This window comes from Mytilus galloprovincialis, chromosome 12 (assembly GCF_965363235.1).
Source record: "Mytilus galloprovincialis chromosome 12, xbMytGall1.hap1.1, whole genome shotgun sequence".
Classification (NCBI taxonomy): domain Eukaryota; kingdom Metazoa; phylum Mollusca; class Bivalvia; order Mytilida; family Mytilidae; genus Mytilus; species Mytilus galloprovincialis.
This window is the reverse complement of record NC_134849.1, coordinates 48,596,290-48,740,468: the sequence shown is the minus strand read 5'-3', so window position 1 is coordinate 48,740,468 and position 144,179 is coordinate 48,596,290. Positions and strand designations below refer to the sequence as shown.

The 144,179-nt window shown below is 32.8% G+C and overlaps 5 protein-coding genes across 12 annotated transcripts in view; 3 read left to right on the top strand and 2 right to left on the bottom strand.

The window, feature by feature from the left end:
• LOC143054064 (E3 ubiquitin-protein ligase RNF19A-like) overlaps positions 1 to 41,263 on the bottom strand; it is a 43,440-nt gene extending 2,177 nt beyond the window's left edge. Inside the window, exons 1-10 of one of the 6 annotated variants that reach the window (XM_076226932.1) lie at positions 41,180 to 41,263; positions 34,811 to 35,462; positions 28,349 to 28,545; positions 27,697 to 27,841; positions 12,253 to 12,415; positions 9,338 to 9,446; positions 4,509 to 4,661; positions 3,289 to 3,517; positions 2,864 to 2,908; positions 1 to 2,091 (exon numbers count right to left, since the gene is read on the bottom strand). The exon at positions 1 to 2,091 is cut by the window's left edge and continues 2,177 nt beyond it. In XM_076226932.1, coding sequence (XP_076083047.1) covers positions 1,395 to 2,091; positions 2,864 to 2,908; positions 3,289 to 3,517; positions 4,509 to 4,661; positions 9,338 to 9,446; positions 12,253 to 12,415; positions 27,697 to 27,841; positions 28,349 to 28,545; positions 34,811 to 35,418 — 2,346 coding nt within the window. In that variant the 5' untranslated portion in view covers positions 35,419 to 35,462; positions 41,180 to 41,263 and the 3' untranslated portion in view covers positions 1 to 1,394. Of the gene's footprint in view, positions 2,092 to 2,863; positions 2,909 to 3,288; positions 3,518 to 4,508; positions 4,662 to 9,337; positions 9,447 to 12,252; positions 12,416 to 27,696; positions 27,842 to 28,348; positions 28,546 to 34,810; positions 35,463 to 39,564; positions 39,732 to 41,124 lie in introns of those variants that run through there. The other 5 variants (XM_076226934.1, XM_076226930.1, XM_076226936.1 and 2 more) reach the window with 5 other exon arrangements.
• Positions 41,264 to 50,428: 9,165 nt separating this feature from the next.
• LOC143054052 (uncharacterized) lies at positions 50,429 to 59,502 on the top strand. Of its 2 annotated transcripts, none has more exons than XM_076226910.1 (2): positions 50,429 to 50,633; positions 58,681 to 59,502. In XM_076226910.1, exons 1-2 carry the CDS (start codon positions 50,576 to 50,578, stop codon positions 59,289 to 59,291), a joined length of 669 nt encoding a protein of 222 aa, XP_076083025.1. In that variant the 5' UTR covers positions 50,429 to 50,575; the 3' UTR covers positions 59,292 to 59,502. The 2 variants fall into 2 exon arrangements, with proteins under 2 accessions (XP_076083025.1, XP_076083024.1); XM_076226909.1 differs by lacking the exon at positions 50,429 to 50,633 and adding an exon at positions 52,692 to 52,852.
• Positions 59,503 to 61,959: 2,457 nt separating this feature from the next.
• LOC143054051 (glutathione S-transferase A-like) lies at positions 61,960 to 72,500 on the top strand. Its single transcript, XM_076226908.1, has 6 exons — positions 61,960 to 62,188; positions 62,818 to 62,883; positions 64,789 to 64,869; positions 69,836 to 69,916; positions 71,313 to 71,381; positions 72,139 to 72,500. The coding sequence occupies exons 1-6, from the start codon at positions 62,027 to 62,029 to the stop codon at positions 72,364 to 72,366; spliced, it is 687 nt and encodes a 228-aa protein (XP_076083023.1). The 5' UTR covers positions 61,960 to 62,026; the 3' UTR covers positions 72,367 to 72,500.
• A 12,950-nt stretch (positions 72,501 to 85,450) lies between these two features.
• Positions 85,451 to 107,345, top strand: LOC143054068 (solute carrier family 35 member F3-like). Of its 2 annotated transcripts, XM_076226943.1 has the most exons (9): positions 85,451 to 86,004; positions 87,226 to 87,288; positions 87,938 to 88,229; positions 96,722 to 96,947; positions 97,788 to 97,913; positions 102,836 to 102,902; positions 104,046 to 104,168; positions 104,935 to 105,024; positions 106,872 to 107,345. In XM_076226943.1, exons 2-9 carry the CDS (start codon positions 87,246 to 87,248, stop codon positions 107,078 to 107,080), a joined length of 1,176 nt encoding a protein of 391 aa, XP_076083058.1. In that variant the 5' UTR covers positions 85,451 to 86,004; positions 87,226 to 87,245; the 3' UTR covers positions 107,081 to 107,345. The 2 variants fall into 2 exon arrangements, with proteins under 2 accessions (XP_076083058.1, XP_076083059.1); XM_076226944.1 differs by lacking the exon at positions 87,226 to 87,288.
• Positions 107,346 to 110,533: 3,188 nt separating this feature from the next.
• On the bottom strand, positions 110,534 to 141,225 carry LOC143054066 (NADH dehydrogenase [ubiquinone] flavoprotein 1, mitochondrial-like). The gene is made up of 11 exons (XM_076226940.1): positions 141,087 to 141,225; positions 131,050 to 131,105; positions 129,909 to 129,998; positions 124,681 to 125,133; positions 124,139 to 124,264; positions 122,821 to 122,886; positions 119,996 to 120,162; positions 118,410 to 118,563; positions 116,002 to 116,056; positions 115,222 to 115,331; positions 110,534 to 111,173 (listed from the first exon to the last, which is right to left on the bottom strand). Exons 1-11 carry the CDS (start codon positions 141,130 to 141,132, stop codon positions 111,090 to 111,092), a joined length of 1,407 nt encoding a protein of 468 aa, XP_076083055.1. The 5' UTR covers positions 141,133 to 141,225; the 3' UTR covers positions 110,534 to 111,089.
• Between the last annotated feature and the right edge of the window lie 2,954 nt (positions 141,226 to 144,179).

Genomic DNA, 144,179 nt, shown 5'->3' with positions numbered 1-144,179 from the left:
TTGTGTTCCAGTAAGATCTACATGTAGATATTTCTTCACTGCCAGCAACTCCTTTTTATCTATGTAACTCCAAATCAAATAATGGATAATCTCTAATAAAATCACAGTGACAAGAAACTACATCAATCAAATTTAGATGATAATGAATTTACTTTACCATTTTAAAACTTTGCAGAAAAGGCTTTCATCAATTGAGATTTAAAACTTTTAATTCAATGGTGCAGTAAGAATTTTAAACAAGTCCAAACTTTCCTTTTATCTATTAAATTCTTCACCTTTAGATGTTGACATTTTTTTTTTTCTAATGAAAACACATGTTGAATACATGCACGTTCCAGTGACGGATCCAGGGGAAGGGTTCTGGGGGTAAGAACCCCCTTTTTTTGGACGATCAATGCATTTGAATAGGGACATATAGTTGGAACCCCCTTTATCCTGGGTTGGAAACACCCCTACCCCCCACCCCCTTCAAAATGGCTGCATTCTCCACTACCGTCAAATTAAAGTTGCATGAATACATTTTCCAATGACTTGAATCTTTGACTCGCAAGCCAATCCAATATCAGGGTATGTTTTTTTAGCTCAACAGAATTGAACCAAGAGACTGCTAATGAAAAAAAAAATTTAATTTTTGAAACAAAATGATATTTTCCTTTTCTGTCTAAATGTGTGTACTGTGCAGTAACATCTCCCATAAAGAGTTAACTGAGAGTTTCATTCAAGGGATATATTTGTATAGCTTACCTTTATTGCATATTCTAACATTATTTATTTTTAGATAATTGGAAGAACACTTCAATTTGAGTCAAAAATTGTAAGGAGTCTTTTGATTGCTTACAAGTGACACTTGTAGGTCTTTCAAGCTGATATTCTAAGTTAAGGGGAAATTATATAAAAAGTTAGTTGATTTTAAACTGGCACAACTTTTATCCTTCCAATGTTTTAAAGATATATTCCATATATTAGACAATAACTTGCACTTTTTTTGTAGGTTAAATTTTCAGAAATAAAAAAATACATAACCACTAAACATGTTACGAAAAACAAATAACAATATAATATACAGATGATTTGTGGCAATGAGAATATAGATGGAAAACCAGCATCATTGTAGTACATGGAGTAAACCAAAAATCTTTCTAAAATCTGAAAGAATGAGAATTTAGGAATACTATCATTACAGCCTTGATGGTATCAAAAACCTTACAGAGTTTAATCTTATAAAATGGTCTGGAATGAAAGACTTATTTTATAACTTACACTTCATGTTATTAAAAGATCATCTGTCTGTTGCTATAAAAAAAAATTGCTGCCAACTGCCTTTTAAAAATTAGTACAAATTTAAGCAAATGAAAAAGATATCATCAAATTGTATATACTACAATATCACATCATTATAATTGATTATCATTTTCCTCTGTTGGAGAAATCCGTCCTGTCTCCATGGCAAGCTCACAACTACGATGTCTTACACGTCCCACTTTAGATTTGTCTGACAAGGCACAATCTTCCTGACTTTTACTTTTACATAGACTTTTGTGACTTAATTTGAATTGCGAAAGTGGTAAAGCTGATGTAGAGACAGCCTTTCTTGCATTCTCAGACTCTTTTAATGAAGGTCTGTCTACTTCAACCTCAGGTAATGATGACGCATTGGAATCTTGAAAACGAGACTGACAAGGGGGAATTCCTGATTTCAGCTCTGAACAACGGGATGTGAAACATTTACCATGAGCAGATTCTGAAGTCAAGTAACCTAAAAATTTGTCTGACTCTTCACTTATACTGTGAGTGGTAACATCATCACATAAACTGACCTGATCTGCAAAATGTACACTAGACTGCTCACATGATTTGTCACTATTACTGTTATTATGTCGTTTACATTTCTTACATTTAGTATTCTGTGATTCTGGTCCTGATAAATATGCACTACAACCAGATATTGGTGAACTTTGACCAGACACATTTCTTTGCTTTGCACTAACTAATGTACTGCTTTCCACACTACTATGTCTTCCCCTTGAAGGCATGTCAACCTGGACTTCATATGCCGATGTTGCTGTTACAACAGAAGAAGTGTCTTTATCCCTGAATGTAGAAGAGATTCAAGATTAGTATAAGTAAATAAAGAGTTGTATAATTTACCTTATTTTCAAAATGGCAACCAAAATACAATAAAATCTTCAAAGTTTACTAACTTGATATTTATGTGGAACATATCCCAAATACATTCTTGGTGTCAAAATTTATCAAACTTGTTACCTCATGAACAAGATTTGCTTTGTTTGCATCTGTATTGATTAATTTTGATGTACATTTTTGTAACTCACACACAAAAAATCCAGGTACACTTTAGTTTTATAATTTCGATCAACAATTATATTTCAAAATGAGCTAATGATATGGTATCACACAACACAATTATAGTTCAAATAAAGAAACAATTACAAGAATTATCAAAGTCAATCTGACCAAATATTAACAAATTAATATTGTTCTTTTGAGTTTGCACATTTAGAGAAATTCGTATGCCATCCATTAAATTTATATCTATGTTATTCATTCATTATTTTCTGTCAAACTATCTTAACGTATCTTGATGTGCTCTGAAGTTGTATGAATATTTGTCTTGTATCAAAAGGTTTCAAAACAAACATCTTAAAGAAATTCATGAAATTATGATATAGTTGTGATTTAAAAACATGCAGTTGGAATTCTTAGACAAATTAGAAATATTTCAGCCTTTTCTTGAATTTTGAATAAGGTAAATATTCCCACCCCTTCTTTAGGACATACATACATAAATGTGATAAAGTTAACATTTTGATATCAAATTATACATGAATTAAAAATACTGCACCTTATATCAGGCATATTTGATGACACATCAGCTTGAATCTCTAGCCTGAAAGACATGATCATAAAATTTATAATTATCAAGCATTATACATATTTGCATAAAATACTTCTTTAAAAATTACTTTTTTCTGAATCGCGTAAATTATGTTTATTGATAGTATATTGGGTTCTCTGTCTACCTTACTACTAGTATATATTTGGCACATGTTTTAACAAAGTTGTTTTTCAATGCTCTTTAACTTCATATTTGATTTGGCTTTATCTTTGTTTTGATTCAAGCACAACTGAGATATATATGTAGACAAATCTATGCTGTTTTGCATAGCCAGACTAGTACCCCACATACATGCATTCTATTTACTGCTGTGAATATATACTTAAACTTCAAAAAAAAAATCAGAAATAAGAAAAATTATATATACTTACTTTTGTGTATAGTAATTTCCCCCACAGAGGCTACCATTCAAACTATATCCCCCTATAGCTCTATTACTGGCTGAGTCCCTATCACTTATCTCATCCCTAATGATGCCAACTCTATCCATGTGACTACCACTGGCACTCAGACTGTTTGTCATACCAAGTGAAGCATCACCAATACTTGGAGCAATGCTTGGGTTAGCCACATTGTGTCCAGTACCAACACTCTGTGTATCTACCAAAACAAGAAGAGTTTCTGCATATCAATAAAAGAAAGAGCTATCATCGTGTCAATGTTTTTAATATTCAACATTACCTAAACAAGTATCTGTCCATAGTACATGGATGCCCCACTCATACTTTTTTATGTTCAACTGACCATGAAATTAGGCTTAAAACTTTAAAACTAAATGTTGATGGCGCTTTCAACCGAATATAGAATAACTATGTCTTGCTTTTGTGACATAAATGTTGCAGGCTTGACAAAAATCTTTATTTATATCAATATGTTCTATTTTTAGCCATAATCAAGTTAGTTGGCAGGCTAGCCAATTAAACTAAATACCACAAAATGATGATTGTGGACAAGTTTAGTTTAACTAACCCTGTAGTTTCAAAGGATAAGTTTTTTTCTAAAAGTTAACAGACATTCTAATGCAACAACGTTTGTAACGTTCATTTTGATTGGATAACGTCACTTTCTTACATGGCATCAATTGACAATTGATGCTATGGGACGTACGCGCAAGAGCAGACTGCATATGACAGATTTTAAATACATGTTTTAACATTGTTTTCTGTTAGTTTCATTAGAATGGAGATAACAATATTGTATTTTAAGCTCCGACGGCATCAATTTGGGATTTGATGGTCCCAAATACCCGTTTACTGTCTCCGCTAATGCGTCGCCAGTAAACTTAATTTGCGACCATCAAATCCCCAATTGATGCCGTCGGAGCTTAAAATACAATACAGTTATCTCCTAAATGACAGTGCCAAACAATGAGAAAATTCTACCTGAACGTGAGCTAAAAATAGCACAAGAAAGTTATATGTGGGAACACTTTTCTGATCTTTTATACACATTTTTTATGTTACCGTTAGTAATATTTCATGGTGAGTGCTATCAAATTTTAAGTAATACCAAAACAGGAACAGACAGAATGACATTTATAGATAAATCATACCCTAAGGCTTCATTACTTTACAGTCCAAATAAATATTACCTGGTCCAGCTGGTCCAACAGTTTCATTTTCTTCATCAAATTCAAAGCGAACCCCTCCTTTGTTTGTTGCTGTGACTCCACATCCACCACTACGACACAGTGAGATAGGAACCACTCCATACACATAGGCAAGTAATATAGGAACACCAATACCTGTTAAACATTGTCAGAATTATACATACAATTAACATTGTCAGGATTATCAACATGCTGTCTGTTTTAGTTTGTCTTAAAACATTACAGGTGTCACATGTGGAACATAAGATACTTATCCTTTTACAGGACCTGATTTCACCTTAGCTTTTGGTGGTGTTACAGGGGCGGATCTAGCCATTTTGAAAAAAGGGGGTGTATTTCTAACCCAGGACAAAGGGGGGTTCCAACTATATGTTGTATATTCAAATGCATTGATGGGCCAAAAAAAAGGGGGGGGTTCCAACCCCTGGAACTCCCCCTCCCGCCAATGTGTTAACCCTTTAGCTGACAAATCCCTTTATACAGAGATTCACGCTTCAGACAGCTAATGATGAGTCCCACTTTTAACAGGATGGAAATACCTCTTTTATATTTCCCACTTAGAAACATTGCAAACACAAGTAATCTTTCTTTGCTGAATAACCAGATGAAAGTGTAAGCACGACGCTTCCATTTAATGAAATTTGTGTCAAATCAGATAAAATTTACAGATTTAACTCAAATTTGAAATGAGGGAACAATTTTTTTGAAAGAATTTGGAAGACTTGAAGACCAATTTGTATACTTTTTTTTACATAGAATACATGAAATGGACATTATTTAGAGTAAGGAATTTGTACTTGTGACCTTGTTATAATTTTCAAACTTTTGCTGTTTTGGTTTAACAAGAGTGCACACGCTGAAATGTCTCGCCTTCTATACTAATCATTGATATTATGTTGATAGTCCTAAGTATAAAGCTAAGCTTTAATACAACTGTCACATAAACTTAACATTAACCAAGATAATTAAACAAAGACCAAGGAAGCTTGAAAATGAGGTCAAGGTCAGATGAACCATGCCAGGCAGACATGTACAGCTAACAATGCTTCTATACAACATATATAGTTGACTTATTACTTATAGTTTAAGAAAAATAGACAAAAACACAAAAACTTAACACTGTGCAATGAACCGCGAAAATGAGGTCACGGTCAAATAAAACTTGCGCGACTGACCTAAAGATCATAAAATATTTCCATACACCAAATATAGATGACCTATGGCATATAGTATTAGATAAAAAGACCAAAACTCAAAAACTTAACTTTGACCACTGAACCATGAAAATGAGGTCAAGGTCACATGACATCTGCCCGCTAGATAGGTACACCTTACAATCATTCCATACAACAAATGTAGTAGACCTATTGCATATAGTATGAGAAAAACAGACCAAAACACAAAAATTTAACTATAACCACTGAACCATAAAAATGAGGTCAAGGTCAGATGACACCTGCCAGTTGGACATGTACACCTTACAGTCCTTCCATACACCGAATATACTAGCCCTATTGCTTGTAGTATCTGAGATATGGACTTGACCACCAAAACTTAACCTTGTTCACTGATCCATGAAATGAGGTCGAGGTCAAGTGAAAACTGTCTGACAGACATGAGGACCTTTCAAGGTACGCACATATCAAATATAGTTATCCTATTACTTATAATAAGAGAGAATTCAACATTACAAAAAATCTGAACTTTTTTTTCAAGTGGTCACTGAACCATGAAAATGAGGTCAAGGACATTGGACATGTGACTGACGGAAACTTCGTAACATGAGGCATCTATATACAAAGTATGAAGCATCCAGGTCTTCCACCTTCTAAAATATAAAGCTTTTAAGAAGTTAGCTAACACCGCCGCCGCCGCCGGATCACTATCCCTATGTCGAGCTTTCTGCAACAAAAGTTGCAGGCTCGACAAAAAATTACAATTCTAGGTCAACAAGTCATATTTCATGAATTTCATGTTTTAATGCCAAAAATATGCAAAAAGAGAAGGTCTGGTAAGGGTTCATTTTGGCCTAAACTTTGAAGTACATCTGATGAAGATTTTTGACATTTTTAAACACTTAGCTAATTTGTCTACAAAAAAGACAACAACACTCAAGTTTTTACCGCAAAGTATCTGTTTATTCGGTCTACATGTTTTGCCTAGTAGATAGGCATCATCAGGACAATTATACAAAGAAATATGACAGTGAAGTATGAATTTTGCGGTTTAGCGGTTTAACCGGAAGTGTAAGTTACATAATAGTAGTTATGGTGACGTTATATGAATAGAAATGTTAGTGTTTTCTTGAATGGTAACAGCATCTCATAGGGTTGACATCTATCCCGTTTTGTGTAGTTAATCTCATGGGAGGTCTTTTGTGGTATTGTACGTTGTGGTTATCTACTAATCATGTCAGTGTATTCCAAATTGGACAACATCTCACTAGTCATTCCGTATAGTCAACTGGCTTCACTCTGGGACCCTCAAGTTACTGCTTCCAGATTCAACATCAAACCACAGCTTTAATCATTAACACAACTCATAATTAAATATTTACGGATCTACCACTATTTTAATTTCCAAAATGTGCGACGATCATACACTTCGCACCATTACCGAATATTTTCTATTTTAATTCACTTTCACTTTCACTTTCTATTTATATAACGTCACCATAACTACTATTATGTAACTTACACTTCCGGTTAAACCGCTAAACCGCAAGATTCATACTTCACTGTCATATTTCTTTGTATAATTGTCCTGATGATGCCTATCTACTAGGCGAAACATGTAGACAGAATAAACAGATACTTTGCATTAAAAACTTGAGTGTTGTTGTCTTTTTTGTCGACATATTCATTTTTCTCAAGATGACTGTGAATGCCTAGCTGTATCCACTCGTTTTTACCCTACCACACAATCACCACTCCAGGTGTTGGTTCACTTATATTCTCGCATAGCTAATTTGTAAAAATGCAATATTTTGGGGCCAAAATGGGGTCTTACCGGGCCTTCTTCTTTGATTATTCTATGACAATTTTTTTTCAAAGCATGAACAAAACTGTGTTTATATTGTATGTGAATAAATTAAAGACATAAATAACTACAGACAAGTTTTTATTGATATCTAATATGAAGATCTCTCACTTGTGTCACAATAGCCATGCAAGCCATTGTCTCAGGGTAGCTTCTGTTGGGACAGCTATCAATGAAAGGGTCAAGTTTTTGTTTTCTATGTGATTTTTTTAACTTTTGGTTATTTGACCTTTCATTGTATTTACTTTTGGGCATAGTATTGTCAGTTGTTATTACAGCTCTATAACTCCTATCTATACATGTACAAGAGTGCACACGCTGAAATGTCTCGCCTTCTATACTAATCATTGATATTATGTTGATAGTCCTAAGTATAAAGCTAAGCTTTATTACAACTGTCACATAAACTTAACATTAACCAAGATAACTAAACAAAGACCAATGAACCTTGAAAAAGAGTTCCAGGTCAGATGAACCATGCCAGGCAGACAGGTACAGCTAACAATGCTTCTATACAACATATATAGTTGACACATTACTTATAGTTTAAGAAAAATAGACCAAATCACAAAAACTTAACACTCTGCAATGAACCGTGAAAATGAGGTCACGGTGAAATAAAACCTGCTCGACTGACATAAAGATCATAAAATATTTCCATACACCAAATATAGTTGACCTATGGCATATAGCATTAGATAAAAAGAACAAAACTCAAAAACTTAACTTTGACCACTGAACCATGAAAATGAGGTCAAGGTCACATGACATCTGCCCGCTAGACATGTACACTTAACAATCATTCCATACAACAAATATAGTAAACCTATTGCATATGGTATGAGAAAAACAGACCAAAACACAAAAATTTAACTATAACCACTGAACCATGAAAATGAGGTCAAGGTCAGATGACACCTGCCAGTTGGACATGTACACCTTACAGTCCTTCCATACACCGAATATACTAGCCCTATTGCTTATAGTATCTGAGATATGGACTTGACCACCAAAACTTAACCTTGTTAACTGATCCATGAAATGAGGTCGAGGTCAAGTGAAAACTGTCTGACAGACACGAGGACCTTGCCGCCGCCGCCGGATCACTATCCCTATGTCGAGCTTTCTGCAACAAAAGTTGTAGGCTCGACAATAATCTCAATCAAGTCATTGATACACAAGGAATCATCTGAAAATCATTTGTTTTGGACACACAGACAGATGGACAAGGTGATTAGAAAGTACAGGGATCACTAAACTTAAGAATTTTAGGTAGAAGTCACTTCAGGAGGAAATGATTTGATTTGATTTTTGACTTTGGGGTTTTAACACCACTTTTAAGCATTGGTTTTGAGCTATTTTGTGACGGCCAATTTCTATTGGTGGAGGAAGCCAGAGTGCCAAGGGAGAAATGAAGGATGGTATTAATGCTTTTCATAAATGTGTTGAATACCCTTGAACTGTTTTCTGCACTTTGATCGGATTGTTTTCTCTTCGACACATTCCCCATTTCCATTCTCAATTTTGTAACATTGTCATCCATTTGAATATTTTGAAATGCAGTTTACACCCACATAATTAAACCAAAGAGAAAAGCCATCATCCTACTTACAAAAGTAATATTTTTATAAAACCTTACTACACACTGTACATAGTGAAGGCAGTTTTGCAAATGAATGATGTCTAAATAGCACAACCTTGGATCTGAAGAAGTATTTTCCAAGTACACATATACTCAACCTTTATAAACATATAGATAAAGATGTACAAACCGACTGCAAGTCCTGCTACTACTGGTGAAAACAGGATAGATGTTGCGACACCACCAGTTATGGCCAAGTTTCTCCTATGTTTAGGACTCAGTTTATACTTTGAGTGAATCTGTAAATGAAACAAAATCAACATGTAAACAATTAGCTCTTAACCATTAACTGACAGAAAAGAAATATGTAGTTTGAGAAACAAGCACAAGACTGACTATTTAAATATACATGCTGTTAGTGTTGCTCTACCAATAACTAAACTTTGTAAAATATTCTTTGTTTCTTTTAATTCTTTTCATATATATATGGATTCCTTGTGTATTTAAAATGGTCTGCAATAATGTTTTTTTTTCTCCTTCCTTCAATCTGTATCCTGGTTCAAATTTACAGTATAAAATTGTAAGGTAGTCTAGAGTTTGAACAGTAGTTTAATTTAAATGTCAATTTCAACACAAAACAGGTCTATTTTTTTTTATGAATAACATGTCAAAAAAAATTTCCTCTAAGCCAGGATATTACTGTAAAACATGTGAATTGAGTTTGACCTTGACATGTCATTAACAACTTGTCGGTAATTTCCATTGTATATGTATTACACGTGCATTAAGTAATTCATGGACAGCAATATAATACTTATCAGATTACCTAGCTGTACCTGACAAAATTTTTCCACAATTTTGATCCTCAATGCTCTTTAGTTTTTGTACTTTATTTGGTCTTTTTAACTTTTTTAAAAGAAGAAATACGTTTTGTTTACAAAAGACTTCTCTTGCAGGACTGATGAGTCTTTTGTAAACTGATGATAAGCTCATTGTAATGTTAAAGACATCAGATGTTACTTACAATCTTACCTTTCGTCCAACCCATATAGGTATACCAATCATCATAGCTGGAACTGCAATCTTACCTTTTGCCCAACCCATACAGGTATACCAATAATCATAGCTGTAACTGCAATCTTACCTTTCGTCAAACCCATACAGGTATACCAATAATCATAGCTGGAACTGCTATCTTACCTTTCATCAAACCCATACAGGTATACCAATAATCATAGCTGGAACTGCAATCTTACCTTTCGTCAAACCCATACAGGTATACCAATAATCATAGCTGGAACTGCTATCTTACCTTTCGTCCCACCCATACAGGTATACCAAAAATCATAGCTGGAACTGCAATCTTACCTTATGTCCAACCCATACAGGTATACCAATAATCATAGCTGGAACTGCAATCTTACCTATCTTCCAATCCATACAGGTATACCAATAATCATAGCTGGAACTGCTATCTTACCTTTTGTCCAACCCATACAGGTAAACCAATAATTCTAGCTGGAACTGCTATCTTACCTTTTGTCCCACCCATACAGGTATACCTATAATCATAGCTGGAACTGCTATCTTACCTTTCGTCCCACCCATACAGGTATACCAATAATCATAGCTGGAACTGCTATCTTACCTTTTGTCCCACCCATACAGGTATACCTATACTCATAGCTGGAACTGCAATCTTACCTTTCGTCTAACCCATACAGGTATACCAATAATCATAGCTGAAACTGCTATCTTACCTTTCGGTCCACCCATACAGGTATACCAATAATCACAGCTGGAACTGCAATCATACCTTTTTTCAAACCCATACAGGTATACCAATAATCATAGCTGGAACTGCAATCTTACCTTTCATCAAACCCATACAGGTATACCAATAATCATAGCTGGAACTGCTATCTTACCTTTTGTCCAACCCATACAGGTATACCAATAATCATAGCTGGAACTGCAATCTTACCTATCTTCCAATCCATACAGGTATACCAATAATCATAGCTGGAACTGCTATCTTACCTTTTGTCCAACCCATACAGGTAAACCAATAATTCTAGCTGGAACTGCTATCTTACCTTTTGTCCCACCCATACAGGTATACCTATAATCATAGCTGGAACTGCTATCTTACCTTTCGTCCCACCCATACAGGTATACCAATAATCATAGCTGGAACTGCTATCTTACCTTTTGTCCCACCCATACAGGTATACCTATACTCATAGCTGGAACTGCAATCTTACCTTTCGTCTAACCCATACAGGTATACCAATAATCATAGCTGAAACTGCTATCTTACCTTTCGGTCCACCCATACAGGTATACCAATAATCACAGCTGGAACTGCAATCATACCTTTTTTCAAACCCATACAGGTATACCAATAATCATAGCTGGAACTGCAATCTTACCTTTCATCAAACCCATACAGGTATACCAATAATCATAGCTGGAACTGCTATCTTACCTTTTGTCCAACCCATACAGGTATACCTATAATCATAGCTGGAACTGCAATCTTACCTTTCGTCTAACTCATACAGGTATACCAATAATCATAGCTGAAACTGCTATCTTACCTTTCGGTCCACCCATACAGGTATACCAATAATCATAGCTGGAACTGCAATCTTACCTTTTATCAAACCCATACAGGTATACCAATAATCATAGCCGAAACTGCTATCTTACCTTTCGTATAACCCATACAGGTATACCAATAATCATAGCTGGAACTGCAATCATACCTTTTTTTCAAACCCATACAGGTATACCAATAATCATAGCCGAAACTGCTATCTTACCTTTCGTCTAACCCATACAGGTATACCAATAATCATAGCTGGAACTGCTATCTTACCTTTTGTCCCACCCATACAGGTATACCAATAATCATAGCTGGTACTGCTATCTTACCTTTCATCCCACCCATACAGGTATACCAATAATCATAGCTGGAACTGCTATCTTACCTTTTGTCCAACCCATACAGGTATACCAATAATCATAGCTGGAACTGCAATCTTACCTTTCGTCCCACCCATACAGGTATACCAATAATCATAGCTGGAACTGCTCTCTTACCTTTCGTCCCACCCATACAGGTATACCAATAATCATAGCTGGTACTGCTATTCCAGCAATCAGTGTTATCCCAACAGGTGCTCCTACTAAAGTTCCAAGTTGCCATAATATCTTCTTTTTCCTACTCCATGGTTTCTTACCCCAAAATGTACAACCTGAGGGACTGCAAATACAAATCAGAAACATGATATTTTGTTGAATTAAAACCAAGTTTAACAATATAATTGAAAAACCTTTCACAAGACTTGAAAAAAAAACAATCACATAACAAATTTAGTGCAAACAAATATTCAAAAGGGATGCTCAAGATTAATAGTATGAATGTAGCATACTCATTTCGGTGTAGAAAACACATAATTCTAGAATAATATTCATCAGATCCAAGTATGTTTGATGTAAAACGTTCTGGAAGCTATAACTAAAATAAACTACCTTGACAAAACTTGTACATAGATATTTCATTATGTTTCCAAATGTTGACTTTCATTTATTATTTAGCTAGTTTCTTTCCCCTCTTTTGTCATTTGCCCTTATTTACATGCTCACCTTGATGATTTAGCATCATTTATTGACATATCTGCCAGATTCTGGCACAGTGTAAGTTTATAGAACATATTATCAATTTGAAGAACTATTTATTGTGTACATACATAACATGTATTGTGTTTTGATGACATATAAAACGTAGGGTAAATGGCAATGATGACAAAAATATGCCACATACCCAGATTATTTGTTTATTGTTTCACAGCTGTTTGTTATTACTTGTAAACACACATTACACAATATTACATTATAACCAGGTGCTCCGCAGGGCGCAGCTTTATACGACCGCAGAGGTCGAACCCTGAACAGTTGGGGCAAGTATGGACAAAACATTCAAGCGTGATACAGCTCTGAATTTGGATTGTGATCAAATTTTTGACATTACATGGTTTTTTTTACACAAAACAAATGTCAAGATTTTACAAATCAATTAAAGATTTCTTCTTCAAACTTATTTAAATCTAAAATTAAATAGTTGACACAGCATAGGTTTCTGACACAGAATGAATGTGGTCTAATGAACTTAAAACATTTTTTTTGCCTTTGAGCAATTCACTATGCTGTTGAATATTAATCCTCTAAAAAATGTTTGAAGAAATTTTCTTTTTATTTATGAAATCTGAAATGAGAAAAATTTAACCCCCCCCCCCCCACCCCATTTTTTTTTTCACATCCCCGTTTCCCTTTTTACAAAACTGATATCAATTCAAATTTCTAACGGAGTTTGCAACAATAACTACTCTTTTAAATACATCATAAAATATTAAAATGTAAAATAAGGCCAGGATTTTTTAATTTGTTGGTTTACGGATCCGCCGACCCGACTTTGCTGATTTCCAGAATAAAAATAAAATTGACTTTTCATGCTTTTTTATTCCAGCCGACCCTAACAAATGCATTATCCCTGAAAAATAATTAAAATGTCCTTTTTTTATGAAAGGAAATGCATAAATCACTTAATACAGAAGTGATGACACTTTCTGTTGTGAAAAAATGAAACTTTCAGTTTACGTTTCTAAAAATAGACAAATCAATTATTAATGACCTTGAAATATTGTTTGCGCAAATAATTTTGCGGAACGAAGTCTGTGTTTAAAACTAGTTATACAATAAGTTCGTTTCCTTTATTTGTCACCAGTCCGTAAGATGCCTGTTCTCATAGAAATAGACTTGTCCAAATGTGGACAGGTGGAAGTTCAAGCAAGGTTGGCAAAAAAGCGGTCAAGACCATGCCAGTGGTAAATTCCGGTAAATACCGTGAAATACTGGGAAATACTGGGAAATACCGGCAAATACTGGTCGATTGAATTTTGAGTGGTCATTACTATAAAAACCACTATCTACTTGGTCTGATTTATAATTACTATTAATAATTAATTTATAAAGAAAGTGTTCAAATCATTTTAAATGTTTTTAATATTTCTAATTCTATTGTAAATTGAAACAGGGATCTACATTGATTAATGTGTACATAATATTATAGTAAAAGAAAAACTTTTTGTCCCTTCTTCAAATTTCCATTTCCTGCATGAAGAAGGTTTTTATTTCACAGTTAAATAGACAGGAAATAATTTATTGTTTAAGGGAGTCTTCATATATCAATTTTATTACTTTCAACCCTTGCACTGTCAACTTTTATTGGAGGCTGTGGTTTTAGTCATTAAATTTTCACACCTAGCAATGCCAGGTAATAGGTAAAAAGACCCATGTAACTTCATTTACCTGTAGTTTAATTTACCTTTAATTTTAATTACCTGTAAAATCATCAATTTGTATATACATATCTAAAGTATATATGCAATATAATAATTCATAATTATTTTTATAATTTTTTTAATCAGTAAGAATAAGTGTTATAAATGAATAAAACATATCCAATTCATTAATTTTATAAGCTGACACATGCATAAAGGTTAAAGTTTAAGTATATTTTATCAAGTTTTTACTTCAATTAAAAGTAGAAACAACCATGAAAATTTTAATTGACCAGTATTTGCCAGTATTGACCACTTGGGGAGTATTGTCCGGGGCGGTAAATACCGGTAAATACCACTGGTAAATACCGGGGGTGGTATTTACCGCCCAACCTTGAGTTCAAGACACCGTGTAAAAGTTCTGAATTTTAACAAATCATTTGAAATTTTCTTGTTTTCATAGATAACAAGAGGCTCTCAAGAGCCTGAATCGCTCACCTTAAGGTTCATGTGGACCCTATGGCTAAAATGGCCGTATTTTCACCTCAAAATTTACTCTGAGTACAGACAAACCTGCGCATCTGTAAAAAAATTTCAGGCATGGCATGCCCTAGATAAATAAATTTCAAATATGTTTTATGTTTTAGAAAAATAAAAACTTACCAGGATTTTGCCGTGGACTTTTTTTCATTCCCCCAGAAGGTGCCAAAATAAACTAAGTTGGGAAACAGGTTTGAGAACTTCCCCACAGGTAATAATTGAAGTGAGCTGTATTGCTTGACATGGACATGAGATGGACAATACATACCTGACAATAATTGATTATTTAAACTGTGTACCTGAGTGGACCATATCAAGGTAAACTCAACTGTTTGTTGATTTTATCATCTTCTGCAGGGACGAAAAAAAGTGTACGGCAAAATCCAGTTAAGTTATGAATTTTCTAAATCCTACAATGCAATTAAATTCTATTTATCTAGGGCATGCTATGCCTTAAAACTTTCCCAAATGCACAGGTTTGCCTGTACTCAGAGTAAATTTTGAGGTGAAAATACGGCCATTTTAGCCATAGGCTCCACATGAACCTTAATTCTTTTGGTTAAATCTCTCATCAATGATTATTTTGGCTTTTCAATTTATTTAAATGTTTTTTGGATCGTCCTATTTTCTTCAAAAGCCAAAAAAAATAATCATTTTCTCCTATGTTCTATTTTAGCCATAGGAGCTATTTTTCTTGACATACAAGGAAATAAAATATAAAATTTATACTAGATACTCTGAAACTCATTTAGCCTAAGTTTGGTTGAAATTGATACAACAGTTTCAAAGGAGAAAATTTTTTTAAAGTAAGTCAACATGATGAACAAATTGTGAAAAAAGTCTTTAAAGGGCAATAACTCCTAAAGGGGTCAATTGACAATTTTGGTCAAATTGACTTAATTGAAGATTGCTCTAAATGCTTTGGTTTTTGAGTTATAAGCCAAAAACTGCATTTGACCCCTATGTTCTATTTTTAGCAATGGCGACCATGGTTGTTGATAGATCATAACTTCGGATACAATTTACAAACTAGATACCCTAAGGAACATTCAATTAAAGTTTGGAAGTATTTGGCCTAGTAGTTTCAGAGGAGAAGATTTTTGTAAAATATTACTAAGATTTACGAAAAATGGTTAAAAATTGACTATAAAGGGCAATAACTCCTAAAGGGGTCAACTGACCATTTCCGTCATGTTGACTTATTTGTAAATCTTACTTTGCTGAACATTATTCCTGTTTACAGTTTATCTCTATCTATAATAATATTCAAGATAATAACCAAAAACAGCAAAATTTCCTTAAAATTACCAATTCAGGGGCAGCAACCCAACAACGGGTTGTCTGATTCATCTGAAAATTTCAGGGCAGATAGATCTTGACCTGATAAACAATATTACCTCACGTCAGATTTGCTCTAAATGCTTTGGTTTTTGAGTTATAAGCCAAAAACTGCATTTGACCCCTATGTTCTATTTTTAGCAATGGCGACCATGTTTGTTGATAGATCAAAACTTCGGATACAATTTATAAATTAGATACCCTAAGGAACATTCAGTTAAAGTTTGAAAGTATTTGGCCAAGTAGTTTCAGAGGAGAAGATTCTTGAAATAGTTTACGACGACGACAGACGACGACAGACGACGGACGACAACGGACGCCAAGTGATGGCATAAGCTCACTTGTCCCTTCGGGACAGGTGAGCTAATAAAAAAATATGTTCCATTTGGATGAAAAAAACAGGAATGCATGACAACTATTATTTAACCCGATATTCTCGTTTTTCCAGTGGACGAGTCTATTACGTTTTTGACACGCGTGGTACGACGTTTTTACATTTTTATCTTTATCAGTTTTAGTGCTAATTACTATTCACCAAGTTTTAATTAAGAAATACCGACATGAATCTCTTTTTCTTGTTTGTGAAATGACGATTTAATTTCGTCTATGTCCATGCACCCCTTTTTTACGGGAAATTATTAGACAATGTCATGCGATGTTTATTACAGCTGAGAAATACTATTTCATCGAACTAAAATTTAAGAATGATGACAAAATAGTATGACAAACATATTATTAGAAAGGTGAAATATATATATATTTATTTTGCATATCAGTTTTATGTCTTGAAAGATCTTTTTTTTTCTTTTTTTTTCCGACCGACCGACCCGACTTTTTCATGGAGAAAATCCGTAAACCAACAAATTAAAAAACCGTGGCCTAAAGTGCTTGTTATCACTGAATGGTAAAGATTGGTTGGTAGTAAAAGTGAATATACATTGTTTATTGTATAAAACAATAAAAAAAACTTCATCAGCAACATTTAATATTGGCAAATTTCCAATGAAGTTATTTACATAAAGTTATTGGCAAATAAAAATAGAAAATGACATCATAGTCATGTCTGGCAAATGTCCAACATACATTATCTAAAAACATTTTAGATAAGATAAGGAAAAAAAGCTTCATCAGCAACATTTTATATTGGCAAATTTCCAATGAAGTTATTTACATAAAGTTATTGGCAAATAAAAATAGAAAATGACATCATAGTCATGTCTGGCAAATTTCCAACATATATTATCAACTACTATTCTATACAAAGAAAGATAACTCCAATTGAAAATTAATTGCTATTGCACAATATTGTGCAATTAGATATTTCTTGCTATTGTGCAATACTGTGCAATTGAAAATTTCTTGCTATTGCACAATACTTGATATGGAATCCTGATTTGGACCAACTTGAAAACTGGGCCCATAATCAAAAATCAAAGTACATCTTTAGATAAAGCATATCAAATAAGCCCAAGAATTTAATTTTTGTTAAAATCAAACTTAGTTTAATTTTGGACCCTTTGGACCTTAATGTAGACCAATTTGAAAACTGGACCAAAAATTAAGATTCTACATACACAGTTAGATTTGGCATATCAAAGAACCCATTTATTCAATTTTTGATGAAATCAAACAAAGTTTAATTTTGGACCCCCATTTGGACCAACTTGAAAACTAGGCCAATAATTAAAAATCTAAGTACATTTTTAAATTCAGCATATCAAAGAACCCCAAAGATTCAATTTTTGTTAAAATCAAACTAAGTTTAAGTTTGGACCCTTTAGATCTTAATGTAGACCAATTTGAAAACCGGACCAAAAATTAAAAATCTACGTACACAGTTAGATTTGACATATCAAAGAACCCCAATTTTCAATTTTTGATGAAATTTTGGACCCTTTCGACCTTAATGTAGACCAATTTGAAAACAGGACCAACAAGTGAAACTGCGAGCTACTGCTCACTGATGATACCCCCGCCGCAAGTGGATAATATTAATAGTGTAAAAATATGCAAGTGTTCGGTAAACAGGAAGTTGTCGAGTGATGAATCTGAAAACGCATCACACGGTATAGCTGACTTATAAAAATCCTGAAACCAAATTTCAGAAATCCTTGTATTGTAGTTCCTGAGAAAAATGTGATGAAATTTTTTAACTTGGTTATCATGTGTAAAATCATACAAGTGTTCGGTAAACAGGAAGTAGTCGAGTGATGAATCTGAAAACTCATCACACGGTATAGCTGACTTATATAAATCCTGAAACCAAATTTCAGAAATCCTTGTATTGTAGTTCCTGAGAAAAATGTGACGAAAATTTTCAACTTGGCTATCATGTGTAAAATCATACAAGTGTTCGGTAAACAGGAAGTTGTCGAGTGATGAATCTGAAAACGCATCACACGGTATAGCTGACTTATATAAATCCTGAAACCAAATTTCAGAAATCCTTGTATTGTAGTTCCTGAGAAAAATGTGACGAAAATTTTCAACTTGGCTATCATGTGTAAAATCAGACAAGTGTTCGGTAAACAGGAAGTTGTCAAGTGATGAATCTGAAAACGCATCACACGGTATGGCTGACATATATAAATGTTGATACCAAATTACAGAAAGGGTGGATGTGTAGTTCCTGAGAAAAATGTGACGAAAGTTTCATGGGACGGACTGACTGACGGACGGACTGATGGACGGACGGACTGACAGACAGAGGTAAAACAGCATAACCCCCCTTTTTTAAAGCGGGGGTATAAAAATTAAGAATATACATACATAGTTAGATTCTGCATATCAAAGAACCCCAATTATACAATTTTTGATGAAATCACACAAAGTTCAATTTTGGACCCTTTGGGCCCCTTATTCCTAAACTGTTGGGACCAAAACTCCCAAAATCAAACCCAACCTTCCCTTTATGGTCATAAACCTTGTGTTTAAATTTCATAGATTTCTATTTACTTATACTAAAGTTATGGTGCAAAAACCAAAAATAATGCTTATTTGGGCCCCTTTTTGGCCCCTAATTCATAAACTGTTGTGACCTCAACTCCAAAAATCAATCCCAACCTTCCTTTTGTGGTCATAAACCTTGTGTTTAAATTTCATTGATTTCTATTTACTTATACTAAAGTTATTGTGCGAAAACCAAGAATAATGCTTATTTGGGCCCTTTTTTGGCCCTTAATTCCTAAACTGTTGGAACAAAAACTCCCAAAATCAATCCCAACCATCCTTTTGTGGTCATTAACCTTGTGTCAAAATTTCATAGATTTCTATTCACTTAAACTAAAGTTATAGTGCAAAACCCAAGAAAATGCTTATTTGGTCTCTTTTTGGCACCTAATTCCTAAAATATTGGGACCAAAACTCCCAAAATCAATCCCAACCTTCCTTTTGTGGTTATAAACCTTGTGTTAAAATTTCATTGATTTCTATTCACTTTTACTAAAGTTAGAGTGCGAAAACTAAAAGTATTCGGACGACGACGACGACGCAGACGACGACACCAACGTGATAGCAATATACGACCAAAAAATTAAATTTTTTGCGGTCGTATAAAAATGTTCTATAAACATTGAAATACCCTTTTTGATGATTTTTGTTTGATTCATAACACCCCCTCATTCAGATATTTTTTATGTATGGAAAGTAGTTTGTGTCTGATTTTTATACATAATACTTGCCGAGTTTTCAACACACTAAAAACTGCACATACTATTTTGACTCGCAGTTATGTAACAAAACTTGATATATGTTATTGCCTTTATATATTTTGTAAACTACAAAACTTAATCGGTTACTGTTGGTTCCATTTTGGTGTTTACTGACTAAATATGGTTTGTATTAGCTTAAGACATTTCAAACATTAATGTGATAGATACATTAAAGACTGTTTTACAAATTTTTAAAAGGATGGAACTGTTTTACTTTCAAAGTCGTATTATAGTGATATCTGCTATGTATGGATTTCTACTCTCACCGGTTAGTTTCTTCTTTTACACATGCTTTTTAAACTTCCTGTTTAAACATAAACAAGTTTCTAAATTGTTTTTTAAGTGAATTAAACTTATTTTAACAATCATGAAGCGTTCTAGAATCATTTAAAAGCAGTTTCTGCTTCTGTTTGATGATGGAAAACAGGGTTTTCCCAAAAAAATATCGCAAACGACCGCACAGGATTTGGAATTACCGGAGTTTCATTATACCTTTCTAACAGTTACAAAGTTTTTTTACCTAAAATTTCCTGGGAAGAAGGGGGTGCGGACTATGAACCAGTGCTAACTATACAAGCCTTTCTGTTGTACATGTTTTTATTTATTCTTTCAGCTTTTTGTCATTCACTTTGGAATTCAACTCACCTGTCATCATTTGTAATCATTCATTGAACACCAGCATACCTTTGTTATTCATGATACCTTGTGTTAATAGAGTGGATTTTATGACAATAAATTAAAGAAGTCCATTATTTAATACCCAGCAAAAAATAGATGGGTGAATAACTGCACAGAATAGAGAAAACTGATAAAACAAAATAAAGAAATGGTAAAACTCCCTGCTTACTAATCATGCTAAGACCCTCTTTAAAATTTATAGCATTACTCAAAAGACCTACTAGGCCTAAAAGTCCTAAATCTTAACTCCATCTTATACCGGTTTTAAATAAAGATAATGCATTTGTTCTCAACTCTTTCGATGCTATACACGGCATATGCAGCAATGACGTATGCTATTTGCCGCATATGCTGCGATGATTTTTCATCAGGACTCTTATTTAAACCATTTGGTTTTCATTCGGGTCCTCTCTTAATTTTTCCTCGTATGAATCCAGGGTATACAAGGTCTCATTTGCGCTTGACAATTTTTGACAAATGCAAATGGCGGAAATCGGAAACAAATCTGTAAATATGGAAATATTTAAGCATTCCTATGGCAAAACTAACAACGAGGATTAGTTAAAAGGTTTCTTGTTATCTCAATGTGTTTATTACATTTAATTCGTGTGGGAAATACGATTTTATCGATCATTATGAGACTTAGAACTAGAGGCTCTAAAGAGCCTGTGTCGCTCACCTTGGTCTATGTGAATACTAAACACACAGACACAGGACACAGATGGATTCAAGACAAAATTGTGGTTTGGTGATGGTGATGTGTTTGTAGATCTTACTTTAATGAACATTCTTGCTGCTTACAATTATCTCTATCTAAAATGAACTTGACCCAGTAGTTAGTGGAAAATGTTAGTAAAATTTTACAAATTTTGTGAAAATTGTTAAAACTAGAGGCTCTAAAGAGCCTGTGTTGCTCACCTTGGTCTATGTGCATATTAAACAAAGGACACAAATGGATTCATGACAAAATTGTATTTTGGTGATGGCGATGTGTTTGAAGTTCTTACTTTACTGAACGTTCTTGCTTCTTACAATTATATCTATAATGAACCTTGCCCATTAGTAACAGAGAAAAATATTTGGTAAAAATTTACATAAATTTACCGAATTGATGAAAATTGTTAAAAATTGACTATAAAGGGCAATAACTCCTTAAGGGGTCAATTGACCATTTAGGTCATGTTGACTTATTTGTAGATCTTACTTTGCTGAACATTATTGCTGTTTACAGTTTATCTCTATCTATAATAGTATTCAAGATAATTACCAAAAACGGCAAAATTTCTTTAAAAATTACCAATTGGAGGGCAGCAACCCAACAACCGATTGTCCAATTCATCTGAAAATTTCAGGGCAGATAGATATTGACTTGATTAACATTTTAACTTCTTGTCAGATTTGCTCTAAATGCTTTGGTTTCAGAGTTATAAGCCAAAATCTACATTTTACCCCTGTTCTATTTTTAGCCGTGGCGGCCATCTTGGTTGAATGGCCAGGTCATCGGACACATTTTTCAAACTAGATACCCCAAAGATGATTGCGGCCTAGTAGTTTCAGTGGAGATTTTGTAAAAGATTACTTAGATTTATGAAAAATGGTTAAAAATTGACTATAAAGGGCAATAACTCCTAAAGGGGTCAACTGACCATTTCGGTCATGTTGACTTATTTGTAAATCTAACTTTGCTGAACATTATTGATGTTTACAGTTTATCTCTATCTATAATAATATTCAAGATAATAACCAAAAACAGCAAAATTTCCTCAAAATTACCAATTCAGGGGCAGCAACCCAACAAAAGGTTGACCGATTCATCTGAAAATTTCAGGGCAGATAGATCTTGACCTGATAAACATTTTTATCCCATGTCAGATTTCCTCAAAATGCTTCGGTTTTTGAGTTATAAGCCAAAAACTGCATTTTACCCCTATGTACTATTTTTAGCCGTGGCGGCCATCTTGGTTGGTTGGCCGGGTCATGCCACACATTTTTTAAACTAGTTACCCCAAAGATGATTGTGGCCAAGTTTGGATTAATTTGGCCCAGTAGTTTCAGAGGAGAAGATTTTTGTAAAAGATTACTTTGATTTATGAAAAATGGTTATAAAAATTGACTATAAAGGGCAATAACTCCTAAAGGGGTCAACTGACCATTTCGGTCATGTTGACTTATTTGTAAATCTAACTTTGCTGAACATTATTGCTGTTTACAGTTTATCTCTATCTATAATAATATTCAAGATAATAACCAAAAACAGCAAAATTTCCTCAAAATTACCAATTCAGGGGCAGCAACCCAACAACGGGTTGACCGATTCATCTGAAAATTTCAGGGCAGATAGATCTTGACCTGATAAACCTTTTTACCCCGTCATATTTCCTCTAAATGCTTTGGTTTTTGAGTTATAAGCCAAAAACTGCATTTTACCCCTATGTTCTATTTTTAGCCGTGGCGGCCATCTTGGTTGGTTGACCGGGTCACGCCACACATTTTTTAAACTAGATACCCCAATGATGATTGTGGCCAAGTTTGGTTTGATTTGGCCCAGTAGTTTCAGAGGAGAAGATTTTTGTAAAAGTTAACGACGACGACGACGACGGACGACGGACGACGGATGCCAAGTGATGAGAAAAGCTCACTTGGCCCTTCGGGCCAGGTGAGCTAAAAATGACTATATAAAGGGCAATAACTCCTTAGGGGTCAATTGACCATTTTGGTCATGTTGACTTCTTTTTAGGTCGTACTTTGCTGTACATTATTGCTGTTTACAGTTTATCTCTATCTATAATAATATTCAAGATAATAACCAAAAACAGCAAAATTTCCCCAATTCAGGGGCAGCAACCCAACAACAGGTTGTCTGATTCATCTGAAAATTTCAGGGCAGATAGATCTTGACCTGATGAACAATTTTACCCCTGTGTCTGATTTGCTCTAAATGCTTTGGTTTTTGAGTTATAAGCCAAAAACTGCATTTTACCCCCATGTTCTATTTTTAGCCATGGCGGCCATCTTGGTTGGTTGACCGGGTCACCGGACACATTTTTTAAACTAGATACCCCAATGATGATTGTGGCCAAGTTTGGTTAAATTTGGCCCAGTAGTAACAGAGGAGAAGATTTTTGTAAAAGTTAACGCAGGACGACGACGACGGACGACAGACGACTACGACTGACGACGACGGACGCCGGACGCCAAGTGATGAGAAAAGTTCACTTGGCCTTTCGGCTGGGTGAGCTAAAAAGGTGGGAAAACGGAGGTTGACTGAAAATTTTCAGGACAGAGCCAATTATTTGTGCCACGATTATATTATACGTTGTGTATAGTGCAATACGCTACAGAATCGAGTAAACTGGTGTCTTCTATATTATATGGCAGATAAAACAACAAAATAAATGAAGACTAATAGCATAGTCCGTTTGACTTCTATAAATCTTCAAAAAATAATTCTTAAAATTTCATTTTTAAAGATAAATATTTTTTTTCTTCATGTATGTTAATGTATGATATATACGAACTCTGACTATGAATATCATAATTTTAAACCTATAATCAAAAAAGTTACTCATTAGGTCTCTATGTTACTTCAATTTATTTTAATATAAAATACTCAATGGAGTACGTATGAGTAGTGTAACAGCCTTCCATTCAAAACAAAAACATTAGACATGTGCTCTAAACCTGTTTTATTGTACCATGTGACTTTACTCATTTAAATAACTCTGGTCATGTGATTACTGAGCTTTCTGTATTCAATGAGAAATACAAAAGCATGCACACATGACCAGAGTTATTTAAATGAGTAAAGTCACATGGTACAATGAAACAGGTTAAGAGCACATGTCTAATGTTTTTGTTTTGAATGGAAGGCTGTTACACTACTCATATGTACTCCATTGAGTATTTTATATTAAAATAAATTGAAGTAACATAGAGACCTAATGAGTAACTTTCTTGATTATAGGTTTAAAATTATGATATTCATAGTCAGAGTTCGTATATATCATACATTAACATACATGAAGAAAAAAAATATTTATCTTTAAAAATGAAATTTTAAGAATTATTTTTTGAAGATTTATAGAAGTCAAACGGACTATAGTTTTTATTCAAAATTCAACACAAATGTAATAAATTACACCTTTTACCTGTTAATTACCTGAAAATGCAGGTAACCTGATAAAAATTTTACTGAAATAATTGCCTAACATTACAGGTTATGCTCTCCTGAGCATTTTTCATGCAATAACTGTCTCTGTATCTCTTAAAATAAAAAAGATACAGTAGTCTGAAAAGGAATATACTGTTCTAATGAATGAACACAAAAAAAAATGCAGCAGCAGCCAGGGATGGGCACGATTACTGACAAATGTAATCGATTAATAATCGATTACATGAAGGATTTTTGTGCAATCGATTAATAATCGATTACTCAAATTTTAGTATGTAATCGATTACAATCGATTACTTTATCAAAAGTAATTACATTACTTTTCGATTACTGTCAATTACATACTTCAACATTTCAACAAAAAATTACATGAGTAAAACACAATTATATTGCTCAACATTTGTATATATAGTTGAAATTAAGATCTTTACCTAATGCATCATTCAAAGCATTGTTTCTAAATTATAAGTTAATAGCTGCTTTTTAGATCAAATCTCTTGATGAAAATTAGAAATATTTAAAAAATCTCGTAATTTTGACTTTCAACATATATGAAAGATGTCATCGCATTGCTATAATCACTTATTCATAACTAATTGTTTTTCAAAAATAGCTTTCTTACTGACATGTTAGCTTTTTTGTTTTTACTCTTTGAAAAAAAATATTTTAGCATAGTTAATTACAACGTTTAAGGAAATATAAAAAAAAGTAGAATAATTAATTAGTTCAGCTAATTTTTAAGATCAAAATTTATTTTTATAATGACATGCATGTTTTAAAACTTTTGTTTGGATAACCACCCTAATTACAGATTATTTAACTGCCACTGGAGTACAAATTATAACCTGGGGCTAAATATTGTAAATTTCCTTCTTTATTAGACATAAGATAATTGAAACAAGAAGTTATTGTAACAGGATGCTGTTACGAAGTCTCCCAAACAAAGCTCCCATAACTCACCATTCCTATGGTCCCAGTATTCATTTGATTTGTTTAATTGTCCCATATAACAATATATATGGTTTAGGGGTGGGGATCTTGACCGTTTATAAGTTTTCAAACAAGAGGGGGTGGGTGGTTTAGGGTGGGGATCTCGACCGTTTACGAGTTTGCAAACAGAAGGGAGTGGGGGTAACCTAAAGGGACTCCCCAAATAGTTCATTAGATTTGTTTTATTGTCCCATACAAGAATATATATGGTTTAGGGGTGGGGATCTCTACCGTTTACGAGTTTGCAAACAGAAGGGGGTGGGGGTGACCCCAAGGGACTCCCCAAATAGTTCATTAGATTTGTTTTATTGTCCCATACAAGAATATATATGGTTTAGGGGTGGGGATCTCGACCTTTTCGAGTTTGCAAACAGAATGGGGTGGGGGTGACCCCAAGGGACTCCCCAAATAGTTCATTAGATTTGTTTTATTGTCCCATACAAGAATATATATGGTTTAGGGGTGGGGATCTTGACCTTTTACGAGTTTGCAAACAGAAGGGGGTGGGGGTGACCCCAAGGGACTCCCCAAATAGTTCATTAGATTTGTTTTATTGTCCCATACAAGAATATATATGGTTTAGGGGTGGGGATCTTGACCGTTTACAAGTTTGCAAACAGAAGGGGGTGGGGGTGACCCCCAGGGACTTCCCTTTAATTTCATTTGATTTGTTTTATTGTCCCATTCAAGAATATATATGGTTTAGGGGTGGGGACCGTTTACAAGATAATAGCATATTCTCAAATTGAAAGGGTGGAGATGACCCCCCAGGGACTTATCCTATAGTTCATGTCATTTGTTTTATTGTCCTTTGATCATTTCTGAAGACTGCATGTGTCTATCACTCAAATTGAAGGGGTGGAGATGACCCCCCCCCCCCCCCCCAGGGACTATATTTGTTATTGATTAGAAGACTTTGATCATCTCATTAGTAAAGGCAAGAATGTTGTTAACTTCTTCAATCAAATTATATACAAAATATATTTATAGTGTCAAAGGGATACATGTATCTATTTCTAAAAAGAATTGCCATTGGTTCACTGTTAAAAGGATTTTGTGTTCTTTTTTAATTTAATTTATATACATGTATATATATCCTAACATTTAAGAAATCAACTGTTTATGTATTCTAAGCTTTAATTTCAACTCTGATTGAAAATGATGTTTTCAGGAAATTTAATACAAATAAGCTTACTACTTTTAAAAAATGTAGTACTTACAGAACTTAACGAAAGACAGACACATTTCTTATTTAAGATCTATTTTATTTTTTCAAATCTATTTTCTTATTTAAATATTAAAGCTCTTGAATTATTGACAAGCACATACATCCATTTGTTTCAAAAGCTAGATATAAAGTAAATTTAGGTAGAGGAGGGATCTGGTTACTCATAATGCAGCTAGAGACAATAGATAGAAATAAGGCAGTTGCTTAAATCTCAAGTATTGTTAATGCATAATATTTTATCTGTACTATAAAGTGATAACATACATATTTTCCTCTGAAATAGGTTATTTTTCATCAAACTATTTTACTAAAGTAATCGAAATGTAATCGAAAAGTAATCGATGATTACATCCAAATTTTTGCTGTAATCGATTAAATTATGATAACATGTAATAGAAAATGTCTTCGATTACAGATTACTGTCGATTACTTGAAAAAATGTAATCAATTACAATCGATTATGATTACAGATTACGATTACCCCATCCTGGCAGCAGCAGCCATTTTTCTATTTTTTTGTGTAGCGTTGAAAGGGTTAAGACTACAAACCTTAAATAATGCAAATCTGATATCTCTTTCATACATAACCAACAGAATTCTGCTCCACAAACAGGACAGGCCATGTGGTTACAAGAGCCATCATTCATCTTCATGATAAAAGCACCACATCTTGGACAGGGTTTAATATCATCTTCTGAAACACAGTTTACATTCTATTTATAGAACACAATAGAGAATAATTGGCAAAATAAATATAGAATAGAGCAACATGACCTAAAAAAACAAAGAATACAAAATAAAGACCCTTCCAAAGATCTTCTGACTAATGCACTATATATGTTATTCAAGAGAACTTATACACACCTAAAGACTAATATTGAGTTGGTCTAAAAACGAATTTTTCATGCAAATCTGCAGACCGAAAATATGAAGTCAAACTATTCAGTACTGTCTGAATAATCCTCATCTGCCTTAATCAAAGTGAGGAACTTACTTAAATATGTGAACAAAAAGTCTGTGCAAAAAGATATTTAACAAGTTTTTTTTATGATCGACTCATGAGCTCACTGTTAACCAAGAAGTGTAGAGGACAATAAAAATTTCAAAAAGTTTTTTTAATGTTGGCAAGGAACTGATTTTCCCGTGAATTTCTAATTAGGCTAAGTTTGTTATAATTTTGGGTACATGAAGTTGATCTTACTTTGAGAATCATTGTCATGGCTGTAACTAACAGATGGAGACCTCAAGTTTGATGATGCTCTCTCAGCACGAGCAGCATCACAAGTCTTGTTTGGATGCCAGTATTGTTTACAATGATAGCAGAAGTCTGTATCACAGCCAGGTCTTTCACATCTGATTCTTGGACACCCAGCACATTCTTTAGCAATCACTGCATATCTGTAAAAACATATGAATGAAGCATGATAAACATGAACAAGAATGTGTCCAAAGTACACGGATGCCCCACTCGCACTATCATTTACCATGTTCAATGGACTGTGAAATTTGATAAAAAATATAATTAGGCATTAAAATTAGAAAGATAATATCATAGGGAACATGTGTACTAAGTTTCAAGTTGATTGGACTTCAACTTCATCAAAAACTACCTTGACCAAAAACTTTAACCTGAAACATGCACTTTCATTTTCTATGTTCAGTGGACCGTGAAATTGGGGTCAAAAGTTTAATTTGGCTTTCAAATTAGATAGATCATATCATAAGGAACATGTGTACTAAGTTTCAAGTTGATTGGACTTCAACATCATCAAAAACTACCTTGACCAAAAACTTTAACCTGAAGCGGGACAGACGGACGAACGAACAGACAGACGGGCGAACGGATGCACAGACCAGAAAACATAATGCCCCTCTACTATCGTAGGTGGGGCATAAAAATAGGAGCAATTTATTAGGAGATTGGAGACTGTTTACATGTAACATGTCATTCAATGTCTTGCTTCAGTACTATTAGTTATAAATATTTATTTGTAGTAATCCTTTTTTCATAACTAAAAAGACATTGCCAAATAATCATGTCAGAGGTAAGTTTGCAAACATTAAACAGCTGCATTAAACACCTTATTTTAAGTTGTATTCTGGTTTTAAATGCAACCATATGCTCAGCAGGGTGCAGCTTTATACGACCGCAGAGGTTGAACCCTGAACAGTTGGGGCAAGTATGGACACAACATTCAAGCTGGATTCAGCTCTAAATTTGGATTGTGATTAAATAGTTGCCACAGCATAGGTTTCTGACACAGAATGAATGTGGTTTAACGAACTTAAAAGTTTTTTTTGCCTTTGAGCAATTCACTATGCTGTTGAATATTAATCCTCTCAAAAAATGTTTGAAGAAATTTTCTTTTAACTTTCTTTTGAAATGAGAAAAATTGAACCCCCCCCCCAATTTTTTTTTCAAATCCCCCTTTCCCTTATTCCAAAAATGATCTCAATTCAAATTTCTAATGGAGTTTGCAACAATAACTACTCAATTAAATACATCATAAAATGTAAAAAAAGTGCTTGTTATCACTGATTGGTAAAGATTGTTTTTATTTATCAGTTGGTAGTAAAAGTGAATATACATTGTGTAAAACAATGATTTAAGTTGATTCAACTACTATTCTAAACAAAGAAAGATAACTCCAATTGAAAATTTCTTGCTATTGCCCAATATTGTGCAATTAGATATTTCTTGCTATTGCGCAATACTGTGCAATTGAAAATACTTGCTATTGCACAATACTGTGCAATTGAAGATTTCTTGCTATTGCGCAATACTGTGTAATTGAAAATTTCTTGCTTGCATAATACTGTGCAATTGAAGATTTCTTGCTTTTGCTGAATACTGTGCAATTGAAAATTTCTTGCTATTGCACAATACTTAATATAATAATTTTGGATCCTGATTTGGACCAACTTGAAAACTGGGCCCATAATCAAAAATCTAAGTACAATGTACATGTTTAGATTCAGCAATTTTTTTTAAAATCAAACTTCGTTTATTTTGGACCCTTTGGACTTTAATGTGGACCAATTTGAAAACCAGACCAAAAATTAAGAATCTACATACACAGTTAGATTTGGCATATCAAAGAACCCCAATTATTCAATTTTTAATGAAATCAAACAAAGTTTAATTTTGGACCCTTTGGGCCCCTTATTCTTTAACTGTTGGAACCAAAACTCCCAAAATCAATCCCAACCTTCCTTTTATGGTCATAAACCTTGTGTTTAAATTTCAAAGATTTCTATTAACTTATACTAAAGTTGTGGTGCGAAAACCAAGAAAATGCTTATTTTGGCCCCTTATTCCTAAATGTTGGGAACATAACTCCCAAAATCAATCCCAACCTTCCTTTTGTGGTCATAAACCTTGTGTTTAAATTTCAATGATTTCTATTAACTTATACTAAAGTTATTGTGCAAAAACCAAGAATAATGCTTAATTGGGCCCTTTTTTGGCCCCTAATTCCTAAACAGTTGGAACCAAAACACCCAAAATCAATCCCAACCTTCCTTTTGTGGTCATAAACCTTGTGTCAAAATATCATTGATTTCTATTTACTCAAACCTAAAGTTATAGTGCGAAAACCTAGAAAATGTTTATTTGGGCCCTTTTTGGCCCGTAATTCCTAAACTGTTGGGACCAAAACTTCCAAAATCAATCCCAACCTTTCTTTAATGGTCATAAACCTTGTGTTTAAATTTCATACATTTCTATTTACTTTAACTAAAGTTATAGTGTGAAAACCAAAAGTATTCGAACAACTACAACGCCAACGTGATTTTCAATTTTTGCGGTCGTATAAAAAGAAAAGCATAACGCCTGCAGCTATAGCTAACATATAATTGTACATTAAACTTGAATTGTCATTTCAGATTCCCTCACGGTGATTCTTGCAAAAATCAGTTGGAAAGTACTTGAATCATCAGATTGGAACACAAAGTGATACATTATACATGTATCTCAGAGTACTTGCTGATTTGAAAGCCAGCTGTTCAAAGTCAACATAATTTTTATATGATTTGCATATAATTAGGGAATACGTTGATATGATTGGTCGAGAGAACTTCTGGTAGTTGATCTTGATGTTGCTTATTTTTCGATACACGACATTGACCAAACTTCTTTTCGTAACCAATGTAAACAAGATGACGGCGATAATAACACCGACATTACCAATTTTTTTTTTACTGCACTTTAATCGTTAAACAAAATAATACACAAAAACATTCATTTGAATAATTATAAGAGTTGACTTTTTACTAAATTTAGCAAATTTCAGAGCTCCAGATAAGAATTCACAAATTGGGGTTTTTACCCACCATTTTCTTATATAATTGGGTGATAAAGTTTTTTAATTGCATTATCAATTTCAGTTCACCCCTCAGGTTAATATCAAATTGGGTTTTTCACCACCAAGCTCCTTAATGTATTGGGTTTTTTCATCACAATATTGAATATTTAGGCAATATAAACCCCAGATTTTTTTCCGTCTTAAATATGTTTCTTTCTTTGTTTAGGTAGCACTCCACAGTTAGAAAATAAAATTAAAAATGAGCCACAAAATGTTTTATCATCTCCTATTCCTGGATTTCTAATACATTAACCTAACTGTTTGTGTTGTACATGTGCATATGTATGTAATCAGTATATTCCATAGATTTGATTTTCAAAAGTTAAAAGAGTGAAAATTAATTCCTTTTATGTGTATCCATGGCAACATTCTGCATTTATTTACCATAAAATATTGCAAAAAGGGGGGTGGACATGTCACATATCCCCCCAAAATTTGGATCAAACTAGAATTTCAATGCCTTTGAGTGATCCTTTTTAGAAACTGTTTTCATAAATCTTCCTAATGATCAAATAAAAAATGGGTGTCTTTCGCCTCATTTTTTCGTAAAATCCAATCACAAAGTTTGTGCGATAAAAAGTTGGAAAAAAACATTACAATAATTGCCGGACCAATGTATGGTAGGGACATGCAAATACGAACTGTCATACAGAAAACAGCCTATATTACATACATTACATAATCTTGATGTTCATATAAACCCGATACAAAGGCTATTTTAATACTCAGCTAACCAAAAATGAATTTTATTGCACACTAGCTCTCATATTTGAAAAATCCTGGACAGGGGCCAAAATGCGAAACTACACACCTAACTGTGGAGTGCTACCTTAGCTGTTTTATTTGGTTTAGGGTTAAGGTAAGGATTATTTGCTAGCTGTTTTATTTGGTTTATTCACTGAGGAGCAATGAGGGGGGATAGGACCTTTACCGGGATTTCGGGATTTCATGTTTTAAAGCCCGGGATTTCAGGATCAGCACCCCTCCTACCCCCCCCCCCCCCCCCCCCCCAGCAATTGTAGGTTTAATTTGTGTCCCGTTTCAAACCATTTGCCAGTTTTGTATTTTCTCACAAAAACTGATATGTGTATTCACAGGCACTCGTCTTATACCTTTATATAATAAATTCTGAGACCAGTAGCAAAAATAGTACATAAACTCTAATTATACTTGAATGTTTTTCTTTTATTCAATTTACATAAATCTGGGTTTAGTTGTATTTTATTAGAACTTTTGGTTTCTGATGCTTTATCATGTCATAATTGATTTGGCCGTTCACTTTTTCCAACGGATTTTGTTTTTGACGAAACCCCATGTTTATTAGCAATGTTCTTGTTAAGGTACGCATATACGCCCGTGCATTCGATGGACGCTTCCTAATAAAACTGGTTGGGTCTTGTTATCATCAGAACTTTCCCTCAGCTTTTCAAAAGAAGCAGAAAACAAGTTTCTGTTCAATATTTTTACCGGACATTCACTTTCGTTTGAATTCAATGTATGTTATGATAAATCCCGAGCAATTCGAAACAAATATGACTCCATGACACATGCTAATGGATAAACGCCGAGAAGATCGAAATGTTTTCAAAAACACGTGTACCTATTGAGCAACGGAAAACTGCAACAGGGACCCATTTCAGCTACTTGATGCAGGGATCTATTTTTAGGACGAAAGGAAATTTCCAATTATAAATATTATAAAAATAGATTTACGCGACGACTGTAAACAGATAAGGGTAAACAACGTAAACGGTAGCCAATAAAAGGGTTGAGAACTCATGGTTTTGGCATATAATTGGGTTTTCCTTTGAATTAATTGGGTTATTGAACCCAACAATGGGCAATTGCATTGGGTTTTTGTCGAGCCTTCGACTTTAGTCGAAAAAGCGAGACATAGCGATCCTACATTCCGTCGGCGTCGTCGTCGTCGGCGGCGTCCACAAATATTCACTCTGTGGTTAAAGTTTTTGAAATTTTAATAACTTTCTTAAACTATCCTTGAATTGTACGAAACTTGGACAGAAGCTTGTTTATGTTCATAAGATAGTATCCAGAAGTAAATTTTGTAAAAATAAAATTCCATTTTTTCCGTATTTTACTTATAAATGGACTTAGTTTTTTCTGCCAGGAAACATTACATTCACTCTGTGGTTAAAGTTTTTAAAATTTTAATAACTTTCTTAAACTATCCTGGAAATGTACAAAACTTGGCCAGAAGCTTGTTTATGATCAGGAGATAGTATCCAGAAGTAAATTTTGTAAAAATAAAATTCCATTTTTTCCGTATTTTACTTATAAATGGACTTAGTTTTTTCTGCCAGGAAACATTACATTCACTCTGTGGTTAAAGTTTTTAAAATTTTAATAACTTTCTTAAACTATCTTGGAATTGTAAGAAACTTGGCCAGAAGCTTGTTTATGATCAGGAGATAGTATCCAGAAGTAAATTTTGTAAAAATAAAATTCCATTTTTCCCGTATTTTACTTATAAATGGACTTAGTTTTTCTTCCAGTTAACATTACATACAGTCTGCAGTTAAAGTATTTAAAACATTTTTAAGATTCTTAAACTAGCCTGGATTTTTACCAAACTTGGACAGAAGCTTCTCACAATCAAAAGATAGTATCCAGAGGAATAATTTTATTGATTTTTTTCATCATTTTTGATGAGTGTTTGATTAACAGCAAAAGTAGGCGAGACACTGGGTTCCGCGGAACCCTTACAAATTTTTTATTATTTGTATTGCGTGATCACGCAAATACGCAGCTTATCTGGAGCTCTGAAATTTCATTGAGTACATATTTTTGCGTTAACCAACAATTATATTCATGAGCCAGGCCTATTCAATTACATATATACAATTTACGTGTGACAGAGGTAACGAGGGTAGAAAAATATATTCCCTTTCTCCAATTTTAAAGAACTATAAGGATTAAACTCCTTTTTAACGGAATTTATTGGTGTATAAACTGGACCAAGTCACTCAAAAACATATCATAGGACTTTTATTTATTTGTGAGTGAATTGGTCGAGTTTATACACCAATAAATTCCTTTAAAAAGGCATTTAATCCTATAATAAACTTATGTTTTTGCATGAATACAATTGTATCAATAAATAATTAATATTAATTAATTATAACATTCAACAGAACGTCAAATTTATTGCTATAATGTTGTGATCAAGTTTTACAAACGTACCTCAGTTAATATTATTATCATTATTTTCAAATTTCTTGGAAACTATTGAAACTTCGTACATTTTTCAATTACAAAATATGTAAATAAAAGCCTCTTACCCACAGTCAGGAGCTGGACACCATCTAGCATCAGGATCTGTAACTAGAACACGACGTACCATAAAATCTTCATACTTCTTCACCAATATATCATTTTGTAGTATCATCTGAATATCGTTTGGGTGATATTTTTCTGTACATTCAGGACATGAAATATTAATTCTACTCTCCGTTATTTCTATCTGTAGGTATGTTTGTAAGCATGTTATACATGATCGGTGGTGGCATGTCATGATATCTGGAAACTCTTCTGAAGGGTGTGTATTTAGACAAAGTGGACATTCTCTGCTTATTGAACTTCCTTTTTTATTTGAAAGTGAGTGTGTATCAACACTTGAGGATTGTCTTGGTAGAATTTCTCGATCAGGTGGAGCTAAAACACTTGCATCTGATCTACCAGAGTCAGAATCAAGACTCACATGGGATCTTGTTCTTCTGTTGGCTGTAGTCCCTTGAGTTACGTAAAACAATCTCCTGAGGGAAAACCTGTTTTTCCTCCTTTCTGAGCCCCTTGAATTACCAGAGGAGACAGATGTTACTTCTGAGTCCCGCTTCCTCATTACACCAGGAATGTTACTTTGTTGAGATCTTAACATCTGTACATACATTTACATGTGCAGCATATTAACAATCTGATGCATACATTTGTAACCTAAAAAGTAAACCAAACATTTACAATTTTAACATAAATTAATGTACATTTAACTAAAGGCTTTCAAGAGCCTGTATCGCTCACCTGAATCAACTTTGGTTTTTGAAATCATATAAAACTAGATACGTGTGTCAAAGCAACATGAATGGCCCCGTCCCAAAAAGTTGAAAAATCTGCAATTTCAATATAAACACATGTGGACACAAACATGATGGTAGTCTCACATATCAAAAATCTGCTCAAAATCTGGAGGGAAATAGAGAAAACATCCGTATTTACTTTTTTACTGTGATTTTCGATAATTTATCAAAATCCAAAGCCTGTAATTTCGGCAAAAATTGGTGAAACTTAAACTTGATCTGTAACTCATCATAGTTAACTCACATACCAAAAATCAGCCCAATATCTGATAGCATTTAGAAAAAAATTCTGTATAACTGTGATTTTCAACAATTTCTCGAAGTCCAAAGCCCGTAATTTCAGCAAAGATAAGTGGAGCAGAACGAAACTTAAACTTGATCTGTAACTCATCATAGTTAACTCACATACCAAAAATCAGCCCAATATCTGAAAGCGTTTAGAAAAAAATTCTGTATAACTGTGATTTTCAACAATTTCTCAAAGTCCAAAGCCCGTACTTTCAGCAAAAATTAGTGGAGCTGAACGAAACTTAAACTTGATCTGTAACTCATCATGGTTAACTCACTTACAAAAAATCAGCCCAATATATGAAGGTGTTTAGAAAAAAACTCCATATAATGGTTTGTTGCGGAATGACAGAATGACGGAATTAGGGAAAGACCAAATTTCGGACATATATATATATGGGACTGACAAACTTGGTTGCGCCATAAAAAAGATAAAATTTGGTTTAAAACATGTAATATGGCATTCCAATCTCTGATTTTCTAAAAGAAGACATTTGTATGCATTTCCCATAGGGTCCAATGTTAAACTAAGTACCTGGCTGGCGGCCATCTTGGATGTTGGATAGGCGACAAAGTAACAACACTTGGTCAGCACCTCATTAGGAGCATTCATGCTATGTTTGGTTTCATTACGTTCAGTGGTTCTCTAAATGAAGTCATTTGTATGCATTTCCCATAGGGTCCTACAATATATATGTATGTTAAACTAAGTCCCCAGCTGGCGGCCATCTTGGATGTTGGATAGGCGACAAAGTAACAACACAAATCTAATATAACATCCCTCTTTCGATAAAAGAAACAAAGCCACATTTTGAATATCTTATTAAAATATAACAAGCTTAACTTAGGGCTGCAGGTGATTGAAGCCATTATTGAAATGGCAACCTCTGTTGTAGTTTGAAAAAACACTGTAGGTCTAAATGGACATTTATTAGCATAAATTGGATATAAGATGATGTGTGATGTGGTATGAGTGCCAATGCAATGAGACAACTCTCCATCAAAGTCACAATTTGTAAAAAGTAAAGCATTACAGTGTTTCCCTAACTCTGACAGACAAAGTGTCCTTCAGTCAGACAGAAATTTTAAGTTTTTTTAATTTTTTACAATAAGGGCCAAAATAAAAAGATTGTATGTTTGCCGAAACGCGACCAACCCAAACTAAACCCGCCGACTCAAATTCTTTTTTTTGAAGATTTTTTCGTGTCACCTCTGTCATCGTATAAAGCTTAATGTTTGTCGTCTTTGCGTTTGAAAGTAACTGTGAAAAAGATTTTTTTAAAAAGCGCATAAGAGACGCTGTTAATCGATATTCGATGTTCTCTGTTTTTATCTTCTAACGAACGTAAAGAAGTGAAACATGTGAAGTGGCACAGGTTTTTTTACGCTGAAGTTGTCTGTACTACCAAACCCTTACCTATATGCTCAATGTTAATTTCATCATGTAATCGAATATCTGATAAGAATATTCAGGTAGATTTGTTCAAAACCATGTGCAATCGAATATTTTCAATGTTATTCTGACGGGAAATGGATCAGGAAGTTGCGAATTTACAATCTTGCAAGAAGATTTTGTTTTTACTGAATAAAAAGGAATTATTTCTTGATAAATTGTTGTCTTTAATTAATATGAGGCAGGCATTACCTGTAAATGGGGACGAAGTCTGTATGAATTATTTTTTTGTAACTTAAATATTTGTTAAAAAAAAGAAACGGAAATACCGTAACGTTTCGGATTTTGCCTCTAGAACCATGACCTAAAAATAAATAGTCTTCAGAAAACGTTAACTTTATGCAATTATATTTTATCAATAATGATTATTTTCAAAAATTTAAACTTGATTATTAAAAGAAATGAAATTATAACAAATACGTTTTTAGTTTGGAGATTCTACAGAAACTGTTTTGATCTATTTATAGCCAAATTAGTTTACCTGTGCATGCTGTGTGATAACGTATTAATATAAATTTGTTTTCAAAACAAAAAAAAGACAGTTCTAAAACTATAGATGGTAGATAATTATGCATATAAAATATTTTAGGACATTTAATCTATTTTAATAAATATAGGATTTAAAAACTGCAAACAAATTAAATCTTTACATAGTCAGGCCAAGTAAGCTGATATTTTTTTACACAAACTTCGTGTTGATGTAACTGTTGAAAATCACTTCATAAATCCACCAGCCCTTTCACCATACATGTGATGGACTGTGAAACTCAGATCAGGAGATTTGGAAATTTTGGTCAGGAGATTAGGACTCAGATCAGGAGGTTTTTTATCGACATAAATTTTGTCGTAAATGTAACCGTATGATGTAGAAATTGATTTTTTCTTCAAATCTCCATTAAATTGTTATATGTTTATAGTACCCTTATTGCCTTTCTATTTGAATGAAATAAAATATTCAGAAGAGTCTGTTTCTTGTTTTGTTTTGTTTTTGATAAATGATTGTTCAGTGCTTGCAAATAAATCATTATATTTATTTATCTTATCTTAGACTTTAGCAATTGTAATGGGTTATAAACATCTAAGGATACAAATCATAAAGTAGACTTATTTATAGAGGTTTTAAATTCATGGCTTTTGGTTGACTCTACAACGGTTTGACGGAAAAAAAAGATGTACTGTTTTAAGATCTTTTAATATTTTCATGCAAATTCTAAAAAAAAAAAAGAATTTGCCTACCTACCTGTGGCCTTGTTGAAAATTTAGAAGCACTGAATCTTGAATGACAGAATAACACTTAAAATTTTCATACATTGTATAAATTATTGATTTCTAAACATTGATTATTAAAAATGCAGTATTATATTTATAAAGGTTTTTCTCTAATTCTTCGTCAATTTATCCCTTTAAATTTTCTGCACCCATTGTATATAAAAAAAAATTAATCAACTTGTGATTCGTTTGATCTCAGTTCTTCATTGGTTAAAATCTGATTATGAGGTTGAATTTTCTTGCTTTCCTCTGAATTTCCTATTGTGACGGCATGAAAAAAGGAGACCATGCCTGATGACATCACATAGAAAGAACACACCTTTTTGCAGATCATTCAATAAGAGGGAATACATTTTGTACATAGAGAAACAGCTTCTACCACCAAATCTTGTGTAATACGATATTTATCCACTCTCTACAGTTAAATGTCTCCAGTGGATAGATATCGTATCAAACTCGATGCAGTGGTAGAATCTATATTTATAACTTAAAATGGATATATATTAAAAAGCATGTTAGTTTATAAAGATAGTTATAAATATAGTGTTTTACATCCAAATTGGAGACCTAGGATAATGCATATATACCAAGTGACAAGTTCGCCATGTTGGATATACACACTTACTGACACTATTTTTAAAACGATCTTTATGAACTCATAATGCCTGCTTGCTGTATATATCAGTGGTCTCTTTAGCCCAAAATAGAAGGGCGCCGCGCCCTGGGTGCCCTAAGCCGCACCCTTCTGCCCTGACGCCATTTTCTGAAAAACCCTTGTGCCATTTTGGTAAAATTGCCTTTTGTTTCATCGATTTCTTATCAGAAGTTAAATTACATATATGACACCTGGTGATTGCCCCCAGGTAACGAGGTTAATCATGTCATTACAATCAAGCCTTGGATAAGACTTCAAAGGTGTTAATTACTAGGTAATTTAATTAAGACAATGTACCTTTTTGTCATAAATATGATGAATGTGTCGCATTTTCTTTTCGATCTCCAAGTCACAATGGAAGAGTGTATGAATGAAGACTTTCATGAATTTAGAATTGAATTGAAGTAATCAACTTTGCCTTCACAGAAACATCGTCCATCTCAACTTGTGAGCGACAAGCAGACGTAAACATGTTGGAAATTAATTTTGGAGCTACTTCCCCTGAAAAAGCTTATTACAAAATTGTGCTCCTAAAATATTATCTAGCACTAAAAATAGGAAAAAATAACCAATTGAATACAAAATTATATAAGAATGTTACCTTAAGGATACTAACTGTCTTTGAACATACAAAAAAAATATATTGCAATTTATTTTTGATAATCATACTTTTGGCAATCCATGTTTTATACATTCTCAATTAAGAAATATGTTTAAATTAATTGATTGAATGGTGTCAAGCTATCAACTTACAAAAATGGAAGTGCGTAGTTAAACTCTCATCACAAATCAACATGATGAAGCTACACTAAATAATATATTCCTAAACACAAACAATAAAAAAAGTTTTGAGGGCCAAGCTCTAGATGAAAAATTTGAAATACAACTACTCTGTCATGTACATTTATGGTAAACTATGAGATGTTTAGTTTATGTTCTTTCTTTTTGAAGGAGAGGGGGTGGGGGAGAATAGTAAGTTTATTTTTCCTCTTTTGGTTAATAGTATGAATGTGTATTGCCATGTTATATGAACATGTAGTATGAATGACTTTTCTTATGCAAATTTTATAGAAATATATAATCATAACAACAACCTATGCATCTTTATTGACAATATATACAGTAAAAAAATATGTGAACTCGTGATACACGCAGGGACGTAGACATTAGAAATGAGCAGTGCCTTCTCCTATCATAAAAAAGTGCCCTGCCCTCCACTGGCACCCTGCCCCTTTTGAATTCTAGCTGGAGCACTGTATATCATTTTCAAATTATCAAATACACTTATAATATATTATTTAATAATCAATGTTTAAAAGTAACCAATTTGTGCTAATATTAAAATTTCTAGAGCTATTCAGTCATTTCAAGATTTATTCGGAATTTCGAATAATAACAGTGTTATTCAGTCATTCGTGTGACCAGCAACACATCAAATTTCATTTTCGGTCAAACAAACCCGTAAACAGTTTGGCACAGACTGCCATTGTATAAGTCACAGTAGGGTCTTTAACACAGAGACTTGGCTCACCACAAACCCCAACAATGAGTAAAACCATTCAAACCAACAACGATGTTGATGTCTCGGTTGATGTACATGTTATCAAATGTATATATTACAGTTTCATAATAAAAGTCCCGGAAAATTAATGAATTAAAATCAGTCAGTCTTAAGAACTTTAAATACAGAGGCATTAACTATATGAACAAAACGGAAAGTCGAGTAAACGTTGGGATTTTCAAAAATCATTTACTGAAACGGTTATTGAGTAAATATTTATTTATTTATTTTTTAGTCTATTTTTAACAGGCCGTCAACATTATCATCCCATCAAAGGTAAAATGTTATATACTCACAAAACATCTTACAATCTTATAAATTCATACTGCTACATATTTTGATTATTTTTACCATTTCTTAATCAGAAAACAATGTTAATAAGAAATCTACAGGAAACTGTCAACGGAAAGATGGCAACTCCCGCCGGAAGTGATCTCACTCAACAAAAACAAACAAATAGTTATTATCGTTGTTTCGCCACTATGTTTCGTCCCCTATATCTAAGATTGGATTTTTTTTAACATCGGATGACCGTAAGGACATTCCGGTGTATTCAACCTGTTGTAACAGACATTTCTACCCATGTGACTTTCGTTTTTGAATGATAACCGAACACAAAATAAGTTATAGTTATTGACCAAGCAAGTCGGTATATTGGATTTAAACTGCACGGCTTTAACCCGGGAACGCCGCGTACGAAGGAGTTCGGTTAAAGGGTCACACAGCCGTGCAGATTAAATCATATTTACCGATTTGATTGACCAATAACTGTTTTAACACATGACGCCATCAATTTACGTGAACGTTTTAAATATGCTGACGATATTCCGCGGCAATACACGGCTCATAGGTAATTTCTTGTAAGGTAAATACACGGGGGGAAATGAGCCTTTATGTAGTAAGACAGCTGCGGATCCAGAGGGGGCGTAGAGCTAGGGCTTACCCCCTTTTTTGCTCCAGCTTTTTTTTTTTGTAAAATGATTAAACAGACAAGACTTCGTGAACTTTGCCATTTCCTAATTTTTATGCGACAATTCTTTACTTATAAAGATATTTTTCGCTTGAATTTACTGAATGTCAAAGTCATGTGATTCGCTATGGAGGAGTTCTTCTATCCCAGATAGCAATACTTTGTTGGGCCAACATTGGTGATTGGTTGGCACTGTTGGTGAATAGTTGGCGTTGGCAGCACAACAAGAAACCGACGTTGGCCCAACAAAACTCAGCCAACAGTTATTTTGACACTATTGGCCCCTTGTTGGCCCAACAAAACTCAGCCAACAGTCATTTCGACACCATTGGCCCCTTGTTGGCCCAACGACTTTCCGCCAACTGTCATTTTGGTGTTATTGGCCCAATGTTGGCCCAATATTTTCTTACCAACTGTTATTTAAGTAGCTTGAATTGCCCAACGATATTTGACTTACTTTATCCATTGATTCAGTGTAAGATCTTTTGACTGAAACTACTGAACCAATTTTAATCGAACTTTATTTGAATGATTCTAGGTTATCGTAGAGAATATAGATTGTGTTTGAAGGGCATTGAGGACTTAGTAAAAAATTAAATAATAAAGTCTTACCAAATAGGACTATTTTAAACCGTCTGTGCCAAGAGCTAGAAAATTCTTAGTATTTTGAATAATTCAAAAGTTTTTAAAAGAGTATTTATAAAAAAAACCCATATCATTGATATTTAATGACAATATTGAAATATGAGCCAAAAAACAGTAAAATCACAAAAATACTGAACTTAGAGTAAGATCAATTGGGAAAGTCCATAATCATATGGCAAAATCAAATAACAAAACGCATCAAAAACGAATGGACAAGAACTGTCATATTCCTGACTTGGTACAGGCATTTTCAAATGTAGAAAATGGTGGATTAAACCTGGTTCTATAGCGCTAACCCTCAACATTGTGCCAACAATATGCCAACGTATTAAGTTCTTATCTCCCCATTTTATATCACAGGATTTTTATTTTTTTTTTAAATATTATTTCAAAATGCGAACCAAAAAATGTGCTCTTCATTCTCTTTATCTACTATTTTCAAATCTGTGTAGTCATTTAAATGTATTTATCTTAATGTTTGAATAATTTTATGCACAAACAAAAAATACTTAAAACCAGCCCAAAAAAACAAATAAAATTTGAATATAGTTTCTGCAAATTGTGAATCTAGTCATCTAAATTCAGCTGCTCATTTGACATGAGTGTGATTTCACACTCTCCACATGACAGCCGAGATTGACCTACCAACATAATATACATTATGTCATAGTGTTAAATATACCTTAATACATAATATGAAATGCATGAATAACATGTTTGACAGACTAGACTAAAGCCATCGTTGGCGTACTGCTGTTCGACCAACATTGACCCAACATAATTTTAAAACTAGACGACGTTGGTAGACTGTTGGCAAATAGTTAACATTGTTGGCAGTTTGTTGGCAAATAGTTAACTTTGTTGGCATACTGATGTTGGGCCAACAAAGACCCAACATGTTGGGCCAACTGAGGGCCGATGAGCAAAATGACGTTGGCCCAACATAGTTTTCCAACGTTGGCCCAACAATGTTGCCAACAGAATGCCAACATTGGCCCAACACATGTTTGCTATCTGGGATTTCACTATTCCACCAAACAGAAAGTAATACTCTATAGACTATTATACTCTCATGAAAAACAATTCCACAGCAATATTATTTACCTACGAAAAATTTTAAACCCCAAACGCCCCAGCCTTTTTAAAATAAAAGCTGGATAATGATCCCCAGTCAGTATACGCTCTAGATATCTATACTATTAAACGAGAAGACCTCATGTTGTGTGTCGCTTCTCTTCCTTCCACAATAAATTAATCATCATGCCTCTGTGTTCTATAGGTAACATGCATAGTCGCATTTGTCATCCATTCTTATGATTAATCAGATTGACTTATTTTGGGAGAAAAACGACAAAAGGAGTGTCCGGATTTTGATTCCGTCATTTGACTGACTTTAAATCATACATAGGTTTTCCGGTTTTAAACATGCACAAGTACAACCAATCGTATGATGGATATAACAAAAATGAAAATAAATAAGCCAATCAGAGCGTTCTCCATATTATGGTTTTTAGATCACAAGAACCACAACTATTATACCTCCTTAGAGAGGACAATTATTTTTCGCGTTTATCTACATGTAAGCTACAATTATACTACTATGATATACATAGCTATAAAGGTATGAAACTTCTGGTTGTCATGTCTGAAAATGGTAATTCTATTATATCAGGAAACGCCCCTAAAGGTAAAAGTACAGATTTGAACTGCATGTGCCGTATCTGATGTAGTTAATGAACACCTTAGCTGAATATGGTAATTTTATTATATTTTCAGGATAAAAAAGATAAACTAAATAAACATTTAAAAAAATAAACATTTTCACACAGTTAATTTTACTCACTATCTGTAAGTACAATAAGAAGATGTCAAACTCAAATGCACATATTGTGAATTAAAAGAAGTTTTGTTACTTTAGGTATACCGGACCAGTGATTGACAAGGCGTCTTGTAATTTACCACGTTTATTGCGTCAAGTATATCACGGGCAAGGACCATAGCTTTTTTTAAGTTGTCCTGTGAATATAGCGTTCAGCAGTCATGTTACAAAATTGGAGATCTAGAGCTTCTTAAAACACCGTAGACACATCGGAATGGTCTAGTCATATAATATAAGACTCTGAAGGTTCATATCATTTACATTCAACGTTTTTATCGGATATTTTTTTTTTACTATCTGAGGTTCAACATTGATAATTGATAGTAAAAAAAAAATATTCGATAAAAAACGTTGAATGTAAATGATATGAACCTTCAGAGTCTTATATTATAGGACTACGGAATGGTCGAGACCTAAGTATCATTACACACAGGTGCGAAAAAGACTAGCTTTTCACTCGGAAGCAAAAAACGCATGTAACTGAAAATGATCGTGCACAACCACGACTTGCAAATGCAGAAAAGCTATGGTACCGTGTGGTAGTACATGTCACCCTAAGCATACATGCAAAAATACAATTAGCATGATTAGCGATAAAAACTTAGATCAACTGTCTGTGGCATCTATAATTAATGTTTAAGTAGCCTTTGAATGATAAAATTAATACATTTCTACGTACTAAACATCATTGTTTTTTAAGATAAGGTTTATTGTATTATTGAAACGTTTCTAATGCATATCATTTGAAAAATAACCAACCTATATTAATTGTCCACATACTCATATGGTCCGGAACATATACAGTGAAATCCCAACCACACTCACTTGTATTAAAAAAATCTTTGTGTTATAGTAAAATTGTTTCTGTGCTTATCATACGATGATTAATAGTGAAGTCACTATAAAATTCCTTTCTTTCCTTATATATTAAATTGAGAATGGAAATGGGGAATGTGTCAAAGAGATATCAACCCGACCACAGAACAGACAACAGCAGGAGGTCACCAATATGTCTTCAATGCAACGATAAACTCCATAGATTTGTGACAAAGCTATTGTTCTTCTGTTATGGAAGTGGTTTGTTTTTTTCAGTTAAAAGTCATTGTCCTAATTATTATCATCCGCAAACTATCCTATAACGGGTTATACACGTCTAGTTAGGCGTTCTAATTTTGCTACACTAATTGGAGAGAATTTCCCTGATGTTGCTACCGGTTTGATGTCCAGAATTATTTGCAACTTTTTATTGCTCAATAGTTCATTAAATTGAATTACAAGACTGTTTAGTACAACAACTGTGTCTATGTTCCAGACCATATGAGTATTTGGACCGTAAGCGTACGGTCCGGACCGTATACGTATACTCGTACGGTCCGACCATACGCGTACGGTCGGACCGTATGAGTATACGCGTACGGTCCCACCGTATGAGTATACGCGTACGGTCCAGTACGAGCTGACCATACATGTTATTTGATCATATGGGTTAAATTGAAACAAGCATTTATCACAATCTTTATTTTTAGTTTTACAAATTGTTATTGATAATTTATTACAATTAGATAGATAAAATGAACAAACGAACAATTGAAATTAAGTATTTGTTTAATTTTATCTGAATCCCATTCCAAGGTGACACAATTCAAGTAACGTAATATTTTTTACATTTTCATGTATGCAGTTCATGCATGTTCCTTTGCATTTTGCTTTTTTTGGTAAAGTTGCTAAATATTCTAAAACAATTGTCCTCCCACATTATGTTAACTTCCGATATCTTCAATTTCAGTGATCATAATTCAATTAATGTATTACTGATCGACATGCTTAAGGAAGTTCGCTTGTCATGTTTTGGGATTTTTGTCAGATTTTCAGAATCCTCTGGTTTTATCCATTTGAATGCCTTAAAAAAAATTGCCTATTTACCCCCATTTTTCTTTTTATAAATCTTTTACATGTATAATAATAAGCCATCTGTAAAAATCTTATAAAATTTTAATTATTTTTTAATAGTTTTTGAGAACTTAAACTTGTCAATGATAAAGCTATGAAAAGTCAAGAGAGAATATTTTCCTGCCAAATTTTAATGGCTTATATCTCGAAAACAAGCACATTGACCTATATATTTTTTTTGCTCTTTTCATTCCTTAATTAATCCCCTATCAATATAAACTAGTGTTATGAAAAGTTAATTATTTAAAAACTGAAAAGCGAACTCCCTTAATACAAGAGATTAACAGATTTAATTAGCGTGAATTTAAAAAAAGTTAAAATATAAAGTTTTTGTTTCGATTACAATTGAACTTTTTTAGATTAATTTGAGTTAAGTTATGTTGATCTGCTATATGCATTTGTAACTAATAAACTTCACCAACTTTTTAATATTAGTCAGACCGTACGCGTACGGTCCGACCGTATGAGTTTTTTGAAAAAGTACGCATACGGCCCAGACCGTACGCGTACGGTCCAAATACTCATACGGTCTGGAACATCTACAAGTATCTTGTTCCTTACATTTCGGAGTTGGACGAGGTTTAATATGAAGTGGGTCACAGTTTCATCATCCTTTGAGTATAGTAGACATTTCGGATTGGTTTCGTCCGCAAACATTTTTTGGGGATCGTACATGTATAATGGTATTAATATCGTCTGCATCGTCGTCGTCCGAAGACACATTTGGATTCCGAACAATAACTTTAGTTTACGTACATGGATCTCTTTGAAATGTAATATGAAGGTTCAATACCACAAAAGGAAAGTTGGGATTGATTTTGGGGATGCTGGTCCTAGCCGTTTAGAAATTAGGGGCCCAAAACAAGCATTTTTCTGCTAACAGGTTAATATATAACTTGTGTATAAGTATTTCAATTGCTCTGAAATTGTACCACAATGTTAAATACCACAAGTAGAAGGTTTTGATTCATTTTGGGTGCCAACAGTTTAGGAATTAGGGGCCAAAAAGGGGCCAAAAACAAGCATTTCTGTAGTTTCTGGACAATTACATTGTACCACAAAGTTCCATTTCACATAAGGAAGGCTGGGATTGAGTTTGGTGGTTAATGCCCCATTCATGCTAGAATTAGTGGCCAAAAAGGGCCAATAAAAGCATTTTTCTAGTTGTGATCAAGTGTATGGACCTCTCTGAAATTGTACTACAAGGTTCCATACTACAAAGGAAAGGCTTGGTTCGAGTGTGGGAGTATTTGCTCCAAGTGGGGATTCAAAAAGTTTGGGGGTCAAATATTTTAAGGGGTTACATTTTTTAAAGTTTCAAGAAGAAATCTTTAATTGCACAGTATTGCGCAATAGATTTGTAAGATCATGACATTTGTTTTGTGTCCAAAACCTATATTATGTCAAAAGTTTGATCAAAATCCAAATTCAGACAGTATCAAGCTTGAATATTGTGTCCAAATTTGCCCCAATTGTTCAGGGTTTAACCTCTGCGGTCGTATCAGGCTGCGCTCCGCGAAGCATTTTATTTATTAATATTAAACTCAATGAAATTGTTATTCTCTGGGGTGTTACTACAATTATATGATCAAACATCAGTCTTTTATTGTTTTTTTAAATTTCTTCATAGTGAAGATATAAAAGGGGCAAATTGAGGAAAGTGTATAAGTTTTGACAAATGTATTGGAACAGCAAGGTGTGAATATTGCGACTGCGTTGCTTCTAAACAAGAACTTGATGATGAGCGGGACGAGACCACCAAAATAATATTAATATTTAGTGTACCAGAAGATGAAAAATATCCAAATATATCTATAGGTTGCAGTGGCGTAGCTAGGCTATTTGTTTAAGTGTACGCCCCAACCACGGCGAAGGGTTTGAGAGCCCAATCGGACCCAGGTTATAACACCTTCTAGCAGTGGGTTTCGAAAGGGGGATTTCTTTTATAAAAAAAACTAATCAATAGCAAGTTGAACATACCTTATAGAATACTTTTTTTTTATCATTTATATTTAATGTATTCATTGTGTTGATTTGAAATATAATGGTCATTGGTGTTAGAGTGAATATCCAAAGCGGTTACTTTAAAATATGTTTAAAGGAACCGTGGGATAAGGCCCATTGTTGTGCAAATGTCGTTAATGAATATGATATGATTAATTTGCAAAGATGTTTAGATGCATTATGAAAATTCGTAAAGGGTCTCTGAATCCGTGGTTCTCGCTAGATTGCCGCTTCCCGCGAAAATTGAATCTTTTTATCAGTCTATAATAGGATTTTAAATAATCAAACATTTTCTTTAGATTTTTTTTCTTGATCTGGTATATTAACTTCTACCCTAGTCTCATGACAACATCTGAAAGTTTTCAAAATCATTATGTAAAAAACAATAATCACAGAGAGTCTGTTTAGTGCTAAAAGATAAGTCCGTATGTCAATTGAAAAATGAAAAAAAAATTACTTTCAAAATTTTGCTTCAGACATTAATCACAAAAAAACTTATGCAAAAGTTTCATAAAATTCAACGAAGGGTTAACAAAGTAATTGAAGTGTAACAAACTTCCACCACAGACTGTATATGCAAACAGGAATTCATTTTATCAGTTGAATACAGGAAAATTAAAAATATAAATTCATCATTTCAAGGTCTGGATAATCTTTTGAGAATAAAAAGCTTCTGTCCAACTTTCGTAAAATTTCATTAAGGTTTGACAAAATCATTTATATTAAAATAAACCAAACTTTTACACCATATTGAACCTAAATGTTGTCGCCTCAAATGAAATCTATGTTCTCTTATATTTCTTGTTTTCGCGTCATAAATGTAGAATCGACTGAAATTCAAAGCATATATCGAATCCCAGCTGATTATGAAATGCTTTAAACGAAAGGAAAGTAAGAAATGTTTCCAGAAGATTCAGACTTCGACAGACAGAAAAATTAACACATATATGATATATGGTACCATTTGATCGAAAGAAAAATATGTCTTTTATTCGCAATTACAAGGAATTGAGGGAAGATTTAAAAGACTGATTTGCTTTAAACCAGATCTTTTTAATTTATTGAGATTAAAATTTTTTTTAACTAAAATTCGAGTGTACGCCCAGGCGTTTTGAAGTAAAAGTAGCTACGCGCCTGGGTTGATATGAGATAGGATATAGGATAAATTTTATGTCCAATATATTGTTTATTATAGGCATAATCAGTACATTGATTTTTTATTACACAACTGCAATAGACAATACACAAGAAAATAAAAATAGAAATGCGTTTGACAAGAAACATGAAATATAAATTGAGTTAATAATACATGTAGTCACATGACAAGGTATATATTTTTGATAAACAGAATATATGAAATGGGTGGGGTACTTGATGCCCTACCAAAATAAGTTTGAAGTGGTCCCCCGAGACAATTACAGTAGAAAGAATAGGGGGACGTTAACATGTTAACAACAAATGCAAAAACGCAGATAACAGTTTAGAAAGTGGTTTGAAAACAGTTAACAGTTTTAATTTATCTCAGATAACAGTTTACAACACCGGCCTTGAAAAATTGAACAAGGCCAAAACAGTGGTAAACATAAAAAGGTATTGCCCTCCCCCCTCAGAATAGAATGGTAAGCACGTTTCAATTAATTCAAGATGCTGCATGTATTATTTAATGTTACATTATATGCATTGATAGTGCAACCTATTGTATATATAGAAGCCAGCAAGTTCGCTCGCACATGAAAAAAAATAATGACAAAAAAAAAATCACACAAATTATTTTTCTTTTTTTTTTAATTACAGGGGTCAGTTATTTTTCCCATCTGAATAAAATCCTTTGCAATAGACATAATAAAGTATGTAAGTGTTATTTGCATGAGAATTTACTCGATAACTTTACTACAGTAAATATATATGCTTCTCAATCTGATATCTTTATCTTTTGTACTATATCAGATCATATGATCAATAATCACCATTGCAGAGAAAATGTCAATTGTCGTAGACAAAAATCTGGAAAGAAGATACGTTATTGTTAAAAAAAACCGTATATATTATTATATATATGTGTGTGTGTATAATGAAAATCGAAAACGAGGTCCGTAAAATCTGTAAATATTGAAAACAAAATCACGTGGAAGGGTAAAATTTAAAATTGTCATTGGCAAGCGTCTAATCGTAGTGTGTAATCAATGATTAATCAGAACTACATTTGCCATTTGACAGAAGTCAAAAACAATCGTTGCACGAAAATGATCGTCGTTCAGCTTAAATCGACGTCGAACTGGAAATTATAGTATCATCAAAAATGATGGGGAAATTGTTTTCTTGTTTTCATCGACAGAAAGACCGCCAGGAGGCTTATAGTACGTACACATTTTAGTATAATTTTTCAACTTCATTCATGATTATTGAGTTATCTTCTGCTTAGCGAAATGTGAGTCCCAGTGTTTGAATACACACTGATTATATTTGTCAGTATATTTCCCGCATTACGCTTTTTCGTGTGTAGAAAGCTTGCAAATTAAGTCATCGATGGAATCATTTGAGTTGGTACAGATTTGTCTCCGGCGCTGAGTCATTGGTTATAAGCTCATATATCTTCCACTGGGAGTGGGTACTTGATTTCTTACGTTAAATGGTCTTAAATCAGGATATAATAAAATTTGACATTCTTGTAACCTGCTTAAAATTCAAGCAGGTTACAAGTATTAAAGTAATGTGTAACTCTTCTAACATACGGTGCACACACTTTCCATATCTATAATATTATGTGGAAGGTTGAATAAAATTGCATTGCCAATGAAAGGAAAGGTCGATTAACTTAGTTACAATCAGATAATACCCCCCGTGTATTGAAGTGTATTGAAGTGAATCATTACAACCAGATACATACATTATGCCTGCATTAGCATACAGCTGGGTTTTCTTTAAAAATAAATATGAACTTTTAGACCATATTTACTCCATTTTAGTTTTATTTACAGTAAACCCAATTAATGTCTTCATTTTATTGATTTTCTCTCGCTGCTTTCTATATTGTTTGTTTGTTTGTGCATATCAGAATAATATAAACATTATTTGTATAATATCGTATCTACATAATAAGTACATGTACGAAGTTTGTTTTTGACTTAATTGTTGTTATGTATACATTATTGTGTTGTTATATTAAACCACTGTCCAAGCTAGGTTATATTAGTGGGAGGGTTTGAGCACGGTTACTTGTATATAACCAAACCCATTCTGTATGTGCCTCTTCTTCTTCTCGAACTGGAAATTATAGTATCATCAAAAATGATGGGGAAATTGTTTTCTTGTTTTCATTTTCTTCTTCTTCTTCTTCTTCTTCTTCTTCTTCTTCTTCTTCTTCTTCTTCTTCTTCTTCTTCTTCTTCTTCTTCTTCTCTCGCTAAAAAAAAAAAACATTAATATAAAAGACAGAGACCTACAAACTAAATATATATGTCTCTGATAAAGGCTCTCTCAGAGTTGGACATTTTCTTATCTTTCTCTTTGTTAGTGAAGATAATGGTTGTAACTACGTGGAATTCTTGTGGAAGAATTAACAAAAATTTACGAGACATTCTTCTTGAAAAAAAAAACATTAATATAAAAGACAGAGACCTACAAACTAAATATATATGTCTCTGATAAAGGCTCTCTCAGAGTTGGACATTTTCTTATCTTTCTCTTTGTTAGTGAAGATAATGGTTGTAACTACGTGGAATTCTTGTGGAAGAATTAACAAAAATTTACGAGACATTTTTTATAGTGTTGTTAATTAATTATTTCATTTGCATTTTAGGATCAATTCGCTGGTTCAAACAAGACCAAAATGTTTGGCGTTTTTGACGTTTAACTTTTGTAAAAAGAATAATAAATCATGGCTTATCTTATGAATCATTATGAATCACAAATAAGAAACTGAAGAAATCCTCCGGATGCGGGAGTTTCTCGCTACATTGAAGAGGACTCTTTGACCCATTGGTGGTCTTCGGCTGTTGTCTGTCTGCTTTATTGTCGTTGTCGCTTTGACACATTCCCCATTTCCATTCTCAATTTTATTGCAGACATCAACTTTTTTAATATTATTTATAAACTTGCATTTCATAGTTCTACATTCGGGAATTAATATCTATATATATATAATTTTTGTTTCGAATATATAAATAACAATAAAAATAATGGTGATGGAAATATTGTGTCGATCACTTTTTATTGGTCGAACGTTTTCGCTATGCCCTATATGATCCTATATACTTGCCAAACAATTTTTGGCATTTTTATAAATGTTTTTATATTTTTTTTCGAATTAAAATGGGTTCATTAGTATGTTTTTCGGGCTTATGCACTTTCATGCGCTTTCCTCTGTGCCCTCCATTATGTTTATCTCGTAGTAATGAAAGCGACAGATGACAATATTTATTACATATAAATGTGACAAGCGACAAGGTCGTTTTAATCAGTTGTGTTCAAGTCAGCCTGTTACTCAGCCTGCTTCAAACGTTTAATGTCGGCTCTAAAGATGAAGCTGTCCTCTGTGTTTAGATGTTTACAGGAACAGGATAATGACTTTTCATACAGTAGGTTTTTTTTAATACCATCGTCAGAATTAAGGGGCATTGTGGGTGGGACATGGGGATGACCGTAATTTTCGAGTACTTACACTTAGATTAGCAGTAATTGCATCGATTTATTTGAAAACTTATGAAAAATAATCAAAATAAATTCGCCTTCATTTTACTTCGTGAAATTTTTGGAAGATGACTCAACATAGTAAGCTACTTATTCCAAAATGTGCCACAGTATTCCGACTTTCTTATCATGTTATCCTTCTCAAAACCTTGAGTGCATGGTTATGGACACATGTGTGTCATGATAAGTGTAGAGCATTTTTTTCAAGGGTTATAATAGTATATACAGATTTTTTTACAGGATATTTGATTTTATTGATCAATCATTGTAGAGAATAACATATTCATAAATTTTCGTTTTTCGTTTGTTGTTTTTTGTTTGTTTTTCTTTTTTACACTATTCATTGTTATTCATGCCACAAAAATTAAAAGGTACTTGCGTACTTGACTAAGTGCGTATGTGGAAGATTTCTTATTTAACTTCAAATTATAATTCAGGTATAGCCCTATCCAGACTTTGATCCAGATGTTGTTATGATAATAATAACTTACAAGTTCAATGTCAACTGATAATGAAATCGGTTTTTTCAATGTTTTCATGTTAGAATAAGTTCTTTGAAAACTTGTGTTAGGAAATATGATTTTGCAATGACTCCAACAGAAGCATTAACATATAGTTCATATGTAGTATATATTACACAAGAGCGTTATCCCGAATTGGTGCATTTAATTTACAAGATATTATTGTCAATGCAAAATGATATAGTATTATACAATGTAGGGAGGGGTCTTGAAGTGATTTGGTCATATATTATTGAAAAGCATCATAATTATCGAGTATCCAATTTTGTTTTTAAATAACTATGCATATTTACCGAATTATAATTTAAAAAACAAGTTTGTGCATCCCCAATCACCACTTTCAGTTTGAAATTTGATATTAATTTGAGTGGATCGATGAGATATTGAGATGTTTAACAAATATTTTGATATACTTCTCTGGTCTACAAACTGGATGTCCTGTTCAGTGTATTCCGGGCTTAAATATCGACTAGATAATCTTGGAATATTTTATGACACATGGAATTATGAACTTGTTGTTTTCATTTTTTTTTCGTTGGTTGAAAGTTGTATTCGACGGAAGATCTCAACTTTGGTCAAGAATAACAAAACCGATACCAGACAATCTCAACCCGACATTCTTTTTAACTTATTTACCTTAATCATGTTAATAAAATCATATTCGTAACAAGGAAAGAAAGATTACAAACGATATTTATTCTCATATAACAGTGATAACAGAGAAAGAAGAAGAGAGACATAGAGTTCTGGAAAAGGCCGGGATCAATTTGCACCAATTACATTTTTAAAAAATATCAATTGCACCAATTAATCAAAATCAAAATGTAATCATTCTTGTAAAATTTTAAGGGGATTTCATCCCATACAGAAGGAGGGGAAAAACGAATTATTCTCTATGTATGTTGATAACACGATAGGTTAATTACAGAGCATGTAACATGTATGAGAAAATATTAAACATGTAACATATGACTGTAATTAACCTATCGCATATTAAACATGTATGTAACATGACTGACATATAGGTGGCATACCACCAATTAAAAGTCCCTATCTGTTCAACCAAATTTTGCAATTTTAACAGCTTTCTAAATATTTTACCTTAAGTTTAACTTCATAGAAACCAGGTATATTTGGAATCATACATGTATCAGCTTTCTACATGCTAATTTTCAACAGATGTTTAAAATCATATACAAAAGAAAAGGTCTTCCGAATAGAGGTATCACTAAAAATAATCTCTGGTTTTCTGGAAATCTTAAATTAGTATACTATGGAGTGCATTCATCCTCAATTTTGAATGCAAACTCATAAACAAGTAAATTTTAGCTCAAATTGGTCTTAATATATTACTCTTTCACCAAAAGTTTCATTTTTGCCAATTTGTTGGTTAGTTTGAGTAAACAATGGCATCAAATGCACTATTTTTTGTCCGAGTAGGCCTGCTTTCACGTTCTAAATTGGAGGGAGTAATTGGTGGTGTGACACCTATAACCTTTCATATTATCAACATACATAGAGAACAACGTAACGCGCTATTTCCTCCACCAGTATGGGATAAAATCCCATCATGGCAAACTCTAGAAGAACAAATATAACGGAGCTGAAGCAATCATTACATCAAACAATTGTATGCTTCTCAGTCGTCAATGTTTGTGTTTTAAATACTCCCACAAAGGTTAATGTCATAACAGGTTGTATACATAATTTCTGAAGTGATGGATCAGAAGGTGCGCCAAGTCCACCCGACTCGGAAAAAGAGACTTTGTTCTAAAAAAGTACCAAAAACTAGAGAGTGAACAATAAAAAAATATGTTTCTGTTCTAATGTTTAAGCATGTTAAGTACTAGCCTGTGGTTGGTGCTATGCTTTTGCGCCCTTTGGCATTTAATTTGCCCCAAAATAATCTTTCATTTGCGCCAATAATATAAGAAATAGTTTTGTTCAAGTTCAAATGAGACTTTATAGTAAGTTAACTGTGAGACCTTTTTATAATTGCATATTCCCCTGAAATCATTATATTATACTGAAGATATAGAAATTTCTGCTTGCATCAATCAATTTATTTTTAATTGCGGAAAATTTCGGAATTACAGTTATTTCGATTTCATTTGATACTATTTATATACATGTGCAAATGCTGCTATAGAAATTTAGAATTAGAGTTTTTATTTTTGCTTTACGTATTTCTTCTCAATTTTCGCAAAACTTGCAAAAAATTCTAAAGTACGAACATGAATATCGTTGGCATTAATTAGGAGGTCCATAATGCTGTTGGCGATTTCCAATCTCTGCAACATCTAATACATACGTTAAAATCCCTCGAAGACGGTTCTTCAAAATCACACGCAGCTTTTCTATCCAGTATTTTGTTAGCTTGATCATTACAGCTCACAAAATCTCGACTGGATACATTTATATGAACGTCATATAAAGAGTGTTCAAAGTCTATGTTGAACAATTTATAACAACACGTAGCTGAGTGGGGGATAGAGCAGATTGGTATCCCGAGAAAACATTGTCAACCGCGGCGAAGCCGAATAACAAAAAAACAAAAGATAAATAAGTTGGAATTTTTATACATTTGTTTTTAGATATTCACATCTATGCACTGTCCGCACTATAATAACGGAACAAAACCAATGATGGAGAAAAAAGTATGGATAATATGCAACAAACTTTGAAATATTCTTTTTGTTGGTCTTTTGCCTATAATCTACATTTATCCCACATCTCCTTTCGTGTCATATTTAACACACTACTTAAGTTTGCAAATGACCAGTACTATATTTGGATACTGTGTTCATGTTTATGTTATGTTCTCGTGTCATTGAACCATAATTTTATATATTTTATATGCATGACCTCCTGCAACTATCGGAGGATTAAAAGTTAAATGTTGTGATTATTTTATGCACACGTCATAGAGGAGGGGCATTACTTTTAACACTTGTCCGTCTATCCGTCCATCGTACCGTCCAAAATTGGTTTCTGTTCTCTAACTTTAGTTTGCCTCAAACAAATGTTAGAAGACTTGTACACAGTACTGATTACCAAAACAAATCACAGATCTAGTTTACATTTTGGTGGCGTCACTTTTAAAGTTTTTTAGTAATATAACTTTATAACATCATATGCAAGCGGGCGCATCATATGTGTCCCATGGACACATTTCCCCATTTATTTACCATTTTTTGTCTTTTGGCCGTTTTTCGTTTTTTCACATGACATTTGTCAGTATGTTTTCGGCTTATAAGTTTCAATTTCCCGTTAAAATTTCTTTTAACTTGAAATCGCAGGACAAGCCATTTACGTACCTGTTACCTTAAGCACCCCGTATAACCCCGATACAAATGAATCCGGACGTTGACGCGTTCGAAGCGATAATCAGGACAACATTCGGTATGACAACAATGTACATGTTAGTTTATTTAATATTCAATTTGATTTTTACAGTTGTTGTAAATTTTAGATATTGCATAGAACTTTTGATAAAACTGCTAGATGCAAAACGCTCAGTTAAAGTTAAAGTGCTAAAGTGATCATGAAACTTATAAGTAAGCACTATTAATATGTTTCTCATAACTCAATGATTGTTCTATGTATATTATTGTATAATGTACAATCAACATGCGACACTTTATTGAAATTAATTTAATTTTATTATTATTTATTAGTAATATATTATTATTAATAATTATATAATTGAACAAATAAATTGGCACATATATAATTTAACTACTTTATGGGAAAATGCATTTGGGTTGATAGTATCTATAATAAGTAGAGTTAGTGCAGCAAATGAGAAATAAAATAATGACACTTCCTGGTTAGGAAATTAATGATTATTGTAACACACATAATATACATAATGATTAATAAAATTTATTAACCAACTAGGTACATTATAGCCAAAAATGACTGTTTATTGAAAATTACATATTTTCTGTAATGGCCCTGTTTTTCTGTAATTGCCCTGTTGTAATGCCCAGTTTGTCTGTATTAAGCCCAGTTAGGGTTTTTAATAAAGTTAATAAAATTAAGTTGTAAAGAGTATAATACCTTTTTGTATTTTATTTTATTTAGTAGCCAGCAACCAACATTAAAGAACCATATAAAGGGATCACTGTTCATCCTGTTTTTCAACACATAACTTCTTTCAACTTAATATCTTTGATATTTGGTATATTTAAAAGCTTTATCATGGTTTTTTCAAACTAAACTGTCATTAAAAGAGCAACACATACACTTTTGTTCAGTTGGTAAATAAATGTATTAAGAAATGGGTGTTTTTATAATGGCCCTGTTATACGTCCAATGTGGTCGAGAAAGTCTGTAATGGCCCGAGGCAACGCCGAGGGCCATTACAGACATCCGAGGCCATTATTACTGACCGAGGACATATAACAGGGCCATTATAAAAACACCTATTCATTAATACTATAGTAAACGATTTCTTTTGACCTATATTATCCTTAATGTTTTTCTTTGCTGTTTGGTAGTTTGTCAAATTATAGCTGTCAAAGCAACTTTTATTATGCAAATTAACTCGTCAACCACGTCTAATTAAACAATATTTTCTTTTATGCAAACATTTTTTAAAAACGGTCGTAATTCAAGTTTAATTTTAACGTGATAAAAATATAAAGAAACGAGTGTGCCTCAAAATATAAAAATCATTGTTGCAATGTTGAAAAAAACTCCCCTATTTACACTTTCAAAGACAGTTTATTATCAGGTATCTATCAGCAATGTCTATCACGAGTTAGAAAAAATCAATGCCGATCAATTATTTTTTAGAGAGTTATGTCCCTTGGAAATAAATTGATTATACTAAACAGTGCATCATTAGCGCTCTCAAGTTTTTAATTCTTGTCAAAATTTATGGAACTTATACCAAAAGGATTATATCTGTAGATATTTTGAAAATAAGTGCTGATCAAATATTATTAACGAGTTATGGCCCTTGAGAATTATAAATTATATCGGAAATTACATTGAATTTGTTTTAGTTGTTTAGTAAACCATTCATTTCCCTACACATTAATGAACTATTTTAATGATTGTTTTGTTATTGCCCTTCAGTCTTGTCAAGTACATGAAACATTTAAGACGCAAGGGTGGGGGGATAGGAACTCTGCTGTTTCTTTTTATTTCTTTGTCCATCGCTAATATTTTATCGTTTTCTGTTTCAGAACGACGCCGTAGACGATCGAGTTTGGGACTAATGCTACGAGGGGACCGTAATCGGTGTCTACAAGATATGCTACCTATGGCAACACAACTTCCAGACGGTCGACAAGCGTACATCGACTATATGACACATGACCAAATGACAGAAACATACAATCTTATACAGACATGCGCACAAGAAGGACAAGGGTTCGCAGTTGATGAATATCCTACAGAAGATGAGTTCAGAGAAGACATAAAAGGAGGGGATAGTTTTGCAATAATATGTGACACAACCGGTGAAATGATAGCAGGTTTTATCTTAGCCATTAGCAAATTTTACCGTGGATCGGCAGGAGCTGTAGACCCATTTCTTGTGGTCCGCAGTTCTGAACGGAAAAGGGGAATTGGTGAATTTATCATGAACAGAGTTATTGAGTTTTCCAAGTATTTAAACTATCAAGGAATTTATGTGGACACATTTAGTAACAATGCTGCCTTAATTCGTATTTTGGACAAAGTTGGAGGATTCACCAAAGTTGGATATCTTCCATTAGGAGGATTAATGAAAAATGGTTATGCTGTGTCTTCCATAGTTTACTACAAGGAAATCTCTAATAGTAAAGTTAGCTGATAACAAAACAACACACAGTATTGACAGTGGCAACGATGAATTGAAAGAAAAAATCTAAGAAGAACTTGACTTTAGAAATTATTATAGTGCCTTAAAGTTTATTCTTTGATCGTAAAGTATCATGTCACCACAAATCATTTTTATCCCCACCCCATAAGATTATCGTTTCAATATGTACTACCATAAATCACTTCACGGTGCAGAAAATTCATTAGATATTTTGATATCATTTGACAAATGGTTGATCAGGGTTATAATGTTTGTAATTCGGTTATATGAGTAAATGTTTTGAACTCTTTTCTTCTGAAGACTGTTCAAAGCAAATGGGACCAAATTTCAAAATATAAAAGTTATGCCGCCTGGAAATGCAGAATATGTCAAAGAGACAACAACCCGACCAAGTAGCAGGTAACAGCCGAAGGCCAGCAATGTGTCTTCAACGCAGCGAGAAAATTCTGCACACAGAGGTGGGCATCAGCTGCTCCCTTGATAAAGATGTGTACTATTGTTCGGTGAAAATTGACGTCATGTAGAAAAAAAACACACAGCATGTACGCACAGTAAAAATCAGCTTAGAAGAGGACTGGGTGCAATGTCATAACAAGTAACAAAAGAAACTATACAAAATGACAATGGTACATACATTAATAATGGACTATACTATATATGTAGAGCTAACAGTTACCGACATGCCAGCTCCGGACCTCAATTAAACTTATTGAAAGATTATGTCTTCTTCGTGTGAAGATCAAGCACAATCCCTCCCGTTAAGGGTTTATTACCATACCATCATAACATCATAAAAATATATGAGAAGAACATAACCTGTATCATATTTTCCTAGGATTTATAGTCAATGTCCGTTTAAAAACGATACTTACCATTTCATATCAGCATATGAAAAAGTCTTTCTAAAACACTATTGTCTTGAGTATAAGAAAAGTGTAAAAAAAACATTGTTACATTGAGGAAATTTTGAAAATATGAAACTGTAGTGTAATTTTGTTGACGACATCTGTTGCAAAATATGCCAGTCGGTTTTTCTATAACAATTCAATAAACGTTTTTCTATATTACTTTTGAAGTATCTTTTTTATGGAAAAGGGAGGGAGTTTATTTTGCAAATGGTACTTCAACCTTGATGATTCCAAAGCACGAAGAACTTTTTTGGAAATAAACCAATTTCATATTAAATGTAAGAAAACATAGCTTGTACTAAGTACATTTTAAAATTATATTAGTTCAGGTATTATATTATTTATCTCGTATGGTTCAAAGGTATTAAAAGGAATAAAGCAACATCTGAAACTTTTGAAAACTTAAGCTAGATGAAAATAAGATGTGATATGATTACCAATGAAACAACTCGCCATCAGATACGATACCACACTGTAAGCTATAAACGGCATCGAAAGGACAAATGAAAAACAATTCAAACGAAAAAACTAAACAGCCTGATTAATGTACAAAAAAAGAAAAAACAAAACAGTACACAGAAACAAACAACTACCACTGCGTTAGATACTCATGACTTGAGACCAGGAGTAAACCCTACTTCACTGAGTGTCTGTCTCAAGTCATGAGTATCGGTTTACTCCTGGTTTGCCCACTTTTAATTCTCAGGGCTTTCCCTTGAAATTGAAGTAGAAGGCTCAATTAAAATTATAGGCGGCTGTAACATGCGTTCGGCGAAGCCGGACGCCCACCAAGCTGTAATCTTGGTGCCTTCCGGTAGGGGGTCTGGGACCGCTCAATGCCTCTGGCATAAATAGAGCAAATTTCTGCATTCTCGCAATCTCCTGGCACATAATTTCATCTTTCAAAAGACCATTTTTTATGTATGAAATTAAAGAAAGAAAAAAAAATCTCAAAGAAATTTGTTATACTTTTTTTTATTTTTATTACCTTATGCTTAACATTCATTTACTTTTAAAGGAGTTTTATTTATATAATAATCCGGTTTGTTAGAAATCTTGATCGATTTATTTTGCATAACTGATCATAACTACGTGCATAATTTTATCGATTAGCATTTGTTGTTCAGTTAGTTGATAGTGTAAACATGGGTAACTACCGCGTTATCGGTTCTTCAAAAATAAACCAAGGAAAGTAATAAACAAGCATACTTTAATATAGGGGGTATTTATACTCATGAGTTACTTTTTTCATCTGTTTTTCTCTTTAAACAACCCGTCTTCAACCAGTTTTGTAACGACATTAAGATTGGTTTCATTTTTTTAATTTTTTTGATTTGAATTGGGAACACTTATTTTAAAATCTGCAATCGCTGCTGCAGATTGGACACACTGTATGAGGTGTGCCGGTAGATAATTTGAAACTCGAAACTCGCATATTGATAATGTAAAATACAAATTAAAAAAAATGACACTTCTAAAGTTTGGTCGTCGTTTCAAAAGTGAGGCATTTGCCTCATTTGACTCCATTACGCTACGGCCATGTAATACAGTAACCTGTGTCCAGAAGATTCTGCAGGATTGGAAACATGATACCGAAGTTAAAACAAAATGTATTTTCTGCAATATTTAAATTAACATTTTAATATCCAGTCAGAAGCTTTCAACTTGATATCCAGTCAGAACCTTTCAAAATAAATCGAGTCACGACGACGAAAAAGGGACGAGTAGTTACCGCGGGTCGAAACTACTCGCAAGGGGCATTTTTCAGGACATCATTGCTTGACTGTTACACCTGTGTCGGTACCTGTACACTATACAATGTATGAAAGGTTGTTATTCTGGGGCTCTGGTAGTATTCCTTGTTGGAAACCAATGCTTGTGCTGGCAGAAAAAGGCATCGACTATGAATCAAAACAAATCAGTTTCAGTGAGAAAGGACACAAAGGACCAGAAGTAACGGCCCTCAACCCCCGTGGACAGGTATACACTGTAGTATATATACATGTGCAGAAATTTGTTAGGCAGGTAACAACTTCGAGGTAACAACCACCTGAATGAAGGATATCCTTTAAACGAGGGGTTTATTTTCCTGTTGTAGAAAAGAAAAAAACAAAAACAACATTTTTAATTTAAAAGGGGAACAATATATACTTTTCGAAAAGAGGACTGGAGTATTCTTATTTTCAAACACACTTTACACTTACTGGTGTCATGATTTCCTACAGTAGGCACACTATTTTGAACAAAATGTTACGATGATACTGTGACTATAACACTAACTAGATATTAGTCTGATAGATTGCTCTGATGTCAAACTACTGTATTGCCAGACAAGGTGGGGCCCCAAGTGGCAAAACAGCCTTTGGACATTAGAGCAATAGTCCTAATTTGGTATCATATAAAAAGAAGTATAATTGACAATGAGACAACTCTTCGAAAGTGACCAAATATGAGTATTCACATTGACTTTACATGCATGTAGCATGCACTTTTTATAAACAAAAGTATCTAGTATCCAAAAGTGTACAAAATGTAAATGTTTTTATGATAACAGCCATAATGAGCTGAAGTGGCATAATCCAGCCAATAATTAATGATGTTTTTTCTAGGTGCCAACATTTAAGGATGGAGAAACAGTTATCTGTGAATCTAATGCTATCTGCTTTTGGCTTGAGGTAATTATAAACAGTAAATGTTTAAATTCATGTGCTAATTGTTCATACTTTATGTGATGGACATTACAGCTCCTCTATTCATAGCACATTATTCCTTTGGAGAATAACATTCTAATGTGTTCTCATCATTTTTTGCCTTATCTTTGATGCAAATTTTACATTGTCATGACTGTTTAACACTGAATGTAATTGTTTGGACTGGAGAATACAGACTCCTTATGGAGTTTGAAACAAATGTTTTTAGTCGGATGTTCCTGAGTAATACAAATTTTAAGTCATATTTTACACAATATTTATATGCCTAAGATATCCACATGCTACTTTTTCTAAATCCATTTTACTGAATTTTGCCTAAATAAACCTTAACGATCATTAGCTCACCTGGCCCAAAGGGCCAAGTGAGCTTTTCCCATCACTTGGGGTCTGGCGTCCATCGTTATCGTCCGTCGTCGTCGTCGTCGTTATCTTTTACAAAAATCTTCTCCTCTGAAACTACTGGGCCAAATTAAACCAAACTTGGCCACAATCATCATTGGGGTATCTAGTTTTAAAAATATGTGGCGTGACCCCGCCAACCAAGCAATATGGCTGCCATGGCTAAAAATAGAATATATGGGTAAAATGCAGTTTTTGGCTTATAACTCAAAAACCAAAGCATTTAGAGCAAATCTGACAGGGGTAAGATTGTTTATAAGGTAAAGATCTCTCTGCCCTGAAATTTTCAGATGAATCGGACAACCGGTTGTTGGGTTGCTGTCCCTGAATTGGTAATTTTTAAGGAAATTTTGCTGTTTTTGGTAATTATCTTGAATATTATTACAGATAGAGATAAACTGTAAATAGCAATAATGTTCAGTAAAGTAAGCTCTACAAATAAGTAAATATGACTAAACTGGTCAGATGAACCCTTAAGGAGTTATTGCCCTTTATAGTCAATTTTGACCAATTTTTCGTAAATTTTTGTAATCTTTTACAAAAATCTTCTCCTCTGAAACTACTTGGCCAAACTTAACCAAACTTAGCCACAACTATTATTAGGGTATCTAGTTTTAAAAATGTGTGGCGTGACCCCACCAACCAACCAAGATAGCTGCCATGGCTAAAAATAGAACATAGGGGTGAAATGCAGTTTTTGGCTTATATCTCTGAAACCAAAGCATTTAGAGCAAATCTGACATGGTTAAAATTAATTATCAGGTGAAGATCTATCTGCCCTGAAATTTTCAGACAAATCGGACAACCTGTTGTTGGATTGCTGCCCCCAAATATGTAATTTTAAGGAAATTTTGCAGATCTTGGTTATTATTTTGATTATTATTATAGATAGAGATAAACTGTAAACAGCAATAATGTTCAGCAAAATAAGATCTACAAATAAATCAACATGACCAAAATTGTCAATTGACCCCTTAAGGAGTTAATTGCTCTTTATAGTCAATTGTAAACAATTTTCATAAAATTTTGTTAATTTTTGTAAATTTTTAGGAAATATTTTCCTCTGTAATTAAGTTCATTATAGATAGAGATAATTGTAGCAACAAGAATGTTTAGTAAAGAAAGATCTACCAACACATCACCATCACCAAAACACAATTTTGTTATGAATTTATCTGTGTCCATTGTTAATATGCACATAGACCAAGGTGAGCGACACAGGCTCTTGAGAGCCTCTAGTTTTTGTTCTTCCAACTATTTCTATATGGAAAAGGGTATATACATGAAATTTGATACGGCATTCTGATGTCTCATCTGATTTGTATGTTGAAAGAAAAAAATAAAAAAGGGAATACTATGTCTAAAAGAATACTATGTCTAAAATTATAAATAACAGAATTTGAAAAAATAACTAAGAAATCCCTTCTTATGTTACCAGAAATGAATTGAAATATGTGTTTTTATTTGCAGTCTATGTATTCAAAGCAGGGAACTGAACTGATACCATCTGATCCTAAAGAGAAAGCTAAAGTTCTGCAAAAGGCTTTTGAAGTAGGTTTATGTTGTTAACTTGAAGTAGGTTTATGTTGTTAACTTGAAGCAGGTTTATGTTGTTAACTTGAAGTAGATTTATGTTGTTAACCTGAAGTAGGTTTATGTTGTTAACTTGAAGTAAGTGTTTGTTGTTAACTTCTATTTCATTTTTTCTCTGTTAGATTGTAGAGATTTATCTCATTGACAATCACACCACATCATCTTCTTTTTATATCATATACAACACTCAAGATAGAGATGAGAATCAAACAGATTTATAGGTTTTTGTCTCACTTGACACAGTCAAAAAGCGAGACATAGGCATGCTGTTTCTAGCGTCAGCGACAATGAGGAAGACGGCTGCGTCTACAATGTATTATTTTGTGATGAGGTCTAGTTTATGGTGAACCACTAGTGGTAGGTCAAAGATATTTGGTATGCAGTTGTATTAGTATTGTCACATCTCATTACCATGGGGATTATTTGGCCCCACCCCCTCAGTTATGGTCTATTGACTTTGAAATTTTTCTTAGTTTTCATGTATTAGTGTGTGATTAGGTCAGTTTATGGGGAACCACTAGTGGTAAGTTAATGATAATTGGTATGCAGTTGTATAAGCATTGGCATATCTCATGTCCAGGGGATTATTTGGGCCCTGCCCCCTTAGTCATGGTCAATTGACTGAAACTTTTGCTTTGTTTTTATGTATTAGTTTGTGATTAGGTCAGTTTATGGGATACCACTAGTGGTAGGTCAATGATATTTGGTATGCAGTTGTATTAGCATTGGCACATCTCATTACCGTGGAGATAATTTGACTCCGACCCTTCAGTTATGGTTAATTGACTGAAACTTTGCTTAGTTTACACGTATTAGTTTGTGTAAAGGTTTGTTTAAAAGGAACTACTTGTGATAAGTCAATGGTATTTGTATGTGTTGTATTAGCATTAGCACATCTCAATTCCATGGTGAATTTTTAGCCATGTTCCTTCAGTCAGGGTTCATTGACTTTGAATATTTGCAAATCTTACATGTTAAAGTGTTGCTATTTTAATTTTCAACATTTGAATTATCGCAGATATTTTGCAATGCATTAAGGAAAGATGTCCTGGATAAAACATGGTAGATCATTATGTATATATTTAAAAATAAAATTGTGCATTGCATATAAAGAACATTGCTATAGACAGGATAGGGGGGGTGGCCGTGGAAAAAGATATAGAAAAAACTTATGAAATTTAAAATCAGATATTTATGGAGTGGTGTTTTTTGACAAATCCCTGAAGTGATGAATTGAGAAATGGTAATTACATTTAAAGAATCAAGACAGTATATTTATGATGTAAAAAGTACATTACATTTTGTCTAAGAAAAGATAATCAATGGCAATCACTACACATTTCTGTGAAACAAAGTATCAGAATTAATAAAGGAAATGCATATAAAACTGATGAAGTCTGGAACTCTTTGCTACCAATTCTCTTTTTCATTGTTTGACAATAAAATAACAAAAGACAATAAACACATGACATTGAGACTTTAGAATCTCAAGGAATTAAAGTGGTAGATAAATATGGTCAGCCGGATGACTCAAAGTCAGCAAAAGGTGCTTAACCAGATTGCAAGTGTTTGTAAGCTAAGGAACGAATTATTTGAGTGTCTAGGGGATCTGTTGCCAGGCAAACATAGCAAACATATTGTTCCACAACAACAAAACCCGCTTTTTAGCTCACCTGGCCCGAAGGCTTCTCAGCACTTGGTGTCCGTCGTCGTCGTTAACTTTTTACATTTTGAACTTCTTCTAGAGAACCAGGCCATTCATTAGGAGGCGGTACCCGGTACTTTTACCCTCCTATGCTATTGACAAGTACCGCCTAAATGTAGGAATTTTTATATAAGATATTCATGGAATAAATTGAAAAGTACCACCGAGAAACGTAGAAAGTACCAGTCAACATGAAAGATAATGAAACCCCTGAGAGAACCACTGAATGGAATGAAACCAAACATGGCATGAATGTTCTTTATGAGGTGCTGACCAAGTGCTGTTACTTTGTAGCCGATCCATCATCCAAGATGGCCGCCAGCGGGGGACTTAGTTTAACATAGGACCCTATGGGAAATGCATACAAATGACTTCTTTTAGAGAACCACTGAATGGAATGAAACCAACCATGGCATGAATGTTCCTTATAAGGTGCTGACCAAGTGTTGTTACTTTGTAGCCGATCCATCATCCAAGATGGCCGCCAGTGGGGGACTAAGTTTAACATAGGACACTATGGGAAATGCATACAAATGACTTCTTTTAGAGAACCACTGAATGGAATGAAATCAAACATGGCATGAATGTTCTTTATGAGGTGCTGACCAAGTGTTGTTACTTTGTTGCCGATCCATCATCCAAGATGGCCGCCAGCAGGGGACTTAGTTTAACATAGGACCCTATGGGAAATGCAAACAAATGACTTCTTTTAGAGAACCACTGAATGGAATGAAACCAAACGTGGCATGAATGTTCCTTATGAGGTGCTGACCAAGTGTTGTTACTTTGTAGCCGATCCATCATCCAAGATGGCCGCCAGCGGGGGACTTAGTTTAACATAGGACCCTATGGGAAATGCATATAAATGACTTCTTTTAGAGAACCACTGAATGGAATGAAACCAAACATGGCATGAATGTTCCTTATGAAGTGCTGACCAAGTGTTGTTACTTTGTAGCCGATCCATCATCCAAAATGGCCGCCAGCAGGGGACTTAGTTTAACATAGGACCCTATAGGGAAATGCATACAAATGTCTTCTTTTAGAGAACCACTGAATGGAATGAAACCAAACATGGCATGAATGTTTATAATGAGATACTGACCAAGTGTTGTTGCTTTGTCGCCAGATGGCCGCCAGTGGGGGACTTACTTTAACATAGGACCCTATAGGAAATGCATACAAAAGTCTTCTTCTAAAGAACCACTGAATTGAATGAAATCAAACATAGCATGAATGTTCCTTTCCTTATGAGGTGCTGGCCAAGTGTTGTTACTTTTAGCCAAATTTTATATTGTTTTATATGATTTCAAAAACCCAAGTAGAATCAGGTGAGCGATACAGGCTCTTGAGAGCATCTAGTTTGTGATAGAGTCCAAATTGTCTGCCTTCCATCCAAGTCAAACCACCTAACAATCTTCAAAACTTATTTCATTTTGCTCCTGTCCTGAATATGCATGAAACATTTGCAAATAGACAGTACGTACCAACAAAAATCAATTGATGATGATTTTGATAAAAATGGTTGACAAAAAAATGTAAAAATAGATAAATACCATGTGCTATTATTAAGCAGAAAATATTCCTAAAATAACATATGATGAGGTTACATGTATATAATATATGGGTCATTTTCAAAAAATGTTGAATTTTGAAATTGAAAAATTTATTAAAAGTTACTTATTCAAACAACCCTCTACATAAGCAAATCAAAACAAACAGTACTTTAAGAACAACATATTAAAAGATGCAATCTTAATGATGTCATACAAGAACATCTTGAAACATTTTTTGATCGGTGGTACAATATTTTGTCTATCCTGTTACCATTTTCAAAAGAAATTTTGGGTTATTAAGAAAAGGTTTAGATAAAATGTTAAGCTTGTTTTACGTTACCAATTAGATGGTTTTCAAGAGAATAAACTTCTATATATATTCATTCTTTAAAATAATAGATTATTTGCCAATTTTCTAGGTTGTACTGAAAAATGGCTCTAAAAATTGGTTTTCAAAGGTTGTAAAAATTACCACCAGTAATGCAAGGCCAATTTATATTGTTCGGCCTTTTCCACCCTTTCAAATAAACCCAACATCAAGTAAATCTCTTATAAGTTAATTTACTTTCCTCTTTATTTCGTTGGTAACAGGAACGTACGTTTCTGATATATCACTATATAAAAGTCTATCCTGTTACCTTTTTGTCTATCCTGTTACCAATATCAGTATTGCTCCTACAAATGCTTAATTGGGAATATTAAGACGTTATAACCTTAAGATGAGTTCAGACAATGAAATATTTCATTCGTTTTCCACCTACATGTTAAGATAAAAAAAATAACGACGTTTTTGTCTATAATTGTCTATCCTGTTACTGTAACCATAGCAACCATAGTAACAGGATAGACATAACAGGATAGACAAATTTCTTCTTTTTTTATTGCTGTTGTGAAAAAACTACTCCCTTTGGTGAAGTGATTATAGTTTTCGATTGTGAATTTGGTTTCCAACATGTTATTGCACTTTTTACAACCATTCTGTTAGTGTAATTAATCAAAATGGTTGGTAACGGCATAGACATGAAAAAAAGTACGCTCTATTTTTTTCACTAAATGTCTTGAAATTTCTTTTCTCTACACTGTCGTTCAAGAAACGAGGCGTTTTAAATGTAAAGATTACTTTGCATTTTTGAAATCAACACTGACTGATTCAATATTCATGGGGAGAATAATTTAACGACTGATTTAAGTAGTGGTAACAGGATAGACATGAACCTCCTGTACGCTGATTGAATTTAGTTTGTAGATAATCTGTTACATACAATGATAAAGAAGCTACGATTTTTCGTTAGAATCATAATTAACGTTCTTAGAAAGTCCCTTTAGCAGATATCAAGGCGATCAGAAAATCGGAAAAAAATCATTTGAAATGTGTTTTTCTGACAATGTACGCACACAAATACCCCCAAAATCGGCCTTAAATGCAGTTTAATCTTATCAAAATAGATGTAAGTTGGGTCTATTATTAATGTTCTGAATCACAAATCCGACAAGCTTTCATTTAAACCATTACCAATGAAATTTCCATTAGAAATAAAAAAATTTAGCATGGGTGTACTGAAAATTCGACATTTTTTGAAAATGACCCATTTATGTCACATTTAGGTTAGTCTATATGGTACCCATGTTTTACATAACTTTAAAAAATTATTGTTATTTTTAGTCGGCAGAGAATATGCAAACGAAAGCAATGCAAGGAGTTTTGTATTACTATTGGAGAACAAAAGAAGAAGACAGGAAAGAGGTGAGGCTAACTTTTAAAAAAAAACAAGTACAAATAAACACTTTATATTCTGCAATTTTTCACATGAATACAGAATCTTGCATTAATTCATGTAAACTGTCTGCGAAAAATCATAATAGGATATTGTAACACTGATAGATTTCACTTATTTTTAAGTTTATCATTATTTGACCCAGTTTTGATACACTGGAAATTATCTGTCCTTCAGTTCTTACAAAATTTAAATAGAATTAATTAAAAACCAATTGAAGGTCATTCCACTTACACAAATTCCTATTTGATAAGAGAAGTTGATGAACAATAATAGATTTGCTTAAGTTTCATTGGTTGCAGATTTCACACTAATTCTGAAAATAAATAGATTTAGGTGCTTTGTTCTTGATATTAAATGGAGATAATTTGAAATTAATTAAAAAATTATGAGGTTTGTCTATACTTTTGCTTGAAATAAGGAGATAATTTGCTAGTTCTGGGTTACAACAAACAAATGGAAGTTATTAGCGACCTTGACTGGCTATAACAGCACTTGCACGGTCGGCCCTGGCTTGGGCCTTTTTGGGCATTTAATCGTTAAATTTTACTATGTGGTAACTTTTTGTTTAAAATGATAGATTACTATATATTGAATCCAAAAATATATGATTTCTAGGTATTTGTTAGTGCAAACAAATAGCTACTTTAATTTTATATATTTTCACTACCTGTTAAAAGACCAAGTACCTCAGGTAAAAGAAGTCAAGGTTCCTAACATTGACCTTTTGTAAGAAAACAGTGGTTAATCAGTTATAATAAATTTAATGTCTTTTTATGCCCCACCTACGATAGTAGAGGGGCATTATGTTTTCTGGTCTGTATGTCCGTCCATCTGTTCGTCCGTCCGTCTGTGCGTTTGTTCGTCCCGCTTCAGGTTAAAGTTTTTGGTCAAGGTAGTTTTTGATGAAGCTGAAGTCCAATCAACTTGAAACTTAGTACACTTCTTGTTTATGATATGATCTTACTAATTTTAAAGCCAAATTAGACTTTTGACCCCAATTTCATGGTCCACTGAACATAGAAAATGAAAGTGGTAGTTTCAGGTTAAAGTATTTGGTCAAGGTAGTTTTTGATGAAGTTGAAGTCCAATCAACTTTAAACTTAGTACACATGTTCCCTATGGTATAATCTTTCTAATTTTAATGCCAAATTAGATTTTTTACCAAATTTCACAGTCCATTGAACATGGAAAATGATAGTGCGAGTGGGGCATCCGTGTACTTTAGACACATTCTTGTTTATTTATTTTTTTTATATGCAAGAAGTTGTTCGGCGAAGATTTTGTATGAAATGTAAATGCAAATTATTATTATATAAAATTCTGTAGAAATGAATATTTATTGAACATTTTGTTCACTTCTAGGAAACCATAAAAGAAAATTTAGACAATTGTAGAAATGAACTAACAGTTTGGGACAAATATCTAGGAGAGGTAAGTTTATAGCTAAATTAAATTGTATTGTTTTCATTCAAGCTGGTCATTTCATGATGTCATCATATAAAGGAAATTTCAGTGTTTCCAGCTCCAAATGTACCCTCATTGTTTCCAATGAGATAAATTGGCCCATCCCCTTCATTGACTTTAAAAGTTTTGTTCTCCTTCAGTTATGATTTGTTGACTTTAAATGTTTGCATAGTTAACATGTAAAAGAATTGACATTTTTAATTTATCATTTGCATTTTACTATCAAAAGCCAAGACCTCTATAGGTCAAGGTTTATAAAAGTTTAACTACAAAAATTACCTTATTACCTAAGTATTTCTCTTACCACTACTACATCTAATTTCAAGAACACTGGCGGATCCAGAAATTTTCATATGTGGGGGCCCACTGACTGCCTAAGAGGGGGCCCGCTCCGTTCATGCTTCAGTGATTTCCTATATAGTCAACCAAATTTTTCACAGAACCTATTCAAGGTCACTGCTTTCCACTGTTATTTCCTTAACTTTATTTATATAATTTTGTTATTTGTATCATGATGATGAAAATTAATTTTAGAGTTTTTGAAATTATATATTTTTGAGTGTTATAATCACATAAAAATCAAGTTTTTCCACTTTTTGTCTGACTGCTTATAAATGTGTTCAAATGTATATAAAAAAAATATTGGTTAACTAACTGATAAAGGTTTCTTTATGGTTTGATAAAAGATTTCATTAGCAATAATACAATATATTTGTTTTTTTAGTGTGGACATGACTTTGTTGCTGGTAAACAATTTACCTTAGCTGATGTCTTCTTCTTTCCTTTCTTGGCTTGGGCTTGGAGAATGTCTCTTGATTTCAACAAATTTCCCAACATAAAGAAATATTTTGAAAGTGTGAGGGAGAGACCAAGTGTAAAGGCTACATGGCCACCTCATTGGAATGAAGGAGAGGCACAACCAGAGAAAATGGCATACTTGAAGTCTTTATAGACATATTATTGGCTTTACAGTAGTCTGGGACTATCAAAGTTATGATGCATAATAAATGTAAGATTTGACAATCAAAAGTTCATAATAACTTGAAATAATACGATATATATATATAGTAAAATAGAAACTATGTATTGAAGTGTTTGTATATTTATAATAATTTTTTTTTTGTATGATAATTATAAAAGGATTTTGCTTCATCAAACTCATTTATTACATATTGAAAAAATGCACCTTTTTTCATAAAAACAGTGTTTATCCTTGTTTTACTCTATGTTAGATAGTTTGCAATCATACTTCATCTTGTTAAGATATATTTTGATTGTGTAGATTTTTTATACAACCCCCAAAAAAATTGAGTTTGTCAATGCTATGATGTCGTTGTCTGCGTCCTCAGAAGACATATTTGGTTTTGATACTAGAAGAAGAATGCAAATGTTGAAAATTAGAATAACAATACTCTAACATGTAACATATGCAATATATTCAAAGTCAATGAACCATGACTGAAGCTTCAAGGCAAAACATTCTCTGTGGAAATGCTAATTAAAGGCAACAGTAGTATACTGCTGTTCAAAATTCATAAATCAATAGAGAAAAAACAAATCCGGGTTACAAACTAAAACTGAGTGAAACCTATCACATATAAGAGAACTACGACACAACAGAGACACAACACTGAAATGTAACACACACAGAAACGAACTATAATGTAACAATGGCCATTTTCCTGACTTGGTACAGGGCATTTTATGAAAAAATGGTGGGTTGAACCTGGTTTTGTGGCATGCCAAACCTCCTGCTTTAATGGCAGTGTTAATTATAACATTAAAATGACAACATTACACGACAGGGTTACAATAAATTAACAGATAAAAGGGAGAAAATATAGGACAGAGAAACAAACGAATAATAGCCATCAAAAGTAACAGGTTAAAAAATATTTTTATACGGCAAACGTGCGCTGCGTCCACACAAAACTATGCTCAGATGTAAAAAGTTTGAAAGCCATAACAACTACAAAGTTGAAGATCACCGAGGACCAAAAGTTCAAATAAGTTGTAAGGCCAGGGTTATCAGCCTGGGACAAAAACATCATTATTATCAAGAATAATGCATAGTTTAGCAAACAGTTAATTTAAAAAAAAATGACTATATAATAGATATACATGATTAAACTGAAGTGGTGACTAGCTATAGAATAAAAATGAATACATTTCAAAATCACACCCCTGTTAGCCATAGTCAATGCAACGCCCAAAGTGCAGTCACATTTAAATTTGTAAAACGTGTTCCGAAAATTAAGAAAAAATTTGGATGAAATTCAAGATTCGATTTGTATGACTTATCTAACTTATATTAATAACAGTGAAATTATAATACTAATTAATATTTAATTATAGTAGTAATTAGATAATTAATTGTATTATCTAGCTTGGTGGGTATTTCTTCTGATCAACCTGCAAACCAATATATCGTGTAAATTTCGTTGATCAAAAATTAAATCTACCAAATGAACTGGATAAGTAGTTATCCCCAACACAAGACACGAATACAACAGAAAAAAATATGATTTACAACTACAAACGTCAAGACATTAGACAAAATTCAATGACAACAAGAAACACAACATCAAACCCAACAAATTAATTTGGGATGGAAAAGTACCGTGTCACGTCTTAAAGCAATACGAATTCACACTCCGCAAAACAGTCACATTCGGGAATAAGTCGCGTTCGGTAATAAAAAGATCAGACGGCGTAATGACAAACCACAATCTAACACGTGGTAAAAATGTCCATAGTTATTTTGGACAAAGATACATCATATGGATCAACCAATTCCTGATGGTGTCCGTAAAATTTACGGAGTGTCATTTCTAATCTGTCCTCATAACTTTGTTGGAGCAGTTTTTGCTTTAGGAGCACACTCCTGTATATGAAGTCCGTATAGTGTGAACATGCACGAGAATAACGTATTAATTGAGATATGTAAACACCATACTAAGGGGCAGAGAGTATGTTACTGCTGAGAAATGGGAAATTGATAATTGGGAAGTTGAAATCGTCCCGTTTATCATAGATTTTCGTGTGAAGCCGTCCATCTGTGTCAATATTGAGGAAAAGATCAAGGTATGAAGCAGTCCTTCTAGTATCAGTAGTATCCTTAATTTCAAGTTCACTGGGATATATGTAAAAAGTAAAATCACAAAAATACTGAACTCGGAGGAAAATTCAGAAAGTCCCTTATCGAATGGCAAAATCAAATGATAAAACACATCAAACGAATGGACAACAACTGTCATATTTCTGACTTGGTACAGGCATTTTCAAATGGAGAAAACTAGGCAAAAGTTTAAATTTAAAGTAAAGACTATGACCCAGGGGTGGGGCAATATATAATCTCCATAGAAATGTCAGAAATAGTGAAACAGCACTCAACATTGGGTTATAATCTTAATCACTATAAAACCTAACAAAAATGTCAACAAAGAAAAAAAGGTGTATTGACAAAGCACAAGTAAAAATAAAAGACAAGAAAACAAACATTTACCAAAGCATAATAAGAACCGAGCCACGTCCAATGCATATACACTATTGTTTCAGATAAGGGTGAAGGTTTGTGCCTATTAAAACGTTTAAACCCGCTGCATTTGTTTGCACCTGACCTAAGTCAGGAATATGATGCCAGTAGTTGTCGTTTGTTGATGTGGTTCATAAGTGTTTCTCGTTTTATATATATATATATATATTAGACCGTTGGTTTTCCCGTTTGATTGTCGCCGAGGCGAAAATAAGCGAAAATTTACACCACGCGAAAATAACCCGCTATACGGTAATTAAAAACCTCATAAGGAGGCTCATACTTTTTAAAGTTGTGCCTTTAGCATGCAAAACAATATCCTATTGATATATATTCACTCTGTTGGAAAATACGACCAATTCTCATGACTGACATGAAAATGTGTTCCTATTCATATTTTCTGTGGATCATAAAATGCTACTGTAAAAATTTGAGATCAAGACTATTGACGCGCGAAAAGTGTGTTTATAACACGGAGTATACATTGTAGTTCCTGAAAATAAAGCGACTCGTTAATGTATAAATTGCCAAACGATTGATGAGTTCCGCGCCAACATTTATGTCTATGCTGAATAATTCAGCATATGCTTAATTGAATTTAACATATGCTTTATTGAATTTAACATATGCTGAAAGGAACTAGCATGTGGTAAGATAAGTTAGCATATGCTAAAATGAATTAAGCATATGCTAACATAATTTTGGATATGCAAAAATGAGATTAGCATATGCTAAATAATAATTTAGCATATGCTAAAATCAATAGTTATGACCTTGATTCCGAGCTAAAACAACGACTATAAGATAATATATATGTGAGATGTAAAGTTGTTAAAATGCTCATTTGTATTAGGCATGTTCAACATAAGCCGATACCGAAACCAAAAATAGTAGTGAGGTAATTGGAAAATAGTTATTATGTAATCACTACCTTTTGATTGAAAAGGGTAGATATTTTTAAATCCCAAGAGAGGAACGGCTTTGCCATAAATGTAAAATACTAGAGGATGAGAAACATTTTTTACTCTATTGTGATTATAATTAAACTCTAAGAAATGCCTTTTTTCAACACATATGTACTGAAAATAATTTCTTAAATAATTTAACTGAAGAAGACAAAATTCATTATTTACGATGCCACTGCTTTTTACTTGTTTGGCTTTATAAATATTTTGATTTGAGCGTCACTGATGAGTCTTATGTAGACGAAACGCGCGTCTGGCGTACTAAATTATAATCCTGGTACCTTTGATAACTATTTACACCACTGGGTCGATGCCACTGCTGGTGGACGTTTCGTCCCCGAGGGTATCACCAGCCCAGTAGTCAACACTTCGGTGTTGACATGAATATCAATAATGTAGTCATTTTTATAAATTTCCTGTTTACAAAACTTTATATTTTTCGAAAAACTAAGGATTTTCTTATCCCAGGCACAGATTACCTTAGCCGTATTTGGCACAACTTTTTGGAATTTTGGATCCTCAATGCTCTTCAACTTTTTACTTGTTTGGCTTTATAAATATTTTGATTTGAGCGTCACTGATGAGTCTTATGTAGACGAAACGCGCGTCTGGCGTACTAAATTATAATCCTGGTACCTTTGATAACTATTTACACTACTGGGTCGATGCCACTGCTGGTGGACGTTTCGTCCCCTAGGGTATCACCAGACCAGTAGTCAACACTTCGGTGTTGACATGAATATCAATAATGTAGTCATTTTTATAAATTTCCTGTTTACAAAACTTTATATTTTTCGAAAAACTAAGGATTTTCTTATCCTAGGCACAGATTACCTTAGCCGTATTTGGCACAACTTTTTGGAATTTTGGATCCTCAATGCTCTTCAACTTTTTACTTGTTTGGCTTTATAAATATTTTGATTTGAGCGTCACTGATGAGTCTTATGTAGACGAAACGCGCGTCTGGCGTACTAAATTATAATCCTGGTACCTTTGATAACTATTTACACTACTGGGTCGATGCCACTGCTGGTGGACGTTTCGTCCCCTAGGGTATCACCAGACCAGTAGTCAACACTTCGGTGTTGACATGAATATCAATAATGTAGTCATTTTTATAAATTTCCTGTTTACAAAACTTTATATTTTTCGAAAAACTAAGGATTTTCTTATCCTAGGCATAGATTACCTTAGCCGTATTTGGCAAAACTTTTTGGAATTTTGGATCCTCAATGCTCTTCAACTTTTTACTTTATAAATATTTTGATTTGAGCGTCACTGATGAGTCTTATGTAGACGAAACGCGCGTCTGACGTACTAAATTATAATCCTGGTACCTTTGATAACTATTTACTAAATCTATCAAGGCCTCTATAAACAAATAAGTTAGGATCCTTCTTGAAAAGGTCATTAGAACTGATGACAGGGGACTCTTAACAGCTTGTTTGTTGTTATAACTTTTAATGCTGTTATGTATGTATATGTCGTGTACATGTTATTATTTTGTATAAGGTATTACTTGTACAAGCATTTTATACAAGTAATTACTTGTATGAAGCCATCATACAAGTTATTACTTGTACAAATACAATTGTACAAGTAATTACTAGTACAATTTTTACTGAGGAAAAAATAATAACTTGTACAAATCATTATATTTGATGTTCCCAAGAAATTGTCTCCCTTTAAACAAATAATTTACGACTTAGGCATCAAGTTATAAACTTTCAACATGTGTGTCCTTTTTGAATAAGAAATATATAAGCAAACCTTACAAAAAATCAAAACTTAATTGTAAAGATGGAAAATGGTGTAGAAATATATCAAGAAATATCTAACTCTAATAATTTGCTTTCACACGAGTAAGATAGTACAAATAGAACATTAGCAATGTAAAGGAAGCCACATTAAGTTCCAAAAAGACAGCACTTCAAAGGTATTTCTTATGACAGAATGGTGTTTTCAATGTAGCAGTACTGTAAATTGGAAATTTATTGAGATTTTGTCATTTTAAACTAAAACGCGATTTTATTTTTTTTGCGATATTGCGAAAAAAATCCTATTTAATTCATATCAAGAGTTTCAAAATGCGTGTTTAAATTATTGCGATTTTTACACTGTCGAAATGTTCGCCATAATAAAAACATCGCAAATATTTCTGGTGACCAAGACCATGTTCACTGCAGTTGTCGGGGTAGCTGTAAGACAGGCAAATGCAAATGAAAAGATCGAACTTATTGTGTAATTCCAGATGTCATTCTTTCTTGTCTTGTGCAATCAAATAGGTCATTTGATCTATTAGGATTTATCTTTAATTCCAATATATAAATTGATATTACATATGCAACTTTTTGTCATAATTTTTTTTTTTGAAAATAAATTGTAAAAGTTATTTTTGCTTTTAACGACTTTGTCACCAGTAGTCCGTATTTAAGGGGGTAGACCCTGGTTCAGGGAGATAACTCTTTAGATCAGTTATGCGTTTGCAACAGTCAAGTTCATCAACATATTTTAAGCATTTACCTGAAACAGATTGAAAATAATCTGTGTAACCTAGAAGCTTAGAATATTTTTTAAAATGGTTGACACAAACGTACTGATGATTTATAGAGTTGTTTCCCTTAACCAAGGTCTTCTGCCTTAAGTGACAACAAACTGTTAAGCTAAATTTGCCTTAGGTTATGTTGTTACTCTGCGTTCGTCGTGTGTATGAATTCTTCTAACATTTTAAAAATGATACTAATATAAATAATAATAATAATAATAATAATAATAATATCTTTATTTAAAGAGAGTAACTCATTTGGATTAAACCAATTTGCAATAAGGCTCTCTACATACAATGTTAACAATATGAATAAAACATAATTAATCTACTATTACACACATGTTAACAATAGACGTATATAAAGTAATATAACAACAACAACAAAAACACCAATGGTATACATTGTGGCTTAACTTATAGATTTAACACTTTTAAAAATAAAATGACTTGTAAGAGTTTTTGAATGCAGATATACTTTTTGATTTTTTAATTTCACTGGACAGTGAATTCCACACTTTTGGACCACTAAAAGAAAAACTTGATTTGTATAATTCTGTATTTGAATTTGGGACAATAAAATTATCCAATAATGAAAGTCGAGTATTGTACGCTTGCTGGCTACTTGTAGGCACAATAAGATTGGATAAATATGTTGGTGCCAGTTGGTGTATTGATTTATACATTAATAATGATTTGTGGTAAAATATTCTCTTAGGAACAGGAATAATTCCAGATTCCTTAAATAGTTCAATAGATGGTCTACGAATATCGTGTTCGTTTAAAATAATTCTAGCTGCCCTTTTTTGCAATTTTAAAACAACTAGTACAACTAAAAACTTGTTACAGTTTCGCCATACTGAACAACAGTAATCAAAATGTGGAAGAATATACGCATTGTAAAATAGAATTTGTGCATTGTGATTCAAGTATTTCTTGATTCTTTTTAATAAAGCTAATGAAGAATTAACTTTTTTGATTATATGATTAATTTGATCATGCCAAGAAAGAGTTTTGTCAACAAAAATACCCAGGACTTTTTCACAGTGACTTTCATTAATCTTTTGGCCATTAATGGATACATTCAATGTGTCATTACACATCACAGACAGTTTTTGTTTTGAACCTATACACATTGTCTTAGTTTTTGACACATTAACTAACATTTTGTTTTCATCAACCCATTGACAAATATTTTCTAATACAACATTGATTGTCTGACTTATATACCTTTTGTCTTTTCCAATTACAGAAATAGTGCTATCATCAGCAAAAAGATCAAGATTATGATTAGGATTACACAAAGGCAAATCATTAATAAATATTAAGAATAATATAGGACCTAAAACGGACCCTTGAGGTACACCGGCTTTTAATATTATGTATATGTACATACATCTGAAAAAGTATTTGAAATTGATACGACTTGATGTCTATCAGCTAAATAAGAAGTAAACCAATGAATTGAATTATAAGAACATTGATATTTTTGTAAATTTTGAAGGAGCAGTTTGTGATTTAGAAGATCAAAAGCTTTACACAGATCTAAAAATACTGCCCCTACTAAATTTCCTTCATCAACGGCTTTTAACCATTTATCTAACAAAGAAGTCATAGCAGTTTGACAGGAATGGTTTGCACGACATACAATAGATTATATTTGTTTAGAAAATTCATCAAATGAGTTTTTACGTGTCGCTCAAGGATCTTAGATAGTAATGGTAAAATTGCAATAGATCTGTAGTTAAAAACATCATTTTTTTTAACCTTTATTTTTAAATACTGGTAGAACTTTAGCCAGTTTGAATAACGATGGGTATATTGATTTTCTGATGCTTAAATTAAAAATGTGGCATAATGGAACAGAAATTATGTGTGATGACATTTTTAAAAATTTTGCACTGATATTATCAAGACCTGTTGCCTTTTTCTCATCAAGTGTGATTAATTGGTGGAGAACAAATTCATTACTTATTTGTGGTATTGTAAAAAAGACATTTTCTGGCACACGACATGAAATATAATTATCAAGTTTTCCAGAACAACTGGTGCTTGAGTTGGAATTAAGATTAACATTTTCAGTAATATTTATAAAATAATTATTGAAAGTATCAGCAATGCTTTTAGGGTCTGTAATTGGTTTATTGCTACAGTCATTTAAGATTGCATAGTCATGATGATTTTCACTACCATTTACATTATGCAAGTGTTTCCATAATTTGCTGCTATTTCCTTTTTCTTGTTCTAATACTTAAGTATAAAAATTTTGTTTTGAATTTTCTATTCGGTATTTAACCTTGTTTCTCCAAAATTTATAGTTATATGTGTCTTTTTTCTTATGATAATAATCACGTTTTTTCATGCCCTCCTTAATTTCATCATTTATCCACTGATTTTGATAAACATGTTTAACTCGCTTTTTAATGAGAGGAGCATGATGATTTAACACTTTAGTAAAAATATTTATAAAACTTAGTAGCGCTTCATCAGGATCATCAGTTTCTAGTATACTGTCAAAGGGACATTGAGATAAATGGTGAATGAAATCAGTCTCGTTGAAATATTTTGTAGATCTATAAGTTATATAATCATGAATTTCCTTTTTCGTTTTGAACCCTCTTTTATGAGAAATACATACTGGATAGTGATCACTGATTGAATATTTTGGAACTGCAATATAATTAATATTTTCTGGCAGATTACAACCATTTGACTTATGTTGAAAATATTTTTGATGTGTGACCACTTAGCATGTTTTTTACTTGACATCATATCAATATTAAAATCTCCCGTAATAATAGTTTCCTTTTCTTCAGTGTCAACTTTTAGCATCATGGTTTCAAACTTAGTAACCAAGTCAGCATTACTGTTAGGTGGTCTATATACATAACCTAGTAAAATAGGCTTTTGATGAATATTAATAACTTCTATCCACATTCATTTTTAGCCATTGCGTTGTCAGTTTGTTTGAGATTAATGAGTTTGACTGTCCCTTTGGTATCTTTCGTCCCTCTTTTTTGACTCAATTTCTTGCATTTCCAAATCGTCCCTTCTAAGCGTATTTATTTGTTTTGAAGTATAAAGTAAAAACCCACCCCCAGATTTATCAATTCTGTCTTTTCTATGTAAATTGAACCCTAGAATATTGATCTCTTTATTTTTGACACTATTTGACAAAAAGTTTTCACTCAAACATAAAATATGCGTGTTTGATTTTGATTCCGAAATTAAGTATTGTATTTCGGCAAATTTTGGTAAAACATGGTTTATATTTAAGTGACAAATGTTAAGAGATTTACATATACAATGAGAATAACTATAGAATGATATAAAATACAATCGTGTGCTTGACTTGAGCAGAGTTCAAAAGTTTCTTCTAATTCCAGACGTTTGGACGAAATGAATGGATGTTGATAATCTTGATTGGTTGTCTCTAATGGCGCATATCTCCTCCCTGTTATCCTCTCCGAATAAAAAAAATTGTTCAAATTGTGAATTTGAATCGTACAACCTAAGCATTGTGTTAACACAAGAAATAATGTTATGGCTTAGAATTTTAGCACCTTCTACGTTGGTATGAACATGGTCCTGAAAAAGCAATTGATTAGGACGATGCTGTACACAAAGTCTAACGTGTTATCCAGTATTTTCACTTGATTATCTTCAAATGTTAGTAACTGATGGTTGACTTCAGAAATAATATGGTTTGACTTGTAATCTGTAGGCCTTGGTAGAATTGATGAAATAATTATTTGCGTTTCCGGTAAGCTCTGTTTTACCGTGTGAATAAGATTTTTATAATCATTTATTATAGTACAAACATTATCTCTATCAGACACATTGTTGGTTCCAACATGCACAGCTATGACATCAACAGAGTCAAGTTTGCCATCAGATATATATTCTATAAGGCAATTCTCAATATCCCTTATTCTTCCTCCACGGATAGTCTTTACTTTTGTTGTGATGCGATTTGTTGTCATTTTTCTGGCCGACATTCGTTTTAGTGTAGAACTTCCTATTAGAAATAAGTTTTTCTTGTTATTGTTTTTCTCAAATAATGGATATTTAGGACGTTCCACTTCTGTCACATGATACTGAAAGTTTGGTATTTGTTCACACCTTTGTCTCAAAAACGGTTCTGGTGTGTTTGGAGTAGTTGATTGGCTTGTTCTATACTGTAATCCACTTTTTACTGTATTACTGTATGTTCCAGGTGTCATTTTTGTTGTGGTTAAATTATTTTTTTCCCTTTTGCTGTTTGGGGTACTGGTATGTATTTGGGCAACTTTTTCTTGCATAGCGATATTTTCGTTAGATGCCTTTAATGATTTAACTTCTTGATATACTGAGTTAAGTTTATCCCATAAACTCTTAGTTTTGTCAACGAACGTTTTGTTATTAGAGTTAATGTCCGCTTTTATGATCTGGGTTTGTTCCAACACTTCGTCAACAGAGGCTGATGTTGAACTAGTTTGCACTTTTACTGTGTTTGCCAAGGAAACAAATTTATCATTGATATCTTGAAATTGTTTATTTGAAGTGTCAATGTCACAGTTTACAGTGTCGTTTAAATTTGAGATATCTTCAGATGTAGATAGAATTCTTCTTAATGCGGAAATAACACCAAATGATGGCGAGCTGGTCTTATTGCTTATTTTCTTTGCTTTTTGAATTGTAGTACTCCGGCGTGGGGTAATTAGTTTCATCGGAATTGTTTCATCATCATTATCACTACATTCACTTTCATCAATAAAATAGAAGATGCGATATAATTGCCAATGAGACAACTCTCCACAAGAGCCCAAATGACACAGAAATTAAAAACTATAGGTCACCGCACGGCCTTTAACAATGAGCAAAGCCCATACGGTATAGTCAGCTTTAAAAGGCTCAGAAATGTTAAATGTAAACCAATTCAAACGAGAAAAATAACGGCCTTATTTATGTACAAAAATGAACGAAAAACAAATATGTAACACATCGACAAGCGACAACCACTGAATGACAGGCGCTTGACTTAGGACAGGCACATACAGAATGTTTGGGGGGGGGTTAACATGTTAGCGGGATCCCAACCCTCCCCTTTCCTGGGACAGGGGTGTAACATTACAACATAAGAACGAACTATAATAATCAATTGAAAAAGAATTAACTCATCAGTAGGATACAATCAGAAATACTACACAGATTGGTACTTGGCCAGGTACTTGTATATCCCATTCATCAACCAAATTAAAAAAGTTCAGAATACACATTTGAAAAAAAGAAGAAAAAAAAGCAAACGCAATATAGATTTCAAAAACACACACACTCTATGACAAGAAGAATAAACAAACCAATAAATAAATACGAGGTAACAGTAAAAGAAAAATAATACCCGACAATTGACATATAATTCCGGACTTACTAACTAAAAAAAAGGAGTTTTACAATAAAACATTTTGTTTAAAGCACAAGTAGAAGCACACAGATATTGTGTTGTACAAGTTATTATCTTTTTCTTAACGAAAATTGTACAAGTTACTACTGGTACAATTATATTTGTACAGGTAATAACTTGTATGTTGGCATCATATAAGTAATTACTCATACAAAGATTTAGTACAAGTTATAACCTGTACAAAATAATAAAATGTACACGACACATAAATTTTTATTGTGTTAATATATGTTGGTCACAAACTGTAATGTTCTACGACAATAAAATATTTAATTTGATTTGATTTGTTAATTAACTTAAACCTTTTATTCCATGATATTGTTTGAAATTTGAATACACTACAGTGTTCCAGCTAGGATTTGAAAATAGAGGGGCGCGTTTTTAAAAAGGGCACTTTAGCGCGTTCTCACTGAAAAAAATCAAATACTTATATTACCACATAAAGACATATTTCTTGATGCATGGTGGGTCTAAGATGAATTTGCAACGCGATGCGCTGCGTTGTTTTGTAGAATTATTTTTATTACACTTGTGAAATGAATTGTGCATGTCAGTTTAAAAACTTCACATAAATCTGCAATACAGTCAGGAACAATACTTAACATTTTCTCTGAAGGCCAGCCTGGATCCAAAAGTTTTTTCAAGGGCCCTGTAGAATTTTTTTAGGCCTTACCAGGTTTGTTTTTACTGCAGGCACATACATATTAATAGTCTTGAATGTTCTTATATAAAAGCCAAAAATATATGTTTGAAATACCTTATACATGTAGCTTGTTTCTTATTATGATGGAAATAATAAAGGAATTAAATAGTGACTAGACGGAGTATTGGTTCAATTTATCAATTCCCACGAATCTGTAAAAACACAAAGTTAAATTCAATCATTATTAAATACACTAATGCAAGTAATATACAATTTAAGATGTTGATACAATTTAAGATGTTGATACAATTTATTTATGACATTAATCTTGAAGCAGGTTTCGTCGTAGAGAATCTACAATAGGTATCGTTCCGACTATGTCTATATAGAGAACCTATTTATTATTCTATAAATTTTTCATTCTCTTATGGAATGTTCTACATAAACTCATTTATGGACAAATTGGCATTGATCGCGGATTATTGCATTTTGATTCAATTATGTATCATCAAATCTTTTGTAAAATATAAAAAAATATCTGTATTAAATAAAGAAGTTCTTCTTTGTTTTATTATTTTATTAATTTATTTTTCTTTGTTGATAATTGTAACCCATCTAGAATGCATTTTCAATACTGATAAATAATAAAAACAACGTAAAAAGATAAACAAAAATGGTGTTAACGTTTGAAATTATTGATGATTTTTCTTGGAATATTGAGTATTGATTTAAAATATAATAAGTTATATTCAATGTATGCAATAACATTACTAAAAGCAATTATTTAACTATGGTCTCTAGGGAAACACATTAAATACATATGAAATACCTGCAATATTATTGATTAATACTGACACTGTAAAATGATAAACGAATGATCACAACTGTTATTATGTGACCGATCTGAATATGATATTGCAAGATGGTGATACGTATATTCTCCGCCCAATTGAGTAGTCTAGAGTAACGGTAGTTCGGTGCAGTAAAATCCAATTCATCATTATTGAATTAGGTTTAATTATTTGTGTGGTATGGATAGAGAGTAATGTAAATGAGAAGTTAATGAAAAAAGTCAAATCTTCAAGTACAGACAGCAGAATAAACTCAAATAATTCCTTTGATTAATGAATTTTTGACACACAGAATTGCCACGTGACGACGATAATAATATTGTTTCCTATATTTACCAATGGACTCACATACTGGTGTTTGACTTCTGTTGAATATCGAACACTTGATTTTGGAAAGATAATAAATCATTTCACGCACTATTGTTTGTATTGCCAGGTATTTGTCAATACTGTTGTTGTTATACAGACAAGAATTGTTTTGTAAGGATGAGGAGTGTTATGTAACGAGAAATATATGCCATAGAAAGGTCAATTAAATACTATGTGACCATACTATGATACTGTGTTATCAGATGAGAAAAATATGCAACGTAACAGCGAAGACAGAGGTAGGTGGTTTGTAAATGTAGCAACAACAGATATTAATGATAACATTTCAGGTATTCATTTTAGATGTTTGTAAATACTTAAATGATTAACCTAAAATAATGTAACAATCAATGATGGACTTTGTAATTTCTGGTAGAACGGTTGTTTGGTATTTTTCATGACGTTGTATACTTAAAAAATGGAGATTAAAGTTGGTGGAAAGCAATAATAATATAGCAATCAAATCAATGTACAATATTGTCATTTTTTATGCATGTTCTTTTCCTATTTTTTAAAAGTATTGAAAATTGTAAATACTTAAAATGGAAAGTAAACTAAGGATGTTGGAAATTAACTGACGTTTCAGTCTCGTTTATTTTTGAAATTATTTCCAAAACATGTGATACAAGGGGAAAATATCAATGAATTAAAAAAAAATAAAATAAAACTTAACTCCGTGGAAAAATTCGGTATTTACAATAAGTAGTAATTGAGTAATACAATTAAAGTTCATTTATATGTTTTGGAGTTAAGTAAGACGTCCATTTTCACTGTACTGGTACCCAACATTATTCGGGGACTAGTTGAGGACCACCTCCGGGCGAGGGATTTTCTCGCTGCGTTGAAGACCCATTTTTGGCCTTCGGAGTTTGTCTGCTCTTTGGTCGAGTTGTTGTTTCTTAGACATATTCCCTATTCCTATCTCAATTTTGTTATTAGCCAAAATGTTGAAAAATAGGTGAGGAGCACAAGAATTGATTTTTCTAGAAGCATAAACATCCCATATCATTTCTTTTCTTTTTAAATAATTTTAAATATGCATTTGTTCAATCATTTATACTAAAGCAATTGATATAGTTTGCTTTTGGTTAAGAAAAAATCGTAAAAAAAATCACAAATTGACAAAATTAACAGCATGGTAAATTTTACACGAAAAAGCAACAACATTTTATAAAACTTTCTTATATTAACACCTACCTATAGTTTTTTTTAAAGTTAAATTTATTCAGATTGCTCCACTTCATCTTTTTTGGAAGTATAAAAAAAAGTTTGACAATAGCCCAAAAATTTGTAATAATTGAGGAAAATCGGAAAATCGTCAATATTGGGTACTTTCATGTAGCAAAAAAAAAGAAAAAAGCGCACCAGCAATTATTTTTTTACAGTATTATAAACCCAAATTAAAAAAAAACAGGAACACTTATAACTTTTAACTTATACACATTTATGCTTATTTATAGATATAAGAAGATCAATATGAATGCCAATGAGACAACTCTCCATGCAAGTTACAATTTGTAAAGGTAAACCATTTTAGGTCAAGGAACGCCATTCAACACGGAACCTTGGCTCTCACCGAACAGCAAGTGATTAAGGGCCATCAAAATGACTAGTGTAAAAGAGGAAAATCAAAGGTCTAATATATATTAAAAACGAGAACCTAGAAACACTCATGAACCACATCCCACAAACGACAACCACTGAACATTCTGACTTACGACAGTCGCAAACAAATGCAATGGGTTTTTTGCATTTATAAAATATTTAAACAAAATGCTTTTTAGCCAGAAAAAGTTTATGTCTGCGATCGTTAACATACTTATAAGAGACCATCACGTACCATCGTAACTATATATCTTTAATTTTCTAAGATTAAGATGACAAAAAGACCATGATATGGATTAAATTACTTTCATATGTATAATAAAGCCTCTGTCGATTACCGTTGGTTCGTAATCTACGTGTAGTACCAACACCTTGGGTTATTACACATTTGATATAATAATCTGGAACTGAGTTCCACATTGGTTGATATATACCGTACTGATTATTAAATTTGATTTATGTTTTTTTTTTCAGGTCGTATAAATTATTTGCTATGTTTATTTAAACCGCCTTGATTCTTGCATGAAAGTGATTTAATATATAAGTATTCATTGTTTTATTTTCCAGACGGAGAATCCAGTCAAACAAGTACGACAACGACAATTTTTATTTCGGAATGTCTATGCGAGATCCATGACAGTTCGAATAGAATACGATGCGGACTATTTTTGACTGTTCTTATTGCAGTCACATCCGTATCAGCAACATATCTTGCTCAAAGTACCTATTATGGAGAATTCAATGCACCCTATTTTGTAACGTACTTTTCTACAGCATGGCTTATACTGATGTATCCAATTTACACATTGATTTTGTTTATTTATTCAAAAGGAGCATACTCACCAAAACATGCAATCAGGTAAGTCCCTTTAAAGTTAAAGTGAGCTTATCTGAGAAAATTGATATTTTTATTTAATTCTTGGTGCTTCCGAAATGACATAATTTATTGTACATTTTTCTTAAACTTGTCGTCAAATCCATATTATTTAACAATCTTAATTAAACACAGACCTTGTGTTAATTTGCTTTACATTCTCTTTACTGTATGTTCTGAAAATTTTACATGAGCTAATAAAATTGCAAGGAAAGCGCTTAGGACGCAACACATTACATATTGTTTTCATATTTCTTGAAGCTTAAAGAATACTAGTATATGTTTTTTAATATAGCTTTTTTGTCAACTCCTTTACTTTCAAAGGAAATTAATTAATTATATTACAATATTACGTTAGTTTCTAGTTTCATATTTAAACGTCTTTTTGCTTGAATCTTACCATAGAGTGTACGTAAAGGAATCATGTAATTATATTCGGATAATGAACCAAGTCCTCTAGAGAGGATAATCAAGATTTCAATCAAAATATGGAGCTCCTTTACCCGTTGTCAATTCCTGAATTTTCAAAGGATTGTTGAACAATTAAATATTCATAGTTCCACCTTAGATGGGGAAAGGATACATTTTGGTGATTCTCCTTTTTGAAATGATTGATTGCTTCAAATACCATTCATCCTGATCACCTCCTTAAGTAAAGATTAAAATTTTGAGTAGAAAGAGATCTCAAAACATATTATGTAATTCGCGACACTTAGATAAAATTGGGGAAAAAATATAATGAGAATATGCTGCTATTGACTGTGATTAAAAAAAAATACTGATAAAGGCAAGCAATCCAATGGGAAATATAACTATTCATAAGGAAACAATTGTTTAGAAATATGTCAAAGACATTTTTCATACGAAATAAGTAAATAATATATATGTTTGATCTAAAACTTAATTAAAATGACTAAACGTGTATACTAGTACTAGTAGTAAGTAAACAAACCGCATACATTTCATTATACAACTTCAGATGTATTCCAATATGTATCCCACCAGACATATTTTAAAGATTATATGTGTATCTAACTTTTAAGAATTGTTACATTGACTATTGTGGTTAAGCCCATTAAATGATATACTCTCAAACAATTAAAACTTTTGACTTCCAAACCGTTTGGCCTCGAGTGAACCAGATAAATATGCGTAGTGAAAGTTTCACTTTATCAACACGTTAACGTACAACTGAAGGTAGACTGTTAAAGAACCAAGAATACCATTCAACCAGTCAGTACCACTGATTGACTATTGAAACTTTCGGAGGGTATCATCAACCTAGTTTAACTGCTAATGGACTGCTAAAGGTCCACTAGAGTACCATCCACCCATTCACTACCACAGCTGATGTCCTATCGATTGTCCCCACGAGTATCACTTACACAATCAGTACAAATTCTGATAGACATTTGAAAGAGACCGATGGTACCATCCATCCAGTTTGTGCCACCGCTGATGTACAATAAGAGATCCATGAGAATACCTTCCACCCAGTGATTATGACTGCTTATGGACTATTGAAGGCCCCAATGGCACAATTCACACAGCTTATATCCCTGGTGATGTCTTATTGAAGGTTGCCGAGAGTATCATCAACACAGCCAGTGCAACCGCTCTTTGTCTATTGGAGGTTCATTCACCTAGCCGGGTCCGCTTTTGATTCACTATTGAAGGTTCACGATGGTACCAACCATCCAGCCAGCACCATTGCTGATGGACTATTGAAGGTTCCAAAAGTACCATCCCCATCCAGTTTTGCTTCTGATGTACTATTAAAATTCCGATATGGTATCGCCCATTCAGGCAGTACCACTGCTGATAGACTATTGAAGTTTCCCGAGAGAACCATCAACCCAACCAGCAAAACTGCTAATGGACTTATGAAGGTCCAAGGAATAGCATCCACCAAGTAAGTTTCGTTTCTGATGTACTATTAAGGGTCCGATATGGTACCACCCATTCAGGCAGTACCATTGATGATGGGCTATTGAAGGTTCTCGAAGGTATCATCACGCAGAGACTACCACTGCTTATTGACTTTTGAAGGTTCCCTAGAGTATCATCTACCAAGTTTGTAAACTTAATGGACGGTTGAAGAACACCTTTGGTTCAATTTATCCAATTAGTATCACCACGGATTGACATTTAAATGCCATTGAGAGTACCAGCCACTCAGTTCTGACAACTGCTTATAGAATATTGAAGGTTCCAATAGTATTATCCACCCAGCCAGTACAACTCATGATAGCCTGTTAAAGAACACCGATGGTAACATCCATCCGTCCGAAAGTAAACCTTCGCCAAAAAGGTGCGTCCATTTGGCTATGCAGATCTATATAAACAAGCTATATGTTCGGTTTAAATAAAAATGTTGTATACTGTGGATAATTTATTTTTGTGAGTATCGATTTTCGTGTAATGAGGAAAACTTTTTTTGTGAATATTTGAGTTCGTGGTATTGCCAATCTCTTCATGCAAAGCCTATAAAAAAAATATTCGTTGAACAATAGAATTCGTGGTCCACCTGTACCCACGAAACCCTGAAAAATTGGTATCCAACAAATAATAATGAATCCACAGTATCTGATGCCTTGTATAGTGAGAGTTTCACACGTAAAAGTATAACTGCTGATGAACTATTGAAGGTCCCAAGAGCACCATCCACCCTGCCAGTGACACGGTTCATGGACAGGTAAAGGTCCATGAGGGTGGGTACCATCCATCAAGTCTGTACTACTGCTGACGGACTTTTTTAACAACATAAATAAATATTTATTTCAAATATTAGCTTGGTACAATATCCTTCAGAATACCAAGCTCCTCTAATGTTCCCTGTTACATTCCACTAATTTCTTAGGGAAGTAATTAGTTGTAAGATTCATATTACACGTACATTTGTACATCAAATATATATTAGATAATATCACTTAATATGACTATTCATATGATTTCTAATAGTTGATAAAAGGCTTTGTAAATTGAAAAACCGACAATTGCTAAAAATAGTTTAAGTGAAAATATTCTTCGTCCGAAGTTTTATATCCAAATACCAAGTGTTTTAATTTTATCTTAAAAGTAATTTTACTGTTCTTTAAAACTTCATTCATTTTATTCCAAAATGTTTTAAATACGGACACAGTATAAAGAAGTGATCATAATCTTCTTCTTGTGTACAAACATTACAAAAACTGACGGACTTTTTAAGGTTTCCGAGGGTATCGTCCACCCACACAGTACCACTACTGATGAAATATTTAAGGCTCCCGTAGGTTCTGTTCGCCTTATTAGTTCCAATACTGATGGACTATTGGGGTCCCCAGGGAACATCCACCCAGTCAGTACCATTCGTTTGATGTGTTTGGCTTTTGCTTTTGCCATTTGATTAGGGACTTTCCGTTATGAAAGTTTTCAAAAGGAAACAGCAAATGCAACACAGTACAAACTATTACACGTACAAATATAGAAATGCCTTGAACTTTGAAATGCAAGTGACTTGACATGATCCTCCTCGGCCAGCCTCGAGGTCATGACCTGGATTTTCTTACGCTGTCATTCTATTTTCGAAGCATTCAATTGCTGACTTGTACCGACGTAAGGCATCAACAATAGCTTCAGTGTTCTACTCATAAAAAAGAACTACTGTCATACCATCTAATTACTACGAAAGTATGATCCATTATCGGATGAACAATAATGTTAATAAACGAGATACGATACAGATGACAGTTTCCCAATGGAAATAAGCACGCAAAGTAGGATTTAAGTATTGCGTGATACCAAATTAGTTTTTCATAAATATATCTTGTTTATAAACATAATCCTTCATGAGTTTCGTACCAGTCGTTTTAATCATGATTTACGCCTACCCTTTTCCAAACACAGTTTCTTCTAAACTTTTAAACATTGAGTTATATAAAAGAGAAGCGAGATACCAGTGGGACATTTAATCTCATAAAACGAAAATAAACTGACATCGCCATAGTTAAAACAAAAGAAGGGTGAAGGACCATCAGAAAAACACAAAACACAAAACAGAAAAATAAAGACTGAGCGACACGAAGCCCACCGAAAGCTGCGGGGGAGGGGGTGGATCTTAAGACTGGAAGGGTAAGCAGTTTCTGCTCTTCAGGTGGCACCCGTCGTGGTGATCATGCTATTACAAACCCGATAATAAGTCTTATTCGGAAGTTACACTTCGGAATATCTTATATTAAATCTTAACATATTGCTCTTGCCGTTATATATTTATCAGAAGCAATCAAAAGCTGTAGTTTGCTTTACAACAATTAATATGATTATTTGTATTATACTTGAAGATATCTCCAACTTCACAAGTGAAATATCATTATGCGTAATATAAAAAAAAGAAAAAGGAAAATCCTGTCATTCCGCATTTATTTTTTTAAATTTACACATATAAAAAACATGCGCTCGGATGTACTTCTTTTTTTTGGGGGGGGGGGGGGGGGGGGGGCGCTCTTTATTTTGTTAAAATTTGAATACTGTGAAATAGAAAACAATTTTGTTGTGTATTGATGTAGTCATTGTATGACATATGAATGGAGATATCAATATAACTCCTTTGATCTATCTATAGTATTACATTTATTCATCTTTTATAGAAAAATATAAGTGATCAGACCTGTTGATCCTATGCAAGTGGGTTACAATCAGCAATTTCTCTTCAATGATTGCAGTAATTCTTTCATTGTTTTCTATTTTCACATGAAATGTAATAGAAGTTCATATATTAATTCTAAATGGAAAAAATATTGTGGAATATTATTTCCATTGTAAGGAGTATTACAGTATTTGTTTCTAACAAAATAAATGCTATATGAGATGTCTTCTACATATGTTATACAACATTATTAACGACGATGTTCGCTGTCAGGAGGAACACATGTATACATGAAATACAACATGGCATAAGCTGTGGTCACTATATTCCCATGTAATTATTAACAATGAAGCTTGATAATGAGGAGACAACCCAAAACTGATGAGATGATATTTTTTAACCCATATGAAATGCATAATATGAATTAATTACATTGCTCTGAGAACAATTAATATCCCATTCCTGCTTTGAAACAAGATAGTCCGTTGAGATATTATTGAATTTTAGATTTATTTAACTAAACGTATTTGGAGCACACAAAACCAATTCCGTTTTATTTAGATATTATAAATGAAATGTATGTATGGTGTTTGCATAAAAATGGATCAATATATTTATTAACGCTTTTTCCTTCATTTCTGCTCTAAAATTCAAATTCCTATTATGTTTAATTGCATACATTAAATATTAAAGACATCTGTTTGATTTGGAAAATGAAAAATCATTATTTAAAAAGTTATACGTCCTATCCATAAATGTCAAACAAATATCTTTAAATCCTTCCGAACTTATATATGTGTATATTGATATAAACCATATTTATTCATACATAAACGAAAATAAAGGATAAGTAAATATTTATTGGTAATAATTTCAATAATCTCAAATAGCCCAAAGGGTCATTCTGAATTATTGTCCTTTATGTTGAGGCTCGGGTTTCTCGTGCGTCATTTGTTCATCAACCATTGAAGCAAGTTTAAAAATGTTGAAGTCAAGTTTTTATGATCGACGTTTCTATCGATAAAATATTAATGCTTGTTTAAAAAGAAGTAACAACGGTTATATATTTTTTTTTATATCTGCTGAACTAAATATAAAATAGCTATTTAACAGTTTTACAAGAAATACGTAGTATTGTAGATGACATGTTAATGTTGTTCCGGATTACCTTCTTTGACACAACCATGACGTATCACGAAAATAACAGATTTTCCAACGTTCTAACGTTAAAGGACCATTCAGCCTCCTTTCTACTCTGCGCATGCATAACACAAATAATTGTGGTTTCAATTGAATACTCATTTAAGGATCATTAATATCAAAATATTATTTTTTTCCTCCGTTGTTATTTATCACACCTTGGAAATATATCATTTTCATTATTATCACATTTTTTTGTCGAAACACCTCTATTTTTTTTTTAACCAAATAGGTATTTAAAAACTGTTGAAACGCACAAGGCGTCTAGTGATTTGATACACCTACTGCATGTTTCGACTTCTGAAAAAGTAAATTAACAAAAATACTAAACTCCTATGAAAATCAAAAACGGAAAGTCCATAATCAAATGGCAAAATCTAATGCTTATACACACCAAACGAATTGATAACACCTGTCACATTTTTGACTTGGTACATGCTTTTTCTTGTGTAAAAAATGGTGGATAAAACCGGGTTTTATAGCTAGCGAAACCTCTCACTTGTATGACAGACAGGCCTGGGGTAATGGTAATTTGTAATTGTAATGCACTGTAATATTACATTTTTTGGATGTAATGCAAAGTAATTTGTAATGCACATTTTCTGCATTACAATTACATGTAATGTAATGATTACTTTAGTTAAAAATTGATGTAGTGCCTCCATTACAGTACATTACTTTTCATTACAAATTGGTAAAATACATAAAATTGAAGAATATTGTATAATAAAAATAAAATATTAACAGAAACAAAAGAAAGTATGGAATAAAATTTTTGTAACAGTTAATCACTGTATTAAATAAATTACAGCAATCTTTAAAACACACATTAAGGTAATAAATATAAAATGGTAAAAATTATCAAGTCTTGATTTTGATTTCTGATATTTGTTCAAAATGATATTAGGAATATTTTGGTGTTTGGTGGTTTGGTGTTCCATGAAAAATCTTATAAAAATTTATCAAACAAAACTATTTAGATGAATGAAAAAAGTATGAAGATGAAATTTTCATAATTCTATACACACCTTACATGTATTTCAGTGAAAGATTGAATATGTCAAACAACATTTTTAAACCAAACTGTGGTTTGGGTCCTGTCTGTGTTGTTATTTCACCTAATTAATATCAAAATGTTTTTATTGCAATCAAATCTTCTCAACTTATGTTTGTCCTCACAGAGCCCTTAAGCATTTCAAAAGATAATCCTTTAATGACACATTTATTATATTCCTTTGAAATCCCTTAATGATGTCTTAATGATTAAGTGATCAATGTAAGAAACAAAATTATATGATAATTTATTTATTTTTTACCACCACCTAAGAATCTTGAAAGTGACTTTTCCAGTTTCATGCCTCCTACTACTCCATCAAAGATAATAGACACAGGTATGGTGCAGTACATGATGTTGACATCTACTGTCTGAGCCATGTGAAGAAATTTCAATCAATGCACTGGAATGATGGAAGTCAAATTCAGTGTGCCTTTCTTCTTTGGCTAATACAGCTATCAAGTATTTTAGCCATTTCACACACATCAGCTGCTGTAGAAAGGCTTTTTAGTATTGCCAGAAAGGTGTACAGAACTGATCGCTGTTCTCTTAATGACATCACTTTTGAACCTCTTATGATAATAAAGTTCAATGGACATATTGATTAACCAGTATTTGAAGTCTATGTCACTAACACTGTATATATATCTTCATATACCCCTGTATTATTTATCAATTTCTTATAAAAATCTGTTTTTTGAAATGTTTTTAGTTTTAATATTGAAAAAGTAGTGTGTAATGTAATTCATTACATAGGCAAAGTAATTGTAATGTAATGCATTACATGTGAGAAAAAATGTAATTGTAATTGTAATTGTAATGGAAGAATCACAAAGTAATTGTAATGTTATGCATTACATTGCAATGTAATGGCCCCAGGCCTGATGACAGTCGCATAAATTTCAATTAGATTGATAACGATGTGAGAACAAAACATACAGTAATAACAGGTTAAAATGTCAAAATTAGTTGTACTGTAGTCAACATTTTGTTATAATCTTAATAACAATTACAACAGACTCATCATTTGAAAGGTCATATTGAATATGAAGTTGACGAACAATCAAAAACTCAAACTCAGAAAATTGTTATATGTAGGAGATATTTGTTAAATTCAGAACTTACGGAGGACATGGTTTGATAAGAGCATTTATTCGGACGCTCAATGACAGAAAATCTTTAATTTCTTTGAATGATGTAAACTAATATTATGATATATTTGTGTACCAATTTAGGAATACGGCAGTTGTAATCCCTTCGTTGTATATGTTTGAGCTTTTTTTTTTTGCTATTTGCTTGCAGACTTTCGGGGTTTTTTTTCCCGGAGTTCGCTTTTTTTGTTAGTTGACTCATTTTAAAAGCTATAGTGTCAGATGTGATGTCAATTTGATAGATAAACATGGCCACGGAAACTGCATGGCATATTTGAATAAATATTATTTCAAATACTGTTTCTGTCAAATTAAATTTGAGAGCCGGATTTACCCGTAAAGATAATAATCTATACAAAAGCACATCTTTATTAATTACATCTTGTATCAAAATATATCTTTGAAGATGACCGTTGTACATATTTAAGCATAATATTTTATTTTTCAGAGAGCATATTCAGATATTTGCAATTCATGAGTTCACATTTGGTCATTTTCTTGGTAAATCAGCCTTATTTTGTGTTTTGTGGATTGGTGCCATGTATACATACACAAAAGCATTGGACCCAAATTTTACCAACGCAGCAGATGTGTATGCCATATATTCAACACATTACAGTTTCTTCTATATATTATCATGGATTGCTTTATTTGAATTGTTTGTGGCTGTCAGGGTAAGTCTTTTTACGAAGTTTAAGTATATAAATTTATATAAATTATCAGGAATTATGTCGCATTTTTATAGAATTTTGTATGTAAAACATTTACCTTCATTCCATGCATTCGCTGATCTTTTTCTTTTATTATTTTTTGGAATGATTGTATGTCTGGAATATAAATGTTACATATTTCATTTGGTTGATAAACAATTTCCAAATGCATAGATTTCCGAAATACTACCCGATTGCACATACTTTGCCTTAATTAAATACGGTTTAATTGACACAAAAAAGTTTTTCCCAATTTCAATACAATAGATTTTATGTCAGAAAACAAATCAATATTGTGTTTGTCCTGGCAAACATTATCGTTAGAGTTGTGAAGTATCTCATTAACACTTACAATGATTGTATTATAGAACCTCTGCAAAAGAAACAGTCAATATATACTATTATCAAAATAAATGCTTATTGCTCTGTTTTGCGTTTGATAGTGAAACTATCAAATAAATGACATCATTCTGCATTTTCGTTTTAACGAAAGAAACAATAGAAACGACTTCTCAATTGCATCCAGTTCATTTTCTCATTTCAATATTAAACATGGTCAAATCACTAATAGTAGTACAACATCCAATAAAACAAAAGAATATGTTACTGGTTACATGAATGAAACGCTCGATGTAATGTGTATGCTTAGTTGATACTTTGAAAATGTTTAAAAATAAAAATGTTTAATTATATCTAAAAAAAAATCTTGAATCGTATAGATGAATACATTTCTTTATTCAAGAAAACAGTTTACAATTTACTTTCTATTATTACAATGTATTTACGTGTTTTATTTTCTGTTAGATAATAGCCCTGATCTTTTCTATCATTGGTGTAGTACTGTTTCTGTATACTGACAGTTTTGGGTCCAGATATATGTGGGGTGTTATATTAGCTGTTACCTCGTCAGCTGTCATGTCAATATACAAGGTAAGTTCAACCGTAAAATTACAGTATACATGCTTATTTGTATAAATTCATGGTGAAAGGATAATTTAGTGTCTTAACTATCCTAAAGAGAGGCGAAAAATACCAGAGGGACATTCAAACTCCCAGATTGAATTAACAGACAACGACATGGCTAAAAAAAAGACACATAGAGAAACAGTAGTACACAAGACACAAGATCAAACTATAGACTTAAGCCCTGGTCACAACAGATCGTACGATTTTTGGTCGTGGAAGATCTATAGTTGTCGAGGCGCTGTCGTGCAAAATGTAAAATACAAAAACATGTATTTCGAGTGGTCACATCAGCTACGACATGTCCACGATAGTTCCACGATGGGCACAAGACAGAAAAAAAGAATTGTAATTGAATTCGTGGGTTTGACGCAAGTCGGTCGTGTGACAGTCGTGCGATAATCGCACGACAATCGTGAGTGAGTTGTTTTGGGCTTTTTTCAGGTTTTTCATGTCGTACGGGAGCGCGTGTTACTGTCGTACTACTGTCGTGCCTCTGTCGTGCCACTGTCATGTGACTGTCGGACCACTGTGTTGCGAACAACAAAACCTCAACAAACCCTCTGGAAACATGCCAGACTCTGTCCGCATGAATCCAACGAAATCACCGGCAGATTTCCGCTCCAACTCTTACATCAGTGTACTATACTGCCCAAACAAATAGGCGCCGTTCGATCCATGGCCTAACCCACCAAAGTCGGTCGTTCCACTGGTTCCTATACTGTTCACGGGCTCGGATCAACGCTAACAGGACCATATTTTGCTCTTGTTGTAGTCCGACAAGGCGCCTATTCAGCAGGGCCAAGCATAATCGTTCTAATTAAATAGCCATCCTGTTTAAACGGTAGACGGTATGTTTTTCCAAAATTCATTCCCGCCGCTTCTAAATACAACAAAAATATGATACACGACGAACGTACCACTGTCGTACGACAGACAACCAATATTGTGCGATCATCGTACGAAACTAAGTATTCGTGAGACAATCGTGCGACTGTATCACGAGTGTTTTGCGACAGTCGTGATATTGTCGTATGACAGCCCTACGATGATTGTTTGATTAAAATGCATTATATTGATACCAACGACAATGTGTTTATCGCACGACAGTAGCACGAGAATTGTAAGACACTTTCAAGACAACCACAAGACAGTGACACGATAAAAAATCGTACAGCAAAAAAGGTGCATGTCCAATTTTCGTCCCACGACACACGACAGCGCCACGATGCTCAAAATAGCTTGCGACTGTCGTGCGATTGTCGTACGACGACCACCGATGACTTGCGATTTGACCAAATTTCATGTGTGGCGTGGTATAGGTATGTTGTATGTTCGTTGTGACCAGGGCTTAAGCAACACGAACCCCATCAAAAACTGGGAGGATTTCAGATGGTCTGGAAAGGTAAGCAGATCCTGCTCCACATGTTGCAAACGTCGTGTTGCTCATGTAATTACAAACCCTTCAAATAGTCTAATTCGGTTAGTCACATTCTTGAAAAGGAAACGGGATTGTAGTTACGACATAAGGAACACACTCGATATCATCTGTGAAAGGATATTACATTATCGACAACCAACTCGTAATGGCGTCCGTAAAATTTACGAAGGGATGATTTCAACTTCACTATTTTGAACTCTTGGTTTAATAGCTTCCTTGTGAGCAGAAACTCTCTAATAGGAGAAACAAGCCTGGAATATCGTATATTTGGAGATATATACTCCGTATGCAGGCGCGGCAGAAATGTTGCTACATAGAAATGGAAAGTTCACAATTGGGAAGCTGTTTTGTCGTAAAGTTTTGTTTTCAACCGACATGTTTTCTTTTGAACCGACCAAAACATACATCAAAAAGTATACTGGATATGATGTTAATGAGTTATTTATAAACTCTCCTTACTTTAAAATTTTCTACTATACATAATGAGATCAGATTCTCTATTATACAGGTAAAGGTACCTTCAAATAGAGAATGTTGCTACATTATTTAGTCATAAATCAAGCTTGAATACTCAACGGATACCATACAAACGAGAAAGTTATAATCACGTACACTTCAGATGAATAATCAACACTACATGTATAAACAATGATTTGGAGGACGTTGGATAATTTTGCTTAATGTTTGCATCTTTTACGAATTTATCCATTTCTTATTAACTTTTTCACACCTAAAACAACCACTTAAGCTATACATTATGATTACAAATCAATCTTTTAGTTTTTGTAGCTTAATTCAAATCTGATTTGTATTTGAATTTGAAGGAAATTTGCATTTGTAATCTACAGTTGGCTTTCACTTCGGTATGGGAATATGCATACCATGACGAGTTTCTTACACAGTTTAAAATGTTAGACGTTTTTCAAAACTTAATATTTTGTGAGCACCAGTTCTCCCACCGAATGCTTGGGACGCAGTAACATCTTACATTTCCAAATTGAGGTATAAAAATGTTTTGTCATTTGATTTTGCCATTTAATTAGGGAATTTCCAATTGAATTTTTCTCGGAGTTCAGTATTTTTGTGATTTTACTTTATAATCATTTAAATGTTTTCTTATTCTATATAGTTTAAATGTTTTGAGAACATGATCGAGTATTTTTAAACTCAAACATGGTCTGAAGCGTTGCTTAATTTAGATTATATAGAGAAGACTAATAAATGTGACAGATAAACGATTTCTCATTCCTTTAATACAATGAAGCCAGTTAAATTATGTCTATTTTAAAATCTAAATCTATTTAATGAAGTGTGAAGGTTGCTAGAGAGGAAAAACTACTTTGTTGTCAAGTTCGTGGATATATATGGTAAAAGTAGTTTTATTTATATTGCTTACCACTTGATTTAGACAAAACGACTATATACTGAATAACGTTTTTCGTGCTTATAATCAATTTCATAATAGGCAGTGGATCTTCATCGTAACCTTTGTTTTCTATAGTATGGAGTTGAACTGTGAATTCCTAAGGGTAATGTGTTATGTATTGCATAAGTTCATTAGCTGTGTATATCAAGCATGAAAAACCATATTGTTAAATTTCTTTAAAACAGCGTCTGTACAAATGACACTGTGTTTTGTACAAAAGAATTTATATCAAATACGAGTTGTCAGACGGCTTTTATTTACTTCAATAAGATATTTTTTATACATTTAAAGTGTATTGCATTTTTACCAATTAAACCCCAAGCTGTGAGAGATTGTTAACAATCAAGTAATCATCGAGCTTTTCCAGACACATACCGATATCAATCCAATTAAAAGCATCAAATAATAAATTTACTTTTGTATCATCATAAATTATTGACTGATTCTTCAACAAATTGTTTGCCTAAATTAAATAATACGTGGTACTAAAGGCAATCAATACTATAAATTACGTATCTCGCTGTCTGTGTTATACATCATTTGAGAAATCGTTTTAAAGATGTTGATGTTATTGGGGTATCTCATGATCATCGCTGTTGTCGACGATATAGGAATGATTCACAAATAGTAGTAAATGTGCTATCATGAAACAGGTCTAAAACAAAGTTGACCATAGACTGTTTTGAATGTTCTGGATGTTCACAAGCAAAGGAAACATCAAAACACAAGACAGATTACTAAAATTACTACATTTATAAAGATGATTACTTCAGGTATGATACTGTCCGTCTGTGAAAATGATTTAACGACATTAGAACGTGTCAGTTGAAAACCGTATTTACATTCAGTTGCATTGTATTTTTATTCAGGCGGCACCCGTGTTTAGGACAATAAGCAAAACATTCTAAGATTTCCAGTTTGTTTCTCATAATTATGTCGATTGGCACGTTCTTTGATGAATCTTTTCATTTTTCCGATGAGTTTATTTTCGAAATAGATTGTAACATTTTCCAAATCTATGTTTTATCTGATGAATGCATAGGAGGAAACGTTTACCCTATGAACTCTCTCGGTCTTGCTCCTTTTGGAGTTCATGCGATCTCCTCACATTGTGTTAGTTACAGACTAGTTGTGAGGCGCCCAAATTAGCCAGAATTTTATTTTTGACAAGCCCCCGTTTCCCGCTGGATCAACAACAGATTCAAATAATGACTTTAATAACATTCACATTGAAAATACCGAATAATGTGACATCGGAAGTTGCAATCACGGACAAACGCTTAATATACGAGATAATTATTGTTTTGTTTTACCTTGACGGTATATATTGCCGTTTGGACATAGATTTGAAAATATTACTTAAATTAAATTTTTATATTGATATATATATATAGCCTTGGTAGTGTAATGTTCATTTTGAATAGAGTGTTTGGTTTAACTTTATATTTTTAACAGGGTTCAAAATTCATTTTGTTTTCAATTCTTTCACCATATTCCTTTTGTATCGTTTATGTCTGTGTAGGGGAGGGATCTTTGATTTAACCATGTAACAAGTGTTAGCTTTCTAAAAAGCTATGGACTGCTTCGCACTACACTAATTTAAGGTTATATGTGTGCATGCGGTTGTTAAATTAGTGTTGGAAATGTGGTATTTCTAGATATTGATTGATATAAAATGGACGTACTTTAAGAGTGTGCGTTATACACCCATGCTTTTAAAAAATTTAAATTTCTTGTTGAAAATTAAAACAATTTTAAATTTAGACACGACTTTTGATGTGTGCCTTTCTGGAGGTGAGCCTATCCAATTGTGTGTATCAATACAATAAATAATATTCGGTCTAATTTCTAAATTGCTATTTCTTCAATTCAAGTGAACACATATATAATCTAAGATAGACCTCAAACATTAAATCACGTAGTGTAGAAATCATAAGTATATGTCATGCCAAATTATGCATGTAGTTAAAGCAGTCTTGGTTTTTCATGATGTGCATGATGTGCATATATATTTTTTTTCAGGTTTTGTTCAAGAAGTTTGCAGGACAACCTGGTTTTGGGAAACTGTCCTTGTTTTTGTCGGTTTTAGGTATGTGGTTTTTAATGAAGACTTTTAAAACGTTTTTTTTTTTTTTTTTTTTTTTTTTTTTTTTTTTTTTTTATCTAGGTCTATATATTTTAATATGAAATGAAACATGAAATCAGTCAACAAATAGTCGACTAAATGATATTTGATATTTAATTAATTTAAAGTTTTTTTTTGCAAGTGTTAACAACCGTAAAATAAATATAACGTACCAGAAATAAAGTCTTATTATGCGTTAAGATTTATTTTCCGCCGTTTCCTTCGTGACAAGACAACATTAAAAAATTCAGAATATGCCGAAGTAGCTGCATTTAACTCTACACTCAGATAGACAATATAAAAATAATATAATGTGGTACGATTGTCAATGAGACAAAGACCATATAACGTAGCAGTTAATGACTATCGGCAACCTACGGACTTCAACAATGAGCAAACCCATACCGCATTGAAGCTATATAAAGAGATCCCCGAAAGCCATTCAGGCAAAAAGTTATCAAAGGTACCAGGATTATGATTTAATACGCCAGACGCGCGTTTCGTCTATATAAGACTCATCAGTGACGTTCAGATCAAAACAGTTAAAATGCCAAACAAATACAAAGTTGAAGAGCATTGAGGACCCAAAATTACAAAAAGTTGTGCCAAATACGGCTAAGATAGTCTACTCCTGGGGGTAAGAAAATCCTTAGTTTTTCGAAAAATTCAAAGTTTTGTAAACAGGAAATTTATAAAAATGACCATATAATTGATATTCATGTCAACACCGAAGTGCTGAATACTTGAATGGTGATACCCTCGGGGACGAAACGTCCACCAGCAGTGGCATCGACCAAGTGATGTAAAAAGTTATCAGGTATCAGGTATAAGGATTATAATTTAATACGCCAGATGCGCGTTTCGTCTACAAAAGACGAGATATTCCAGGTTTAAATTTTCCATTATATTTTGTTATGTTTGACCTTATACGCTTTGTAGTTCTGGCATCTGCAATGTTAAACATCTCATTTTCCAGAAATTTCAATTCTTAAAAAGTGCACCATAGTTCATTGATATAATCATTTGTTAAGGATGAAATCATATTTCATTTATCTCATTCTGGCGAGTTGCATTAACATTTTTGTTATGAGTTGATATTCATTGCAGGCTTGTTTTCTAGTTTATTTTTATGGCCAGTTCTATTGGTATTGGTTTTATCAAATACAGAAAATATATCGGGAAAAGTTGTGCCGTGGGGAAGAGTATGCGGAACAATGATTCTTTTCCTCTGTAAGTCATGATCATAATTACTGTTTAATGAATATAAAAGTACATGTGCATGCTTAATAACAAAAATATCAAACCAACAACAATAAAAAACAACAAATTAGTAAACTAGGAGTCAACATACGAATTAATGAAAAGTGTCAATCTTTGAACTGCCCTAAGTCAAGAAGAATCAAGAAAACAGAAACTACAAAAAAGTCTACCAAAACTATGACCCTCCAGCAATTTAAAGCTCCATTGATCAATTTATACGTTATTTAGATAATGCTGTTCGTTCATCTAGCCTACCACATATGTGTACCAGAAAAATTTCATTATATACATACGAAACCGAAAATTTCAGCATAAATAAAGTTTGTTTTAGTTGTTTTTTGTTGTGTGATTTTTTTCTACGAACTTGATATGAAAGAATGAAAGAAAAACCGCGAGTTGCCTCATACAAAATGTGTATCGGTCAATGCTTTTACATCTCAATAAATTTACTAAAAGAAGCCTTCAATGATACTTTATCATTGTTTATCAATACATTGTTATTCTAATTCTTCTTGAAGTACAAAAATGTATAACAGTTGTTATCCAATCGTTTGATGTGATTATGCTTTTTATTTCGCAATTTATTATGGACTTTGAATTGTCCTGGGAGTACGGCATTTTTGTTATTTTACTTTTCAATGTAACTAAACATTATACAAATTTCAATTGCAGCAATATCTTCTAAAGAATATTTAACTTGATACTTAATAGTCATTTGCTTTTACTATATTCACAGTTTACCATTTGTTAATGAACTATACGAGTGGCTTGACATACAAAGTATTTTTAGGGCTTGGTGTGGCTTTAGGTATACCAATTTGTACTAGTAAGTATCTAATAAAAACCTTTCAATCTACAGATTTGAAATGAAGCTTCATAGTTCCAAGCTGGTACCAAATTAGACACTTCGTTTATGATGTAGCGCTTTACTCAAATATGAATGACTTTTTGCATTAGACCCCAAACAGAAAGTCAGACACCACCAATCATAAAGGAAAACAAATTATAAGACAACACCAGATCACAAACAAATACTCTAATATTTAGTAACATGAACCCTAAAATACACCGGCTGTTAACAGAGGTGACCGAAAAGAATACAGAGTTTTGGTAGCTTCCATCGAGTTACTGGTGGCAAATTAAATTCCAGTTATAAGTAGAATTTTATAATCATGCATTAAGTAGCAAACAATTATAAAGCCAGAATTGGTAGCTACGACGTAACCAACAAAGCTACTTTGAAGACAATAAAAGAACATATCATTGTCTTCTGTAACAAAGATTCGGTTAACCAAGTTATAAAAGCGTCCGTAAAACTATTGCAAATCAAATGTAATATTCTGTCATGAAAAACACACCGGTTGCTACAAGAGGAAGAGAAAGGATTTCAGTACCGTTGCATCCGAATGAACATTCTGATTTGTGGTAGTGTTTTGTTATGCAGTGTTTTCTTAAAAGACACATTCTTTATTAATTGTCAATGTAAAAGTCTTAAAATAGGAGATTCCTTAATTTCGGAATCAAAGATTTGGTGAAATTTATAAACGTTTTCAAACTTGAATATTTCATTTTTAAAGTTGAAAAATTCGTAAGGGTTCCACGGAACCCAGTGTCTCGCCTACTTTTGCTGTTAATCGCAGACTCAACAAAAATGAGGAAAAACATCAATAAAAATTTCCCTCTCGATACTATCTTTTGATTGAAAGAAGCTTCCAAGTTTGGTAAAAAAATCCAGGATAGTTTATCAATCTAATAAATGTTTTATAAACTTTAGCTGCACAGGTCTGCACACTGTATGTAACGTTAACTGGAAGAAAAACTAAGTCCATTTATAAGAAAATACGGAAAAAGTGATTTTTTTTAACAAAATTTACTTCTGAATAATTTGTCCAAGTTTGGTAGATATCCAGCATAGTTTAAGAACATTATAAAAATTTTAAAAACTTAAACCACAGAGTGAATGTTTTGTTTCTGGCAAAAAAAACTAAGTCCATTTATAAGTAAAATACGGAAAAGTGGAAATTTATTTTTACAAAATTTTCTTCTTGATACTATCTTATGATCATAAACAAGCTTCTGTCCAAGTTTGGTACAAATCAAGGATAGTTTATGAAAGTTATTAAAATTTTAAAAACTTTAACCACAGAGTGAATGTAATGTTTCCTCACAGAAACACTAAGTCCATTTATAAGTAAAATACGGAAAAAATGGAATTTTATTTTTACAAAATTTACTTCTGGATACTTTCTTATGATCATAAACAAGCTTCTGTCCAAGTTTGGTAGAAATTCAGTATAGTTTAAGAAAGTTATTAAAATTTCAAAAACTTTAACCACAGAGTGAATATTTGTAGACGCCGCCAACGACGACGGAATGTAGGATCGCTTAGTCTCGTTTTTTCGACTAAAGTCTAAGGCTCGACAAAAAAATACTTGCCATATCATGTCTTTAAACAAAACAAGGTTCTCATAAATTATATTCAACGGATACATTTTGGTGATATTCTATCTCGTCTGCCACTACTAAATTGGGATACATGTAATGCATATTTTAAGGGTTTCCTGGTCGTATAACACACCATGCTTTCGATCTTTTATTATCATATTTTGATAGTTATTACATTAAGAAGAACTTGTTAAATTCATTTAATCTAAATTAATACTCTTTTTGTAGTTTCAGATTACGTCTTTAAAAATCTAACATTAAATGGTATGGAGATTACTGCCCTTGGTTTGACATTTACAGGATTACTGTTAGTATTATGGCCCGAGAGATGTCCAGCTGGACTGTACAAGCCATTTAAATGCTGCGTTAAAAATGAAATTGAAGCTCAAAACAGAGAACAACGATCACACTCGGTGGTCCATTACAATAAGGACTGAAAGTCTTATATTTTTCTCGTCATATAGAAGAGGTAGAAAAGTAACATTGAACAAACAGATACTAGTAATTATATATAAAGGCAGTTTTCCATGATAGCCGTTTATCATAGAAGAATCATTTGATCAAGTTTTAGCCTCCTTTTATAAAACTGTACTAGTAGTATTCTTAAATCCACCTTGCAATAAGGATCAATATAGTATAGTATTAAAAATGTTGCTTCTAATCAACCACCATGACGCTGATTCTATAAACAGATCATACGGATACAGCCTCTTGAAAAGTAATTAAAGAAAGGTTGTGAAAGTCAGATGATGCTGGCCTAGCTTTAATTGTTAAAAAGACAGTGTGGTCACAGAAATATACATTGCATTTCGTAAATCCTCTTAAAATGACTACAGAAAAAATGCTACATTTAACCTGCTTTCTGAATACCAAAAACAAAAAGAAAAACACTCAAATCTTCATTTTATGGCACAGGTCTGATATATCACTTTCAGCATTTCCTTAAAATATTTCCCCAATATTTCAATATGTTTTGAGGAGTTTATAGGATCTTGTGATTTTGACCTACTATCCGAAAATCAATATGGGTCTCTTTTTTTCTATAGTGCTTTGTCCAGGTAACTTTGGTTGAAGGTTCAAAAGATAACATCGGGAGAAAATATTTGTTAAACTTTCAATAGCAGATGTGACCTTGACAGCTGCACTATCGACTATAAAACAAAATTTGTCATTCCTTACCCAATAGAGCATAATCAAAACGGGTTTACTGAAAGAGGGGCGAAAGATACCATAGGGACATTCAAACTCCCACATCAAAAACAAACTGACAACGCCATGGTCAGAAAAAAAGAAAAACAAAAACAAGACACGCCATAGAAAACTTTAGACTAAGCACCACCAACCCCGCCAAAATCGAAAGATTGACTCCTGGACAGCATTCATCAAATCATATGCCAAGTTCGGCCTCCTGGGCAACCCGACAAATTTTTATAATGCAAAAATAGATTTCTGTCCCAAATGACTACAACAGGTACGCTGGAGACCAATATTATACACAATGTAACATGAAAAACTTGATTCTTTTGACAAAAAGAAGACACAAACAGAACAGTCAAAAGTGTTGTAAGGTAAACTGTGTCTATAATAGGTTTTACAAATTTATTTTCAGCATACAATCAAAATTCAGTTTTACCAAATATGGTGGTCTTATTGCTACAATTTCTTAATATTGACCAATGAACCATGAAAATAAGGTCAAGGTCATATGAACCATGTTAGTCTCCTTGATTAAGTGATTCATGTCATGATTTATAACTTATTAAATACTGTTGGGATTGAGTGACTCATTGCAATGACCTTGATTCTAAATTTCCAGTACCCAGTGTTTCAATGTTAAGATTTATTACGGAGTTTATATTCTCCGGAATTCAATGATTCATTGTAAATATTTATTACTGACTTTCTACTCTCTCTAATTTATTGATTCATTGCCATGATTTATAATCGAGTCTATCTCTCTAAGTCAGTGATTCAATATCATGATTATGACTGATTATAAACTCTGTGATTTAGTGATCAAATGGCATGATTTATAACTGATTATGTACTCTTAGGGATTAAGTGATGTATTGCAATGATCTAATAAATCCTATACACTCCATGATTCAGTGATTCAATGTCATGATTTATAACTGAGTATATACTCTCCAGGGTTATGTGATATATTGCAATGATCTAATAAATCATATACACTCCACGATTCAGTAATTCAATGTCATGATTTATAACTGGTTATATACTCTCCAGGGTTGTGTGATATATTGCAATGATCTAATAAATCCTATATACTCCATGATTCAGTGGTTCAATGTCATGATTTATAACTGAGTATATACTCTCCAGGGTTATGTGATATATTGCAATGATCTAATAAATCCTATACACTCCACGATTCAGTGATTCAATGTCATGATTTATAACTGAGTATATACACTCCAGGGTTATGTGATGTATTACAATGATCTAATAAATCCTATACACTCCATGACTCAGTGATTCAATGGCATGATTTATAACTGATTATGCACTCTCCGAGATTTAACAAGTTTTTCCGAAGATATCTTTTAAGATTGGAAATTGTCTGGTTTAGTTTGAATTGTCATAGAGGAAGATAGTATGTGGGCTAATTATAAGTTTTAGCAGTGTTCATATGTTTGACCTTTGTGACAACTTTAATCGACTCACAGCGTTCTTCAAAAGCCATAGTAGAAGACATATTATCAACTAGTCAACAGAAAAAAAACGTCTTGTTGATCAGTGTTTTTTTTATTCAAGATATGTTGAAAGACAGATGGTTAGTACTTTGCTTGTTTTTATCTGAAGCTTGCGTTCGTTTCTTGTTTATTACTAAGAGTTTATAGTCAGTTAAAAATCATGACGTTGAAACCCTGATTTCAGACAGTATACAATTAGTCATGACATTTCTATGTTGTGTCTTCTGTACTATTATTTGTCTCTTTGTCTTTTTATTTTTAGCCATAGCATTGTCAGTTTATTTTCTATCTATGAGTTTGACTCCCTCTGGTATCTTTCGTTCCATTTTAATCACTGAATCACAGAGAGTTTATAGTAAGTTTAAAATCATGACATTTAATCACTTAATCACGGAGAGTTCAAAGTCTGCTAAAAATCATGACATTTAATCACTGGATCACCGAGAGTTTATAGTCCACTAAAAATCATGACATTGAATCACAGAAAGTATAAAATGGATTATCAATCATGAAATTGAATCACAAAATCCCAGAGAGTATACATTAGTTATAAGTCATCACAGTGAATCACTGAATCCAAGAGAGTGTATAATAAATTATAAATCATGACATCTGAATTTTATATCTCACAAACGATCAGACAATCAGATCTGGAGTACCTGTTTTGGTATATCCGAAGTTCTGGGAACCAGTTTTTTCTTATATGCCGTTAAAGGTATGTTTATTTTTTCTATACAAACACTATAAAGTGTTGCTTTGACAAGCAATTATTGCCACTCTATTTGATATTAAAACAAAAGAGCTGTGCCTGCTTGAAATTGAGGAATTTATTATAGAAGCAATGGGGCCATGAATAAGTGGTGTACTTCCTGATGAGGTTTTTTTTGCTCCATGTTGAAGGCCTCACTGTCTTTGAGATGAAAAACAACAATTACGTAATTTTGTGTCATGGATGGAAAACCCATATCCTTTTCTTCACTATTTCACAAAGTTTAACAAGTACAAATGCTAATATGCTGGAGAAGTTAGAAGCCAATAATGAGATAACATCCATACCATTAAAATTTATTTTTTCTGGAACAACTATCTCCTTTGAATTTTATATATAGTTCTAATACATTATGACTTAGGCATAACAAGTTAGTAACATTTAAAAACAAGGCAAAACAAAATTCATCAAATATGTATATACAAGTTATTTATTTTATTTGTAAACAAAACGTACTGAAATCTAGTCTCAATGCATAGCGTGTCAAAGAGTCATTTTTTGAAACTAGTGTATAAATAGTAAATAATGAATCTGTCAACCTACAAAACAAAAGTAGCATCTTGATCTGAAATGTAGTAACTTTCCATTTGGAAAGGATTGCCAAAAATTCCTCCTTCAAAAATGCAAAAATTGCTAAATACTATAATTCTAGCACTTACATACTTGAATTCCAGATTCAAAATGGTCTCTGACAGAAACCTCTCTCAAGAGTTCATATGATGGGAAAAGAGTTTTGGCTGACTATTAATGTTTTGTGGTCCCTAAAAGGAATTACAATAGTTTGAATTATTTTTTTCAATTCATGGAGCCAAGAAAACTTTATCATACTTTTTACTATTAGTCGTAACTTGCACTTTTACAGTTATTCCTTTGTGAAACAATAGCTATAGTAGTCTATCTGTATGACAGTTATAATTTAAATACACTTCAAAGACAGAGTAACAGATGAACTGGATACCATTTCTATGCTGTTGCTTTCTTAGGTTGTTTAGCTTCAAATTCTTTCATCCTTTCTAAAATTACTGGACGGAAATGTCTGATTAGTCCCTGAAAAAGTAAAACATTGGGTTATATAACTATACAAAACAAAATTACTATTTCTATCCAAGTTTTATATCATTCCATGAAGGTTTGACAAAGTTACTGGTGTCTAACTAATTCAATTCCAGACCTAACGTTAATGTTAACTATAAAAAAAAAGTCCATCAAGTAAATGTCTGAAAAATGACAAAAATATAATATAATATAATTTTTTGCCTCAGACATTGCTTTTTAATTAAAAAAAAAAATTCTTCCAAAGACACATAAAATATGACAAAGGAAAATATACTTTTATCACAGGCTGTATCTAAACGTTAAATGCAAAAACACTAAAATAAAAGAAAGGATATGGGGTATCTATTCTTGACATGCACAGCAAAAGACCAAAAACGCAGCACTTGTATTGTACAGAAAATTAAGAGAAATGCTTGTTGTTGGTCCCTTTTTGGCCCCTAATTCTTAACCGTTGGTACCATAACACCCAAAATCAATCCCAACTTTTTTTTGTGGTATTGAACCTTCTTGTAAAATTTCATATATACTAATTCACTCTAACTAAAGTTATGGTTCGGAAACCATTTGTGTCTTCAGAAGCTGATGCCAACGACAACACAGCATTATATTAACCCAAAAAATTTTGCTGTCGGATAAAATTACCAGAAGGCAGAGTGCCTGGAGAGAACCAGTGACAACCCTAGTCAATTAAAATTAGAGTCAAGCTCTCCTGTCACATGAAAGGTTTGAACTCACAACCAGAGTGGAGAAAGGTTAACTTTTAAGTAGTTCAGTTACTTAAACCACTCAGCCACCAAGGCCTCTATTCCACTTCTGCTTATTAATTTTGATAGGAATGAAAAAAACTTATAGAGCAATTTAGGCTGTTATATCTTTAAACCTTTTACCCAGAAACCCCTCAATGTTTTGATTGTCAAATTCAAATATTCCATTAATATCAAACCCAGATCCATGTTTAAGGTAGCACTTCAGTCTAACAGCGATTTTTTGAAGATATTTTTTTAATCACATAACTTTGTAAATATTATTCTGCACAATTTTAAAAAAATCCAAAAGTCATTATCACATCACAACAGGGAGTAATTTGATAATGAACTTATGTAAATAAAAGCACATGGTAATTCATCTAAATTTATAGGCATTTAGGAGGGCTAATATGTCAATCATCTGTTGATACCAGTGTCCAGCTGTTAATCCCTGTCCACAAGATAGATAGTGTGGTCTTATCTCATTGTATCATGTTTATTGCAACAAAAGTAATTTATATTACATGGAAGTAAATAGAGAAAAGGGAAGATATGAAAAGAAGAAAATCTAAAGGAAAAAATCTAACAAAAATGAACAAAACTATATATATGGATAAGAGTGTGAAAGTATCTTTGAAAGCCTCTGACAAACTTTTAATGTTCTTACTTCAAACAAGAAGAATATGTCTCTGAATCATCTGTTAGGATTTTTGTCATTTTAACTAAGGCCAACTAAAATTAATTAGTAGATTTTCATCCAAATTTTTGAAAAAAATGGGGCGGGTGGGAGGATTTTATTTTTTAAATTTTATTTCATATGAAACCCTTTTGCATGTTTTGTGATGAGTTCTTCATATATGCAAGTGTAATAATAAGCTTATATCATGTCTTGTTAAGGCTGTACAGTGACCTATAGTTGTTAATGTCTGTGTCATTTTGGTCTTTTGTGGATAGTTGTCTCATTGGCAATCATACCACATCTTCTTTTTTATATACACAAGTATGAGGAATCTCACATAATTTTTCAAATCCTTAAATAAATATATCTAATTACGACTTTAAAAACTTAATAACAAAAACGTGTGAGAAATACTCTCTTCAGTTAGACTACCTACACCAAATGTATTTGGGTTTCTAAACAATGGTTTGTATTCCCATAAAATGAAGCAAATGCATTGGTATGCAACACAATTATTATGAGTACAGAATAAAATGAAAACTCAGAGAGTGTTGAAAATAATAGGGTTGGTACTTTATATGCAAGATGAAAATATAATTATCATGTAAAACATGAACTTAATAATAAAAAAAAGTTGTTGTTTAATGACTCTTTTTGGGTGTATTAGGACATTTGTTGTTTGTCAACATAAAGAAACAGCCATGGGTAAAATCAAAGGGCTTGCATAAATAATATGCATATCTTAGTCGACTTTTTAATTTCAATAAACGGTCATAAATCTGACAAGTTGGTGCTTGTGTTTCAATATCTATAATCCAGTCATGTTTTCTGTATCAATGGTTTCCACGAATCTTGCGCTTTGGGTATCATTTACAGTTTAAATTTCCTGAGACAAAGTCATTGCATAAATAAAAAAGTCCGCAGTTTTCTAATCACAGAAATTTGTGACATACCGCGATTTGCAGTCTTGGAAACAGCGTGTTTCTCTTAACACCAATATTTCACGTCATTCTCGTTATCAATCTGTACTCTCGGAAGATGATGCTGTCATCATAGAGCAGCGGAAAGGTCGACTTAATCGTTTTTGTTAGATTAACTTAAGGTACAAAACCGAAATTTGAAACAGGTAGCTTTGAGGATGAAACGAAATTTTAACGGTTACCGGTAACGGGAATGAACGAAATCCGGAAATCGTAAATTTTATAAAATAAAAAAATTCGGGGCGGGACGATTTCAGAGGGGCGGGCGGGGATGAAAATCTATCAATTAATTTTAATTGGCCTAATTTTAAGTTTATGTGAAATTTATTGATTCCATTAAACTAAAAAATCATGCGGAACAGTCTAATTTTCAGGAAGGGTTTTTTTTATTTTTTTCTGAACATGTCTCTTATTGCATAATTTTAATGTTCTAGCTAATTTCATAGTATATTTCTTTTTAAAATACAAATGAAAATCATTCTTTATAGTGATAATAATGATGTTAAATATTGATTATATGCAGCTGTTCATTCTTGTTATTCTCTTATCTTAGATTGTCTGGACAAAGGCGAAGCTTTGACTATATTTAATCTCTTCATCACAAATGTTGGTCAAATCTATGACGTCAAACTCCAGCCAAATGCCAAGTTAGTGTTGGTCATTTTACACATAATGCAAAATTTTCAGTATTAGAGCATCAAAGTGTGTGGTTCTTTTGATAAAATAATGGTGTCAGAACACTCCTGGGATGTTCTCTGTGGAAATTTTGTATTTATGTAGCATTTATAATGGTTCTAAGGGGGAAAATCAGTTTTTAGGTCATTTCTCAGAACAATTTTTCATGAGAATACACCTTATCGCTATTTGTCCGCCATTGCTGGAAATCACACAGGTTCCCGTAAAATTTTGACGTCATAAAACAAAATGTCTGACGCCACAATGGAAAAGTGATTGTTGTTGACGTCAAAAGTTCAAGCGGACGGGTCAGCCGGGAATAGCGATAAGGTGTATTGTTAGCGAAAAATTAAAATAGAAACTTTATGGGTACCCCTTTTGGTTTGACTTTGATATATGTGATTAAAGGGAGTATTATCTACAATACCGTGTCCCAGTTCTTGGATAATTTGTTTCTAAATAAATTTATAGGTGTCCAAAGATGAAAGATGAAATGAGGTTTGGCACCCAGCAGTTAAATCAATATATCTTCTTACTGAAGGCATATATCAAAAATCTGAGACACGGTTTCGTAGTTTGTGAATGGTTGATTAAAGTGATGAAAACAAATTTTTACTACCATTTGACCTGAATGTGCTTTTTTCATCCAAGTTGGAAGACCACTTTTTTGGCAATTCATGACCTATATTTTAAGATTAATCATACCAAAAATAAATTTATCTACATATTAAGAAGGAGTTATATTTCAGCTTTAAAATGAGTTAAAGATTTTAAAAATCCATTGAGTAGTTTTGGAGAAATTAATGAAAAATCTGACTGTAGTGCTACCTTAATTTGAATATTAGCAGTGAACATCCTGTAAAATCCAATATAACAATAAAACAGCTTATCAGGGTTATGCTATTTTAAAACCAAACCCATCTGAATATAGCATGCAAAATAAACTGAATTAGACGTACCTGTACAGGCCAAGCTGCTCCATCACCTAAAGCACAGATTGTATGTCCCTCAATCTGCTTACTTAATTCATATAACATGTCTATCTCTGCAGGTCTGGCATTTCCAGTTTCTGAAGGGAAAAAAAATCATACATTGAACTATTCACGTAAAAATATACTGTTGACACAGAGATATGTCTTGCCTTTATGCAATTTTGATAGAAAAATGCAAATATTGAAATTTAAATAGTAATACCGTATAGCCGGATATTTTTGCAGGCATAAAATTTGGCGATTTTCATTGAATAAGGTATACGAAATATTTTGGCAGTTATTATTTTGGCGGATTCAAAACTTTTATCAATACCTTTGCATGTGCAGTTTTAAATTGGCGACTTTATTTTGGCTATTTTTGTTTTATCTGTGAAAAAAATAAGCAAAAATTTGCACCCAGGGAAAATAGCCAACTATATGGTACTTTGGACATATGACTTTGGAATGTAAATTATTCAAAATATTCAAAGTATATGGTCCATCACTGACGGTACAGGGCTGAATAGTTTCAGTGGAAATAAGATATTCCAAGTGCATACCAAATATCATTGACTTATCTGAGATTCCTGGACAAAAAAATCTCCTTGGAAATGCTTATACAACATACCAAATATCTTGTGACTTAAAAAACAGAATACCTTCTTATACCAGAGGTCAAAATTCACCTTTACACAAAGGGATAGAATTTGCTTCATAACATTGTTAAAAATGTATGTACTATATTTTTTTTTATTATTAAAATCCTACCAAATCTGTTCATGATCTTTGCCATCCATCCGCATCCTTCTCGACATGGTGTACACTAAAATAACAAAATTTTAAACAGATTTAACTGCAAAGTATAATTCTAGCTAGATAATATCCACAAGCATATTCCAAAATCACATGACCATGGCCTATAATTTAGGGTATTTACAAATTTATCCACTTTCAAAGTGAATAATATTACCAAGTTTAAGCATACTAACACTATATAAGCTTAAAGAACCCTTTTCCCAAAAAAACCAACCAGGTGATTTTGACTAAACAATGAACAAGTTTCAATCTTTCTTTCATACCAATATGTTTGTTAAAGATTAAATGCAATGTTCAGTAGAGTTCTTCAGGCCCTACAAGTCAGATTTTGATTACTACTTTTCATATCATTAGGATTCTCACACAACCAAGGACTAAGAAGTGGGAAATATGGGAAATTAAAAGAAAATAAGAATGCAAAATTGGGCCTCAATGGTGCTTTTATGGACTCTCCATTGTGAGTTTACCCAGGGTTTAAGCTAGGATTTTGAGGGCTTTAAACAGCAAGGGACTAAGGATGTATATTATTAGCGTCATCGTTGACTTTGCCAGATTTTAAAGGACAGGGCTAGACATGATTGGCAGTTATTGTATGATTTGTTTGTATTGGCCCTTATTATGAAAGATTCTGACATAGGATCCGGAAATTTAGTTCACAAATTCTCTTCAGTTTGTTCCAATGTTTCAGGGGACATTCCTGATCAACAAAAGTTGGATTCCATTTTTTTTAAACAAGGAATCACAGCGGAAATGAACTTGCAACGATAACTCACTGCATAATCATTATCCTTATAAAACGTCCAAATCGATAGTTGGAACTGTATAAAATCCTTTTTGGAACGATTATAAAGTTTGTAAGGAGGTTGTAAACAAATCAAGAATAGTCAATAGATCACGTTTTCTACTTTCGGTTTTAAAATGAAATGAAAACGGGAAGTGACATGTGGATAATAAATTCAAAACAGGTCCGGATTCATTAGGAAATTATCATTTTTCGATTTAAATTTCTTTAGTAAGAGATATATATTTGTCTCTCTCGTTTAATTGATACAAAATGATTTCGTATTTTACATTTTTGGTGTCAATAAATAGTCGTAGGAATACTTTCATGCATGCCTACCACAGTACAGGAAGCATCTGTTTGACTCGTGAAAATATTTGTGAATGTTTTGAATAAATTTAAGTTCTATATTTTGAATGGAAATTTGTCAAAAGTTTTTGATGAAAATTTATATCAAATATGATGAAAATACGTTGGAATGACAAATCTACGACAAACGAACTTCAAATTGTGATCGTTTGAGAAATATTGAAATTCAAATGCGAACTGTCTGGGGTGAAACAATTTTGATTAAATGACGAAACTATACTCCTGGGTGTTGAAATGCAGACTGACTGATTTTCCTGGTATGACGATGGTCAATTATGAGGTTTATTAATAATTAACGGATTAGTGACCCATCGGAAGGTGATAAGCAGATTACTTGTAATCACAACTTGTAACACCTGTTCCAAATGTTAAATACCTGGGGGTCATAAACTTGTCAAAATCATGAAGACAGGTAAATTTAAAGTATTTTAATGCGAAAATATTTTTACACTTTCAAAATTTTAGTGACGAAATTGATTTGATATTCTTTCGTCAATGCAAAAACCGTTTCGTAAATTACGAAAGTGAAGAGCGTTAGCAAAATCACTGGTTTACCTTTAATATGCTGGGAGTATTTTGTTTTATTATACTTCATGTCAAAATGCCAGATTTTTATTGGCTAATACGAGGGTGTCAATTTACTGTGTTACCCTTCATGGAGACGCTTGATCAAGTGTGCGCTTTATTAAACACGACTCTTTCCTATGACAAATACTCTATCACCCTTTACAGAGACGCTTGATTAAGTGTGCGCTTTATTAAATAGGACTCTATCCTATGGCAAATACTCTATTACCCTTCACGGAGACGTTTGATCAAGTGTGCGCTTTATTAAATACGGATGGTTATGTACAAAGATGTCATAGCTTATTACTTTGAATTTTAAATTTAATCGACAGTAATAACAGAACATTCAGTATAATAAATTAAATAACACATATCTGAGAGGGTGATAGAACAGATTGTTACCCCTCGAAAAGACATTGTCAACCTCGGCTTCGCCTCAGTTGACAATGTTTTCTCGGGGTAACAATCTGCTCTATCACCCTCTCAGCTATGTGTTATTTATATAATAGTATTTTAGATCCAAGATATATTGGCTTTCCCTCTGCTGAAGAGATTCTTGATATTTACTCTTTAAAGACTATTGACAACTAGAATATAATTTTCAATTTAATTTCCCTAACATGTATGTTTAAAAACCTATTACCTGTCCACAGCTTTCATGTTTATAAAATTCTATAAGACGAGATATACATCTTATCATATCAGCTTGGTTGTTCATGACAATAACTGCTGCAGTTCCTAAACCAGTCTGAGCCTGGATTAACCCATCAAAATCCATTGGCACATCCTCACACACACTAAAAGAAAAGGGTTTAAATTAAAATGGAGGTCTAATTAAAAATTCTTTTCATATGATATTTGCAGCATTACCTTCAATTAAACATTCCTTTAAAATAATTTTAAAACTTGATCCTACCTGTTGTTGCTATACTATACTAATATCAGATAATAATACAAATTAATTAAAAGTGGTTATAGCAGAGTTTGCATAGGTCCTTAAAGTGGTTAGAAAAAACTAATGACACACAAATTTAAAACACATTGTTTCTTTTAAAAACATTTAGTTTTCCCATACTTTTTTCCTAATCAAGGACTTTCATGTCATTGATTTTCATTCTCTCTATTCTAAGTTCCCATATTTTCTGGATATCAAATTATTAATAGATAATTTTTTATCTGGTTTTTAAAAATCATTTACTGCTCATTAATTTAATACTATGTGGAATACAAAAAGTTTGTTTTGGTGTGCATTTGAGATTTCTAGAAATACAGCAAATAATTGTTGGCACCATATATTTTCATAACCATGATTACTGCAATAACCAGGTGCTCCGCAAAGCACAGCTTTATACGACCTCAGAGGTCGAACCCTGAACAGTTGGGGCAAGTATGAACACTACATTCAAGCTTGATACAGCTCTGAATTTGGATTCTGATCAAATTTTGACATAATATGCGATTCTGACACAAAACAAATGTCAAGATCTTACAAATCTATTGCACAATATTGTGCAATTAAAGTTTTCTTCTTCAAACTTTTCAAAAATTTGGAATTTCAGAAATTTGGAAAAAAAATTGAAAACTACTACCACCTCCCTTTTTTTTCCAATTAGTCCAAAACCTGACATTTCTTTATATATAATTTACATAGTAGTGTATGGGAGGTTAATCCGATCATACCCAACATTGTATGTTAAATGTTTTTGAATTACCTCCCTTTCACTGCTTCTAAATTGTCTTAATTGTCTATTGACCAGAAAAACCTAGTTTTCCAAAACTTTTTGAGCCATAACCACCCCCCAAAGTCAATACTAATCCTCCCTTTATGGTATGGAAACTTGTGGTATAGATTCATACACTTAAACACAAGTTATTGTTTGAAAACTACAAAAATGCTTATTTTGGGCACCTAATTCCTAAACTATTGGTACATGTACCATAACCCCCAAAATCAATCCCAACCTTCCTTTAGTATTGAACCTTCTGATTAAAATTTATAGAGATCCATTCACTCAAACTAGAGTTATTGTCCGGACACTTAATGCGTCTTCGGACGATGACGCAGACGACGAAAACGACATGATAGCATTCTATGACGCAAAAATTTTTGCGGTCGTATAAAGATCATGATATTAATCAAAACTAGGCCACAGATAATAATTTGACAAACAGGCTGTATCTTTTTTTCACTTACTCCTTCATTATACTTTGTCAGATCCAAGATCTTACCTCTTTGGAATGACCGGTGTAGATGAGCCCCCAGGTATAACACCTTGTAGGTTGTCCCAGCCTCCTATCACACCTCCTGCATGTCGCTCTATCAATTCTCTCAGAGGAATAGACATCTCTTCTTCAACTGTACACGGATTATTTACATTACCAGAAATATTGAACAGCTGCAAGCAACAAATCAAATTATTACATGACTTTAAATTTTCTTTTTTCCTCATTGGCTAAAAGCATATGAAATCTTCTTTGATAAAATGTCATATTCAACGCAGCACAATTCACAAGAGGTTAATTTGAGATTTGGAACAGCCTTCCTGTACCTAAATATAGATATTCCATGGCAACCTCAATGACGTAGGTTTAAGACATCAAGAAAATTCCTGGGGTTTTTTTTTTTTTCATTTCTTCTTGTTGTTGGCGTATATTTTCTCTTCTTGTTTTTTTGTGTATTTGTTTTTAATAAACTTAATCTAATATTTCATAGGAAAATTAGCGACTGCAAAAGCACATGATACATTTAGTATAAAACAAGGAGCAGTTTTAAAAATATTTTTGAGCAAATATTAGAAAATCTGAGAAGGATTAAATAAAGGCAACAGTAGTATACCGCTGTTCAAAACTCATAAATCCTTGGACAAAAAACAAAATCGGGGTAACAAACTAAAACCGAGGGAAACGCATTAAATATAAGAGGAGAACAAGGACACAACACTAAAATGTAACACACACAATACGGACCAAGCATCAGACAAAATCCCAGGAGAATACCAAATATAACATCAAAACCAAATACATGAATTTGGGATAGACAAGTTCCGTGACACGTCTTATTGCAATGTGAAATTACACTCAAAAATAAGAGAAAACAAACGACGCAACGTTAAAATGTAACACACACAGAAACGAACAATAATATAACAACTTTGGAACAGCCTTCCTGTACCTAAATATAGATATTCCATGGCAACCAAACAGATTTGGAACAGCCTTCCTGTACCTAAATATAGATATTCCATGGCAACCTCAATGACGTAGGTTTAAGATATCAAGAAAATTCCTGGGGTTTTTTTTTTTTTTCATTTCTTCTTGTTGTTGGCGTATATTTTCTCTTCTTGTTTTTTTGTGTATTTGTTTTTAATAAACTTAATCTAATATTTCATAGGAAAATTAGCGACTGCAAAAGCACATGATACATTTAGTATAAAACAAGGAGCAGTTTTAAAAATATTTTTGAGCAAATATTAGAAAATCTGAGAAGGATTAAATAAAGGCAACAGTAGTATACCGCTGTTCAAAACTCATAAATCCATGGACAAAAAACAAAATCGGGGTAACAAACTAAAACCGAGGGAAACGCATTAAATATAAGAGGAGAACAAGGACACAACACTAAAATGTAACACACACAATACGGACCAAGCATCAGACAAAATCCCAGGAGAATACCAAATATAACATCAAAACCAAATACATGAATTTGGGATAGACAAGTTCCGTGACACGTCTTATTGCAATGTGAAATTACACTCAAAAATAAGAGAAAACAAACGACGCAACGTTAAAATGTAACACACACAGAAACGAACAATAATATAACAATGGCCATATTCCTGACTTGGTACAGGACATTTTTAAGTCATATATAAAACAATTGTTGTCTTTGATTTCAGTTGATACAATAATTTATTAAAACCAGAAATATGACATTCACCTTCAGTCGTTGGCCTCTGTGAATATCATATTTCTTTGTTGATAAATAATTGTATTAACCTCATCAAGTCAATAATTGTATAATGTGTTCAAAACTGAATTTCAATGTTTCCAAAAACATCTTAATGTTCATCATTTGTTTGTATGTAATGTAAAATATAATGTCTCTTTTTGGAAAAATAATGTTTACTGGTTTAATTTTCAATGATCTTTTAATATCTTGTCTTAGAACTTTAACACAAATTAGCTCTTAGAAATAAGTTCAAACTATCTTAATCCTTATAAGCAAAATTAGGATTCCCATATTGTAGTTTTGTTCAACAAAATTCAACAATACATGTAGTATAAATTCAATTTTTATTTATCTTGGGGAATTATCTTAATGGTGAATATGTATGAACTCTGTACATAACAGTAATAGACCAAAGTATCAAGAGATTTCAAGAAACAAGGTAAACATGTAAAAGATGTTCTCTTGATTGAGGTAACAGTATGATTCTGGTTAACCAGCATTGCATAGTATGTAGCTATATATAAACAAATGAGAAAAGTGCAAATCCAAAATTAACATAACTTATCACCAGTAAACCAAAATTACAATTTTGAGAAAATTCAGGGGGAACAACTCTAGAACTGTTACAAATGTGAATACATCTTCACAAGGTAGTTATGTGAGGGGGGGTTAGGAGGGGTCCTAATCCTGATATTCTCGGGCTTAAAAACATGATATCCCGAGGTCCCGAAATTTAAAGAAATTTAAATCCCAACATCCTGAAATTTCAAAGAATTCCTGGATCCCAACAGGACCAATCCTGAAATCTTGAGCTTAAAAACACCCGATCCTGACATCCCAAAAAGGTCCTGCCCCCCTCTTATGTTGCAGAGCTAATAGATAGAAGATAAGGTAATACTAAAGGGTTAATCATATGTCATCAACCACAAGCCAAATTTACTATTTTGAGAGCCTATTTTCAGATTTACAGGAAATAAATCCACTGTATTTATCTGAGAGAACCAGTATACAATGATGATTCCCATGTATCTGTATAACCTTTAAATGACCTTCAGACTTAAAAATTTGTCATCAATTGGCTGCATCATTTTCAGAAAAATACCTTTGTCCCACGATTTCTTTCTCTTCCAAAACTGGCAAACCAACTGGCTCCTCTCCTACATATAATCTACAATTACAAAAAAAAAGTTATCAATAAAAATCAGGTGTTACACATACATATCGTTATACTTAACACAAATTTACTTGATATTTTAGTCTTAGATACTTGATTATTGTTATTATGTGCCTTTCCCATGTCAGGAACCTGGTTTAATGTTATGGATATTTGTTTTCGTAATTTGTTTTGTTATAAATTAGCCTGTTAATTTTCTCAATTGAATTGTTTCATGTTTATCATTTTAGAGCCTTTTATAGCCAAACTATACAGTAAGGTTTTTTCTCATTGTAGAATGCTGTATGGCTGCCTATAATTACCAGTTAAATAAAAATTGATGGAAACACTTGTAGGCTATTTAAATTGTTTGGCTTAAACATGTTCTCAATAGAAATATCCATAACTGTTGAAATGTGTAGCAGAAACATATTTTGAAGCGAATCTGAAATGTAGCCATAATGTAAAGTAATGGTTTATTGAACAAGTGGAAATTTCTGGCACTCTCAGATAACACATTTAATTTTCAAACTGACTAAAAAAAAATATCTTTCAATTCCTGCATCAACTATTATAATAATGAAAAATCAGAAACTCTTATGGGATTTGACTGTCTGAAATTAACAAAATCTGCATCAAAACCAAATTCATTAAATTCTTAAAGTCCAATGGACATAATGCCAACCAGAACTATAAATAAAACATATTCTAAACAAGAATGTGTCCAAAGTACATGGATGCCCCACTCACACTATCATTTTACATGTTCAATGGAGCGTGAAATTGGGTAAAAAATCTTATTTGGCATTAAAATTAGAAAGATCATATCATAAGGAACATGAGTACTAAGTGTCATGTTGATTGGACTTCAGCTTCATCAAAAACTTGACCAAAAACTTTAACCTGAAGCGGGACAGACGGACGAACGAACAGACGGACGGATGGAAAGACAGAACGGACGGTACGACAGACGGACGGACAGACCAGAAAACATAATGCCCCTCTACTATCGTAGGTGGGGCATAAAAACAAATATAAGAAATGAAGACAGAAGACTGTTATTCTAATTCTATTATAAGTATGTCTGCTGACAATTTGATGGAATATAAAATTGTTTCTGAAACTTCAGTTAAGTAAATTAAAATTTCTCATTTCTCTTCAAACCCTATTTCCTGCTTTGATTACTGTTGTGTGCGGAAACATTTTTCTCACTGAGATACTGCTTTGCTTCTGTTATTATTAGACTTGTGCATGTTGTGTAACTTACTGGAGCTACTGCTACAGTTTCTACATTTGCCACTGTTGTAGGGCAACCAAATACGCCAACATCAGCTGGGAATGGGGGTTTAAGTCGGGGTTTTCCTGCTTTTCCTTCCAGAGATTCAATTAACGACTGAAAAATAAAACTATTTGTAAAACTGCAGAAGAATCAAAATACAAGAAACTGATTTAACAAATAGTAAATTGAATCGTTATAAAAAAGTACTTGCTTTACTTAAGCTTCCTCTTTCCATAAATTTGTGTTTCTATCATTTTATTTTCAAGCTATATAAATGATAAGTCAGTATCAAAATGGAAAGAGGCAAGTCCTTATGGCATTCCTTATTTGAGCTTACAGTCTCTCCAAAGCCAGTTTTGGTGAACTAGCTCATAAATAATGGCCCAGTTTGTGCTACAGGCATTATTTTCTGCAGTCTTAGATTTGTTAAGGCCATATTCACCATGTTCACTAGTATTAGTTTTTTTCTCTTTTAATACACTTTAGTATTTACTACCTGATTTCTTCATTAACATTGTACTTGAACTTACTGTTTCTTCTCCACATATATATGCTCCTGCTCCACGGTGAACAAACACATCAAAATCATAGCCAGACCCACAAGCATTTTTACCAATAAGTCCATTAGCATAAGCCTCTTTAATGGCAACTTGGAGATTAGAAGCTTCATTATAAAACTCTCCTCTAATGTAAATGTAGGCTGCCACAGCACCCATAGATCGTCCTGCGACAAGGCACCCTTCCACTAATTTATGTGGGTCATGTCGCATGATTTCTCGGTCTTTACATGTACCTGGTTCTCCTTCATCTGCATTAACTACAAGGTATTTAGGTCTACCATCACTGGGTTTATTCATAAAGCCCCACTTCATTCCTGTAGGGAAGCCAGCACCTCCTCTTCCTCTTAAACCAGAATCTTTCATTTCTTGTAGTATCCAATCATGTCCTTTCAGCAGAATTTCTTTGGTCTTATACCAGTCACCCTGAAATAGGAGACAAATTCATCTAGAAGTACTGTGAAAGTACTTTTATTCGTGGGGTACCAATTTTCGTGGTTTTCGTGGATGACTTTATCCACGAATTTAAGTGTCCAACGAAATAAAATAACCATTGTCTAAATCAAGACCTAGAAAGATCCCAATCGGTATGTTTGACTACTGATATGACATGTATGATCTAGTCTAAGAGAAGATATTGAATAGCACCAACTCTGAGAATACTTTAATAGCAGTCACAGAACTACAACCGCATGCAGGATTATACCCATTTAATCTTTAATAACCTAAAATGTGCAACTTTTGTTTTTGTTCAATGAAAGTCAGATTTCCGGTATTGATATGCTAGTATGATAAAGTGTTCATTTTATATCCTCATAGTTCTCGTACATATAAGAAATAAAAAAATTATGCTGGTCTTGATTTTGATAAGAATTATTTGGCAATTCATAGCATTTGTTTATGTTACTGTTTTCTTTAGGTGACATGTTAATGGCCTAATTAACACCTTTGGTGGTCTTTAATCTGTTGATAACTTTATCATGGGTTAATTAGTGTTATCACTACGATTTACATGGGTCAATGTTTACTTTGCAATTTCCTTCAATCTAGACTATTTGTAACCCTTTTTCTAAAGGCTTCAATTTTTCAATTTTATTTTTTTTAGAAAACTAAAATCCACGAATTTAAAAACCCACGAACATGTAAATATTGCTCAAACCACGAAAATTGATACCCACGAATTAAAGTACTTTCACAGTATGAGGTTTTTGAAAACACATGGTCTAAATAGATAAATGGTGAGGTTTGTGCTCACTGGTTGGTCTGTATAACATATAGGTCAGTCTATCTGGACATAATTGTTTGTTGTTGATTGATCCTGAATTTTTTTTAGGAGGTTGTTGTTTGTGTGTGCTGTGCAATTGTTTTTTTCAAATTTCTGTCATCCTTCATCATGTAAAATTGAGAAAGGAAATGGGGAATGTGTCAAAGCGACAACAACCCGACCATAGAGCAGACAACAGCCGAAGGCCACCAATGGGTCTTAAATGTAGCGAGAAACTCCAGCACCCGGAGGCGTCCTTCAGCTGGCCCCTTAAAAATATGTATACTAGTTTAGTGATAATGGACATCATACTAAACTCCGAATTATACACAAGAAACTAAAATTAATCAAAGCGCTGTAAGCGCTGAAGGCAGTTAACCAAAAACCGGCAAACGTAATTATGTGCAATGGCGAATCCAGAAATTTTCATAAGTGGGGGCCCACTGCCTGCCTAACAGGGGACCTGCTCCAGTCATGCTTCAGTGATTCCCTATATAATCAACCAAATTTTTTCTCAAAAATGGAAGGGGGGGCACTGAAAAACCCTCTAAATCCGCCTCTGATGTGGCATTAAACATTCATATATTGTACATTTATGTTTATCTAATGAATTAATTATTAAGGCAAATAATTTATATGTTATCAAGGTTTCAATAGCAATGAATATATAAATGTATATTTTTTATGGTGAGTCTGCAGTGGTACAAGTTCGCAATGATTGTAGTTGTTCTAGTTAATAGTTAACGTTGGTTTTAGTTGACTGTTAGTAGTACGTGTTGACTTAGTACGAACATGTAACAGTATGAATGGACTGGTTTCCCTGTAAAGAAAACTGAGTATGTGTTCTATAGTACAATAGTTATGCGACACAAATCAGACAAATGTTCACTCCTACAAGGATCAAAGGTGAGGTCTGACTGACCAGCTGCCTATAGTAAATGTAAATGATTTGTTATATTGTCCCATACATGAATATATAGGGTTTAGGGGTGGGGATCTTGAGGGTTTTCAAGTTCTCAAACAGTAAGGGGTAGGGTGACCCCAGGGACTTCCCCTATATTTCATTTGATTTGTTATATTGTTCCATACATGAATATATATGGTTTAGGGGTGGGGATCTCGAGGGTTTTCAAGTTCTCAAACAGGAAGGGATAGGATGACCCCAGGGACTTCCCCTATATTTCATTTGATTTGTTATATTGTCCCATACATGAATATATATGGTTTAGGGGTGGGGATCTCATCGGTTTCCAAGTTCTCAAACAGGAGGGGGTAGGGAGACTCCCCCTATATTTCATTTAATTAGTTATATTGACCCATACATGAATATATATTGTTTAGGGGTGGGGATCTCGACCGTTTCGTAAGTTCCCAAACAGGAGGGGGTGGGACACCCCATGGACTCCCCCATTTGATTAGTTATATATATAGTCCCATACATGAATGTATATGGTTGAGAGGTGGGGATCTCATCCGTTTCAAAGTTATCAAACAGGAGGGGGTAAAGTGGCCCAAAGGACGCCACCTATATATCATATGATTTGCCTACATTCAGGTAGTTATTTGTGAAAATAAAGCAAGAATCTTCCAGCTACTTTAACTGACCCTTCAAAATTGAGGGAAAAAAATACCCCTTCAAAATTGCAGTAATATGTTTACCCTTTAAAAGCATCTTACATGCATTATCAACATTAATCACTGATAAAGAAAATTTATACTGTGACCAGGAACATATATATTGTTAGATATACTGTTCCCAGCTGTCACATTGTATTGGATTTTGACATTAAAATTTGTCAAAAGTAATTTTGAGTTTCTGTTTAAAATATTTTCTGCTTTTTCTTTCTTTTACATATATCTTTTGGTTTTCAATTCTAGTGTTTATATTCATTTACCATGCATACAATGTAGATGTATTTTGTCACCTGCCTGGATTCGCCCAAAAACCAGAATTACCCTTATCCGCTTCCGGAATCGGATCCGAAATTGTAATTGTCTTTTCACGGCAGCCATTGTCATTGTGTTCCAATGTTGTTTTTGTCAAGTCAGATACGATTTTACTCGTATTAACACATTTTTTGTCGACGATTTTCTGTATATAGCTAGCGATTGAACAAAATTGACATCGCTGTCATGAATAATAATGATTAAAATAAGTTTTGAGATCGTTTATTTGGAGACTTTGGCGAAAAGGTTTGTAAAGCTATTTTTTTATTTTCTTTCAAGTGGAACTGAGACTACTATAACTGTGATATAGTTGTCTCAGAGTGGAAAGCCCGTCGGGCGTGGCTAGTAACCAAGTCGAAAGTGGAAGGTCGCGGACCTCGGACCACCGCTAATTTGAACCCCTGCCTCCAAATTGAAAAGATACGAATTTCGTCTTCTAATTTGAAATTGCCGCCAACAGCATGAACAGTTGAACTTATTATATAATAGACTACTGACGTAGTTGTACTACGTATTGATGACAAACAATATTCCTACGACTTTTGCCATTTAGGAAATCTAAACTACTTGTCTTAAAAGATTTTCGGCGATTAAATATTTTTTTTTAAATAATTGTTTTTTGACATCTTAGCCAAAAGCACAGGCGATAATAAACTACATAAGAATTCCTAATGAGCACTACTTCCTATGTGCAACTTCAAAAGTTTTGGGTGATTCGACGATCATTTAAGGTTTTTCTAGTCATATTTTTTGTAATCCAGAATTAAAAGTATTAAAAAAGTGTTCAATTAGTTATATATAACATAGTAGCCAGCTAGATAATAACAATGGCAAGTATTTCAGCATTTATTGAGTAGACCACAAATCTAGGGTGCTCACATAATGCAGATTAACTGCATAAAAATCATACAAGACTAACAAAGACCAGAGGCTCCTGACTTGGGACAGGCGCAAAATTGAGGCGGTTTAAACATGTTTATGAGATCTCAACCCTCCCCATATACCTCTAGCCAATGTAGAAAAGTAAACGCATAACAATACGCACATTAAAATTCAGTTCAAGAGAAGTCTGAGTCCGATGTCAGAAGATGTAACAAAAGAAAATAAACAAAATGACAATAATACATAAATAACAACAGACTACTAGCAGTTAACTGACATGCCAGCTCCAGATCTATGTGCATATGTATTGATAACCAAAGGTCCGGAAACGGTCATATTTGTCAGTCATGTCCTAAACTGAAAGTGTTTGTCTATTTTTCAACTAAACGTGGAATTGGGATTTAGGACAAATTTTATTTTTCAACAGAAATAATTTCGGTCATTTTGTTGAGATAGAGTTTCTAAATCGCCATTTTGAACTTGTTTTTGTTTTGTTATCCTTTTCCTGTAATAAAACTGCCACTCAATATACTTGAGTGATAATCATCAGGGCCCTCCTAATAACTATATTAATGCCTCAGGGAAGTATTGGCTTATGATCGCTAATCTCTTTACCTGTGTTTTTAATTCACACCTGGCTATTGATCACAAGCTCAGAACTTAAATTATAAAGAAATTAAAATTCCATAACAACTGTCTTCATTATTTAATTACTTTTCAGCTAATACAATTGTCAATTCTGATATAAAATTAAATTAAAACTCGATTTAATTTACGTAGAAAAAACTATTTTGTCACTACTAACACACGTGCTTTGTTTACTATGTAATACCCATGTCAAAATCCTCTTCCGCAAATTAGACACTTAATCATAAATTCAAAATTATTTCATGTTTAATAAAGCAAGTGCAACTATTATCATTCATATTCAAATACTGTCAAAGGTAAAAAATTAAAAAGCTGATGATTTCCTGTGAAACCGAAATTGGGTGAAAAAATTTCCGGATCCTTGATGTAACCAATAATCAAAAAGTCTATATCAGGATACAATCACCTTATGAAATATTACACTTGTTTATAACAGTAATTTACATATTTGTACACTTACCCTTGACATAGCGCCCTTGAGTTTCCAGTCATGACGTCCATATAAATTTGTGAAAATTCTATCTTCATCTTTCAGGGGACCAAATTTTGTCTGAAAAAAATAGAAGATGAGTCACTGTGTACAATATAGGAATAGCATGCAGAACACAAAATAATATTCTTGCAAGATACAGTAATAATGTATTCACTATTGTATTGCCACTTTACAACATACGATACTGGATTCTCAAATTTTACAAATTTTCTTGGATTAAAATAAGTAAGATATTGATCAATTTTACTGCCTACTGTTTCTGTCCATCTTTTATTGTTTGCAAGATAAAAGGCAAACTGTAAGTGCTAAAAGTCTAAAACCAAGTGCAGTGATCATTTCATTCATATTTTGTAATCATTCTTATAGATTTTGTATAAATTACATTCATTGTATCACATTTTTTATGTTTACAGTTTATTTTCTGTCTAATAAAGTTTTGAAATTCATAGGAAAATAAATTTTAAAAACCAGAAGGTCTGATGAATCCTGCCTAGACAGACATGTACAAAAAATGTAAATCAGCGGTAATGATGAAAGCATGGCGGTCGAAATTGATGCGTAGCGGTACCGCTATGCTAAAAGCCTAGGGAAAACACTGCTTCAGTGTTTAAAAAGTGTCCGAAATATTTCGTCAGATGAACCTGAAATTTGAGGCCAAAATCGGCCCTTACCGGACCTACTCCTTTGAACCAATGAAAATGATGCCTATCAGACAGACATGTACACCTTACAATCAAATAGTTGACCTACATGTACTGCCAACAGTATCTGAGAAAGGAACCTAATCAAATAACTTGAAGCTTGATCACTGATCTATGAAATGGCAGGTGAACTCTGTCTGATGGACATGAAGAGTTATCCTTTTACTCATAATAAGTATTTCATTTTTTTGGGAAGGGAAGGGATGGGACTCTATTCCAAACATGAACTACTTTTATGGTGACCTTAACTTTTATATTGTTATTAAACAAAAATGTGATTTAATGACAGATACATATACATTAACAATATTTATATACTTACATGTGTACATGTAGCATTAAATGCTTATACATGTACATGACTTCTACATTTATATGTGCATGTACTGTTAATGATATATACTAACCTTTTCTGCTGGTTTTGTACTGTTTTCTCTTATGCAGATGCTAATCTGAGGTAAAACTGTTGAAAATAAATTTCTATTAGTCCACACTTACACATTTTTACCTATAGATATGAACTATTAAACATATAATAATAAACATGATAAATGACCTTTGTGATATTCGTTTATGTGTATAAAACTATAAATAAAATGGAGGTATGTGGGTTCTTCTTCTTTCAAGTACTGGACAGACTCCAGTGCCAGAGTGTGGAATATCCCAGATTAACATCAATGAGACCTAAACACAATTTAAGCAAAACAACCATTAAAAAATCAAGAACTAACATGATTAATGTTTTGTACATTTTTGAAGACATTTTTTATTTTTGCTGTTTTCTTTCATCTGAAAGCTTGGTTATATGCAGAACATTGATTGGGCAACACAGTGTTCCTTCAATCTAACAATTAATTTGCCAACAAATGAGCAAGACTTTGATCAGCAAGGTGTTTGTGTTTCTTACAAATTTTGCAACAATTTAATTTATTTTCATAGGTGTTTTTTAGGGAAATTTTTCATGGTTTGGTCATCATTACTTTCTGTCAAAATTTCTATGTCAAGTTTTTTTTAACAGGTACAGTACATTTCAAAAGGATCAACTCTCCCACACCCTACACCAAGGAAAATGTCGGAGTCACTCCGAAAAACTCCGATATTCCTCCCTAAATGTTGGGAGGAATTTGGGAGTAATCTCTCCCAAAATCAGGTAAATGTTTATTGTGATAGCGAGCTCACTCTCTACACCGAGGAATTAATTGCCCTTGTCCTACTTTGATCTCTACCGGCACACCACTGATAGGGTAATTGGATTACCTGACAGGTAAAGGTTGAAGTAATAAAGAATTATATTTCCGGTCTACTGTATCAGTTTAATTAAGTGTCAAACAGGTGTATAATTTTAAATGTCTTTTATATTAATTAAGTTTAATTTGTGGTAATAATAAGTCAAAATATTTTCGTATTTTTTGTTAGCCCATCTAAAAATATCCTTACCTTAATGAACTTGCTTTTTAAAAAGAAGGATTATAAAAATATAGTGGAATATGTGAAAACCCAAATATTCTACTTCAAAGTTAGTCTTTATTTGAAAAGTATGTGTCTAAAAGTTTTGTATATATATATGTAAGTAAAAAGGAAAATTTATTCACCATTCATTAGGCATAATAATGACCACGTAATAATTGTGCAAGTCTACGGCATTTTCTTTTTACGATTATCTAATTGCTGGAATGAATAAAAGATTTAAAAGCAAAATGTTGTTGTTAATTCTTTCAATTGCATTTAAGTTTTATAAAAAAATAAAAACTACTTAATTTTGCCCTCGATGTCTTCACCAGTAAATTAATATTTTATTTACGGTACGAAATGAACATACTTGTGTAAAAATAACCGGAAACTTTCGCTAAATTAATGAGAGCAGTTTAAAGGAAATCATAAAAATTACGTGTCTGAAAGTTTTGTATATTCAAGTTAAAAGGAAAATATTATTCACCATTCGTTATGCTTAATAATTACGGCATTTTCGTTTTACGATTTGTTGGCAGTACGGTAGGATAATAATACATTACGGTTACAACAGGAATACTTCCACAGCTGCATTAATTCGTCTTTGTATAATATTTATTTTCGCACAATGAATGTAAATTTGTGTATTTTGAACAGTGATCTTAAAAGATTTTAAAAACAATTATTTGCCGTGCGAAGACAATTCCACGATACACATCTCACTTATCAACAGTTTGGGATGAACTTGAACTTGAACTTGACTTACTTAACAATGTTAAATGCTAAAAATAGTTAACATAAATTTTATCCAAAGCACGAGTTTTTAAAAGGGCGGGAAATAATATCGCGTACCAGTAAACTCATGTGACCTTTCTAGACGACCGTGGGAAAAATCCATTCAAGGTTTCTAAAGTTGCAGAACGACATTTTTGTGCAATCCTATTGAGGCTCCAGAATGTTCTTTTACAATTGATTAATCGGAATCTAAAATATAATTCTTTTCCGAATAAACGAGAACACATCTTTGACTATTTGATTTTTAGTATTTTATCTTTCTAAAAAGGAAGTAGACCTGAACATTAGTTATACGTTCATGGTCAATAATATAAATTAACGGTTGATGAAATATTGAAATTATGATTGAAATTGTCCGGGTGGTCAATTGTGTTCAAATGGCAATAAAAAGATAAAGAACTGCCAATTGTAGGCGGTTAGAAATTTTGAAAATAAAATGATGACTGATTTAACTGGAATAGAATATTATGATGGGCAATTATGAGGTTTGATAATAATTAAAGGATTAGTGACCTATCGGATAGCGATAAGCGGATTACTTATCATCACAACTTTTAACATTTTTTGTAAACGTAAAATGATTGAGCGTCATAAATTTGTCTAAAACATGAAGACAGGTAGAATTATAGTAATTTAATGTGAAAATATTTTTACACTTTCCAATTTTAACTGACGAAATTGATATATTAAAGTACTTTCGTCAATTTGAAAACCGTTTCGTAAAATACGAAAAGGACGAGCGCTATCAATATCACTTGAAGTTATTTCCTTTGTTCAACAGAGTTGTCACTTTACAGTTTCTGTTCGTAATTTAAATTATTCAAGTCTGTATAAATATACCGAGGTGGTGAAACATAATATTTTACATTGCTCAATAAATAAGTTTACTTGTTGATCCGATGAATCGTGTTACCGTAAAAACAACATGATTTTATTAGCCAGTTGATTTTTAAATAATGAACAATTAATGCACCGATATTGCGTATTGAGTAAGCTAAACAGATTCTATTTGTGGCAAAATCGTCTTTGTTGAAAGAACACAATGTATGTATGACCTGACCGGACTGTAATAGAAACACAAAATAACAATTTTTTTCTTCATATTTTTTTGTATGTACGTTTTATTTCGAAGATAATGACATAGGACAAAACATATAAGATAATAATTATCTTATTTCAAATTATATTGTCGCATCTTTATATGTCAAAGAAAGGAAAACATTTGTTCAATTTTTAATACTGTTATTTTAAAGCACACCTGTGCAACCAAGATCAATTAAATGTTCATAGGTAAATTATCTAGGTAATCCGATTATGTTGTCACACGTCGTTAATTTTTAGTACATCCGATGGGCAATAAACCAATTAACAACCACGCGGTGTTGGGAGAGAATCTTTGGAGGACTTTGGGAGTGAAATCCGCAGTACTCGGTGGGATTCCAAGAAACACGGAAATCGGAGAAAAACGAAATCGAATCGATCCTTTTGAAGGGTACTGTACATTGTAATTATCCATCATGATAAAACTGAATCATGAAACAAGAATGTGTCTGTTCCAGACCGTATGAGTATTTGGACCGTACGCGTACAGTCTGGACCGTATGCGTACTTTTTCAAAATACGCATACGGTCGGACCGTACGCGTACGGTCTGACTAATATTACACTGTGTCTAAACCACACCGGCAAAATTTGATCGGACTCGATGGTATCTAACATCCGGCACAATGACGGAACATTAATAGATAGAAGAAAGATAGGTTTCTCCTTATTTTCTTATATTTTTTATGATATCGAAGAATATATATACATATACAACTATTTTCTATTGTGATATGCAATATTTTCTACAAACGTTCTAAATTAACGGTTAAATAAGTAAAAATGCACGTCAAAATGACGAATTGAGTGAACCTTGCCTCGAAATTGTTTAATTTCTCGTTAAATTGTTCACATTGTACGGAAAGAAAGGTACGGGAAGATAGATACTGACACGGAGATTGCAAAACTTGTTGTTATAAACACCTCAATACTTGTATTTCTGAGTATGGAGCGAAAGAAATGGGTCATGTCAAATTAAAATACACCGGTTTCGTCATTGTTGTTTCTACACAATCACCCGGTTTCGTCTATATATATCACCCGGTTTTTTATATTTTTTAAAACCAACAATTTATGAAAAGTAACGTTAACTCGGATCTGAACATTGTCTTTCGAAAGAATTTAAATATATATTTATTATAAAGTTAACTTGGCGTTGTTAAATTTATTTACATAGGTAATTATAGTAATACACAGTGTCCTAATGAAAGGCGTATCCGTTATTTCACTGATCTTCAAACTAATTTTAAATGGAATATAAATACTCAATAGCAAACACTGATATCTAATTATCTTTTTAACATTAACATTATGATATTTTTTTTATATAGGTTTTGAGATACATCGCAATATGTGACCCCCTCCTTTTTGTACAAAAAAAACCCTAAATAACGCTATAATAAACAAAATTTAAAACATGAACAAAAAGTATGCAGAAGTTAAGATTTATATTTCTAAGAAGTGTGTAAAGTTTGATGCAATTATGATAAATCGTTTTGAGATATGGCGCGACATGTTAAAAAACACACTCCTGTTTTACTTACAAAGTCCTGTAACTCAAAAAGATTTAATTGGGTTTTTACTAAAAGGTTTACAGATCGTTTGACCATTTCAAGAAATAAGTTTCATAAAAACTTGATAAACTGTTCTCAAGTTACGGTGCGACATGTTTACGGTGGACAGAAGGATAGACGGATAGATAGACGGACGGACAGAATGACTGATAGATGGAGGAACGGACGGATCAAAGGAAGTACGGACGGACGGATGTATACATTTATACGTCCTGTCAAAATTGTGACGGGCGTGTAAAAACGCAATGAAATGAAAAAAAAAATCTTAATTAAAGGTCAATGAGTTTTATTAGGATATCGGCCAAGTCGAGTTATTTGTATATCTTCTTGACTTCCTAAGTCATTTTTGCTATATGACTTTTATATATATATGTTTGAAAATAATAGATAGAAATTGATAAAAAGAACTTCAAATTCGTCATTTAAGGGCAATGCAATAACTCCTTTAAGAACTAATGTGAGAATTTTATAGTAAATGGACAAATGATAGAGCTCAACATTTTGAAGATAATCATCTGGCCTTTTCGAATTGTCTATGTCTACGGCTGTGTTTACATGATTGATATCATGCACTTGCATGCCCCCCTTTGTTTATTTCTTAGCCATGACGGCCATCTTGGTTGACAAGCGGGGTCACAGTAAACTTTTCAAAACTAGATACCCTAATTATAATTAAAAAAGACATATGACTTTAATTAAGGTTTGTTAAATGCAGCCTAGTAATTTTAGATGTGAAAATTTATGTAAAAATGGTATTGAAAGATAATGAACGACAGTCGACCGGTGCCAAGTGATGAAAAAATAATACTTTTCCTGTTGGGTCAAGTGAGCTAAAAACAACAAAGAATTCCAAACAAAATTTCACCGTTCTTGAATTTAAAAAAAAAATGTGTAACAACTGAAAATTTCAAATTTCACGAACCGGATAACTTGACCGGACATAGCAAACAACTTCACTGGCGGTTTTTTTTTCAATAAAAAAATTTAAGACATATTATTTTTATTTAAGTGCACGCACTGACATGTCACAAATGCTTAAATGATCGCAATTGAATTTATGATGAAGGTCTGTAAGATAAAAAAAAATGGTCACAGAAACTTAACCCATACCTGCCAACTTTCACGATTTAGGCGTGTATTACACGATTTTGACCCTTTGTCACGATTGCACGATCGTGATCGTGAAAAACCCTCTAAAACACGATTTTGTGAAAATCTACACGAAAAATATGATGGTTCCCGATTTTGAACCGTGTCCAAGGAAGACATTCGTGTTCAGCCAATCAAATTCTATGTTTCTCATGATCAAATTAATCAGCCAATCAAAAACATTTTCTCTCAAGATAATTCTAACATCCTAGATTTTGAACTTGTGTTGATTTCCTCTGTTTTTTAAAATCGTGAACATGGCAAATGGTTTTTCACCTGCAAGGAGGTTCTTACACAGAATAAGAATAAAAGCATGGCTGATTGACAAACTTCAATGATGCAGTACTACCATAAAGATAATAAATAGTAGTTTATTCACTAATTTATTGATATTTCACTTGCTGTAACAAATGATACGTATTTAATTAAAATACCAAATCATTTAATGTACTATTCTTTATTTTTCACATGGGCAAAACAAAAAAACCCACATGAGGAATCCCTTAAATGAGGGACTTCCCTTAGTCAAATGCAAGGGGTCATTTTACTTCTCAAGTTCTGTGAAAAATAAAAATGAAAAAATGTAGATTTTTATTTAACTTAAAAATGGGAAATTCAACATTATATTTAGAACTACTTTTCTAAATGTAGGGTCCAATTATTTTGAAAAATAAAGAAGATATACATGATATATTAGGCCATGAACATACCATAATACTTGGACATGTGTTGACCATATTATACCAGATAGATCATAAGATGTATAATTCTTTGGGAAAAGTTACTTCAAATAATATGAATATCACTCAGAAAATGTGCTCATTTTTACTTAAAAAGTGGTTTTTAATGTCCTTACATTGAGGGGATACCCCTAGGTGTTGTTCCCAACCTGATAAAGGTCTTTCTTTGTGCATAATTTTAAATTGAAAAAGTCAGCAATTATTTAATATCCTTACACATGAAATTAATTCCTGGTCTTGCAGCTACATGTTCATCTTTTCTACTGATATATAATAACTATAATTATGCAAAAAAACTTTAGAAAAAGGCATGTAAGCTCATCTTACAAATATGACACTTTTTCTAGACCACAAAACAGCACATTCAAAATAGTCGTCGCAAAGAATTGTAACCTTTGAAATTGTTGTCGCGCACTAAAACCCCCATGGGCACTTTCAAAACTTGGCAGGTATGTTAACCAATTGTTTATGGAACCATTTAAGTCGAGGTCTAATGAATCCTGCCAGACGGACATGAACACATTCTAATTAATAAAACCAACTACACAAAACCCTTAACATTTACCAATCAATGAAGGAAATAAGTTCACGGTCACATGAATCGTCATGTGGCCGAAGGAAAAATAATATAGAAATGAGGTCAAGGGCAAGAGCAATGGACATATGGCAAATAGGGAAAAAAAGTCGTTAAATCTGTGTTCCATACTTTTATATGTTACAGTCAAACCCAGGGCGGATCCAGCCATTTGAAAAAGGGGGGTGGTTCCAACTATATGCTCCCATTCAAATGCATTGATCGGCAAAAAAAGGGGGGTTCCAACTCCCGGACCCCCCCTGGATCCGCCAATGCAAACCTTCTAACTTTTGACATATGCAGCTTTATACAAATAGTTCAAAACGCTATGAATTCGAATCACTTAGTGTCGCTTGTTTAAAAATATCAATGAGAATGTTTATAATAAACATAATCAAACTCACATAATCCGATTTTGCGGGTGTCCCTGTTTTCTTATTTCTTACAATATTTTTAATTCGGTACCGTATACACTTTATAAGATAAGTGGCGAATCTAGAAGACGTATAGATTGCACGCCCCCGACCCACCTTTGATGCATGGTAGTTGTAATCCTTTTCTTCCTATACACACTAATTTTCTATGTCGATTATGCATGCATATATACATTTGTCTTATCATCACTGTTTATTAAAAATTTATTATTAACGATCATAGAAAAGATTACATACATAGAATGTTTAGATTACTCATTGGCGGGTCCAGGGGGGGGGGGGGTCCGGGGGTTGGAACCCCCTTTTTTTTGGCCGATCAATGCATTTGAATGGGAGCATATAGCTGGAACCCCCTTTACTCTGGGTTGGGACCCCCCCTTTTTAAAATGGCTGGATCCGCCCCTGTTACTTATAAAGGTGTCCATCCTATTGTACGAGAAAATCAGATATCAATTGTGTGTTTCGATTTTTTAAGACCGTAAAGTTTAACTCTAATTTCAAGTTTAAACATATTTTCCATAATTCATATAGAAAACGCATATTTGAGAGCTTTAACCTCAATTTGCGATATAACCTTCATTCTTACCTATTTTGCTGTTATAAATTTTTGAATGCAAAGTAAAATTAAAATTATTTGTGTTCTAAAACTCCTTTTTAACACTGAAGTTAAATTATCAATTATAATGTAATGCGATTATGATTTTTTTTTAGTTGACCAAACCGGGTTATGCATTGTGAAATCTATGACCAAACCGGGTGGTAAACATTGACGAAACCGGCCATTTCCATTTTGACATGACCCATTTCTTTCGCTCCATACTCAGAAATACAAGTATTGAGGTGTTTATAATGACAAGTTTTGCAATCTCCGTGTCAGTATCTATCTTCCCGTACCTTTCTTTCCGTACAATGTGAACAATTTAACGAGAAAATAAACAATTTCGAGGCAAGGTTCACTCAATTCGTCATTTTGACGTGCATTTTTACTTATTTCTCCGTTAATACAGAACGGTTGTAGAAAATACTGCATATCACAATAGAAAATAGTTGTATATGTATATATATTCTTCGATATCATAAAAAAAATAAGAAAATAAGGAGAAACCTATCTTTCTTCTGTCTATTAATGTTCCGTCATTGTGCCGGATGTTAGATACCATCGAGTCCGATCAAATTTTGCCGGTGTGGTTAAGACACAGTGTATTAAGAAGTTGGTCAAGTTTATTAGATACAAATGTATATGGCAGATCAACATAACTTATATCTGAAATTAATATAAAAAGTTTAATAGTAATTGAAATAAAAACTTTTCATAATTTTAACTATTTAAAAAAATCACGCTTATTTAATCTTTTAATCTCCTGTATTTAGCATGTCAGTAATTCATTAATAGCAGCCCAGTATGCTCATTGAAATTGAAGTTATCGGAAGTAAACATAAAGTGGGAGAACAATAGTTTTAGAATATTTAGGAACTTTACAAAAAAATGCATATGCAAAGGAACATGCATGAACAAAACATGTTAATGTAAAAAAAATATGACGTTCTTTGTGGAAACCAGTGTCACCTTGAGTAACAAAATAGAATTATCGGATAAACAAATATTTAGTTTCAATTATTCGCTTATTCACTTTATCCATCTAACTGTAATTATAACAATTTGTATAACGAAAAATAAAGATTTTGATAAATGTTTGTTTGAATTTAACCCATATGATCCCAAAACATGTATGGGTAGCTGGACCATACGCGTATACTCCTACGGTCCGACCGTACGCGTATGGTCCGACCCTACGAGTATACGTATACGGTCCTGACCGTACGCGTACGGTCCAAATACTCGTATGGTCTGGAACATGTCCATAGTACACAGATGCCCTTTTCACACTTTTATTTTCACTGTTCAGATGTTCAGTTGACCCTGAAATTGGGGTCAAAATTCTAATTTGACATTGAAATTAGCAAGATCATATCATAGGGAACATGTGTACTAAGTTTCAAGTTGATTGGACTTTAACTTCATCAAAAACTACCTTTACCAAAAAGTTTAACCCACTGGAACAGACAGACAAACGAACAGAAGGACAAACTGTTGAGAAAACATAATGCCCTCCTACTACATGTATCTTAAAATAGGTGGGGCATAAAAATTAAAATTTCACTGGGAATCTTTAGATGGTGAATATTCAAGGATCAAAAATAAGGCGATTGTTTATGAGAGCTGGATTCACATACATGTGCAGACAGGGTGTATCACCAAAATGGCCGAGTTAATGGTTTCATAGGCGAAACGTCTCAAATGCATTATGAACTAGGCAACTTGAAGCCGTTTTCCAATGGCAAATCAATTAAGGTATTTTCCGATTTTTTTCCACTTCAGATTGGTCGTCCAAAACCATATAAAATATAAGCCTATAATAATAAAATAATCGATGTCCTTTAGCTTGCAAGTTACAAATTTAAGTTATACAAAAAGTTGAAAACATTTAAAAATATCATATCAGCAAAAGACATCATACATGTAATGTATATACTCAAAGACAGACATAGATGTCTCAGTGTTTGTGCTTTATATGTGGTGTCATTTTTTTCCTTGACAATTTGTAAGGTTTATTTTCTCTTAATTTACCCGTCTGCCACTTTAAATTCTGCGATATTCGACAGAGACTGGACATTGTTGTTCTCTGACTGCCCTTGATTTGTACCTGACGACGTCAACTACACATATTTTCTCCTTCAGAAAATCACCCTTGTTTAAATCGTTTTGGTGATTGGTCAAAGACAAATCTGAGCTACTTCCCTTTGATTATGAAATATTTTATACAACACAAAGTTAAGCTTTCTAAAAAGCTTGACTGAATGTATTGGTAGTTTCTTAATCGTAGCTAGCCTAATGCCCATCTTAAGGTAGATACATGGTATACCGCCGTCTTGGATTGTACAATCACAGTAAAAAATCGGTCAAGTTATTTGCCTAAATCTGCAAATTTGAAGACAGATTTGCAATTTAAAGGATAGACTGTTAAATAATATTAAGAAAACTTGGTAATTTACTGTATAATACAAAATATTTAAACAAATATCATTTGTTTTGCTTTTAGAATATTTTTTTTCAAATGATTCATTTAAGGGAAGATAACTCTTTTAGTAAAAAATTTATACTGGACTGATAGGGAATTATTTTTTTTTTTACTTGTAGCAAGAAAACAAGTTCGGTGACACCATTTTTTCTTTTCATTTTCTTTAAATATATTACAAAACCTATCTTTTCACAATTTTTTTCAAAATTCTACCTCATAGTTTTGTTTTATGCACACAAATGTGTTTTCCCATGAACAATATAACCAAATTTAGGCAATTTTCAACGACTCATAGCTTAAAAAATAGCACGGTGACGGCAATACTTTTTATTATATTTTTGAAAAGAGCATAGTAAAATCTTCATTTTGGCTAAGTATAAGAAAATTCTGTTTCAAAAAATATTTACTTATGATCTACCTTAAAGGGGCACTAGCTGTCAAATTCATGTTCACCGATTTAATTCTAAATCTCATATTTTATTTATAACAATGTAAAACATTTAGCCAAACTATCAAAAGTCTGAAATATATAATAAACAGGCACGAGCATGAAAAAACGTAGCTTCGTTTCGTGTGTATTTTAGTCCATACGCCTCTAATTAATTATCGAATTGACTTCTTAAGTCATGCGATGACCATATAAGCGATGTAAAAATAAACAAATATAATTTACGTGTTATCCATCTCAAGCTAAGGGGTTAAATTGAAGTTCACATGAATACGGATTCAATGAGGTCGAATGATTCACTTGCAAGTTAATAATTCAAAATTAATGTTTTATAGCTTATGTTGACAAAATTGGACCATACTGGCTGCTAAGAGCTAATAATTAGTCACTATTTGCATTTCATTATTGATTGAGCAAATAAAAAAAGTTATTAGATTTTTTATACATCTCGTAGCTAGTGCCCCTTTCAAAGTAAGGTTACAAAAATTAATATAAAATGTCAACTTATTCAAAATATCTTGAATATGGTGAATTTCCTCGATCTGAATTTGTTTCATCTAACGGCAAACTATGAAAGTTGACGAGACTAATCCACGCCGGGACTTTTAATGTGAAACATGACAAAAATAACATGAGGTAACGTTTAAGCATGTGCTTTTTTTCGATTGATTTCATTATGTTTAAATTTTCAGAAATCTGTCAAACTCGGTTGCAGTTTTAAGGCATTATAAAACCTTAAGTTGGCTATGATCAGGAATAAAACTGGCATGATTTTGTTTCAAAATAGAAAAGAGTACATACATGACATATAAAGCACTGTACATAAGGCTTTTATACAAAATGAAGGCAAGTTAGTCATTGTTCTCCGACGATAAACGGCAGAACATCTAACCAATCAATTATTGACAATCATGATGATGAAACGGAGTTTAACGTTCAGTGGCAAATATTACCTGCATATCAGGACAAGCCGAATAGTTAACATCTTTTTGAGATATGAAAAGGAACCCTGCTAACATATTTTTGAGATATGAAAAGGAACCCTTCTTAAATTCCGTCGGGTTTTTAACTTGATAGTTCTCAAAGCATTCGTCCAGAAGAAGTGCCGCTATATTGAGACCATATCTATCTCTAAGCCGACTATGTACGGCCACAATTTTTGGCCGGAAGTCCTACGTGAACAATGGAAAAATGATTGATGACAGATCAAGGATTTTCTATTATCACAATCCTTGTCCAGCTGGAAATTTTAAGTTTACTAATAGTACGAAAAATACAGATGATCAGATGTATACTTGGTAATGGACTCGCATGAATCAGGAAAATCGATCTAGGATGGGAAAACTGTTGAACTTAGACTTCGTACCTTAGATGAGCTTGTTTATTTATAATTACGTACAAGTATTATCGTTCATATACATATACAAATATAAAAAAGAAGATGTGGTATGATTGCCAATGAGACAACCGTCCACAAGAGACCAAAATGACACAAAAATTAACAACTATAGGTCAAAGTTGATTCGCTTTATACATATAATTGATTTCGTTTATGTTCAAGATTTATGAAAGTCAACAATTTTAAGGTGATCTCCAACTTATTTTATTGTTTATCAGATAGTTTCCTCAAATAACCAGGTCAAATCTAAATATTTCATCAAAGAATAAACCAGAAACAGATATTTACTCTAATGGTCATCATTTTTACTATGTTTATATTTTTAATATGAAAATAATTAAAATAATTTGTTTTTGTTCTAATTGAGATTGTGACACAGTGATGACAATTTTACCTTTTATGTTTGTTTTGTTCACGCATCTTTGTAAATATAATGGAATTGAAGCGACTGTCATACAAGTAAGAGGTTTAGTGCTATAAAACCAGGTTCAATCCACTATTTTCTACATTTGAAAATGCCTGTACCAAGTCAGGAATATGACAGTTGTTGACCATTCGTTTGATGTGTTTCATCATTTGATTTTGCCATTTGATTAGGGACTTTCCGTTTTGAATTTTCCTCGGAGTTCAGTATTTTTGTGATATTACTATTTGGGTATAATACAGCTGGTGCTGTTTTGTGTGATCTACATATGAAATGAAATATCGTTTATACTGTCAAAGAGAACCACTTTCTTCAAATTTCCGTCAAAAATCGCGGGTTCTACTAAAAATCGCCCGGGAGCGCCCGGGATA

Coding starts and splice junctions, on each gene's coding strand:
- LOC143054052 (XM_076226909.1), top strand. CDS start 52,780: ATGTCGGCTCTAAAGATGAAGCTGTCCTCTGTGTTTAGATGTTTACAG. Junction 52,853..58,680: donor GGATAATGACTTTTCATACA/GTAGGTTTTTTT, acceptor TTTCTGTTTCAG/AACGACGCCGTAGACGATCG.
- LOC143054051 (XM_076226908.1), top strand. CDS start 62,027: ATGTATGAAAGGTTGTTATTCTGGGGCTCTGGTAGTATTCCTTGTTGG. Junction 62,189..62,817: donor CCCTCAACCCCCGTGGACAG/GTATACACTGTA, acceptor TGTTTTTTCTAG/GTGCCAACATTTAAGGATGG. Junction 71,382..72,138: donor GGGACAAATATCTAGGAGAG/GTAAGTTTATAG, acceptor TTGTTTTTTTAG/TGTGGACATGACTTTGTTGC.
- LOC143054068 (XM_076226943.1), top strand. CDS start 87,246: ATGCCAATGAGACAACTCTCCATGCAAGTTACAATTTGTAAAG. Junction 87,289..87,937: donor GCAAGTTACAATTTGTAAAG/GTAAACCATTTT, acceptor TTTATTTTCCAG/ACGGAGAATCCAGTCAAACA. Junction 102,903..104,045: donor CTTGTTTTTGTCGGTTTTAG/GTATGTGGTTTT, acceptor TATTCATTGCAG/GCTTGTTTTCTAGTTTATTT.
- LOC143054066 (XM_076226940.1), bottom strand. CDS start 141,132: ATGTCCAGTCTCTGTCGAATATCGCAGAATTTAAAGTGGCAGACGG. Junction 129,999..131,049: donor GTACAAAACCAGCAGAAAAG/GTTAGTATATAT, acceptor TATTTTTTTCAG/ACAAAATTTGGTCCCCTGAA. Junction 115,332..116,001: donor AAAGATCATGAACAGATTTG/GTAGGATTTTAA, acceptor TTTTCCCTTCAG/AAACTGGAAATGCCAGACCT.